General features: G+C 32.2%; 2 protein-coding genes and 2 long non-coding RNA genes across 5 annotated transcripts; 2 read left to right on the forward strand and 2 right to left on the reverse strand.

Moving 5' to 3' along the window:
- Positions 1-18061: 18061 nt before the first annotated feature.
- On the forward strand, positions 18062-21476 carry LOC127723795 (uncharacterized). Of its 2 annotated transcripts, none has more exons than XR_007992256.1 (4): positions 18062-18082; positions 19650-19727; positions 20714-20891; positions 21401-21476. It is a non-coding gene; the product is annotated as an uncharacterized LOC127723795 (long non-coding RNA). The 2 variants fall into 2 exon arrangements; XR_007992257.1 differs by lacking the exon at positions 18062-18082 and adding an exon at positions 18129-18148.
- Positions 21477-29003: 7527 nt separating this feature from the next.
- Positions 29004-84850, reverse strand: LOC127723909 (uncharacterized). Its single transcript, XM_052230625.1, has 18 exons — positions 84839-84850; positions 81770-81780; positions 80744-80820; positions 79231-79349; positions 76217-76306; positions 75433-75573; positions 74976-75087; positions 48122-48186; positions 46766-46881; positions 46175-46299; positions 44895-44987; positions 36827-36999; positions 35376-35471; positions 33799-33927; positions 32702-32845; positions 32145-32229; positions 30891-30994; positions 29004-29227 (listed from the first exon to the last, which is right to left on the reverse strand). The coding sequence occupies exons 1-18, from the start codon at positions 84848-84850 to the stop codon at positions 29063-29065; spliced, it is 1857 nt and encodes a 618-aa protein (XP_052086585.1). The 3' UTR covers positions 29004-29062.
- A 26911-nt stretch (positions 84851-111761) lies between these two features.
- LOC127723796 (uncharacterized) lies at positions 111762-114933 on the forward strand. Its single transcript, XR_007992258.1, has 3 exons — positions 111762-111839; positions 113990-114152; positions 114857-114933. It is a non-coding gene; the product is annotated as an uncharacterized LOC127723796 (long non-coding RNA).
- Positions 114934-127237: 12304 nt separating this feature from the next.
- On the reverse strand, positions 127238-129584 carry LOC127723455 (toll-like receptor 4). The gene has a single exon (XM_052230099.1). The coding sequence runs from the start codon at positions 129458-129460 to the stop codon at positions 127448-127450; it is 2013 nt and encodes a 670-aa protein (XP_052086059.1). The 5' UTR covers positions 129461-129584; the 3' UTR covers positions 127238-127447.
- Positions 129585-144179: the final 14595 nt, after the last annotated feature.

Here is a 144179-nt window from a genome sequence, read left to right on the forward strand (position 1 = left end):
GAGGACTTGGTGGCCAAGTTGTCTAAGTAGTCGAACTACGATAAACACCAATCAATCAATCAATCAATCAATCGATTAATCGATCAATCTTAATTAAAGATGGTAAACTACTAGAATACAATACTCGTACAAAATGGTATTACTGTGTGCAATACTGGTGTCCCAGATTACAGGGGATCCATACACTGCAACATAAACAACTTGAAAACAAATCTAATTTTTAATAAATTATTTATGAAGATTCATAGAACTCAATTGGACACAAATGATATACTGTCATGAGAAATGGGTAATACCTTAAAATGACAAAAAAAAAAAAAAAAAAAAGATATTCGACTGTTTATTTCACATATGTTGAAAAATGATATTCATGCAACAGGAGCCACACCCTAAAATATATTGTAGTTTCTAAACTAAAAGATTGAAAACCAAGGATGTACAAATACATGAATACACGAAAGTCGCGGAAAGCGAGACATTGGAATTGCTTTTCCGGCGGCGACGACTATGGCCCCGGCTCCGGCGTCAACAATTTTTTTTTTAAAGTTTTCTGCTTAAGTTAGTTTGATAGGAACCACTTGTGATAGATCATTGATATCTAATATAAAGTTGCATTACTACCAGTACATATCAGTTTGACGACTATTTTGAGGCCCTGCCCCTAGGACATGGTCCAGTGACTTTGAATTAATTAGCAATTTTTAATGTTAAGTTTTTCTGCTTATGTCAGTTTGATAAGAACTCCTTGTGATAGATCAATGATATTTTGTATTAAGTTATATTACTATCAGTACAGATCCAGTTTGATGGCTATTTTGAGACCCTGCCCCCTAGGACATGGTCCAGTGACTTTGAATTAATTAGCAATTTTCAATGTTAAATTTTTCTGCTTATGTCAGTCTGGTAAGAACTCCTTGTGATAAATCAATGATATTTTGTATTGAGTTATATTACTATCAGTACATATCAGTTTGATGACTATTTTGAGACCCTGCCCCCTAGGACATAGTCAAGTGACTTTGAATTAATTAGCAATTTTCAATGTTAAGTGTTTCTGCTTAAGTTATATTGATAGGAACTACTTACAATAAACAACGATATTTTCTATAAAGTTAAATTACTGTCTGTACATATCAGTTTGTCGATCATTTGCAGGCCCTGTCCACTAGATCATGGTCCAGTGACTGAATTAATAAGCAAAGTTGCTGTCCTTCAGATTGTCTTTTTCTGAATTTTATGCCGATAGGCGCGACATATCTCTTTGTCAACAGTTTATTTGTCAATTTAATCTGTTATTAAAAGGTTGATTTGTAAGACCAAATAGAGATTACCAGGATATTGACGAATGAACTTACGAAAGAGTAACTTGACGAATCGTACGAAACGGGAGCTGCTACTTATACATAGTAATGTATAAATCTAACATAACAACACATGTTGAAGTAAAGTAATTCGCATCGTCTGCAAGTTGTTTAAAGAAGATATAACCTGTTTCTGTAGCTAACTCCTCACATTAATAATTTAATGTTTTCTACAATAATAAAAGGTGCACTCAATATACAAGACTCTGTTTTGAAAATTGAGGTTCCAAAAGGGGTTTTAAATGAGTTTTGAGGGAAAAAAAGGGGTGATATCATATATATTGAAATTAACTCAATTGATATGATTGATGATCAATTTCAAATATGTTTGCTTTTCAGCAATTTTGGTTAGCTTATGCCCCCAGACCAGCCGGATTAGGCTGAGTATAGAGGAACGGATGTCCTCATTTTAAAATATTGGGGTTCCACAAGAGTTTTTTTTATGAATGTTTTGAAATAAAAAGGTGATACTACTAAAGATATTGAAGGTTATTATATTGATACATTTGATAATCAAATTGGAGTTGCAACTCGGCTTTTTATACATCTCTGATGCTCGTTGTCCTTGCTCATTAACAGTTTATTCATTGTAATTGCGAATTTATACGAAAATCCATGAGTTTACAGACTGAAAGCAACAACAGACTCATGTACATGTATAAACGTTCATGTTATCCAACAGAACACGTCAGAGGAGTTGCATACTTGTTAGGGTCCCACTTTCTAAGTACAAAGGGATATAACTGTTGACGGTTTTGACTTTTCTACTCTTTACACTACACTTCCACACAATATTATCAAACAAACAATTTGACTATTTATTTAAATGGTCGTTTGGTAAATCTGAATGCAAATATATTTGCTGCAACTCATTTAAAGCCTTCTTCTCTAATGAGAAAGGTAAATATGCTAGATATACTTACTGGAGGTGTGATGAGATGATTGAAGCTGTTACTTTTCTCCTTGATAATTTTTATGTACGTTTCGAAAGATTATCGACAGTTTGTAGGTATTCCTATGGGCACTAATTTCGCCCCTTTAATAGCAGACTTGTTTTTGTACTGTTATGAGTCACAGTTTATAACCAAACTCAGTAAAAACCCGTCTAAATTGCATTTTATTGATAAATTCAACAACACTTACCGTTATCCTGGAGATATTTTTTCGTTAAATAATCAAGAATTTTCTCAATATACTGCCGACATTTACCCAAAGAAACTTACTTTAAATAAATCAAATTTAAACGGTAACAACTGTCCTTTCCTAGATTTAGATATTTCGGTTTTACACGGGAAACTCCACACTAAAATTTACGACAAAAGGGACGATTTTTCGTTCACTATTGTTAATTTTCCCTTTTTGGATGGTGATTTTCCTTTGGCACCATCTTACGGTGTTTATATTTCACAACTCGTTCGCTATACCCGTGTTTGTTGTGACATTTTTTATTTTAACGAACGTAATCTATGTATTACTGGTAAATTATTAAGCCAGGGATTTCGTTACCACAAATTACTTAAAACCTTTACTAAATTCTTCCACAGATATAAAGATTTGGTTTTGAAGTTTGGTGTACCTGTAGAAAACTTATTTCAAACGGGATTGCACATCCACATTTTTACGGCAATATTTTTTACCGTGCCCGGAAATTAAGAAACGATCCTGGTAAACTTATCGATCGTTTAAATGAACTAATCATAAAAGGTTACCAATTCAACACTGTAATTAGATCATAAAATATTGTTTTTATTGGTACTGATATTGATTTTGTTATCAGTAAATTAAAAGAAAACTAAATATTATTGTTATATACATATACACATTCATGGATCTACAATCTGTCGATACCTGTATCTTGGCATTGCACAAGGTCATGTTTTTCTCTGACTGTTTATGACATCTTTACATTAAATCCATTGGATGTTGGATGTGTACGGATTGATTATTTAGTCCTAGATGCATGATTTTTTTATTAGTTGTTAGTAACTTTGAACTAGCTGTCAGTAACTGCGAGTACTCTCAGATCTGTACTTAGTGTCTTTTTGTTGTTTGGATGTACAAGTACCCGGCCACGTCCACTTGTAAATGTAGTATTTGTATTTTTATCCATCTGTTGAGTTAAGCCTTTTTCAACTGATTTTTATAGTTCGTTCTTATGTTGTACTATAACACCACTGTCCCAGGTTAGGGGAGGGTTGGGATCCCGCTAACATGTTTATCCCCGCCACATTCTGTTTGTATGTGCCTGTTCCAAGTCAGGATCCTGTAATTCAGTGGTTGTCGTTTGTTTATGTGTTACATATTTGTTTTTCGTTCATTGTTTGTACATAAATTAGGCCGTTAGTTTTCTCGTTTGAATTGTTTTACATTGTCATTTCGGGGTCTTTTATAGCTGACTGTGCGGTATGGGCTTTGCTCATTGTTGAAGGCCTTACGGTAACCTATAGTTGTTAATTTCTGTGTCTTTTGGTCTCTTGTGCAGAATTGTCTCATTGGCAATCATACCACATCTACTTTTTTATAATAACTCTTGAAAAGTTTAACCAGATCATCCTTCTCACGCGCACATATGGATCTAAAGTACGTTTCACCTAGCTGAGTATCGCATTACGGCATTTCTTTAAAAATCAGATAATATAAAGTGAATATCATTTTGAAATTTTAATTCAAACATACTTACGGCAACTAAGTTTTGTGACATGTTTCCAACTGCTATGGCTTGTTCTGTACTCATGTGGCATGTTGCATACAAAAAAGGGTAGGAAAGAAATATTCCCTTGAATTTGATAGTTGTAGGAAATTAATCATACATTTCATTGCAGTAAAAAAATTCTGAGTCATAAACATATATCTTGGGTGTTTCAAAGCACCCTTATTTTTTTATTTTGTGTTTCTATAGAATATTTCAGAAACTTGAGGTTACATGGTCACTAAAGCTTGTACACAGGAAAAAAAAGAGGTTAAAATTTGATTGGTTAACTTCCAGTGATGGTTATTTTCTTATATGCAATGAAATGTTATGTGAAATTTTGTCTATAGTACTGGACAGGATAAAACTTTACTGATGCCAAGTATTTCTTTACTTGAAACAAAGATAAATTCTGCACAATTTTTTGAAAGGTGCAAATTTAACAAAGACTAATAGGGGAAATCAATGGTGGTATTACACCTAAAGAATATTTCTTATCAATCATGTAATTAGCCTTCTGAGTATGTTGTGAAATCAGCGAAACTTGAGATACTCAGATCGCTGAATCGTACTTCAACAATCTACACAATTGTGCATGTGTATCAAACAAACCCATGTCGGAGGAGATGCAATGACTAAGTGCATACTGGATAGGATTAAATTTATTAGACCAGTAACTTTGGGAAAATTTATAGACCGCGACACACTTCCTACATGCACGTATGCACACGAGGATTTAACAACACTTATGAGGTAGACCCTCCTTTCGTTACTTTTTGTGTTTACTTTTTATTATTTATTGTTTATACCACTTATCTATCACTGCGCATGTCTCACCTAGTTTCGAGAGAATTTACTAACTCTGATACACCCCCTCATATTGATATCCATACTAAAATGTTTTTTTATACAACCCCTTATATTGATATCCATACTAAAAAGTATGCATAGTAAAATAAGAGGTTGTAACAGAGTTAGTACATTCACTCGAAACTAGGTGAGACATGCGCAATTGTGATAGATAAGTGGTAAAAGCATAGACAATTTAATATTTTAGGCAATTATTATTTACAAAAAAAATAAAAATAAAATAAAAAAAGGAGTCATTTTGATAATTTTTATTCCTTCTAAATAGTTGCAAGGCTTGTAAAGTTATCTTTAGTGTCTTCGTATGCGTTATTTATGGACCAAGTATGCCTTGTGTATAATTAAGTCCCCTTAAAAAGATTTCATTCACTCTTATGACCATTTTCTTTTACACTAACAAGTTTTGCCATCGTCAGAGGTTGACAGGTATGATAAAACATTCTTTGCAACAGAATTTGTTTTAGCTGGTTCAAAATACTATTGATTTTCTTACCCAATTAAAAACACAGAGCAAACATACGATCCGGCAACAATAATTTTATAAATTGTTTCAAATTATCAAAATCGTGCATTCATATTTGTTTGAGCATTGCAAAAGTCGTCGGTGCACTCGAATAATCATATGTGTGATGTATATTTCATAATGCTTTAAACAAAAAAAACAAAAAAATAACGTTGTATCGTACGATATGTGACACTTTCGGAAACTGATAAACGTCTTTCAATTATAATATGAAAACCTTTTTTAAAATCGGTATGTTTTGCTCATTTCTATCTATTATCGTGATTGCATTTATTTACAGTTTAAACATGACAACATCATCTTTAAATTTATTGTACGTTTGTCAACATACAATTACCGCTTCTATTACGTTTGTTCGTCGAGATAGATTCGTCAATATCTTGGTCATCTGTAATTATTAACAACCCGTAAACCACACCTTTGACCGACATTATTTGTTTTATCTATGCATCCATCTGAAAAATTAACAAAGAAACCTTTAAATCTAATTATCAATATGATAGATTATCTGTATAATGTGTGCAGTTAATTGAACTATTGTACATGGTTTCCTCCTACAGTATTTGTGTTATCTATGCATTTATCGGAAAATTGAACAATGAAACCTTTAAATCTTATTATTTCTTCTTTTTTTCTATTCAACAACAATCTTATTATCTCTGCATATAAAATTGTACATTGAATGCAACAGACATGACCTAATCTTATTATATAGCTATAGTTTATTTATGTATTTAGAATATAGTAAAGTGCAAAGGGATTATCCTATTATTTGGGTCTACAGTTCAAAACAAAGAGTTTCTATAAATGAGTTACAACTGCCCTGAAGCACATTTATCAGATTGAAAGGATTTATCACACAGTGATTGAAACTGACTAAAAGTTGAATTGTGAAACAAACACAAAACTCAAAATAAGTTGAAGTTTACTGTGCTGTAAAATTTGTACCGTGAATGTTATTATGAAAATATTAATAACTTCAAATTACTAAATAATTAAACAATAGCAAAGCATTTGCAAAAAAAAATTAAAAAAAAAGCTTTAAAATAAAAAAAAAAAACCTTAATCTTTAGCTTTCCAAAACTTTGATCACTGGATCAGCGGTTGGAAAGAATAGTTATTTCCAATATTCCGATAAAATAAAAAAAAAAACAGGAATTTAATTTAAGTCTTGAATATATTAAAAACTTTTAAAGGCATTTTATTTGAACATTTCCCTGGCACAATGAAAGAGTATTTGATGTCAAAAGCCGGAACAAAATATTGGCTGTTAAATAAAATTTAGTTGTAACTCAAATGTATCAATTGAATTAAACTGTAAATTAAAAAAAAAGGACAATTCCTCATAAAATATTACATGATTTACATTCATACTCACAATCAGGAAACATATACAATTCCTACATTTTCTTTGTTCTGTTGTACTATATATAACGCATTTTTTTTTAAAAATATTTCCCAAATGATGAGTAAGTCCTAACATCACTAAAACTAATCCATAAATGAAATGCCTAAAAATGAAGTCATGCATTAATAACTTTTTAATAATTTTAAAAAAGGCGACTCGTCCGATCCAGCGAACTATCGTGGAATCAGTTTAGTCAGTAATTTAGCGAAACTGTTTACATCTATTATAAATTCAAGACTAATAAAATGGTCTGAGAATAATGATATTATTACAGATGCGCAATTTGGATTTCGCCCGGGTAGCAGCACTGTTGATGCAATTTATTCTTTGTTGACACTCGTTCAGAAAGCACTTTTCAAGAAAAAACGTTTGTATTGCTGTTTCGTTGACTACAAACAGGCATTTGACTCCGTAACCAGACTTAACTTATGGTTGAAACTATCAAGAGTTGGTATAACAGGCAAATTACTGTCTGTTTTAAAATCAATGTATTCTACAGTAAAAGTATGTGTGAAAGTTGATGGTTTTTATTCTGAGCAGTTTACAAGTTCAGTTGGTCTTATGCAAGGGGAAGTTCTTTCTCCTATACTATTTTCGTTATATGTAAATGACTTTGAAATGGAATTTCTACGTAATAGTAATATACCATATGAAGTGCAAGACTTGTCATTGTTTTTACTTATGTATGCTGATGATATGATTTTATTTTCTGATTCAGTTATTGGCTTGCAAGATATGTTAGACACATTATTATTATATACTTGTAAATGGGGTTTGACTGTAAATATTGCCAAAACAAAAATTATGGTATTTAGAAACGGAGGTTTTGTAAAAGACGAAGAAATTTGGTATTATGATGGCAATACTATTGACATAGTGGATGAATTTTGTTACCTTGGTGTGCTGTTAAATTTTAACGGTAAATTTGTTAAAGCTCAAAAACATTTAGCTGAGCAAAGTAGAAAAGCTGTTTTTGGTTTAAAGTCGAAGGTTTCGTCATTGTATTTGAATGTTTTTACATATTTGAATTTATTTGATACTTACATTAGCAGTATTTTATGTTATGGTTGTGAAATATGGGGCTTCCATAAAGCTCCAAATATTGAAAAAATACAACTTGATTTTTGCAAAAACATATTAGGTGTCAAACAATGTACAACAAATGTTATGGTTTATTTTGAATTGGGTAGATATCCTTTGATATATTTTAGAATGTACAAAATAGTGAAGTACTGGTTAAAATTGTTATCCACAAGCAACTGTATTCTTAAAAACTGCTACAGGGAACAACTGTATAATTTCTGTAATATTAGAAGCAGTTGGATTTATCAACTACAACAATTATTATTTAACTTAGGTTTAAATGAGATCTGGTATAACCAAGACAATTTGATTATTGATACAAATTTATTATTATTTGTAAAAACAAGGATATATGATCAAGCAAAACAGACTTTGAATGATCAACTGAACGTTTCATCTAAGTGTTATTTATATAAATATATTGTCAATAATGTATGTTTACAGAATTATCTAACCAAACATATGAATTTTAGAGTGTATTTAACTCGCCTTAGATTGTCATCTCATAATTTGTTTGTTGAAGTAGGCCGTTATCATGGAGTAAATAGGTTAGATAGAAAGTGTACTCTTTGTACTTTGAATATCACTGAAGATGAATTCCATTTTGTTTTACAATGTGAATGCTATAGAGACTTAAGGAGACAGTTTATTAAACCTTATTATTATAGACGTCCATCGTCGTTCAAATTAGTGCAACTTCTCAGCACTGAAAATGTAAAGGATTTGCGTAATTTGTGTAAATTCTTGTTTAATGCACTTAATCATAGGACCAAACTGTTATTGGTCAATACTTGATATTTATTTGCTTCTCTGATGTATTATGTCATGTTGTGTTATAGAAATGTATTTGTATTTATTGAACTGATAAGCATAATGTGCTTAAAGTAATAAAGAATTGAATTGAATTGAATAATAATAAACATTGCACTGACAATGAAACTAATTAAGAAATCATTTGAGCCTTAAGCACTTTACAGTATTCTAAGTTTGTAAGAGAATGGTAATCCCTTATTTCATGATAAGTACTCGCTAACGCTCGTACTTAATCATGAAGAAAGGGGTTAACATTCTCTTACATATAATAAGAGGTGTACATTTATACCCCGACGGATTGCAGGCAAACAAATAATACTCACCGTGTAGGACGCCAAATGCGGGTGTTGGCTATTATGTATGACTTAGAAACAAAAAAAAAAACAAAAAAACATCGAGGAAATAAAGTGTCGAATTTTATTTTTTGAGAATATTAAGTACAAAATGATTTATGATTTCATTTTTTGTCTCGCCTTGAAGGAGTCAAAAAGCGAGAAATCTGTATGCGGTTTCCAGCATCGGCGGCGGCGGCGTCAACAATGTATTAGTTTGTGATAAGGTAAGTTTATGGGGAACCAATAGTGGTAGGTCAATGCTATTTGGTATGCAGTTGCATTAGCATTGGCACATTTCATTTCCATGGAATTTATTTTGACCCCGCCCCCTCAGTCATGGCCTATTGAATTAGAAACTTTTGCTAAGTTTACATGTATTAGTTTGTGATAAGGTCAGTTTATGGGGAACCACTATTGTTAGGTCAATGATATTTGGTATACAGTTGAATACCATTGGCACATTTCATTTCCATGGAGATAATTTGACCCCGCTTCCTCAGTCATGGTCTATTGATATTAGCATTGATGTAGGATTTAATAATGTCCCTCATATGAAATAATGTCCACCGGACATAATGTCATAGTAAATGCTGTCCATAGACAATATTTACTTATTTAAATGTGTCCCGGACACAATTTCCTATGAAATTATGTCCTCAGGTATGAAAAAGTGTCCACGAACATGGACATTATTTAATACTATAATTCTGTCCAGGTGGACATTTTTTCACATGACATTATGTCCGCCAGGATATTTTTTGATATGATAAAAGTATTAAATGATATCCATTGCCTTATTATTACTGGACGTATCTTAACCTATAATGGCTAAATTTTAATACATTGTTACTTTGAGAGAGTATTGACACTCATACTATCCTTATCTTCTTATTTTTTACTATATATATATATATACCAAGAAATTTGTATAACATGCACACGTATAAAAATTGCGGTTTTTATCCAACGCAATCATAGGTTTGAACGTTGTTTTCAATTTAGACTTTTTATATTTTTTCGTTTGGGCTTGTATTATATTTTCCTTCGGGTTTATATGATCCGTTCATCCTATTTCGACTCTTTAAAATTCAAGAGTCTATCCTAAATTGAGGTAAATTATATGGCCTTCCAAATACCGTTTCGATCCCTAACACCACTGAAGAGACATTAATTGTTGAAATCCGGATATGGTGTACAAATTTTTGCACCTCGGTATACCATCTTTTCCACAAGTTTATTGTTTTCTATTTGGTATTAAATTAATATTAAGATCCATTTGTTAGATCTGGTGATCGATTTATTTGGCAATCGCCAATGGCAGTCAGCAGGGTTTAAGAACATCAGTTTTCGACCTGTTAGTCAAATGCGTTTTGTTAAAATAGACTTTTTCACTTTTTTGTTCTTTTGGAAATTGTTGTTTGTGCTGTATTTAGACCCCTCTACCAAGAAATTTGTATAACATGCACACGTATAAAAATTGCGGTTTTTATACAACGCAATCATAGGTTTGAACGTTGTTTTCAATTTAGACTTTGTATATATATATTTATATATATATATATATATATATATATATATATACATGTATAATGATTTAAATTCAAACAAGTAACAGATGCTGTTCAATTTTATTTTCCTTGGAGGACACAATTTGATAACAATTACTACGAAAACTAGTCCTGTAGGTAGACCATATTTCATAACTTTTGCTGTAAAATTCTGTCCACTTAGGGAACAATATTGCATGGCAATGGACATTATTCAATACCAAAATTCAATATTTTCTTTTGCCTTCTTCTCATAATAAATATAGTAAAGTTTTTATACTTTACACACTCCCTTCTTATTGTTCTTCTTTCATTGTTATTAGCATTAGCTGGGTATTTCTTATAACTCAACTGTCTCTACATTCCCTTCCATCCATTATTTGTTTGTTTATATAAATCAATTTCTACTCAATCGTTCTGATTTTATTAAAATTTCAAGTATAATCAAACTTTTTAATGACCTTTGTATTACTTCCCTTGGAGGACACAATTACTACTACAACTACTATGAAAACTTGTCCTGTGGGTGGACACTATTTCATAACTTTTGCAGTAAAAATCTGTCCACTTGAGGGACAATATTTCATGGCAATGGGCATGATAAAATACCAAAATTCTATGAAAAACTGTCCAGGTGGACACTTTTGCACAGGACACTATTATGTCTTACATTGGCACATCTCATTTTCATGGAGATTGTTTTGCCCGGCCTCCTCAGTCGTGTTCTTTGAAACTTTTGCTTAGTTTCATGTATTAGTTTGTGATTAGGTCAGTTTATGGGGAACCACTAGTTGTAGGTCAATGCTAACTGGTATGCAGTTGTAGCATTGGCATATCTCATTTCCATACGGATTGTTTGGTCCTGTACCTTCAGTCATGGTTCATTGACTTTGAATATTTTGCATATCTTACATGTTAAAGTATTGCTATTTTAATTTCAATATTTGCATTTTACTTTCAAAGTAACAAAAAGGCGATCTCTGTGTTAACAGTTTATTTTAAGAAGACACAGGTCTTCCGTGCCATATAGTATCGGTTCGTTGTTTTGTATGATTAGGGGGCCAATTTGAAAATAGTGTTGCATTAGCTATTATGTGATCGTCACTATTATGAACGTTTGGAACGTTCTGATTGGTCTTGACATCATTTACGATGACATTGAGGCTGCACAACGAAATTTACAACGACAAAAGTTGTATAGCTGAATATCTTATGTTAAATACGAGAGGATCTGGATGTGGGCCCTTCATTTCTTTAATTCTTGAATTTTTTAGACCATTTTTCACTATTCTTTCTCTATTTTGGCCATTGTTCTCTATTCTTTATATTTCACCACCTCACTATTCTCGACTGTTTCGTTTGCCTATTTTTCTCTATTCTTTATTTTTTGCCTGTTTTGACCATTATTCTCTATTTTGTTAATCCCATCAAGACCTTGTATAAACATTAAATCATTTAAAGACCGGTGTCCATTTTTTAGATTTTAATATTATAAGTTGTTATAATAATCATACCCAAATTTATGGTAAACGGGATTACGTTTCTTTTCCTTTTGTTAGTTTTCCTTTCATTGGTGTTGAGGGCGTTGGCTATGTATGATTTGGAAACGAAGAAAAAACAAGCGAGGAAAGTAAAAGTGTTGAATTTTCCTTTCTTTGTTATGAATTTTTTAGTACCAAATACTATATTGCACGGAATGTACAGATCGATTAAAAGTTTCCAGCAAGCGACAGAAAACATATTCCGTTCTTCTTTTTCTCAAACACTCCTCATTTTTTCGGGTCATAGAATTTGAGACTTCAATAACAGTCTTTGGATATAAATTCAGTGCGTTATCTAAAAAACGGCCGAACAAGAATAGTATGAAGCATAAAACTAATTATTTTATTACATGTCCAGTTTTTGTATTTTTTGTAAGGTTAACCACTGAAAAGGAATTGTAATGACAGTAGACGAAGTTACATCAACATTTTCAGAAAACCCTTTTATAAAATAGAAAAACATTTCTTTAATGAGATTAAATGGTAGTGTCGTATACAGGGTGGAAAAAATCGCAACTGTAAATGTTTTTCACACACCAGAAATAGTTTAATCCGCAATTGATATAATCTTCGTCGCAGTATTTCATAACGAGTTCCTTAAAAAAGAGGCGGGAAGATACCAAATGGACATTCAAAATTATTTTCATTTACCTGTGTTTAAAGTAATTGCAAATGGCTGATATTTTTGATCAAGCATATTGTTTTTCCTAAATTGTTTAACATTTCACAGCGGTATAACATATTACTTTTATTATTCTTCCCTTAGTTTATTTTGTATTTACATTGTATCATAGATCAAATTCATTTGTTCAGTGTATGTTCACTGGTGTTAATATGTCTTTTGATTGAGTTAAGCCATTTCAATTGATATTTGATAGTGTGTCTTTCTATGATCGATGTTACACTATTGTTTCAGATAAGGGTGAAGGTTTGGTACCTTTAAAACGTTCAAACCCGCTGCAATTGTTTGCACCTGTCCTAAGTCAGAAATCTGATATTTTAGTAGTTGTCGTTTGTTGATGTGGTTAATAAGTGTTTCTCGTTTTATATATAGATTAGACCGTTGGTTTTCCCGTTTGAATGGTTTTACACTAGTAATTTTAGGGGCCCTTTATAGCTTTCTGTTCGGTGTGAGCCACGGCTCGTGTTGAAGACCGTACTTTGACCTATAATGGTTTACTTTTATAAATTTTGACTTTTTGGATAGAGAGTTGTCTCATTGGCACTCATACCACATCTTCTTATATCTATTCAAACTCATAAGTCGAAGACAACCTTGCAACGCGAAAAACGAAAAATAACGGAAAGACAAACAACAGTTTACAAAACACTACATAGAAAACTAAAGACTGTGCAACACGAAACCCACTTAAACCCGGGGGATACCCCAGGTGCTCCGGAAGGATAAGCATATTCTGCTCAGCGTGTTGCACCCGTCGTGTTGCTCATGTAAGTACAAATTTGGTGATAAGTCTCATTCGGTAATGTCACATTCGAGAAAGAGGACCGGATTGTGGTGACAACAACTGGAACATATCCCTGGTCATCTGTGAAACAGATATTCCATAATGGCCAACTAATTCACGGTGGCGTCTGTAAAAGTTACAAAGGAATGACTTGAGCTTTAACACTTATAAACCTTGATTATATAGCTTCTTTGTAAGCAGCAACCCCTACCAAGGAAATCATGATAGGAAATGCAAGCTCATGAATATCGTATAAACTGGGAGATATATACTCTATATGCAGGCGCTGCTGAAATGTTGCTACATAGAAATGGAAAGTTTACAATTCGGAAGCTCGTCATATTTTTTGCCGTGAAGTTTTAACGGTTTTAAGAGCATAGAGCATAAGTCACAAGAACGGAAACATGTGTAGTCAACGTTTATTCAATGCTAATATAATGCGAAATGCATAAGGAAGCGAAAACGTAGTGGAAACTGTTTGGTGTTCAGCAGCAGTTTCAAACTCAGTCGTTGTTGAAGAATGTTCTTAAAACGCAAAACGCTTTCCAGAGTATTTGATTTTTTCTTAATTCTGCATATCAATTTAGTCGAACGATTTCGTATAAAAATAACTTCAAAATGTTAAAATGATTATCAACAAGACTCATGTATTTTTGAAGAAATATTTTTGTTATCAACTTTCTCTCTTTTATACACCAAGATTTACAGGTAAAGGCTGTCGATGATGACTAAACGACATTCCTTTCAGTTGATTTAGAAGATGAACGATATATGATTTCGCTCTTAGACAATTTGAAGTTGTCCTGTAACAACAGTGCCACATAGATCACATCTTTACACCAAATAAAAAGTCTCAATGCTAAGAAGTGTTGTTTGAAATATCAACGTTGGCAGCAATAGATGTATGGTTAAAACATACTATTTTTTCTAGGCGTTTTGAAGGTGCAAAAATGAAAACTAATTATAGGTTAATCAGCATTATAAAGTATTGAGGCACACATCTTTGAACATTGCAATAATTCCATATACTTGATAAATTGATAAAAACAAGTTCTCTACTGACATATTTGAGTGTCAGATAATGCTGTGTTTGATCTTCTGGGCCTACGGTCATAAAACTTTACTCAGTGCTCAATTTGTATTTTGATTGATTGAATTCTGAGTCTGAGTACGATAATTGTACTCCAAATGTTTATGACTGCAAGGCCTGGACTCTCGGTCATAAAACTTTACTCGGTACTCGGAGTACAAAATGTGTGCTCGAAGCACCCAATCCATGATTTTGATTGGTTGATTTCTGAGTCTGAGAAAAACGAAAAAGGATGAATAAATACAATTCTATAAGATTGATTCTAACTGCGTGAGAATGGAACTAATATAATGGTACTAAATTTACAAAATTAATTTTCAATTCCATTTTTAATTGTACATTTAAGATACAGATATTGAAAATAGCTTTACACAAGCTAGATTTATGATGTCTCCATGTATTAGATATAATTCAAATTCAAGTTCAAATTCAAAATTCAAGTTCAAATTCAAATTCTTTATTTTCCTAATCACAGGGCCCTTTCGGGCATTACACAGTTTGAAACGATCATTCACCATCCTATAAAATATATAGGTCCAATTCGCGAATAAAGAGAGTATAATTGCCGATGATACCACTATCCACCAGAGACCAAATGAATTAAATGTAAATATAAAATTAAGAAGACGTGGTTAGAATATATTGGTCACAGCACACCTTCAACAATGAACAAAACACATACCGCAATCAAGCTATAAAAGTCTAAGACATGAAAACTGTAAAACAATTCAAACGAGAAAACCAACTGATCTACTTATCACTCATGATATATTAAAGTTGATGATTACCATGAATACCTACACGTCACATTGACCTCTTGTTGCTGCTCTGAAGTAATATAAAATAAGAAGATGTGGTATGATAGCCAATGACACAACTATTCATCAGGGACCAAATTACGTAAATGTAAATATAAAAATAAGAAGATGTGTGTAAGCATAAAAAATTATATTGGTGACCGTATGCTTTCAATAATGAACAAAACACATACCGCATAGCAAGCTATAAAAGTCCCAGATATGAAAAATGTAAAACAATTCAAACGAGAATGTTTAAAACAACAATGGAAAACAAATATGATATACAGCAACAAACGTCACCATAATTATCAACATCTGATTATCACATACAACTCTAAACTCTCGAATAGATATAATAGGTAGGAAAATACTAACATTAAAAATTAATGTAACAGATAAATAAATATCAATCCAAAAGTCACATGATGATAAGCTTTATTTCAACAACAAAGTATGAAATACATTGAGCTTGCTATTAGCAACAGCATAAATCTTTGACCGGCTAAATCTTTCAGCTTGACAACACTAAAATTGTGTAGGACATTTGGAAATAAATCAAATCTTGATGATATTTTTACATAGCTAATACAGTCCTATGTGTTGACATGATTTATTATTGATTTGGTCATAACTATACATTGATTGTTTACAAAACTTAATTTTTTTCTGTTTGAATTAGTTTCTCTCTATCTTCTTGCGTTTTGACCAAAACACAAAAAGGGTAAACAATTTTTCATTTAAGGTCAAACACTCATATAAAGAGTCTACTAACGATTTAGGTAAAATTTGACTGATTTGTAGGAATTGTCTTGCTGGTCATTTTTTCTATTTTAAGAAGTGTCTATTTATGGCTGTCAAATATTTAGGTTTGAGCGTTCCTGATGAAAGTAAACCCAGAAAAGCTCTTCCGACGCATGAAATTTATAAAGTGTTAAATTTCATTCATTGTCTATGTTTTCATATTATTCATTACAATTGCCACTGGATAAAAGTACTGGCTGACACCATATTTGTATATATTCTATAATGTATTATTGTCATTGATAAGAGAATTACGTTATATAACATTTAACTTGTAGATAATGAAAGCAAATAGAACGTGTTGCCTTTTTCTCTAATGACACCCGAGGGTGACTGGGGAATAGAAACATGGACACTTTTGTTCTTCTTTCGTCTGGCAGTAAATCCCTTGCCAAAGTGTTGCTTTTTGGCTACGCAGGATGTACAAGTACGCAGAAACATCCGGTCAAAATGGGGACGTTAAATCCTATGCCTCGTGTAGTGGGAGTTCCACGCTCTCTGCACGTTAAGAACCCTTGCAGCAACTCTTTAAGGGTCCGAAGTTGGCCTGTTGCTATGCAAAATTTCTGTCCCTATCCATTTTACCCTCATTGTCAAGTGGCAGTCCGAATTTCCTCGACCTTTATCTAGGACGGCCTCTATTACAGGACCTTCGTATTGTATTTATTGTTAATTCGTCCTGAACATGCATGACTTATTTGCCACTGGATGTTAAGCAACCAACAATCAATCAATCGAACGCCACTTCGTCGATCTCTAATGACATCGTGATGTTGATCACATTTTATTTTTGTCATAGAAAACTGCGACGATGTGAATATCAACAAAATTAATGATGTACTATATCTATAGAAACGATGTAGGTAAACCATAAAAATTTACATACAAATTATTACAAAACATTTTCAATACAATTGGAGTCAAGATTACAAAAATATCATAATACAGCAAATCAGCGGATCCTTAAAGAAAATCTTATATCTGTGGCGTATTTTTTTATATTTTCCTAAACTAAACAATTCCTTTACGTATTAGTTAACTAGTTTAAAAGCAGAACATTTTTTATAATTTTCAATAAACTTTTTGATATGCAAATTTGTTGTGCTGTCATACGCGAATCTTTCTCAAAGAAGAGAAAATCCTTCAAATAAAAAAAGTAATTATATTAAACAAAATGACACAGGAACAACACCCAGTATTTAATTTGTCAATGATTATTGTCAAAGATTAAAATGGTTATTTTAAAGATATAAAATTGAATCAATTTAAACATTTTGTTATGTTCTTTTCGTTTTTTTTTATTTCCTTTTTATTCTTCCTCATTTTTTGCTTTTGTTAATTTCCAAATTTTGTTAATAGTGGTAGAACTTCGTTTGTCTGTTAAATTTATTTAAAACTGTTTGATTCTGTGTTATTAGAGTATAATTAACATTGATAATAAATAAAAAGTTTACAAAATCCTTATATTTTTATCTCTCTTCTTCTGTTTTCCTTTTTATGACCAAGTGAATATTTGTGGATTTACCGATTTTTGAGATTGACTCGTGTATATCCATCTATTGCCTTTCCAAACAACCACTGAGTTTACCAAATGACTGTTTGTCCAGAAAAGGGGTCAAATATAATTGCATAATTATTTTCCTAATTTGGGTAATTCATGTACAGTCCTGAGATAAGCTTCAGTAACGATGTCTTATCAAATCTATAAAATGTAGAAGTCACGTATTGTTCATCAGTTCCTGTACTTAGTCAAAAAAGGTAAGGATGACTTTAGACTGGTACCCGGTCGTTGTTTGACAAGTTTGATATTTGTATATTCCGAAGGTATACTAAATATTTTTCTAAGACAACCTTCTTTGTTTGACAAGTATGATATTTGTATATTCCGAAGGTATACTGAATATTTTTCTAAGCCAACCTTCTTTGTTTGAAAAGTTTGATATTTGTATATTCCGAAGGTATACTGAATATTTTTCTAAGACAACCGTCTTTGTTTGACAAGTTTGATATTTGTATATTCCGAAGGTATACTGAATATTTTTCTAAGAGAACCGTCTTTGTTTGACAAGTTTGATATTTGTATATTCCGAAGGTATACTGAATATTTTTCTAAGACAACCGTCTTTGTTTGACAAGTTTGATATTTGTATATTCCGAAGGTATACTGAATATTTTCTAAGAGAACCGTCTTTGTTTGACAAGTTTGATATTTGTATATTCCGAAGGTATGCTGAATATTTTTCTTAGGGAACCGACTTACGCTGACTTCTTATCCCAGGCTTATAACACAGTACTGTTCTGCGTGCATTTATTTAATGCAATCTTTGATCAGTGGGCAAAATATAAGATAAGTTATTGCGATTTCTCGAAATGATGTATACAAAACATGCTCTAAAATTGTAAAACCGAATTAATTTTTTGCGAAACATTTCTGTCGCAAGTTGGCAATAATAAAATCATCATAAAACATACTAAATTTACAATACATTTCTTTTTCTAGATACCCTGAAATCAAAAACTTTTTTAATATACCACAAAGAAAAAACTTTAATAACTGACCACTACTGAGCATTAATAAATGAACATTTCAATTACTGTAAATTCAGAAATTATTGCGATGTTTTTATTATTGCGAAAAATGCGACAGGGTAATAATCGCAATAATTTAAACTCGCATTTTAAAATTTTTTATATGAATAAAACAGGATTTTTCTCAATATCGCAAAAATATAAATCGCATTTTAGTCTAAAATAACAAAATCGTAATAATAAATGCACGCAATAATTTCTGAATTTACAGTATCATTAATTAAGGAAATTCAATGACTGTAATATTTTTTCTGTCTATGAACAAATAACATCAAAAATGTTATGTGGGTTAATTAAAATTTTTTCGAAATTTCGAATAGACAGAAACAATATTAGTCATACCTTATAATTTAATTCTAAATTCCATTTTTAAGGAGTAAATCACGAAAATCATTGACATACAAAACTATGTCTTTGAGCTGATAGACAAAAAACTTTAAGCCCATCAGAAGAAGTGTTACATCCAAAATTAAATTATTAGGAAATATACAAAGCAACTAAGCTACCCGCAGCTACCCACAGCAGTCAAATTATTGTGTTTTTTGTTATCGAAATGGTAGACGTACGGAACAGACTAAATAGTCTCAGATAGCCTCAGATCGCTTTCGTCCGATTGATAGAGTTGAAATAAGTAAACAATCAAGTACACCTCAGATTTTGGGAATAGAATGTACAAATTATGTTAAAAAATGTTTTTAATATATTATTATATTAAAATGCTTTATGTCCAATTCAGGTATCAAAATGAAGTGTCTGTTTATGTTAGCCGTTTTGTTGCCTTTTGTTTTTGGAGCTCCCCAAGAAAGATTTTTGAGTATGTATAATTTAGTTAAGACTAAACTATAGAATAACAACTTATGCAGTCGGTTTCACAAAAAAATTACGGCAAAGATTAGACATAGTCGTAAGTTGTTTTGTGAAATCGTATCCAGTACTTTTACAAGCGATAATAAAGTTTTGAATTAAATTTATAATAGTTCATTATTCTATGTTAGCAACTTTTGCAAAATCTGTTAAACTGCGATAAATGATTTGATGCAATATTAGAATTATTTCAGGAAACTTTGAATTGAAAAATGTATATTTTTTTAGTGTCAATAACATATGCCGATTTGTTCATGGCAGTTTTGTCATTAGAGTCAAATCGCTAGTTGATAAATTTACAATTGAAAAACTGGTCAGTGATAAAAATTCTTGTTTAGAATATGAAAACAACATGTTACAAATTGTATAAGTAACTCAACTTAGCGTACTGATTTGTCCTTAATATTTCGAAAAAATCATGTATATGACTAAAGGTAGATGTTGGTTATACGTCAATGAGACAACAACCCAACGATCAAGATAATCAAAAAGATAATTAGAGGGCAACACATATTTTTTGAAATATATAGACAGGTGTTTATACGATATGTCATCAAATTCACTGTAAGTATTTAATAAAATGGGTTATGTAGAAAAGAAAAAAAGAGTCCAAGAAATGGACTGGTCCTACAATGGCATAAGTAAGCAATTGAAAAAAAAACATTATTTGTTTTTGTAACCAATTAGTTAACCTCTATGCAACTACTATTGCGAAGAGGGTATGGATGGGAATGGGCAATAGGTAAAAAAAATAAGAGAAAAAATATGGCAAATATAAATAAAAAAAGGATATAGATAATGGGGTGCTAAAATAAAAAAATGATAATAATGGGCAAAAAAAAAATAAAAAATAGAGAACAATGACCTTAAAATCAAAGAATACAGAAATGAAGTCTCCCTGATCAAGACCCTTATTCATCATGTATCTCATTATAGTTGGCAACATTCAAATACATCTACCAGAACTTCACTTAGACCAAGTCACACAGTTAGTTGAAGGGTTCGCTCATTCTGGTATGGGACAAACAGCTTGTGTAACGGCTTGTGCATCTGCGGTTTCAGCGACAGGAGTTGGGGCCATATTGACTCCTCTGTGCCCTTCAGCCTGTGTAGCGTGAGTATAAATTCTAAAAACGCATTCATTATACAATACTAGTGTAATAGCTAATTAACAGGAATGTTTGATTTCGATTAATTATAACTTTAGATATTTTGCTTGCACTCTGTCCTGGTCTTTAAAAAAAAAGTTCTAATGAAGTGGATGTAAGCAATTATAGGCAACCGTACGTCCTTCAACAATGAGAAAAACCCATACCCGTATAGCCGGCTATAAAGGGTCCCGACATGAAAAAAATATGAAACAATTCAATTGAGAAAACTTAGGCCTAATTTATGACAAAACAATTTACGAAAAACAAATATGACAGACATGAACCAATAACAAGTATGCTCTCTCGACAATCTGAATTCAAACAGTTCAGTTTCGTATAAATACTAGCTTAGAAATATGCAAAGAAGTGTTCAGATAATGATTTAACAACAACAAAAAATAAAAAAATTACAGTATACGAAATATCTTATTGATATACTATTTAATACAGATTTTTTTCTTCTTTTTTTCAGTGTCCTCAAACAAGTGAAATAGGCATCAGAAAACTATGGGAAACATTTATTGAATAAAAGCTCAATTTTTTTTAAAGTGTAGTCGTTTGTGATACTAGTAGATCATTTGTCTTTCATTTTACCAAAAAATACATTTCGTTACTGTTTTAGTGGAATGTATGTATTAATAACATTAACCAGATATGCATTTCGGCAATCAATGTCTCTAAGTGATGCTCGAGGCTAAAATATTTTAAAAACCACACCATGGTTTTAATTCTATGAAAATTGTTTTTACATACTTGTTACTTTTACTGAAATTCAAAACTATAAAAAAAAAATCAATTTTCTAAGTAACCATAATTATATCATTAATATTATATTTATCAATTTGGAAACTTTAATAAAATAATGATAAACAACTGAAAAAAATAGTGACAATAAAACAATAATTAAAGGCTTAGACGACCAGGTGCCTGACATATTCTATATATATATATACATACATATTTATTGTTGTAGACCGCATGTTGCTCTCTAAAAATGTTTTGGTTATTATTGTCCTTTGGTTTGCTCCCCCGGTGATCATTACATATACTAAACTATTGACATTGATTGCTCTCTCTCGCTGGATGTCACTGTGGTGGAAACAAGCTTTTGAAAATCAAACCAATAGTCATATATGAAAAAGGAGACATGTAGTTTAAATCATTAATAAGCTAAGCCATCAACAAGAAACCTAGAAAAGTATTCATACATAAACACGTATAAAAACGCATATATCATAAAGAGACAATACAAAATGTGTTTAAAACATTTTAAGCCCCGCTCACTGAGAATGAACTTAGCTATGGAATACGACCAATGAAACGAGATAAAATTCCCGGGATTTGACAACACTCTTAAAGAATACCTTATTTCTGGTAAACGGTATTGAATATTCTGAGTACACTTTTCAATAACATTTCAAATACTAGAACCTTCTCGCAGATGTGGGTTAAAAGCATTATGGTACATATGTTTTTAAGAAGGGGAATGTGAATGATTATCTTTCGTTAGTTTGACATTTTGGTAAACTGTTTGATTCTTTCATAAATACAAGACTGTTGAAATGATGTGCGAAAAACAAAGAACTAACAGATGCATAATACGGATTCCACGCTGGTCTTGGTACCACATATGCCATATTTGTCCTTCATTCATTAAGAACAAACATGTTAAAGAAAAGGGAAATGTTTACATTGTTGTTTTAAAGATTATCGTTGAGCTTTCGACAGTGTGACACATTTTAAATTGTGTCCACGATTAATCAGATATGGTATTCCAGTAAGTTTTTTAATGGTTATTAAATCAATGTACACAACAGAGTGTGTCCATACGTATTCCTCACTTGGAATTTCTCACCATTTTACAACAAAAAATGTTGGGGTAAATTCGTGTTTGATTTTAAGCAACTGGGTACCAATAGAAGCAGAAATTTCACTGGTTTATTTGGTTGTATATTTGTTGTGGAGCAATTTCATTTTCTTATGAGATAAACACATATATTATTTTCTGTTCAGAAATTTGCAATATATTTCAACCAAATTAAATTGTTTATAAATTATTATACGTGTTAACATCAAGAGAAAACAAAAACAACTGAAGACAAAACCATGACCAAATAAAGAAATATTCTTGAGACAATTCTGCTTTTTTTAACTCCTTGTTTGTTAAAATGCAACCATTAATGCCTTCAAAATAGGTCTTTGAAAAATGTGTTTTTATATGAAATATAAAGCAAAAACTGCAGGTGACGAATACTTTTGGCTATGTACTGTATATAAATTTGAATACGTGTTAAAATGGATGGTAGATTATCAGAATTTTTCGATTGCACTGTTGGTCTTATGAAAGTGTAATCTTTATCTCCTCTTTTGTATTCTGATTATGTAAATAACTTTGAGATGGAGTTGATCAATCAAAATTGAAAATCATATGAGCTTCAAATGTTAAATTTATATCCTCTGATGTATGCAGATGGTATGGTGTTATCAGTGAAAATTGTACAAGATTTGCAGCCTTTGATAGATACTGTCATAACTTGCTCAAATGAAAACAATTTGTATATTGATTTTGAAAAAAAAAAACAAAAACAGGTATTTTCAGGAATAGGTACATGTAAGCCTAAACCGGAGGAAAGTTATTGTTACCGTTGTTGATAGATGTGAACAACAATCTATCCATCAACGATTATATTTTAAATTTGCTCAAGGTCGTATTTTGTTTCAGACTGTTTATGACGTATTTACACTAAATCTGTTTAGTGATTGATTTAAGTCTGGAATCATGATTTATTTGTTAATACAATTCGGTAACTGCGAGTACTCTTAGAGCGGTACTTTGTGCTTTTATTATTTCTGAAAGTTGTTTTGGATCTGTGCTTTGTGCCGATCTGATAAATCTAGCCGTTATTGACTGATTTTTATCGTTTGTTTTTCTGTTGAGCTGTTAAACCAGTGTGACAGCTTGGGGGAGAATTAGGCGCTTATGAACATGTTTAACCCATAACATTCTGTATGTGTGTGCCCCAAGACAAGAGCATGGAACTCTGTGGTTTTCGTCGGATGATGTCTTTCATATTTGTTTTTTGTTTGTTAAAAACATATTTAAAAAAAGTATTCAAAACAAAAAAGTCATAAAACATGCCGTTTGTTTTATCGTGTGAGTTGGTTTTCATTTTGTCATTTCGTGGCCTTTTATAACTTATAATAAACGGTATAATAGCTCGTTGTTGAAGTACGCATGGTGATCTATAGTTGCTTATATCTCCGTCATTTGGTCTTCGGTGGTTAATTTAAAATTAAATCACAACAAAATACGTTTGCTCCTAGTGATTATTATCATTTTTCCTTCATTTTCTGAAACAATTCAAGTTTTATTTCAGAATACGTAATTATCTTTTTTTAAAGTGCATTTGCTTGCCGACTTATATATGTATAACCTCTGTTTATGAGTTCTTCCAATTATGTTTAATGAACTTGATTTGTAGCAAATTCCTCCATTTAAATTAATGAAAACAAAAATATGGTTTTTGATTAGGGACGGTTCGTTCGTGTACTTCATCAGTTGGTGTCGAAGCTGGACATTTATGACTGCGGAAATATAGTGTAACTACGAGAATTTGAAATATTGTTTGTCTTTTTGTTTGATGTTCTGAGTCTTGCAGATTTGTTTTTCTTGTTTCTACTTCACCTGCAATATTGTTGATTTAATTTGAAAAGGACAACGTGAGTTTTGTTATTTTATTCATGTTTTGTCCAAGATACGTCTTGAAGGTTGGTGTTTACTGTCGTTGATTGTGTAGCAGGTTGTGTTTCTGTGCTGACCTCTGTACTTTCGACAATGGGCTCAGTGTATAATCCTTCACTGTATTTTTCATTTTCCATTGATCCATTGCTTATGTTTTCGTCACTTATGTTATTACTTTCAATTTGTGTATATAAAAGCTTGAACAATCTACTTGTTTGTGACCTGGTACTTGCACATCATGTAAAACCAATCATTTTGACACTATCGAATTGTGTGGCCATTTTGTTAGCAATCATTTCAAATGTGGTTGTCATTTGATTTCGGAATTTAATCTTTATGCATGACAATGAGTCTTAGTTTGCCTATTTGAAGGGTTCTTAGTAGAGCTTTTACAGAGGGTCATAGAGAATACCGCCCACGTTTGACTGATTGTTAGCATCCAATTCACACGAAATACTTCTCTGAATATTTTGTGTACGTTACAGCTGCCTTCATCTTTATTTGCTCTTGATGTCTGATCATCATCAGCAGAACAAGTGACGTCTTTACAAACACGCAAGTCTGATCATCATCACCAGAACAAGTGACGTCTTTAACACAAACACGCAAGTCTGATCATCATCAGTATAACAAGTGACGTCTTTAACACAAACAAGCAAGTATGTTCATCTTTAGCAGAACAAGTGACGTCTTTAACACAAACACGCAAGTCTGATCATCATCAGTAGAACAAGTGACTTCTTTAACACGAACACGCAAGTCTGATCATCATCAGTAGAACAAGTGACTTCTTTAACACAAACACGCAAGTCTGATCATCATCAGTAGAACAAGTGACTTCTTTAACAGAAACACGCAAGTCTGATCATCATCAGCAGAACAAGTGACTTCTTTAACACAAACACGCAAGTCTGATCATCATCAGTAGAACAAGTGACTTCTTTAACACAAACACGCAAGTCTGATCATCATCAGTAGAACAAGTGACTTCTTTAACACAAACACGCAAGTCTGATCATCATCAGTAGAACAAGTGACTTCTTTAACACAAACACGCAAGTCTGATCATCATCAGCAGAACAAGTGACTTCTTTAACACGAACACGCAAGTCTGATCATCATCAGTAGAACAAGTGACTTCTTTAACACAAACACGCAAGTCTGATCATCATCAGTAGAACAAGTGACTTCTTTAACAGAAACACGCAAGTCTGATCATCATCAGCAGAACAAGTGACTTCTTTAACACAAACACGCAAGTCTGATCATCATCAGTAGAACAAGTGACTTCTTTAACACAAACACGCAAGTCTGATCATCATCAGTAGAACAAGTGACTTCTTTAACACAAACACGCAAGTCTGATCATCATCAGTAGAACAAGTGACTTCTTTAACACAAACACGCAAGTCTGATCATCATCAGCAGAACAAGTGACTTCTTTAACACAAACACGCAAGTCTGATCATCATCAGTAGAACAAGTGACTTCTTTAACACAAACACGCAAGTCTGATCATCATCAGTAGAACAAGTGACTTCTTTAACACAAACACGCAAGTCTGATCATCTTCAGCAGAACAAGTGACTTCTTTAACACAAACACGCAAGTCTGATCATCATCAGCAGAACACGTGACTTCTTTAACACAAACACGCAAGTAGACACGTTTATAATGTTCATTAGTTTTAGGGTTATTATCATGTATTTTGATAAGCCCTGCAACGTACAGCTATTTTTGTTTGTATTAACAGTTTCTTTGTCAGAATTAGAGTAAGGGTATATGCGCCATATACCTATGGCAAGCTACAGACTTTTCTTATAGCTCACTGGAATACGTGAGTTGATGGCTCCAGCAAACTAGTTATATCCCGCCACATTATATATGTGCATGTCCCAAGTCAATAGCCTTTAGTTCAGTGGTTGTTGTGTCGGGGTCTTTTATCTCTGACTATACGATACGGAATTTTCTCATTGATGAAGGCCGTACGGTTGCCTATAATTGTTTACATCCACTTCATTTGAACTTTGGTGGATAGATGTCTTATTGGCAATCATACCACATCTCCTTTATTTTATATTCAATTTGTAAAGTTCATTGTGAGTAAGGTACTGGTCTTCTTTAGGTCTAACGTCTAAGACGAGATCTGTTTCCATAATAAATATTGACGGGATTGCCGGGATGCTAATTATTATATAAAGGTTTAGGTATTTAACCTGCTTTAACGGCTTCTGTATAAGCCTTATGCGTGTTTTTGTTGTGATTGATATCACTGCCATTTTGTTGTATACCTGCGGTAACTATTTTCACATCAACTATGAGCTAATGATGAAAAACAAGTGTGTACGCGTTCATTATATGTAACAAAACAAATAAAACGAGCTATCTGTCTATGAAAATTCAATCTAGTAGTTCGTATGTCAGTAGTTTATCAGAAATAATTTTCTGATTTTGATAATTCTTTCTTTCAATTTTGTATACGAACCTAACGAACGTGTTACACTAATATCTATCTTTGTTTAGGATTCAGTATGATGTGTAAATTTGTCCACCATATTTATTTTGTTTACTACTTTTAAAATGACCGTAAAAAAGCAAAATAACAAAAATACCGAACTGTAAGGAAAATTCAAAACGGAAAGACCTTTATCAAATGGCAAAATCAAAAGCTCAAAAACAGAACGAATGGAAAACTGATGTGACAGTCATATTCCTGACTTGGTACAGGCATTTCCTTATGAAGAAACAGTAATTAAACCTGGTTCGATAGTTACATGTAGCTAATCCTCTCACTTGTATGATAGTCGTATAAAATACACAGTAACGTGTTTGCCATGGCGTTGTCAATTTGTTTATGACTTGTGAGTTTGAATATCCTTTTGAAATCTCTTGTCTGTCTTTTACCTCTAGAACTATGCGTTCGTGACTCTTGAATAACCTTTAGCTGATATATCTTTTTTATATATGATCTGCATTTTTTTTTTAAAACAAAAGTGCAATTGTCACTATAGCAGAAAAGCGTTTACTTGATCAGAGGACACACAACTAAAATGAATGGGACCAGAGGGCCCTCATAATATTATGGAGCCCGCCTTTTAGAAATAAGAATAATGTAAGTGATTCCAACCAACAATTTAGATCAGATAAAGACAAAAATTAAGTGAATGAAAGAAATGAACCCTCATTCATCAACCTTCTCTATATTAACGGAATCCACATTAAAATCCATGAAAAAAAGGTCCTACTGGGGTTTTGTTTTTCATATTTCTTCACTGATAGATAAAACAAACTATGTTTAAATAATTACATTTATTTGGTTTTCAGTAAATATTAACATCCTTGAGGCGAGGGTTGATTTCCATGTGAACCACCAAGTAACCATGGTGATCTGGGTGCTAAAATTAAATGCTAGTAAAAAGATAACAAACAAAACAACAGACATTTACTTTCAACACTGTTTGTTTAATAATTACAGCATTACATATACAATTGATTTAATGTTACTGTAATACTGAATGATAAAGATATAAAATAAAAAAAAATAATGTCGTCTACTAAACAAGCAGTTTATGGAATACTGTGATGTTATATTTTATGCGGAGTTCATTTTTAATCATTTCGTTTATTTGTTAGTTGGTAAAATGTATAATTTGATGTGAATTGGATCGTTTTATGCATATTTGATAGCAAAATTAAATCTGAAAATTCTTAGGTTAACGCATGAATTATAAAAGAGTAGATATCCGTGATATGAATGTCAATGAGACAACTCTTCAGCAATGTCCATATGATGTGGTTGTAGCAAATAGTATAGGCCACGAACAACGAGCATCATCCATAATATGTAAGCTATTAAAGGCCCTGACATGGCTAAATGTGAAAATCAACGGCCGGATTTACAATTGAATAAGAATAGTTATATTTAAACATATCACGGTTACATGTTTAAAAATTGAAACGTAATTAAGGAATGTCTGTAATTTTTTTTCTGTCTATGTAGACATAACATAAAAAATGTGGTGTACACTGAATAACCCGTGTAGTGGGTTAATTAAAGTGTGCACCACATTTTTTATTCTAATTTAAGGAGCAAATCATAAAAAAAAACGTTGATGACGTCACGGTCACATGACAAAATTATGTCTATGAGCTGATAGAAAAACTTTCTGCCAATCAGCAAACGTGTTACATCCAAAATTAAATTATTTCAACATAATCTTACAGAATATTAGATAGACACCTATCTATTGGTGAGGATCATGTGTTGACCTCTAGCTTTCTTTTCATAGATTTTTGTCGTCAGCTTCCTGTCGTATTGGAGTATACCCCTTACTCCTATTATCCTGACTATGGTAATTGCAGGAATTTCTTAATGTTTTATGAAGTTGACTTTTACTTACTGACAAATGGCGGTCCTACATGATATCGAGGCCCAGTTTGACCCGGAAGTATTGGTATAGTCAGATGATTTCTATTAACAAATGTTGTCAGCGCACAACGAGTCCGGAAGTCTGCATATGGTAGTTTAGGAAAGTTGAAATCGTTTGTAGAATTAGACTGGAATGAAAATTACGATTTACTAGTATGTGAGATATAATATTAATATTAAGGGATACATATTTCCCTGCATTAACCTCCTTTTTTTCTTTTAACTATAAACAGTGAAATTTACGACAAATGGTGTTTATATATCTCAACTTGTACGATTCGCTCGTGTATGTAACAACGTATAAGTTTTTAGCGAGAGAAATTTATGTATTACTGAAAAATTATTACACCAGGGTTTTCGATATCATAAACTAGTCAAAACATTTACTAAATTTTATCATCGGTATAAGGACATCATTCGTAAATATAACTCAACATGCAGACATCTTATACGTTCGGGTATTTCACATCCAATCTTTTATGGTAATATTCTTTACAAAGCACAAAAATGTCAGTATTCACCTCAAAAGCTAACAAAACCTTTAAACAGACTTATTAAGAAGGGATATAGTTACGATACTGTTGTCAGGTCATTAAAGATTGCATATTTTGGCTTTAATATTGATTCACTTATAGGGTCTTTGCATCGGAATTAAACACATTTATTTAAAAAAAAAACAGTTGTTGGCACGATACGGGTTATGTTCTTCTCATATATTTTATGATGGTATGATACTAAACCCCTAACGGGAGGGATTGTACTTGGTTTTCATATGATGAAGACATAAACACTCAATCAGTTTAATTGAGGTCTGGAGCTGGCATGTCAGTAACTGCAAGTAGTCCTTTGTTCAATTATGTATTATTGTCATTTTGTTTATTTTCTTTTGTTTCCTATTCTGACATCGGACTCGGACTTCTCTTAAAATGAGTTTTACTGTGCGTACTGTTGTACGTTTGTTTTTTCTACATTGGCTAGAGGTATAGGGGGAGGGTTGAGATCTCAAAAAACATGTTTAACCCCGCCGCATTTTTGCGCCTGTCCCAAGTCAGGAGCCTCTGGCCTTTGTTAGTCTTGTATCATTTTTAATTTTAGTTTCTTGTGTATAATTTGGAGTTTAGTATGACGTCCATTATCACTGAACTAGTATACATATTTGTTTAGGGGCCAGCTGAAGGACGCCTCCGGGTGCGGGAGTTTCTCGCTGCATTGAAGACCCATTGGTGGCCTTCGGCTGTTGTCTGCTCTATGGTCGGATTGTTGTCTCTTTGACACATTCCCCATTTCCATTCTCAATTTTATGTTTTAGTAACAGCAGCCTGATTTTTTCCCTGACAATGAGGGTTCTTTGATATTTTGAAGGGCGGAGGGGACAGAAGTATTTTTCTGACGAAATATTCATTTTGACATTTTGCGAGAATCACTTGCTTCTCTTCTAAGAACACTAATTTTCTATTTTGTACAAAATGGCTGCATTTAGTGTCGAAAAATATTCACTTTCATCCAGTATTTTTCAATGTTATTTATCTGCAGTTCTTATCCATTGTTATCCGAACAAAGTTTTTCAACATCCTCCTACCCCATCCCCGCGAATATCAAATGACCCTTCCCTAATGTATGTATTTGACAAATCATAGAGACGTAAGCTAACACATTCTTATATTAGAATAATAAAAAGGAATGTTAGTATGTTCATTTCAATTGCTCAAAGGAATACAGGTGTGTTCAAACCAACCGCTCGTTACAATGTTGGTATGTTCACACCGACCGCGCAGAGGAATGTTAACTTACCATGATATTAGAGTGGACATCAAACCATGCAGGTTTGTGTGGATCCCACTTCACTGTGTATTGCTTGCCAGGATTGTAAAAGACATTTTTATATATTTGGTTACCTAAAAATACAACAACTATTGATACATTATCCAATATATCTTTATATGAATTCAGCTCTGATTTCTGATTTCTAATTGTACTAAAACACAAGTTGCTGCTTACTTTAGCAAAAATTACTTGAGGCCTAGGTTTTTTTGTGTTTTTTTTTTTGCTGCATAGATTATACAATTTTGATTATGTTCTTTATACATTTTATGCATCCGAAGCGCGTTTCCCGATTAACTTTCATCATGAACACTAAAACCTAAATATTTATATAAAACATAATTACGTTCACAGACATACGAACAAAGGGAACATAAAAACAATTGCAAACTAAATCTTAGGCCAATGTTGCCTGTGGAATTTGAACTTTAGTTTCTTAATGCATGAATTATGAATTGTGATAATTATTACAGTAACCTATTGGCTCTTACAACTCTCCCCTACCCAACTAAGACTCTAAAACAATCAATTGTGAATGGTGATAGTTATTACAGTAACTCATGGATCTCACAAATCTCCACTACCCAACTAAGACTCCAAAATAATCAATTGTGAATTGTTATAGTTATTACAGTAACTCATTGGCTGTCACAAAATTCCTCTCCACAACTTTGCGTCCAATCTTCAATTTTAAAAGAGTGAAGTTTACAGTAACACAAGAAGGGGGACACGTTGCAATTATTTCATTTTTTTTTTATTGTTTATCAAAAGTAAGAACGAATAAACAGATTGTATAGTCTACAAATAATATTAATTTCAAACGGCAACAGCAATCAAATGTACGATAAACTAGAAAACCTTTAACAAAACTCTCACATAGATCCCTTACTCCCAACGTTGACGCCACAACGCATATAGATAAGACAATGTTTATGTTTTGCTTAGGAAAACCATAAAAAAATTTGAATCCAAATTAAATATGCAAACATTTCATTGAAATGCTATTCTTTGTATTCACACATCTACTTGTCTCTGGGATAATTTCCATCGTCATAGTTACTTGTCATTTTGGCGTTATGTTCGACAAATCACAAAAAACAAATACACACAATTTTTATTATTTTATAGACTCTTTTTATATTCGCATTAAATGTTGTACTTTTAACAACAAGAATTTCCATTGATAAAAAGCAGATGCAAATGCTATCAATATACGTGGATTACCTCGTGGTTCCTCAGGATGCTCATTAAGAATATTTACAAGCTTGGGATACTTCGACGCCCACAATTTATTCTTATATGGTAGTTTCTGTAACCAATGAAAAAGGATGATATAAAAGAAGTAGGGGAGATCTGTAAAGGTTTTCGTTGTATAATTGTAAAAGTTGTTCCAATTTTAGTGTATGCTTCATAAAAAAAAAAGTCGAGTTCCTTTAGTTTTTCTTTCTTTTTGTTCAGCAAACAGTATAAGATATCACAAGATGGGTAGAAATGCGTCATTTAACTTGGATCATGCAAGGCAAGCTTAACATACTATTTAATATGTTTGAAATCGAATTTGACATAAAATAAAATGTATAAGTATATAAACTGTAAAATTTTCCAATAAAAAAAATCCTTTAACACAACAAATGCTGATGATTAAGGAATTTTGACTAATCGACGTCTTGTCAATCTGTTTAATGCTTGGTAGTGTTTAATTTGTTATTAAGTAAGTCAGGGCATCTCCTGCCTTTTATTCATAAGATGAAATTTTGAACTTTGACAGGGCAAAAACTTACGTTAAGGATGTCCATCAAGGATTTGTCATTTTTATGAGCAGAACCTCTGCCATCAACTTGGATGGAGAACTTGGTGGAATTATAGAAGATGTTATCTCGTACAATGTTATCACGTCCTCCACCAATATTCAAATGACCAGCGTTCTAAAAATAGATTTTTAAACATTTTTATTAAACTAATCATACTGTCTAGATTTACTACGTTCAAATGAATGGTTAGTGTTTTAAAAAAAAGCAATATAAAGTATGATCAGTCTTAAGTGGTTATGTATTTTACCAGTGTGTCCCCAGGGCAAAAGCCATTCAATATAAGGTAAAATAAAAGCCTTTTATATATATTTTTTTTAATGTTGTTAGAACTGTTGGCCATGGGTGCCTGTGATTTTTGTTTCATTTTCATAACAAGTTCTTATGTAGCACCAACGTCTGCAGTACACTTGAATATTTCGCGCACCACATCAAGTTGGATTTTGCCAAATAAACCTAGAGTAATATATTTCCTGGTGTAGAATATCCTCAATTTTTCGAAAAAAATCAAAGTTTTGTTAACAGTTCATTTATAATTACATGTATGACCATATCAATGATAAGATAATAATCTTGTCCCGTAAGATATATATGGTATACTGTTGTGATATGCTCCAGAAGGTAACATACATCGTAGAACGGAACTTTTGTCTATAAAAATCCTTCAACAACATGACAGCTTAAAACTTTTAGTCACGCGATCTCGTATGAAAATGCAAGGAATGTTGTTGTTCTTCTTCGAGATTTGTCCTACACTAACATAAAGCAGCAAACGATTTCCCGCAATATTGTATCTGAGGAGCAGACGACTTCCGTCAAATCTACATTTTGCAGAAAAGTATGTAGATAAATAAATAAATTAAAACATGCTCTAATAATCGTTGGGGCTTATAATTTTGCCGCTGCCTCGTATTAATGCGATTAAAAACGTATGAGTTAAAGGAAGGTATTAGTCTGTTTTCTTTAAACGCAATTGGATTTTTTTCTTGATGATTTTACTGTAGTCCTTAAAATATAACCTTCATTCAATTTGTGATTTTTAATAACAAAAAATGTCTATGGATTCTTACGTTATAGAACACGTTTTTCTCCACCAGTACGCTTGAAAATTGGTCATCTAACATCACACCTCGGACATCAGCGCCGTAGTAATATTGTAGATTGTGATGAATGTGATTATATCGAATAACTGTACCTCGCTGCAGACAAAATATAGATTGATTGATTAATTGACAGATATTTGCTTAATGTTCAGTGTTTACTATTACATGTATATTCAGGTAAACAGCAAAATAATAGTTATTTAGTTAGTAATTTTTAAAGTGAAGCGACCGGAAATAGATCGAAATGGTAAAAGGTGATATAAAAACATGTCCGTCTAACAAAAACACGTGTCTGATTGTATCGCTCAACACACTTGGATTGATGCAAAAACATAATTGATATATTAAATAGTATTGCTTTATATGTCTTTAACATACAGCCCCCTTTCGACCAACACGCATTCATATATACAAACACAACCACATCTAAACGAATACTGGATGGTATCTAACAACAATTACTTGAGATATGATGTTAAATCCCTTGGGTTTGACATACTAGTATTGGTTAAGCTATAATAGTAGGTCAATATGGTTCAATATGTCTTTAAATTACATCCGTCCCTCACAACCATTCACAAAGACATGTAAGGTGTGTTGATTTGCTATCCCTTGAGTTATACAAATTTCTAACACATTGGTATGAAACTTTAGTACGTCAATAAGTCTATACGTCAGTGCCGTACCTTGCGGCCTCCCACAAACACATTGCATAATTTTAGTAGGTCAATATTTCTATACGTCAGTGCCATACCTTGCAGCCTCCCACAAACACATTGCATAATTTTAGTAGGTCAATAAGTATATACGTCAGTGCCGTACCTTGCAGCCTCCCACAAACACATTGCATAATTTTAGTAGGTCAATAAGTATATACGTTAGTGCATTACCTTGCGTCCTCCCACAAACACATTGGTATAACTATAGTAGGTCAATAAGTCTATACGTTAGTGCTGCACCTTGCGACCTCCCACAAGCACGCTTGTAAAACTGTAGTAGGTTAATAAGTCTTTACGTTAGTACCGTATTTTGCTATCTCCCACAAACACACTGGTATAACTTTAGTAGGTCAATAAGTCTTTACGTAAGCGCCGTACCTTGCGACCTCCCACAAACACATGGGTATATATTTAGTAGGTCAATAATTTATACGTTAGTGCGTACCTTGCGACCAAACACACAGAAAGTAGAGTTTTACAACCTCACGAGTTAATACAGATATCAAAAATTCAGCGGCCCCTACACTCACATATGCATGTATCGCTCGACAATCTCTTTAATTTATACACATCTCAATAACTTGTACATTGAATAGTGGCTTTATGTGTCGGGTCCCATTACCACAACACACCTGATCGTATAACTCCACAATCATTTGAGTTAATACAGGTTTCAATTTCTCTGCTGTATTGAGTAGTTGCACTAAATGCCACGTTATCCTGTCTCCGTGTAAAACACCACAATAATTGAATTTTAGCAGACCTTTAACATATGGTATATTTTAGATATAAGCTCTATAACATGTATGAGGTTTATAAACTTACAGCTGCCCAATCTTTTCCAGAGTGTATTGCTCCACAGTCACTCGAATTCATACAGATTTCAAAAACATTGTTATATTGAATGCTATGGTCGTTACCCTACAAGTAATACAAATACATGAAGTTACACCGATCATTCCGTTTATCGAGACTACGTATTCGTAAAGTTACACCGATCATTACGTATATTGAAACTCCGTATTCGTAAAGTTACAGCGATCATTCTGTATATCGAGACTCCGAATTCGAAAAGTTACACCGATCATTCAGTATAACGAGACTCCGTATTCGTAAAGTCACACCGATTATTCCGTATATCGAGACTCTTTATTCGTAAAGTCACACCGATCATTCCGTATATCGAGACTCCGTATTCGTAAAGTTACACCGATCATTCCGTATATCGAGACTCCTTATACGTTAAGATACACCGATCATTCCGTATATCGAGACTCCGAATTCGTTAAGTTACAGCGATCATTCCGTATATCGAGACTCCGAATTCGTAAAGTTACACCGATCATTCCGTATATCGAGACTCCGTATTCGTAAAGTTACACCGATTATTCCGTATATCGAGACTCCGAATTCGTATATCAAGACTCCGAATTCGTCAACTATCAATAAACTATATTGTTGTTCCTTCGACATGTTGTTATGTTCACTCAAATTCCATCGGATCCTGAAAGTTTTTAATATCACGAATATGTTCACGCTATTTCCAATTTTTCGTATCTGACACAATTAGACATCAGAGATAAAACATTATTGTTGTGGTAATTCAAGTCGATTTAAAAAGTGCTATGCGGTTTAAGGATGTTCGATCCTCTGTTTCAAAGTAACAATCTTTTCAAAAGACTGTAATAAATTGATAGTATATAGATAAGGGAGCTTAAAGAGCAGAAAAATATGAAAGGTTCGTGTCTTTGTTTTTGAGATTCAATTCATAAAAACATTGGCGGGAAATGATTCTCTCTAGATTTTTCTATGGTTTAACATTGGCAACTTTTATCTTTCACTTTCAAAATCTATAAAAAAATAACAAGGATTCTATAAGATTTTCAAAAATGGCTTTTCAAACTATATGTCATAAAATTAAGAAAAGAAAGTAGGGGTTAGCGAGCAAAATGTTTTATTACCCTAACCCTAACCCTAACCCTAACCCTAAACATGGATAAAACTAGAAGATTCCAAATATCTGACAAAAAGTCAGAAACAGGAGTAGCGAACATCCCTAAGGAGACATCATGTGTGATATAATGGCCAACACAGGCTAGCTATGTCCAGATGTAACAATACACCTATTCAAGGACATGGATATCAATGTTAGAGTTGTTACTGCATTTCTTAATAATTACAAATTAGCATCTATATTCCATGACATATGTAATCGAAATGTTATACAAATCATCAAGTTAATCATTTCGGACACGTTAAACATTACAGTTATTTACCGTCCATCTTATTGCAGTATATTGTCCTCTATATATTATATTATGCTCGATGTGACCACCAACGCCATCTAGTGTTATAGCATTGGCATCAGACGACGTCACACGACTAAAAAATGATATTTCGCTGTCAATAATGAAATTGTTTGAAGGCGTCAGGGTAGGTCTATCTCCACCTAAAATATAAGACAAACAAACATAAGTCTTGTTTGCAATTTCAATCTGCCCGTCAACCGGTGCTTTGCTTTTGCGCCAATTGGCATTTCATTTGCGCCACAAACCATATTTGAATTGCGTCAACAATAAAACATTTCTTTTGCGCCAATATTACAGGTAAACACAGGTAAACAAGATAAAAAATAGATTTATCAAAGAAACTTTTAATAATAATTCTAAAACACAGTTTTTGTTTGCATTATAAAACATATTCATCAGAAATTAGTCATCATAGAAACACAATGAAAGCACAATACACTGATACGTTGACTGACAACCATGGTTGTGTTCGTTTAAAGTTTTTATATATTTGTTGTTGTCCATAAATATCTGTTGTTATTCTGGGTCTACAAGTTTTTTGGTACCCTAAACGACTTGTCTCCATTTTTCGGAACATTAGATACCTATATGTGTGGTCATCATAAATTACAGACCAATTTTCTCTGTTTGTCCCCGAATTGACAATGTCTATCTTGACACCTCAAACATGTGAACACTATATGATTTAAACCTAAGTGACTCTCAGTTTTGTATCAGAAATGAGTATGAACTCAATTGACTACCCAGGGGGAATACTATTAAAAAAAATCTTATTCGCGATATAGCAATGAATATCTGAACTTTTCCGTTATTGTTACCTGTAAAATGGCGCACATGTAGTTTTTATTTTTTGGCGCCAATGAAATATATCCTTGTGGTGCAAATAGGATTTTGTATAAATTGGCGCCAATGCAATGCGCCCCTGTCAACATTTGAGACAAAGACAAGACTATTGTGTTCAAATAATTACGCGGACGTTTTTGCTGATGCAGGACTATTTACAAGTATTTTGAAGTTATTACGTATACAATGTCCCTAATGTGGCGTTCACACAGTGCCGATTATGGCTCCCGTTTGAGATCAGACAGCGCTAAGACACGAAAAGTGAAAAAGTCGGATTACTATCCTCAATGATCTGGAATGTCCTATCATTGTCTGAACGCAGTCGTATAAGTTCATAACAGATTCCTACGGATCGGGAATGGTCCGGAGAGGTCGGACAAGCTTCCCGACAGTTAGGTGCGTCCCGTAACATTCAGGGAAACTCAGCTGATTTTGTCTAGTCGGATTACAATCATGACTATGTCGTGACAGATTCTGCTGTATCGGATAAAAATCGTAACAATGTTCTGTGTTTTCTGGACGGTGTTCTTTAGAACTGGCCTGATCTGGAGAAATTTGTCATTACTGTGTTTTTGCCGATTGAGTCCAGATTTCATCCAGATCTTGCGAACCGTCTTTGCTGAAACCGTTCCGGAACAGTCCCGTTATTAATACGAAATTCGGCAATAATACTCACGTCAGAGTCCCGACTATTACAGAACACGATACGACTGAGTCCAGACAAAGCCATTTGTAATGCGGTACAGTAGACTGTGATAGGATTGCGCTCCGACAGTACCTGATCGTCCCGAATATGGCGACAGTTTTCTAACGGATATCTTCCGTCAGCGTCGGTTCACTGTCTGGTCACTGTTTGATCTTTGTCGGATCGCATTCGGCAGAATCGGGACGCTGTCGGGACATATTCGGTCGTTTTTTACCATGCGAAAGATACAAATCGGATTAAAATCGGATTGAAAAAGGGATAATCGGGACAAATTTGGCTGGAAACGGCTGAATTTGGACGCTTCCTGAACAATATCTGATTGTTGTCGTGATTAAATAAATGTTTTCATAAATTTTGATTAAAATTTGAATTTCCAGCCACGATTCACAGGATCTTGATCAGACTTTTGACAAATTTTAATCGGGAATGGTCCTGTCGAGGACGGCAGTAAAAATCGTGAATGTGTGACCCCGGCTTTACAGACTTTCATGTTACAATTATACAAGCATCAAGTTCTTTACTTATGAAAAATAGGGACTCATTCTCGATCGACATCTTCTCATGATAAAACTATTAAGTTCAAGCTGTCTTTGCTTACTCATTCATAGTCAGGCGTGGATCTAGGGGCCGAGGAAATTGAAGGGGTGGGCGTTATTGTCCTCAACATCGAGAATGAATTGGCTTCCAATCGAGTTTTATGTAGGCGAAAACTGGGTGTGGTGTAATAATTATAAGTCTAATATATTTTTGATAACTTTTTGTATGTCCAACAATTGTTTTTCTGATCTAAAAACGTGGCGTACGCCCTATACTTCTATACTACCCACTGAATCCGCCACGGGTAGCGGCGAATTAACACTAATAATGTACAACATAGTCAGCTGTATTCTCCTCTCTGTACGATAATTAATTTCTAAAGTGAATGACAAAGCGATCATATAGCCATAATAACTCTTTGGGCCCTTCCTTTAGCTGTAAATAATTAATAACATTTTCGTATAACTTCCCGGTTCATAACCTTGTGTACGCTTCAAACTTACGTTACACCAAAGCTAATTAGATAGACAAATGTCATTTTGAAAATGTATTTCTCTCCAATGTCTACGTATTAAAAAGTAAAATCACAAAAATACTGAACTCCGAGGAAAATTCAAAAAGGAAAGTCCCCAATCAAATGGCAAAATCAAAAGTTCAAACACATCAAACGAATGGATAACAACTGTCATATTCCTGACTTGGTACAGGCATTTTTTTATGTAGAAAATGGTGGATTGAACCTGGTTTTATAGCTAGCTAAACCTCTCACTTGTATGACGGTCGCATCAAATTCCATAGACATTTGCGGAAACTGTCATACACCTACGATTAGGATTACAATTACACTTACAGGTAGCATTTAAATCTTGGGTCGTTTCAAAGTGTAAATATAAACCGTCGGTTCAAAACAAAGACTAACTCCTATGATGTTTTTCTATAGTTGAACAACGGGATTTCAAAGAAATATCGATAAAAAATGGCATCTTGGCAGCTGCAGGTGGAATCTGGACAACTCGGACCCAAAGGCTAATCGGACTATGACAACTCTGGCCAATTTAAAGACAACTCTTACCACTTTTATAGACAGCTCGGACCAGTTTGAAAGACAACTCGGACAAGTTTGAAACACTTGTCAGACCAGCGGCTCTTCGTGGTTTTTACGTTTAATATGACTTTTGTTTGTTTTTGTCTAGATTTTTTTCTTCTCAGTTTCCCCCCAACTGACCATCTTAGCTTGCTGTGACAACTTGTCAGTTTGATGCATTTCAATAAGTTCTGTTACTATAAATTGTTGATTGACAGCCTAACGAGATCAATTAAGAAAAATAAAACAACAAATATCTTTCAATGCAATGAAAATATAAAGCAGATATATATTCGTCTTTACATATACGGGCCCTTGTTGTAATAAGTGATCCTAGAAATATTTCAAGATGGCTGAAACGACTTTTACCGTCAGGCACCAAATGTTAATTTTCGACTATCGTTAGCGACAACTTGATTCAATTTATATTGTGGTTTGTCAAATTATCCTTATTCATCAGAAGTCTCAATTATTTAAACTTTACCGTTCTAATTAGAAAACATATACTATGATTCGTCAAAATCAGTTGATTTTTTTTGTCATGGAGAAATGAACTCTATATTTCTTTGTGGAGTTTTTGTGAACTTTTGTTCTTATTTTGGTTGTTTTTCTTTTGACCATGGTGGAGTCTTTTTTCTTCGACTTATGGGTTCTAAATGCCCCTTTGCATCGTTTCCTCGTTTAAAAAAAAGAAAAAGTAACTTAAGCTGCATTAAACATATACGTGCATAACATTTTAAATTAAATCAAGCATTTCAAAATATAGACTCTCAAGAACTTCGTTTAAATATTCTTTAAGCACTCAAGTTGTCTTTTAAAGTACACGGACGTCTGTGAACCCTATTTTAGAATTAATTCAAGTCACACATTTTTTTTAAACGATGATTTTTTTTTTATTTCTTTAGAAATAAAGAAGTTATATGTTATCAAATAAATCTTTATTACATCATTCTTGACTTCAATGATCATTACTTTTAAAGATATTTGAATACACACGAATATTGATTGGATCCGAATCTTAATCAAACACATCACACATCATTTATAACGAAATATTTTTATATTTCATTAGGAATAGATTATAAGCTGATATTTAAAAAAATCGCCAACGCGATATTTACTACATGAATCATTAAAATGAAAATAAAAATGGAACCCAACATCCACATATTCCAACATCCTTATGTAATTCATATCAACCGTTACTCTTACTTCATTCCTGAGGGTGTTTTAATATATTCTGGAAAATCACTGGAACTAACTGGATAAATTTATACTATTGCTTGCATCAATCCTACACTAATTTAGTGTTTCGGCGGCATTTTTATAGATTCTAAAATGGGTTTTAGATATAGTCCCGCCATTATCAGGGATTGTCCTATATTTCCTAATTTCTAATTTTAGTTGATGTTAGCAGATCTGCTAAATTTTTGCACCTTTTATATGCTATAATAGGTGTTTCTGTGAATGTCTTATTGCAAATCACATCTTTTTGTAATATGTGCCAATGTTTGATGATATATTTTCCCAGTTTTCTTATGCATGTGTTGTATTTGGTAGATAAAACTTAAGGAATATCCTTTTTTTGTTCTTTAGAATTTTTTTCTCAATAAAAATTTCCTATCCCTTGTTCTCACCTCATTTATACGGGTATCTATCTCTTTCTCCTTGTATTCCCTCTTAATCAAGTTCAATTTGACTGTGAAAGAATTTGTTCTAAATCATCTATATTATTTGTGTTTCTGATGTATCTTATAACCTCGCCTTTGATAAAACCGAAAAATACATGCATTACATTTTAAATTAGATCAAGAATATCAAAGTATAGACTCTCAAGAACTTCGTTTAAATATTCTTAAAGCACTCAAGTTGTCTTTTAAAGTACACGGATGTGTGTGAACCCTGTTTTAGATTTAATGCAAGTCAAACATTTTTTTAAACGAGGATTTTTTTTATTTCTTTAGAAATAAAGTAGTTATATGTTATTAATTAAAACTATATTACATCATTCTTGACTTCAATGATCTTTGCTTTTAAAGATATTTGAATGCACACGAATATTGATTAGATCCGAATCTTAATCAAACACATCACACATCATTTATAACGAAATATTTTCATATTTCATTAGAAATATATTATAAGCTGATATTTAAAAAAAAATCGCCAACGCGATATTTACTACATGAATCATTAACGTCAAAAACAGTAGAAAAATACAGTTTACATTATTTAAACGTTGTTGTTAAAAAAAATCATACACTATTTAAGTCGGTTAAGGAGCATTTGCGGATACAAACGTGTAATCGTATAAAAGATGAATGACTTCCAATTACTATATATCGCCCGCTTTTGTAAAGCGAGTGGAACTATTAATAGGGAAAAATGAATAAATGATAATTGTATTTCGTGCATTTATTTTATTATTTTCCCGTTATGGACGAAAAACACAGATTAACCATGACAGCACTACCTGCCCTGATGCAGACTCCACCAGATGTAAGGTACACATTTCATTCGCCATCTGGTTCTAACACTGGTAGTCCTAGCTTGACCACCGACAAACCAATCTTTTATAATCAGGGAAATATTATAGGCAATGATGTATACCTTTGGAATATGGAGATGTGATCACTTGTTTTGCAAGCAAACGATATTCATTTTACATGTGAAACACCTGAAACGGTACTTTAAATTGTAGCCGATGTTAATGGTCTCTTCAGACAGAGAACCGGTCGGGATCATAAGCTTTCCCCGAAAAACAGAATTCTTCTTTTATGTTATGGTTACCCGTCTTGTCATCTGATTTCTAATTTAGTTGACCTTAGTGTTTCGACTATAAAAGATGAAACACATACATTTATACCTATTTCAAGAAACATATAACCGTCTTATCTATGGGCCTTCTTTCACTGGATGATTGGCAGAAGGTGGGTGGCGAAAACTTCCGTTTGCAGTAAGGCTATCGACGGAAAGTTTGTGGCCGATAACGGAACTAAAAGTCTTAGAATAGTATTTCCCAGGACACAGACATTGTACAGACATTGTACAGACATTGTCACTGCATTCAGGAAATGTTATGTTGAGTGCGGATTTCTTTGGCATCAGCAATATATGTTGATAAGAAATATAGGACAAGAATTACCTTTCGCAACTGAGCCTGGTTTGCTAGGCGACAAAATATATCCTAACAGATATCCAGTATTGACACCTGACATGAGACAAACCCCAGATTATGCAGAGGAAGTGTAGAAAATTAAATAGACATATTACACACTATAGAGTAGAGGTGGAACACGCATTCGGAGAATTAAAAAAAAAACCCACACACACACAAAGTTATGGGGACTTTGTGGCGATTCATATCTGTTATGACTATAAGTTTCTGCATTTGTGTGTCGTCGAAAAGACTTATTTACATGATAAAAAAATATCTTTTCATTTTACTATATCTATATTAATTGGGTTTATTTTTTTATTTTGAGAGGACCCCTTGTTTTTCGTCAACTGTAATCGTAAGTATAAGTGTAACCCTAGGTAAAGACCAGTTTCCGCAAATGTCTAATAAAGACGACAGTAGTTAACTAAAGTTCAAATTTCGTAACTCAATTCGGGAAGAGATTAATCAAGGTAACATACAAAAACTAATGGAATGCATGAACTGTAAAGAAAGCGTAACCGGATGCGTTGACAGGTAAATACATGCATGTATTATACCTTCATAATATCAAAATTAGGAACAAGGCACAGTCAGTAAAATTACAAGATCAGACGACTTTACTGATATTTAAAGATCACACACCGCGGAGAAAATGTCGCTAGTCATTTGAGACACCGAAACATCGTATTGGTCAATCAATTCGTGATGATGACAGTCAAACGTATGTAGTGTCGATTTCAGTCGTTCTTCTTCATAACTCTGTTGGAGGATTTGTTGTGTAAGATGTCATTTACTGATTTGGTCGCCCGCTGAATCTCTTATCATAGTCACAAAAAGTCATCGGTAACTTTTATCACACTTCAAACAAGTGCCTTTAACATGGACAGAATCATTCCATACAAACCAGCATGTGAGCTTTCTTAAGGGTAGACGATACAGTTTTGATCCCACGGTGATTTGTTTACGAAAATTTGCATACAAGCTATTTTTCACCTAATCAATTCAAATATGTAAAATATACCTTCATGTGCTACTTTAAGAGATAAATGGGGTCGAAATTTTAGACGATTACTCAAAATTTCAGTTTTTTGGACATTTCTATTCCTTAGATAGACATACCTAATTTTTTTTGTAAAAACATTTGGAAAATCTTCTTAACATAAGTATGGCTTGCCCTAAATTTGTATAACAATTCTTTGGAAATAATTCATTTTTATCAAAGTTTCATGATTTTAGAAAAAAAAACGGCAATTTTTGCTGTACATTTATCGAATTTAAAAAAATTCATCGGTGAAAAATGCATCTTTTCCCCATATATGTCAGAGTTTGACGTCGCGAAAATAACATTTTACGTTAGCAACGTCATTACCTCCCCTGATACTGTATCGTATGCCCTTGAGAAGACTTATGTACCTTTTATAATCTGATAAAATTTAGAAAACACTTTTTATTTCTTTTTTCCTTTACAGTTAGTCATATTCAAATTGGAGAAATGTCCCGATTAAGAGAAAATGATATGGCCGCTATGGAGACAAACATGTGTTCGATATTTACAAAGAGAATCTATAACTACTGCTAAATGCAATTCATTTTCAAAATTGTAACAGACTCTTAAAGGTTCATACTTCTTCGTTTCAGTGCATACCTGCCAAATCAGAAAAGCGCTCCAGACACAGAATCCAAAAGGGATTACTCATCAACTTACCTTGTAATGTAACACCGCCATCACCGTCATGTAGATAACTCTTTGATATGACAAAATTTCTACAATCCTTTCTACAGTACACATTATAAGATCCTGTAAAAAAGATGTAGTCTGTGTTTGTTGTATTGTTGGCTGGTACCTTTTGCTCATGCTATTACGGCCACACGATGACCTATATATGTTAACTTCTACGTCAATTGTTCTCTGGTTGAGAGCTGTCTCATTGGCAATCAAACAACGTCTTCCTATTTTTATATTAGTATACACTTAAAATAACTTCTTTTCATATCGGATAATTTTTTATTTTTCTGTCCGTTTCACAAAAACAGTAACACTTCTAAATTTATGAACTGAGAAAGGCTGTTGCAGAAAATGCATTTTATTTCACTGGTAAATATATAATTAAAACTATGTGAGCAATGTGTATCCATTTTGCTAGTTTTAATTTAATGCAAACTATTTAATGAGTCTAAACGAGAGACCAAAGGGATAATAAAACTCATAAGTCGAAAACAAACTGACGATGCCATGGTAAAAAAAAAAACCAAAAGCATAACAGTACCAAAATACAACGTAGAATATAAAAATAAGTAGAGGTGGTATAACTGCCAGTGAAAACACTAACCATCAGAGTTCAAATGAACCGATAAAAGCAATTAAAGACAACCGAACGGCCTTTAACAAAGAGATAAACCCATACCAGCTATAAATTGCCCCGATGAAAACAAATGGTCTAATTTATAACAAAATATAATTTACGAAAAAAAAAATTAAAATTTGACATATATAAACCAACGACAACAACTGAATTACAGGCTCTTGATTTGGGACGGGCGCATACAGAATGTGGCGGTGCTAACTATGTGTAACCGCTCAACCCTACCCCTAAACTAATTGATTAATCTTCTGAAGCATACGAACGTGTGCATAAGATTTCGATATTATATGTTTTCTTGTTTGCACAGATTTTCCATTTCCTATAAAATTACACATACCTTACACAACGTTGCTTGTCTGACCTAGTTTTGAGTTGATTTATCACAATTGATACAATCGATATCCCTTACTTTATATCCAAATAAAGGGAAGTAACTCAAATCCGTCTTCTTTGATATTTCAACTTAAGTGCCTAAAATCTACACAGGGAAGAGAGACTTTTACCTAATGGATATTTTTTTTCGAAGACATTTTGTTGAGTCATGAGGAACCCGAAAAACACTGTTTAGAAAAAAAAATCCCAAAAATTATCGCTCTTTTACTTAACGTAAGTTTTTAATTACCTGAATTCCGTATTTCCATGCTATGAATTGTTATATTTGAAGAATCCTGTGCTTGGATTCCGAAATGACGACATGCTTCCAAAATGAAATTCTCAAATATAACATTTGAAGTGTATCTGGTTAACCTATAATTTAAATATATTGGAATTGTATCATGTTACAAAAACAACCTTTAAAACAAAAAAACAGGATATCAAGGTGGCAATCAAATCACATGACTAATAGAAACAGACAGCCCAATGCCCCTGTTCCCCCTTAAAAAACATCTAAACAACAAAACAAACAAAACAAAATATAAGGAAATGACAAACAGTTGTCCATAAAACACTATACGCAACTTTACAGTCAGCAACCCCCCCATCCCAAAAATACAAAAAAAAAAAAACGGAGATGAACGAAGTGACACATCCACCAGAAACACTGCTTTTCCATAACTTGTTTCTTACTATTTAACTGTTTGTAGGTAACTTATATAATTTAATTTTAATTAATTAATTAATAGGGTTGACACTTTTTGTACCTTCACTCTACATATAAAGACCACCAGCAATGGTATTGAACAATATTGCAATTCTAACTAAGAAAACTCACTGTATACAAGTATCTATCATTGAACCATATATCACGTCGTTACTGCTGTAGAGTCCTTTAGAAAATGCCGGCCATAAATACAACATTCCTGTAGTTCTGTTAATATAATATTCTCCCTGCAAAAACGGAAAAAGAGTTAACAAATTATATCGCCATTACTAAAAGTTAGGTACCAACTAAAAAGTAAAATAACAAAAATACCGAACTCCAAGGAAAATTCAAAACGGAAAGTGGAAAACAACTGCCATATTCCTGACTTGGTAAAGGCATTTCCTTATGTAGAAAATGGTGGATCAAACCTGCTGTTATAGCTAGCTAAACCTCTCATTTGTATGACAATCGCATGAAAATCTATTATATTGACAACAAAATTCCTCTTTTGTTTCTTTTCCAGTGATAAATCAATTGGTTCAAAGTCTGTTTTTTTTTGGTTAATCCGTTGCAACGCGTTTTATATAACTATGACAAGGATACAAATATAACCCATGGTTAAGAAAAGATCGTTATCAATATCAACCAACGAGGTCAACGTAATAGATCCCAACATACCATGATGATAACAAGAACCTCCCCCCCCCCCCCCCCCCAAAAAAAAAGAAAGGATTGATACCAACATCAACCAACAATGTTAACCTAATTGGTCCCTCCCAACATATCATGATGATAACAAGACCCCCACTCCCCCCCCCCCCCCCCAAAAAACAAAAAATAAACCACCGATAAATACCAATATCAACCAACGAGGTTAACCTTATAGATCCCAACATAGCATGATGATTACAAGATCCTTCCCCAGCATTGATATCAAAATAACCCAACGATGTGAATCTAATAGATACAAACAGACCACGATGATAACAGGGACCATGCATTCTCTCTCAAAGGATGAATACCAACACTAACCAAAGAGGTTAACCTAATAGATACCAACATACCATGATGATAACAAGGATAATTCTCCCCTAAAGCATTGATACCAACATCAATCAACGAGATTTACCTTATTGATCACAACATACCATGTGGATAACAAGGACCATTCTCCCCGAAAGGAGTGATACAAACATCAATCAACGAGGTTAACCAAAATATTCCAACATACCATGCTGATAACAAGGACCATTCTTCGACAAAGGATTGATACCAACTTCCACCAACGAGGTTAAACTAATAGATATAAAAATACCATGATGATAACAAGAATCATTCTCATCCAACGGATTGATACCAACATCAATCAACGAGGCTAACCTAATAGATGTCAAAATACCATGATGATAGAACCGTTCTTCCCCTCCCCCTCCTAAAAAACAGAAATAAAATAGAAATGTTTTATTTAAAAGGAATGTTACTTACGGGTTCATCAATTTCATCTAAAATGTTGATAAATCTGAAATATCCTCCACCAGGGTGCGTTTGTCCTAAAATAATTAACTTATTATGTGAGATGTAAAGTGTTATATTCCTTGTCTTAAGCCATGAAATTGTTATCAATATAATTTGGTGTACGCCAGCACGTGTTTTGTTTTCATTATCAGTGGTGCTAGAATCAAAACAGTTGGAATGTCAAATCAAAGACGACGTGCTAAACATTTAAATCCTAAAATTACGAAAATTATTTGTCGTTAGTTGCTGTTGGCCATACTTATTTACAAATTATCAAATCTTTATTACCGGTGTAAATATATCAACACACTCTATTAATGAGTTGCTTGATTTCTGCCAGCGGTACTAATAACAACAACAACAAAACACAGTACATATCGTAGAGTTTTCACACTTACTGAAAACTAATTCAAAACAATGTGTTCCCAGACTTAAATATTAATTCAATTTAGTCATTCTAGTATTCTTCCAACGAATTTAATGAGAAACAAAACATCATCAGAAATCCTAGAAACGCATGACCATGTACAACACCATTTGAAACGTTAATTTTGATTGGATAAGGCCCGAGAACACAGTTATTTCGTAGTGCATTTCTTTTAGACAATAAATTCAAATTAAAAAAATCGCACCTGCTCAATCTCAAAAAGATTTTTACAGTGTAGTGTACTACTATTGATACAAATAATATCAAAATTATAGAAACTTCTACCAGCTCTAACTCAAAATATTGACAATTTTGTGTTAAGGGGGGCTAAAATTCAGTTTGACAGCTTCAGACATTCTAATTTTGGACCTTTTTTAACTGGACCAAATCACTACTTAAAATAAAGATTCAGCACCCAAATTTTTTTAACATGTAATTTCATGCCCTTACTTAATATTTCATGCATAAAATATCAAGAAATAAATTGGGAAAGTGTATCCAAAAAAAATGCAAGTTATACACTGTTCACACTAGGGACTATATTTGTAGACAACGAAAACCAAAGGACGATAACTGTGTCCTTGGACCTAATAGGATAGAAAGACTTGACCAATTTTAATAAAACTTTGCCTGACCTAAGCTTATGCAATTATAAGATAGTTGGCCAAGTTTCATGGCCATAGGATATATATTATAGAAACTAGGGCCATTTTAATATTGAAATTTGGTGGTTTATTTTTGACGTTTAAATCAAATATTTTCAACTGTCAAGATTTTGGCCTAAAAAATTTAAATATTGCAAAAATTTACAGTTATTCAAAAGTCAAATTTATATGAGCCTGTGCCTGAAAATAGAGATTTTTCGAATTAAGGGAAGCCTTACATAAACATGCATTTTTTTTCAACCAATTTGAAGTTTTTGATGTTTTTTAACCATACATTATTCTTCCATATATATTAAATGTACTTTAAATGTAAAGAAAAGTTACAAAAAGCATACCACATGAGTATAAAATGGTCTTAGGCCATGTAAGACTGAGAATTATTTCGAGTCGATTTAGGCCGTAGCCCATATTTACATATAAAAATGCACACAGAGGCTATAAGAAATTGAAATTTGTTACTTTTTGCTCATTTCTATGCTAAGATGTCATGATACAAGAAGTCTAATTGCAAAAGGACTCTTGAATTCAACTTTTTTTTGCGGACAGTATGGTCTGATGACCAGTTTTTCACTTTTCAATGGAAAACTTGCATGTAGTTTTAGTCTCATTTGGCATATATTTGAACCACTTACTATCCTAAAGAAGAAAATTATGGTAGCATATGAAATGAATAGGGTGTACTGATCATTGTAAAGTGTTTTTTTTTACAGATTTAGTGAAATATTTGTGATGGACTACAGATTTTATGTACAAAGCTCTTCACATTTCACATACATCAAACAGGCCGTTTAACCAGGGACATAAATACAAATATTCTGCACATTTTTTCTGTGATAATCTACTTTTCTCTAGATTCCGAGTTCACAAATGGTTAATTAAATTTGATTTAAGCATAGAAACACAAATATCAGGAACATAAAAAGCTGTCAGATAGAAAGTCAGCATGGCTCTTAGGCATAAAATGGAAACTGCTTTAAAATGCTTATTTTAGCCGTATAATGCCAAAATGGGACATTTTAACAGAATTTCTGTCAAAGAAAGATGTAAATCCTTTACTTTTATTGAGTTTGACAAATTGAAACCAGCAAACCATTCAGGAAAGTTGCCAAAGTACAGAATCTACATTTATGGAATTCATCTCTTAGGCCCGAGAACACAGTTATTTCGTAGTGCATTTCTTTTAGACAATAAATTCAAATTAAAAAAATCGCACCTGCTCTATCTCAAAAAGATTTTTACAGTGTAGTGTACTACTATTGATACAAATAATATCAAAATTATAGAAACTTCTACCAGCTCTAACTCAAAATATTGACAATTTTGTGTTAAGGGGGGCTAAAATTCAGTTTGACAGCTTCAGACATTCTAATTTTGGACCTTTTTTAACTGGACCAAATCACTACTTAAAATAAAGATTCAGCACCCAAATTTTTTTAACATGTAATTTCATGCCCTTACTTAATATTTCATGCATAAAATATCAAGAAATAAATTGGGAAAGTGTATCCAAAAAAAATGCAAGTTATACACTGTTCACACTAGGGACTATATTTGTAGACAACGAAAACCAAAGGACGATAACTGTGTCCTTGGACCTAATAGGATAGAAAGACTTGACCAATTTTAATAAAACTTTGCCTGACCTAAGCTTATGCAATTATAAGATAGTTGGCCAAGTTTCATGGCCATAGGATATATATTATAGAAACTAGGGCCATTTTAATATTGAAATTTGGTGGTTTATTTTTGACGTTTAAATCAAATATTTTCAACTGTCAAGATTTTGGCCTAAAAAATTTAAATATTGCAAAAATTTACAGTTATTCAAAAGTCAAATTTATATGAGCCTGTGCCTGAAAATAGAGATTTTTCGAATTAAGGGAAGCCTTACATAAACATGCATTTTTTTTCAACCAATTTGAAGTTTTTGATGTTTTTTAACCATACATTATTCTTCCATATATATTAAATGTACTTTAAATGTAAAGAAAAGTTACAAAAAGCATACCACATGAGTATAAAATGGTCTTAGGCCATGTAAGACTGAGAATTATTTCGAGTCGATTTAGGCCGTAGCCCATATTTACATATAAAAATGCACACAGAGGCTATAAGAAATTGAAATTTGTTACTTTTTGCTCATTTCTATGCTAAGATGTCATGATACAAGAAGTCTAATTGCAAAAGGACTCTTGAATTCAACTTTTTTTTGCGGACAGTATGGTCTGATGACCAGTTTTTCACTTTTCAATGGAAAACTTGCATGTAGTTTTAGTCTCATTTGGCATATATTTGAACCACTTACTATCCTAAAGAAGAAAATTATGGTAGCATATGAAATGAATAGGGTGTACTGATCATTGTAAAGTGTTTTTTTTTACAGATTTAGTGAAATATTTGTGATGGACTACAGATTTTATGTACAAAGCTCTTCACATTTCACATACATCAAACAGGCCGTTTAACCAGGGACATAAATACAAATATTCTGCACATTTTTTCTGTGATAATCTACTTTTCTCTAGATTCCGAGTTCACAAATGGTTAATTAAATTTGATTTAAGCATAGAAACACAAATATCAGGAACATAAAAAGCTGTCAGATAGAAAGTCAGCATGGCTCTTAGGCATAAAATGGAAACTGCTTTAAAATGCTTATTTTAGCCGTATAATGCCAAAATGGGACATTTTAACAGAATTTCTGTCAAAGAAAGATGTAAATCCTTTACTTTTATTGAGTTTGACAAATTGAAACCAGCAAACCATTCAGGAAAGTTGCCAAAGTACAGAATCTACATTTATGGAATTCATCTCTTAGGCCCGAGAACACAGTTATTTCGTAGTGCATTTCTTTTAGACAATAAATTCAAATTAAAAAAATCGCACCTGCTCTATCTCAAAAAGATTTTTACAGTGTAGTGTACTACTATTGATACAAATAATATCAAAATTATAGAAACTTCTACCAGCTCTAACTCAAAATATTGACAATTTTGTGTTAAGGGGGGCTAAAATTCAGTTTGACAGCTTCAGACATTCTAATTTTGGACCTTTTTTAACTGGACCAAATCACTACTTAAAATAAAGATTCAGCACCCAAATTTTTTTAACATGTAATTTCATGCCCTTACTTAATATTTCATGCATAAAATATCAAGAAATAAATTGGGAAAGTGTATCCAAAAAAAATGCAAGTTATACACTGTTCACACTAGGGACTATATTTGTAGACAACGAAAACCAAAGGACGATAACTGTGTCCTTGGACCTAATAGGATAGAAAGACTTGACCAATTTTAATAAAACTTTGCCTGACCTAAGCTTATGCAATTATAAGATAGTTGGCCAAGTTTCATGGCCATAGGATATATATTATAGAAACTAGGGCCATTTTAATATTGAAATTTGGTGGTTTATTTTTGACGTTTAAATCAAATATTTTCAACTGTCAAGATTTTGGCCTAAAAAATTTAAATATTGCAAAAATTTGCTTTTTAAATACTCTTGAATTTAATATAATAAGTATTAAAAGCAACAGAACACTCATTTGATTTATCAGATTTATTACAGTTATTCAAAAGTCAAATTTATATGAGCCTGTGCCTGAAAATAGAGATTTTTCGAATTAAGGGAAGCCTTACATAAACATGCATTTTTTTTCAACCAATTTGAAGTTTTTGATGTTTTTTAACCATACATTATTCTTCCATATATATTAAATGTACTTTAAATGTAAAGAAAAGTTACAAAAAGCATACCACATGAGTATAAAATGGTCTTAGGCCATGTAAGACCGAGAATTATTTCGAGTCGATTTAGGCCGTAGCCCATATTTACATATAAAAATGCACACAGAGGCTATAAGAAATTGAAATTTGTTACTTTTTGCTCATTTCTATGCTAAGATGTCATGATACAAGAAGTCTAATTGCAAAAGGACTCTTGAATTCAACTTTTTTTTGCGGACAGTATGGTCTGATGACCAGTTTTTCACTTTTCAATGGAAAACTTGCATGTAGTTTTAGTCTCATTTGGCATATATTTGAACCACTTACTATCCTAAAGAAGAAAATTATGGTAGCATATGAAATGAATAGGGTGTACTGATCATTGTAAAGTGTTTTTTTTTACAGATTTAGTGAAATATTTGTGATGGACTACAGATTTTATGTACAAAGCTCTTCACATTTCACATACATCAAACAGGCCGTTTAACCAGGGACATAAATACAAATATTCTGCACATTTTTTCTGTGATAATCTACTTTTCTCTAGATTCCGAGTTCACAAATGGTTAATTAAATTTGATTTAAGCATAGAAACACAAATATCAGGAACATAAAAAGCTGTCAGATAGAAAGTCAGCATGGCTCTTAGGCATAAAATGGAAACTGCTTTAAAATGCTTATTTTAGCCGTATAATGCCAAAATGGGACATTTTAACAGAATTTCTGTCAAAGAAAGATGTAAATCCTTTACTTTTATTGAGTTTGACAAATTGAAACCAGCAAACCATTCAGGAAAGTTGCCAAAGTACAGAATCTACATTTATGGAATTCATCTCTTAGGCCCGAGAACACAGTTATTTCGTAGTGCATTTCTTTTAGACAATAAATTCAAATTAAAAAAATCGCACCTGCTCTATCTCAAAAAGATTTTTACAGTGTAGTGTACTACTATTGATACAAATAATATCAAAATTATAGAAACTTCTACCAGCTCTAACTCAAAATATTGACAATTTTGTGTTAAGGGGGGCTAAAATTCAGTTTGACAGCTTCAGACATTCTAATTTTGGACCTTTTTTAACTGGACCAAATCACTACTTAAAATAAAGATTCAGCACCCAAATTTTTTTAACATGTAATTTCATGCCCTTACTTAATATTTCATGCATAAAATATCAAGAAATAAATTGGGAAAGTGTATCCAAAAAAAATGCAAGTTATACACTGTTCACACTAGGGACTATATTTGTAGACAACGAAAACCAAAGGACGATAACTGTGTCCTTGGACCTAATAGGATAGAAAGACTTGACCAATTTTAATAAAACTTTGCCTGACCTAAGCTTATGCAATTATAAGATAGTTGGCCAAGTTTCATGGCCATAGGATATATATTATAGAAACTAGGGCCATTTTAATATTGAAATTTGGTGGTTTATTTTTGACGTTTAAATCAAATATTTTCAACTGTCAAGATTTTGGCCTAAAAAATTTAAATATTGCAAAAATTTGCTTTTTAAATACTCTTGAATTTAATATAATAAGTATTAAAAGCAACAGAACACTCATTTGATTTATCAGATTTATTACAGTTATTCAAAAGTCAAATTTATATGAGCCTGTGCCTGAAAATAGAGATTTTTCGAATTAAGGGAAGCCTTACATAAACATGCATTTTTTTTCAACCAATTTGAAGTTTTTGATGTTTTTTAACCATACATTATTCTTCCATATATATTAAATGTACTTTAAATGTAAAGAAAAGTTACAAAAAGCATACCACATGAGTATAAAATGGTCTTAGGCCATGTAAGACTGAGAATTATTTCGAGTCGATTTAGGCCGTAGCCCATATTTACATATAAAAATGCACACAGAGGCTATAAGAAATTGAAATTTGTTACTTTTTGCTCATTTCTATGCTAAGATGTCATGATACAAGAAGTCTAATTGCAAAAGGACTCTTGAATTCAACTTTTTTTTGCGGACAGTATGGTCTGATGACCAGTTTTTCACTTTTCAATGGAAAACTTGCATGTAGTTTTAGTCTCATTTGGCATATATTTGAACCACTTACTATCCTAAAGAAGAAAATTATGGTAGCATATGAAATGAATAGGGTGTACTGATCATTGTAAAGTGTTTTTTTTTACAGATTTAGTGAAATATTTGTGATGGACTACAGATTTTATGTACAAAGCTCTTCACATTTCACATACATCAAACAGGCCGTTTAACCAGGGACATAAATACAAATATTCTGCACATTTTTTCTGTGATAATCTACTTTTCTCTAGATTCCGAGTTCACAAATGGTTAATTAAATTTGATTTAAGCATAGAAACACAAATATCAGGAACATAAAAAGCTGTCAGATAGAAAGTCAGCATGGCTCTTAGGCATAAAATGGAAACTGCTTTAAAATGCTTATTTTAGCCGTATAATGCCAAAATGGGACATTTTAACAGAATTTCTGTCAAAGAAAGATGTAAATCCTTTACTTTTATTGAGTTTGACAAATTGAAACCAGCAAACCATTCAGGAAAGTTGCCAAAGTACAGAATCTACATTTATGGAATTCATCTCTTAGGCCCGAGAACACAGTTATTTCGTAGTGCATTTCTTTTAGACAATAAATTCAAATTAAAAAAATCGCACCTGCTCTATCTCAAAAAGATTTTTACAGTGTAGTGTACTACTATTGATACAAATAATATCAAAATTATAGAAACTTCTACCAGCTCTAACTCAAAATATTGACAATTTTGTGTTAAGGGGGGCTAAAATTCAGTTTGACAGCTTCAGACATTCTAATTTTGGACCTTTTTTAACTGGACCAAATCACTACTTAAAATAAAGATTCAGCACCCAAATTTTTTTAACATGTAATTTCATGCCCTTACTTAATATTTCATGCATAAAATATCAAGAAATAAATTGGGAAAGTGTATCCAAAAAAAATGCAAGTTATACACTGTTCACACTAGGGACTATATTTGTAGACAACGAAAACCAAAGGACGATAACTGTGTCCTTGGACCTAATAGGATAGAAAGACTTGACCAATTTTAATAAAACTTTGCCTGACCTAAGCTTATGCAATTATAAGATAGTTGGCCAAGTTTCATGGCCATAGGATATATATTATAGAAACTAGGGCCATTTTAATATTGAAATTTGGTGGTTTATTTTTGACGTTTAAATCAAATATTTTCAACTGTCAAGATTTTGGCCTAAAAAATTTAAATATTGCAAAAATTTGCTTTTTAAATACTCTTGAATTTAATATAATAAGTATTAAAAGCAACAGAACACTCATTTGATTTATCAGATTTATTACAGTTATTCAAAAGTCAAATTTATATGAGCCTGTGCCTGAAAATAGAGATTTTTCGAATTAAGGGAAGCCTTACATAAACATGCATTTTTTTTCAACCAATTTGAAGTTTTTGATGTTTTTTAACCATACATTATTCTTCCATATATATTAAATGTACTTTAAATGTAAAGAAAAGTTACAAAAAGCATACCACATGAGTATAAAATGGTCTTAGGCCATGTAAGACCGAGAATTATTTCGAGTCGATTTAGGCCGTAGCCCATATTTACATATAAAAATGCACACAGAGGCTATAAGAAATTGAAATTTGTTACTTTTTGCTCATTTCTATGCTAAGATGTCATGATACAAGAAGTCTAATTGCAAAAGGACTCTTGAATTCAACTTTTTTTTGCGGACAGTATGGTCTGATGACCAGTTTTTCACTTTTCAATGGAAAACTTGCATGTAGTTTTAGTCTCATTTGGCATATATTTGAACCACTTACTATCCTAAAGAAGAAAATTATGGTAGCATATGAAATGAATAGGGTGTACTGATCATTGTAAAGTGTTTTTTTTTACAGATTTAGTGAAATATTTGTGATGGACTACAGATTTTATGTACAAAGCTCTTCACATTTCACATACATCAAACAGGCCGTTTAACCAGGGACATAAATACAAATATTCTGCACATTTTTTCTGTGATAATCTACTTTTCTCTAGATTCCGAGTTCACAAATGGTTAATTAAATTTGATTTAAGCATAGAAACACAAATATCAGGAACATAAAAAGCTGTCAGATAGAAAGTCAGCATGGCTCTTAGGCATAAAATGGAAACTGCTTTAAAATGCTTATTTTAGCCGTATAATGCCAAAATGGGACATTTTAACAGAATTTCTGTCAAAGAAAGATGTAAATCCTTTACTTTTATTGAGTTTGACAAATTGAAACCAGCAAACCATTCAGGAAAGTTGCCAAAGTACAGAATCTACATTTATGGAATTCATCTCTTAGGCCCGAGAACACAGTTATTTCGTAGTGCATTTCTTTTAGACAATAAATTCAAATTAAAAAAATCGCACCTGCTCTATCTCAAAAAGATTTTTACAGTGTAGTGTACTACTATTGATACAAATAATATCAAAATTATAGAAACTTCTACCAGCTCTAACTCAAAATATTGACAATTTTGTGTTAAGGGGGGCTAAAATTCAGTTTGACAGCTTCAGACATTCTAATTTTGGACCTTTTTTAACTGGACCAAATCACTACTTAAAATAAAGATTCAGCACCCAAATTTTTTTAACATGTAATTTCATGCCCTTACTTAATATTTCATGCATAAAATATCAAGAAATAAATTGGGAAAGTGTATCAAAAAAAAATGCAAGTTATACACTGTTCACACTAGGGACTATATTTGTAGACAACGAAAACCAAAGGACGATAACTGTGTCCTTGGACCTAATAGGATAGAAAGACTTGACCAATTTTAATAAAACTTTGCCTGACCTAAGCTTATGCAATTATAAGATAGTTGGCCAAGTTTCATGGCCATAGGATATATATTATAGAAACTAGGGCCATTTTAATATTGAAATTTGGTGGTTTATTTTTGACGTTTAAATCAAATATTTTCAACTGTCAAGATTTTGGCCTAAAAAATTTAAATATTGCAAAAATTTGCTTTTTAAATACTCTTGAATTTAATATAATAAGTATTAAAAGCAACAGAACACTCATTTGATTTATCAGATTTATTACAGTTATTCAAAAGTCAAATTTATATGAGCCTGTGCCTGAAAATAGAGATTTTTCGAATTAAGGGAAGCCTTACATAAACATGCATTTTTTTTCAACCAATTTGAAGTTTTTGATGTTTTTTAACCATACATTATTCTTCCATATATATTAAATGTACTTTAAATGTAAAGAAAAGTTACAAAAAGCATACCACATGAGTATAAAATGGTCTTAGGCCATGTAAGACCGAGAATTATTTCGAGTCGATTTAGGCCGTAGCCCATATTTACATATAAAAATGCACACAGAGGCTATAAGAAATTGAAATTTGTTACTTTTTGCTCATTTCTATGCTAAGATGTCATGATACAAGAAGTCTAATTGCAAAAGGACTCTTGAATTCAACTTTTTTTTGCGGACAGTATGGTCTGATGACCAGTTTTTCACTTTTCAATGGAAAACTTGCATGTAGTTTTAGTCTCATTTGGCATATATTTGAACCACTTACTATCCTAAAGAAGAAAATTATGGTAGCATATGAAATGAATAGGGTGTACTGATCATTGTAAAGTGTTTTTTTTTACAGATTTAGTGAAATATTTGTGATGGACTACAGATTTTATGTACAAAGCTCTTCACATTTCACATACATCAAACAGGCCGTTTAACCAGGGACATAAATACAAATATTCTGCACATTTTTTCTGTGATAATCTACTTTTCTCTAGATTCCGAGTTCACAAATGGTTAATTAAATTTGATTTAAGCATAGAAACACAAATATCAGGAACATAAAAAGCTGTCAGATAGAAAGTCAGCATGGCTCTTAGGCATAAAATGGAAACTGCTTTAAAATGCTTATTTTAGCCGTATAATGCCAAAATGGGACATTTTAACAGAATTTCTGTCAAAGAAAGATGTAAATCCTTTACTTTTATTGAGTTTGACAAATTGAAACCAGCAAACCATTCAGGAAAGTTGCCAAAGTACAGAATCTACATTTATGGAATTCATCTCTTAGGCCCGAGAACACAGTTATTTCGTAGTGCATTTCTTTTAGACAATAAATTCAAATTAAAAAAATCGCACCTGCTCTATCTCAAAAAGATTTTTACAGTGTAGTGTACTACTATTGATACAAATAATATCAAAATTATAGAAACTTCTACCAGCTCTAACTCAAAATATTGACAATTTTGTGTTAAGGGGGGCTAAAATTCAGTTTGACAGCTTCAGACATTCTAATTTTGGACCTTTTTTAACTGGACCAAATCACTACTTAAAATAAAGATTCAGCACCCAAATTTTTTTAACATGTAATTTCATGCCCTTACTTAATATTTCATGCATAAAATATCAAGAAATAAATTGGGAAAGTGTATCCAAAAAAAATGCAAGTTATACACTGTTCACACTAGGGACTATATTTGTAGACAACGAAAACCAAAGGACGATAACTGTGTCCTTGGACCTAATAGGATAGAAAGACTTGACCAATTTTAATAAAACTTTGCCTGACCTAAGCTTATGCAATTATAAGATAGTTGGCCAAGTTTCATGGCCATAGGATATATATTATAGAAACTAGGGCCATTTTAATATTGAAATTTGGTGGTTTATTTTTGACGTTTAAATCAAATATTTTCAACTGTCAAGATTTTGGCCTAAAAAATTTAAATATTGCAAAAATTTGCTTTTTAAATACTCTTGAATTTAATATAATAAGTATTAAAAGCAACAGAACACTCATTTGATTTATCAGATTTATTACAGTTATTCAAAAGTCAAATTTATATGAGCCTGTGCCTGAAAATAGAGATTTTTCGAATTAAGGGAAGCCTTACATAAACATGCATTTTTTTTCAACCAATTTGAAGTTTTTGATGTTTTTTAACCATACATTATTCTTCCATATATATTAAATGTACTTTAAATGTAAAGAAAAGTTACAAAAAGCATACCACATGAGTATAAAATGGTCTTAGGCCATGTAAGACTGAGAATTATTTCGAGTCGATTTAGGCCGTAGCCCATATTTACATATAAAAATGCACACAGAGGCTATAAGAAATTGAAATTTGTTACTTTTTGCTCATTTCTATGCTAAGATGTCATGATACAAGAAGTCTAATTGCAAAAGGACTCTTGAATTCAACTTTTTTTTGCGGACAGTATGGTCTGATGACAAGTTTTTCACTTTTCAATGGAAAACTTGCATGTAGTTTTAGTCTCATTTGGCATATATTTGAACCACTTACTATCCTAAAGAAGAAAATTATGGTAGCATATGAAATGAATAGGGTGTACTGATCATTGTAAAGTGTTTTTTTTTACAGATTTAGTGAAATATTTGTGATGGACTACAGATTTTATGTACAAAGCTCTTCACATTTCACATACATCAAACAGGCCGTTTAACCAGGGACATAAATACAAATATTCTGCACATTTTTTCTGTGATAATCTACTTTTCTCTAGATTCCGAGTTCACAAATGGTTAATTAAATTTGATTTAAGCATAGAAACACAAATATCAGGAACATAAAAAGCTGTCAGATAGAAAGTCAGCATGGCTCTTAGGCATAAAATGGAAACTGCTTTAAAATGCTTATTTTAGCCGTATAATGCCAAAATGGGACATTTTAACAGAATTTCTGTCAAAGAAAGATGTAAATCCTTTACTTTTATTGAGTTTGACAAATTGAAACCAGCAAACCATTCAGGAAAGTTGCCAAAGTACAGAATCTACATTTATGGAATTCATCTCTTAGGCCCGAGAACACAGTTATTTCGTAGTGCATTTCTTTTAGACAATAAATTCAAATTAAAAAAATCGCACCTGCTCTATCTCAAAAAGATTTTTACAGTGTAGTGTACTACTATTGATACAAATAATATCAAAATTATAGAAACTTCTACCAGCTCTAACTCAAAATATTGACAATTTTGTGTTAAGGGGGGCTAAAATTCAGTTTGACAGCTTCAGACATTCTAATTTTGGACCTTTTTTAACTGGACCAAATCACTACTTAAAATAAAGATTCAGCACCCAAATTTTTTTAACATGTAATTTCATGCCCTTACTTAATATTTCATGCATAAAATATCAAGAAATAAATTGGGAAAGTGTATCCAAAAAAAATGCAAGTTATACACTGTTCACACTAGGGACTATATTTGTAGACAACGAAAACCAAAGGACGATAACTGTGTCCTTGGACCTAATAGGATAGAAAGACTTGACCAATTTTAATAAAACTTTGCCTGACCTAAGCTTATGCAATTATAAGATAGTTGGCCAAGTTTCATGGCCATAGGATATATATTATAGAAACTAGGGCCATTTTAATATTGAAATTTGGTGGTTTATTTTTGACGTTTAAATCAAATATTTTCAACTGTCAAGATTTTGGCCTAAAAAATTTAAATATTGCAAAAATTTGCTTTTTAAATACTCTTGAATTTAATATAATAAGTATTAAAAGCAACAGAACACTCATTTGATTTATCAGATTTATTACAGTTATTCAAAAGTCAAATTTATATGAGCCTGTGCCTGAAAATAGAGATTTTTCGAATTAAGGGAAGCCTTACATAAACATGCATTTTTTTTCAACCAATTTGAAGTTTTTGATGTTTTTTAACCATACATTATTCTTCCATATATATTAAATGTACTTTAAATGTAAAGAAAAGTTACAAAAAGCATACCACATGAGTATAAAATGGTCTTAGGCCATGTAAGACCGAGAATTATTTCGAGTCGATTTAGGCCGTAGCCCATATTTACATATAAAAATGCACACAGAGGCTATAAGAAATTGAAATTTGTTACTTTTTGCTCATTTCTATGCTAAGATGTCATGATACAAGAAGTCTAATTGCAAAAGGACTCTTGAATTCAACTTTTTTTTGCGGACAGTATGGTCTGATGACCAGTTTTTCACTTTTCAATGGAAAACTTGCATGTAGTTTTAGTCTCATTTGGCATATATTTGAACCACTTACTATCCTAAAGAAGAAAATTATGGTAGCATATGAAATGAATAGGGTGTACTGATCATTGTAAAGTGTTTTTTTTTACAGATTTAGTGAAATATTTGTGATGGACTACAGATTTTATGTACAAAGCTCTTCACATTTCACATACATCAAACAGGCCGTTTAACCAGGGACATAAATACAAATATTCTGCACATTTTTTCTGTGATAATCTACTTTTCTCTAGATTCCGAGTTCACAAATGGTTAATTAAATTTGATTTAAGCATAGAAACACAAATATCAGGAACATAAAAAGCTGTCAGATAGAAAGTCAGCATGGCTCTTAGGCATAAAATGGAAACTGCTTTAAAATGCTTATTTTAGCCGTATAATGCCAAAATGGGACATTTTAACAGAATTTCTGTCAAAGAAAGATGTAAATCCTTTACTTTTATTGAGTTTGACAAATTGAAACCAGCAAACCATTCAGGAAAGTTGCCAAAGTACAGAATCTACATTTATGGAATTCATCTCTTAGGCCCGAGAACACAGTTATTTCGTAGTGCATTTCTTTTAGACAATAAATTCAAATTAAAAAAATCGCACCTGCTCTATCTCAAAAAGATTTTTACAGTGTAGTGTACTACTATTGATACAAATAATATCAAAATTATAGAAACTTCTACCAGCTCTAACTCAAAATATTGACAATTTTGTGTTAAGGGGGGCTAAAATTCAGTTTGACAGCTTCAGACATTCTAATTTTGGACCTTTTTTAACTGGACCAAATCACTACTTAAAATAAAGATTCAGCACCCAAATTTTTTTAACATGTAATTTCATGCCCTTACTTAATATTTCATGCATAAAATATCAAGAAATAAATTGGGAAAGTGTATCCAAAAAAAATGCAAGTTATACACTGTTCACACTAGGGACTATATTTGTAGACAACGAAAACCAAAGGACGATAACTGTGTCCTTGGACCTAATAGGATAGAAAGACTTGACCAATTTTAATAAAACTTTGCCTGACCTAAGCTTATGCAATTATAAGATAGTTGGCCAAGTTTCATGGCCATAGGATATATATTATAGAAACTAGGGCCATTTTAATATTGAAATTTGGTGGTTTATTTTTGACGTTTAAATCAAATATTTTCAACTGTCAAGATTTTGGCCTAAAAAATTTAAATATTGCAAAAATTTGCTTTTTAAATACTCTTGAATTTAATATAATAAGTATTAAAAGCAACAGAACACTCATTTGATTTATCAGATTTATTACAGTTATTCAAAAGTCAAATTTATATGAGCCTGTGCCTGAAAATAGAGATTTTTCGAATTAAGGGAAGCCTTACATAAACATGCATTTTTTTTCAACCAATTTGAAGTTTTTGATGTTTTTTAACCATACATTATTCTTCCATATATATTAAATGTACTTTAAATGTAAAGAAAAGTTACAAAAAGCATACCACATGAGTATAAAATGGTCTTAGGCCATGTAAGACCGAGAATTATTTCGAGTCGATTTAGGCCGTAGCCCATATTTACATATAAAAATGCACACAGAGGCTATAAGAAATTGAAATTTGTTACTTTTTGCTCATTTCTATGCTAAGATGTCATGATACAAGAAGTCTAATTGCAAAAGGACTCTTGAATTCAACTTTTTTTTGCGGACAGTATGGTCTGATGACCAGTTTTTCACTTTTCAATGGAAAACTTGCATGTAGTTTTAGTCTCATTTGGCATATATTTGAACCACTTACTATCCTAAAGAAGAAAATTATGGTAGCATATGAAATGAATAGGGTGTACTGATCATTGTAAAGTGTTTTTTTTTACAGATTTAGTGAAATATTTGTGATGGACTACAGATTTTATGTACAAAGCTCTTCACATTTCACATACATCAAACAGGCCGTTTAACCAGGGACATAAATACAAATATTCTGCACATTTTTTCTGTGATAATCTACTTTTCTCTAGATTCCGAGTTCACAAATGGTTAATTAAATTTGATTTAAGCATAGAAACACAAATATCAGGAACATAAAAAGCTGTCAGATAGAAAGTCAGCATGGCTCTTAGGCATAAAATGGAAACTGCTTTAAAATGCTTATTTTAGCCGTATAATGCCAAAATGGGACATTTTAACAGAATTTCTGTCAAAGAAAGATGTAAATCCTTTACTTTTATTGAGTTTGACAAATTGAAACCAGCAAACCATTCAGGAAAGTTGCCAAAGTACAGAATCTACATTTATGGAATTCATCTCTTAGGCCCGAGAACACAGTTATTTCGTAGTGCATTTCTTTTAGACAATAAATTCAAATTAAAAAAATCGCACCTGCTCTATCTCAAAAAGATTTTTACAGTGTAGTGTACTACTATTGATACAAATAATATCAAAATTATAGAAACTTCTACCAGCTCTAACTCAAAATATTGACAATTTTGTGTTAAGGGGGGCTAAAATTCAGTTTGACAGCTTCAGACATTCTAATTTTGGACCTTTTTTAACTGGACCAAATCACTACTTAAAATAAAGATTCAGCACCCAAATTTTTTTAACATGTAATTTCATGCCCTTACTTAATATTTCATGCATAAAATATCAAGAAATAAATTGGGAAAGTGTATCCAAAAAAAATGCAAGTTATACACTGTTCACACTAGGGACTATATTTGTAGACAACGAAAACCAAAGGACGATAACTGTGTCCTTGGACCTAATAGGATAGAAAGACTTGACCAATTTTAATAAAACTTTGCCTGACCTAAGCTTATGCAATTATAAGATAGTTGGCCAAGTTTCATGGCCATAGGATATATATTATAGAAACTAGGGCCATTTTAATATTGAAATTTGGTGGTTTATTTTTGACGTTTAAATCAAATATTTTCAACTGTCAAGATTTTGGCCTAAAAAATTTAAATATTGCAAAAATTTGCTTTTTAAATACTCTTGAATTTAATATAATAAGTATTAAAAGCAACAGAACACTCATTTGATTTATCAGATTTATTACAGTTATTCAAAAGTCAAATTTATATGAGCCTGTGCCTGAAAATAGAGATTTTTCGAATTAAGGGAAGCCTTACATAAACATGCATTTTTTTTCAACCAATTTGAAGTTTTTGATGTTTTTTAACCATACATTATTCTTCCATATATATTAAATGTACTTTAAATGTAAAGAAAAGTTACAAAAAGCATACCACATGAGTATAAAATGGTCTTAGGCCATGTAAGACCGAGAATTATTTCGAGTCGATTTAGGCCGTAGCCCATATTTACATATAAAAATGCACACAGAGGCTATAAGAAATTGAAATTTGTTACTTTTTGCTCATTTCTATGCTAAGATGTCATGATACAAGAAGTCTAATTGCAAAAGGACTCTTGAATTCAACTTTTTTTTGCGGACAGTATGGTCTGATGACCAGTTTTTCACTTTTCAATGGAAAACTTGCATGTAGTTTTAGTCTCATTTGGCATATATTTGAACCACTTACTATCCTAAAGAAGAAAATTATGGTAGCATATGAAATGAATAGGGTGTACTGATCATTGTAAAGTGTTTTTTTTTACAGATTTAGTGAAATATTTGTGATGGACTACAGATTTTATGTACAAAGCTCTTCACATTTCACATACATCAAACAGGCCGTTTAACCAGGGACATAAATACAAATATTCTGCACATTTTTTCTGTGATAATCTACTTTTCTCTAGATTCCGAGTTCACAAATGGTTAATTAAATTTGATTTAAGCATAGAAACACAAATATCAGGAACATAAAAAGCTGTCAGATAGAAAGTCAGCATGGCTCTTAGGCATAAAATGGAAACTGCTTTAAAATGCTTATTTTAGCCGTATAATGCCAAAATGGGACATTTTAACAGAATTTCTGTCAAAGAAAGATGTAAATCCTTTACTTTTATTGAGTTTGACAAATTGAAACCAGCAAACCATTCAGGAAAGTTGCCAAAGTACAGAATCTACATTTATGGAATTCATCTCTTAGGCCCGAGAACACAGTTATTTCGTAGTGCATTTCTTTTAGACAATAAATTCAAATTAAAAAAATCGCACCTGCTCTATCTCAAAAAGATTTTTACAGTGTAGTGTACTACTATTGATACAAATAATATCAAAATTATAGAAACTTCTACCAGCTCTAACTCAAAATATTGACAATTTTGTGTTAAGGGGGGCTAAAATTCAGTTTGACAGCTTCAGACATTCTAATTTTGGACCTTTTTTAACTGGACCAAATCACTACTTAAAATAAAGATTCAGCACCCAAATTTTTTTAACATGTAATTTCATGCCCTTACTTAATATTTCATGCATAAAATATCAAGAAATAAATTGGGAAAGTGTATCCAAAAAAAATGCAAGTTATACACTGTTCACACTAGGGACTATATTTGTAGACAACGAAAACCAAAGGACGATAACTGTGTCCTTGGACCTAATAGGATAGAAAGACTTGACCAATTTTAATAAAACTTTGCCTGACCTAAGCTTATGCAATTATAAGATAGTTGGCCAAGTTTCATGGCCATAGGATATATATTATAGAAACTAGGGCCATTTTAATATTGAAATTTGGTGGTTTATTTTTGACGTTTAAATCAAATATTTTCAACTGTCAAGATTTTGGCCTAAAAAATTTAAATATTGCAAAAATTTGCTTTTTAAATACTCTTGAATTTAATATAATAAGTATTAAAAGCAACAGAACACTCATTTGATTTATCAGATTTATTACAGTTATTCAAAAGTCAAATTTATATGAGCCTGTGCCTGAAAATAGAGATTTTTCGAATTAAGGGAAGCCTTACATAAACATGCATTTTTTTTCAACCAATTTGAAGTTTTTGATGTTTTTTAACCATACATTATTCTTCCATATATATTAAATGTACTTTAAATGTAAAGAAAAGTTACAAAAAGCATACCACATGAGTATAAAATGGTCTTAGGCCATGTAAGACTGAGAATTATTTCGAGTCGATTTAGGCCGTAGCCCATATTTACATATAAAAATGCACACAGAGGCTATAAGAAATTGAAATTTGTTACTTTTTGCTCATTTCTATGCTAAGATGTCATGATACAAGAAGTCTAATTGCAAAAGGACTCTTGAATTCAACTTTTTTTTGCGGACAGTATGGTCTGATGACCAGTTTTTCACTTTTCAATGGAAAACTTGCATGTAGTTTTAGTCTCATTTGGCATATATTTGAACCACTTACTATCCTAAAGAAGAAAATTATGGTAGCATATGAAATGAATAGGGTGTACTGATCATTGTAAAGTGTTTTTTTTTACAGATTTAGTGAAATATTTGTGATGGACTACAGATTTTATGTACAAAGCTCTTCACATTTCACATACATCAAACAGGCCGTTTAACCAGGGACATAAATACAAATATTCTGCACATTTTTTCTGTGATAATCTACTTTTCTCTAGATTCCGAGTTCACAAATGGTTAATTAAATTTGATTTAAGCATAGAAACACAAATATCAGGAACATAAAAAGCTGTCAGATAGAAAGTCAGCATGGCTCTTAGGCATAAAATGGAAACTGCTTTAAAATGCTTATTTTAGCCGTATAATGCCAAAATGGGACATTTTAACAGAATTTCTGTCAAAGAAAGATGTAAATCCTTTACTTTTATTGAGTTTGACAAATTGAAACCAGCAAACCATTCAGGAAAGTTGCCAAAGTACAGAATCTACATTTATGGAATTCATCTCTTAGGCCCGAGAACACAGTTATTTCGTAGTGCATTTCTTTTAGACAATAAATTCAAATTAAAAAAATCGCACCTGCTCTATCTCAAAAAGATTTTTACAGTGTAGTGTACTACTATTGATACAAATAATATCAAAATTATAGAAACTTCTACCAGCTCTAACTCAAAATATTGACAATTTTGTGTTAAGGGGGGCTAAAATTCAGTTTGACAGCTTCAGACATTCTAATTTTGGACCTTTTTTAACTGGACCAAATCACTACTTAAAATAAAGATTCAGCACCCAAATTTTTTTAACATGTAATTTCATGCCCTTACTTAATATTTCATGCATAAAATATCAAGAAATAAATTGGGAAAGTGTATCCAAAAAAAATGCAAGTTATACACTGTTCACACTAGGGACTATATTTGTAGACAACGAAAACCAAAGGACGATAACTGTGTCCTTGGACCTAATAGGATAGAAAGACTTGACCAATTTTAATAAAACTTTGCCTGACCTAAGCTTATGCAATTATAAGATAGTTGGCCAAGTTTCATGGCCATAGGATATATATTATAGAAACTAGGGCCATTTTAATATTGAAATTTGGTGGTTTATTTTTGACGTTTAAATCAAATATTTTCAACTGTCAAGATTTTGGCCTAAAAAATTTAAATATTGCAAAAATTTGCTTTTTAAATACTCTTGAATTTAATATAATAAGTATTAAAAGCAACAGAACACTCATTTGATTTATCAGATTTATTACAGTTATTCAAAAGTCAAATTTATATGAGCCTGTGCCTGAAAATAGAGATTTTTCGAATTAAGGGAAGCCTTACATAAACATGCATTTTTTTTCAACCAATTTGAAGTTTTTGATGTTTTTTAACCATACATTATTCTTCCATATATATTAAATGTACTTTAAATGTAAAGAAAAGTTACAAAAAGCATACCACATGAGTATAAAATGGTCTTAGGCCATGTAAGACTGAGAATTATTTCGAGTCGATTTAGGCCGTAGCCCATATTTACATATAAAAATGCACACAGAGGCTATAAGAAATTGAAATTTGTTACTTTTTGCTCATTTCTATGCTAAGATGTCATGATACAAGAAGTCTAATTGCAAAAGGACTCTTGAATTCAACTTTTTTTTGCGGACAGTATGGTCTGATGACCAGTTTTTCACTTTTCAATGGAAAACTTGCATGTAGTTTTAGTCTCATTTGGCATATATTTGAACCACTTACTATCCTAAAGAAGAAAATTATGGTAGCATATGAAATGAATAGGGTGTACTGATCATTGTAAAGTGTTTTTTTTTACAGATTTAGTGAAATATTTGTGATGGACTACAGATTTTATGTACAAAGCTCTTCACATTTCACATACATCAAACAGGCCGTTTAACCAGGGACATAAATACAAATATTCTGCACATTTTTTCTGTGATAATCTACTTTTCTCTAGATTCCGAGTTCACAAATGGTTAATTAAATTTGATTTAAGCATAGAAACACAAATATCAGGAACATAAAAAGCTGTCAGATAGAAAGTCAGCATGGCTCTTAGGCATAAAATGGAAACTGCTTTAAAATGCTTATTTTAGCCGTATAATGCCAAAATGGGACATTTTAACAGAATTTCTGTCAAAGAAAGATGTAAATCCTTTACTTTTATTGAGTTTGACAAATTGAAACCAGCAAACCATTCAGGAAAGTTGCCAAAGTACAGAATCTACATTTATGGAATTCATCTCTTAGGCCCGAGAACACAGTTATTTCGTAGTGCATTTCTTTTAGACAATAAATTCAAATTAAAAAAATCGCACCTGCTCTATCTCAAAAAGATTTTTACAGTGTAGTGTACTACTATTGATACAAATAATATCAAAATTATAGAAACTTCTACCAGCTCTAACTCAAAATATTGACAATTTTGTGTTAAGGGGGGCTAAAATTCAGTTTGACAGCTTCAGACATTCTAATTTTGGACCTTTTTTAACTGGACCAAATCACTACTTAAAATAAAGATTCAGCACCCAAATTTTTTTAACATGTAATTTCATCCCCTTACTTAATATTTCATGCATAAAATATCAAGAAATAAATTGGGAAAGTGTATCCAAAAAAAATGCAAGTTATACACTGTTCACACTAGGGACTATATTTGTAGACAACGAAAACCAAAGGACGATAACTGTGTCCTTGGACCTAATAGGATAGAAAGACTTGACCAATTTTAATAAAACTTTGCCTGACCTAAGCTTATGCAATTATAAGATAGTTGGCCAAGTTTCATGGCCATAGGATATATATTATAGAAACTAGGGCCATTTTAATATTGAAATTTGGTGGTTTATTTTTGACGTTTAAATCAAATATTTTCAACTGTCAAGATTTTGGCCTAAAAAATTTAAATATTGCAAAAATTTGCTTTTTAAATACTCTTGAATTTAATATAATAAGTATTAAAAGCAACAGAACACTCATTTGATTTATCAGATTTATTACAGTTATTCAAAAGTCAAATTTATATGAGCCTGTGCCTGAAAATAGAGATTTTTCGAATTAAGGGAAGCCTTACATAAACATGCATTTTTTTTCAACCAATTTGAAGTTTTTGATGTTTTTTAACCATACATTATTCTTCCATATATATTAAATGTACTTTAAATGTAAAGAAAAGTTACAAAAAGCATACCACATGAGTATAAAATGGTCTTAGGCCATGTAAGACTGAGAATTATTTCGAGTCGATTTAGGCCGTAGCCCATATTTACATATAAAAATGCACACAGAGGCTATAAGAAATTGAAATTTGTTACTTTTTGCTCATTTCTATGCTAAGATGTCATGATACAAGAAGTCTAATTGCAAAAGGACTCTTGAATTCAACTTTTTTTTGCGGACAGTATGGTCTGATGACCAGTTTTTCACTTTTCAATGGAAAACTTGCATGTAGTTTTAGTCTCATTTGGCATATATTTGAACCACTTACTATCCTAAAGAAGAAAATTATGGTAGCATATGAAATGAATAGGGTGTACTGATCATTGTAAAGTGTTTTTTTTTACAGATTTAGTGAAATATTTGTGATGGACTACAGATTTTATGTACAAAGCTCTTCACATTTCACATACATCAAACAGGCCGTTTAACCAGGGACATAAATACAAATATTCTGCACATTTTTTCTGTGATAATCTACTTTTCTCTAGATTCCGAGTTCACAAATGGTTAATTAAATTTGATTTAAGCATAGAAACACAAATATCAGGAACATAAAAAGCTGTCAGATAGAAAGTCAGCATGGCTCTTAGGCATAAAATGGAAACTGCTTTAAAATGCTTATTTTAGCCGTATAATGCCAAAATGGGACATTTTAACAGAATTTCTGTCAAAGAAAGATGTAAATCCTTTACTTTTATTGAGTTTGACAAATTGAAACCAGCAAACCATTCAGGAAAGTTGCCAAAGTACAGAATCTACATTTATGGAATTCATCTCTTAGGCCCGAGAACACAGTTATTTCGTAGTGCATTTCTTTTAGACAATAAATTCAAATTAAAAAAATCGCACCTGCTCTATCTCAAAAAGATTTTTACAGTGTAGTGTACTACTATTGATACAAATAATATCAAAATTATAGAAACTTCTACCAGCTCTAACTCAAAATATTGACAATTTTGTGTTAAGGGGGGCTAAAATTCAGTTTGACAGCTTCAGACATTCTAATTTTGGACCTTTTTTAACTGGACCAAATCACTACTTAAAATAAAGATTCAGCACCCAAATTTTTTTAACATGTAATTTCATCCCCTTACTTAATATTTCATGCATAAAATATCAAGAAATAAATTGGGAAAGTGTATCCAAAAAAAATGCAAGTTATACACTGTTCACACTAGGGACTATATTTGTAGACAACGAAAACCAAAGGACGATAACTGTGTCCTTGGACCTAATAGGATAGAAAGACTTGACCAATTTTAATAAAACTTTGCCTGACCTAAGCTTATGCAATTATAAGATAGTTGGCCAAGTTTCATGGCCATAGGATATATATTATAGAAACTAGGGCCATTTTAATATTGAAATTTGGTGGTTTATTTTTGACGTTTAAATCAAATATTTTCAACTGTCAAGATTTTGGCCTAAAAAATTTAAATATTGCAAAAATTTGCTTTTTAAATACTCTTGAATTTAATATAATAAGTATTAAAAGCAACAGAACACTCATTTGATTTATCAGATTTATTACAGTTATTCAAAAGTCAAATTTATATGAGCCTGTGCCTGAAAATAGAGATTTTTCGAATTAAGGGAAGCCTTACATAAACATGCATTTTTTTTCAACCAATTTGAAGTTTTTGATGTTTTTTAACCATACATTATTCTTCCATATATATTAAATGTACTTTAAATGTAAAGAAAAGTTACAAAAAGCATACCACATGAGTATAAAATGGTCTTAGGCCATGTAAGACTGAGAATTATTTCGAGTCGATTTAGGCCGTAGCCCATATTTACATATAAAAATGCACACAGAGGCTATAAGAAATTGAAATTTGTTACTTTTTGCTCATTTCTATGCTAAGATGTCATGATACAAGAAGTCTAATTGCAAAAGGACTCTTGAATTCAACTTTTTTTTGCGGACAGTATGGTCTGATGACCAGTTTTTCACTTTTCAATGGAAAACTTGCATGTAGTTTTAGTCTCATTTGGCATATATTTGAACCACTTACTATCCTAAAGAAGAAAATTATGGTAGCATATGAAATGAATAGGGTGTACTGATCATTGTAAAGTGTTTTTTTTTACAGATTTAGTGAAATATTTGTGATGGACTACAGATTTTATGTACAAAGCTCTTCACATTTCACATACATCAAACAGGCCGTTTAACCAGGGACATAAATACAAATATTCTGCACATTTTTTCTGTGATAATCTACTTTTCTCTAGATTCCGAGTTCACAAATGGTTAATTAAATTTGATTTAAGCATAGAAACACAAATATCAGGAACATAAAAAGCTGTCAGATAGAAAGTCAGCATGGCTCTTAGGCATAAAATGGAAACTGCTTTAAAATGCTTATTTTAGCCGTATAATGCCAAAATGGGACATTTTAACAGAATTTCTGTCAAAGAAAGATGTAAATCCTTTACTTTTATTGAGTTTGACAAATTGAAACCAGCAAACCATTCAGGAAAGTTGCCAAAGTACAGAATCTACATTTATGGAATTCATCTCTTAGGCCCGAGAACACAGTTATTTCGTAGTGCATTTCTTTTAGACAATAAATTCAAATTAAAAAAATCGCACCTGCTCTATCTCAAAAAGATTTTTACAGTGTAGTGTACTACTATTGATACAAATAATATCAAAATTATAGAAACTTCTACCAGCTCTAACTCAAAATATTGACAATTTTGTGTTAAGGGGGGCTAAAATTCAGTTTGACAGCTTCAGACATTCTAATTTTGGACCTTTTTTAACTGGACCAAATCACTACTTAAAATAAAGATTCAGCACCCAAATTTTTTTAACATGTAATTTCATCCCCTTACTTAATATTTCATGCATAAAATATCAAGAAATAAATTGGGAAAGTGTATCCAAAAAAAATGCAAGTTATACACTGTTCACACTAGGGACTATATTTGTAGACAACGAAAACCAAAGGACGATAACTGTGTCCTTGGACCAGGGTGCGTTTGTCCTAAAATAATTAACTTATTATGTGAGATGTAAAGTGTTATATTCCTTGTCTTAAGCCATGAAATTGTTATCAATATAATTTGGTGTACGCCAGCACGTGTTTTGTCTTCATTATCAGTGGTGCTAGAATCAAAACAGTTGGAATGTCAAATCAAAGACGACGTGCTAAACATTTAAATCCTAAAATTACGAAAATTATTTGTCGTTAGTTGCTGTTGGCCATACTTATTTACAAATTATCAAATCTTTATTACCGGTGTAAATATATCAACACACTCTATTAATGAGTTGCTTGATTTCTGCCAGCGGTACTAATAACAACAACAACAAAACACAGTACATATCGTAGAGTTTTCACACTTACTGAAAACTAATTCAAAACAATGTGTTCCCAGACTTAAATATTAATTCAATTTAGTCATTCTAGTATTCTTCCAACGAATTTAATGAGAAACAAAACATCATCAGAAATCCTAGAAACGCATGACCATGTACAACACCATTTGAAACGTTAATTTTGATTGGATAACGTCACCAATTTTTATTTATGAAAACGTAGGCGTATGCATAGACGACGTATGACGGTTATTTTAATGTATGATTTGACGTTGTTTTCTGTCAGTTTCATTAGAATGGAGATAACAATATTGTATTTTAAGCTCCGACGGCATCGAATCAACAAATCGATGCCGTCGGAGCTTAAAATATAATACAGTTATCTCCTCAACCGATTACTTTTAAGAATTACTTTATTCAAAAGATCAATAGTTTTACATGGTTATTTTTGTATAATATATAATCTGCAAAAATATTTAAGGGTACAGTTATACTATATGACTAGGATCGTTCTTGGTGTATTAAATGTAGATACCTGCTCGCAAGCCGAAATGTGTTGGTTGCAACAGTGAAATTGTTTTATGTTGAGCATCTAATGTTTTGATAGGGACAGCTTTATCTGCCCAGCTTTGATACCTGTAATATTAATATGATGACAAATAATCTTCTATAGCAACAGGTTAAAGTTCACATTCTCTATAGACAATTTTTCATATTACCTACTTCGACTCCAATTTATCAAAGTTTGTGTATTAAATCTGCTTTTAGACAAGATACATACCAGTAGACATAACCTCGTATTTTCCGTATCAAACAGTATGTGCAAAATGAGACAACCCTAATAACATAAGAAAGATATTGTATATGGCTGAATGAGTCGATTGTCAGTAATTATTTATGACACGAAATACAAATGGTTTCACGTGTAGACTAAACACCGGCATTCGTAAATATACACACCAAAAGTTATTTCTTGTAAAGTCTCTAAGAGAAGAAATATTACTGCAAGAACAACAAGTACAATAGAAACAATATCTCTTTCTGTTTGCGCAAAGCATATTCCTGAAAATCAGGCAGACTAGTTCTTTTAGTATCATTGATAAATACCAGTAACCATAAACCCAGATATCCGACTGATTGGCCCATTTCTTTGGTCTGTCACTATTATACTGGAACACTGTACTATATCTCTCTCCTGATGGGACGTTTGTTATATTGATAAAGCCCTGTAAGAGAAATGTGTTAAACCATAAAACATTTCGAAATATAAGTTGTAAAAACATCGACGATCATTGTATCTTTGTAAAATTTTTCAATTCACTTCATCTACAAAAGCAAAGTTGATATAAGCGATCCTTCCTGGAAACTATATAGTGTTATTTTCATTAAATAAGAATATTCAACAGTTTTGTGTAAAACAGTAAATATATTTTCCTCTTCTACTATAAGTTTTCTGTGAAAAGCTCTTTTTATCGTCAAAAATGCAAACATCACTGTATCAATTTAATGCATCTGAAGCGCTTTTATCGTTTACCGTCATCAGAAAAACTCAAACAGTGAACAGTACTTACATAGTTCGGCCATCTTGAAAGAGTTAATGGAAACCCATTCTCAAATATTTCTAAAGGAGCCTGCCGCAGTATGTATTTTCCGTATGGTACTATCTGTCCTAGGTCTGTTATACCGGCGGCTGATAGTTTCGTTTGTAATACCTGGAATGAATGGTTTAGATATGAATCCAGCATAAGAAGGAAAAAACAAGTGTACTGGCACTCTTTTATTAATGATTGCTTTCCAATTGTCAGATTTGAGAGCCAGTAACGAGTCTTGTGTCAGATGTAACAAATTGTCAGCCTGGAATCATTGATGATTTTTAAAGATAATAAAATCTCACAGACCTGTAGAGAAAATGAAACTCAACGTTATTTTACTACCCACAGAAGAACACGGAGAAGGGAAAAACAACAAGAAGCAGAATGATTTTTTTTTTAAATGAATATCCTGATTTCGTAAGAATTGAAAATAAATAATCTAGTTTCAGACTGATTATAAAGAAATATTTTGTCCAGAAAATACAGGAACTAAAAGTATGTTCAAATTCTAAATATATTTGTGTGTGGCAAAGCCAGCTGAGCAATATGTGAAAAAAATAGTATGACTATGGAAAATCCCCAACAGCTCCCCAATAAAAATGATATGGTATCTTTATATTTGACATTACCTTGTAATTGTTTGACGGTAGTATATTCTAAAGAGGGAATTATCAACAAGTCCTCGCACTGAGGTTTCACCAGTTGTAGCTAATGAACAATTTATTTCATTCACGTATCAAATACTAATTATTTATATACTTACATGCTTTTGCGCCTCTGATGATAGTCTTTGTAAAATGTTTGGATCAGTTACTTTGGTGAACTGATGGGATGGAATTCGTTTTCCTCCAGTCTGAAATTATAAAATGATGTCCATTTACTTCGAAGTAAGTGCCGACGTGTCTTTGTGAAAAAGAGGACCAGTCCACTTAACACCATTGTTAAAATAAATAGATACACACTTAAAAAATCACTATACATCATACACTAAATAAAAACAAAATAAACTCATCATAGATACAAGCTTAAGGATTGAAACGCGCGTTTCGTCTATAGAAGATTGATCAGTGACGCTCGAATCAAAAAAGTGTAAAAGGCACAATAAAGTATTGAGGACCCAAAATCCCTAAACGTTTTGCAAATTACAGCTAAGATAATCTATTTCTTGGGTAGAAAATCCTTAGAATTTCGGGAAAAAAAACCAACTAATTATGTAAACAGTTTTACAACTTTACAAGCGATATTGACCGTGATAGTTTAAATAAAACAAATTAATGAGATTTTTTTAATATTGCGTTCTACTTCTTACTATAATAAAACTGAACAATAAAATAAAAAACATTCACGAAAAATAACACTGATAACCGAAACAATAGAAATAAAGATACGAACCTCCAGCGTTAAATACAATACGATCGTAAAAAGGTATGACAATAATAGGTTCCACATGAACCTTCAGCGTTAAATACGATCGTTTACAGATATAACATAATGTACCTCATAAAACTTCAGCGTTAAAACAGATCGTTTATAGATACGACACATTGGTACCACAAAACCTTCAGCGTTGAAAAAGATCGTGTATAGATACGACAGCAGGTACCACATAACCTTCCAGCGTTAAATACGATCGTTAAAGATGCGACATTAAGTACCGCAAACCTAAAGCATGGAATATATTTGTGTAAAGATACGACATTAGGTACAACATGAACCTTCAGCGTTAAATACGGTCTTGGATAAATGCCACATTATGTACTGCATAAACTTCCAGCGTTAAATACGATCGTGGATCGATGCGACAAAAAATACCGCATGAACATTCATCGTTTAATACGATAGTGTACATATACGGCATTAGGTACATGTACCGCATGAACCGTCAGCGTTTAATACGATCGTGTAAAGATACAACATTACCTACAGTTTAAATGCTCTGCTTTTGATCAATCTTCTATAGGTTTGGCAGTTGGTTATTTATAAACTGATAATACCAATCTTACTGATGCGTAGTTCGACAAAACATCTTTATTCATTTGTGCACGAAGACAGAATATTTAAAAATCAAATTCATATTTAAAAATTGAAGGGTTGATACATGTAAAACCAAAAATTAACAGTAGCATAGTTAAAGCCGGGCAAGGAATCAAAGCTTTGCATGAGTAGATATATTCCTCAATTTAAAAATTCCTCATTTGAAATAGTTTCAAACACTGTAACATCAACTTTAGATAACGCAATATTCGTATGTTCATGCCAGTATACCCAACAGAGGTATCGACGCAGTGGAAGCAAAAAAATAAAAAAAAACATAACAAGTAAACGTTTTACTGCATCAGATGAACAATTCGACAATACATCAAGTATATATAAATAAGAAGGCACGAGCCAGATTAACTTCCAGAGTCTGATATGTTATTATATAGATACGGCAATTTGCACCGTTACGATCTATTAGGGTTTGATACGAATTGACAGATATATGGCAGTTCTTAGCACATCGACGCGATATATATGGAATTTGATAAGACTGTCGTACAAGTGAGAGGTTTAGCGCTATAAAACCAGGTTCAATCCACCATTTTCTACATTTGAAAATGCCTGTACCAAGTCAGGAATATGACAGTTGTTGTCCATTCGTTTGATGTGTTTTGTCATTTGATTTTGCCATGTGATTAGGGACTTTCCGATTGAATTTTCCTCGGAGTTCAGTATTTTTGTGATTTTACTTTTTTTTATATAGCTTTTTTATGAAATGATATAATCAAATCAGCCCTAATACGGAAAATCAGCATGTCCAATACTGAAGACGTGGCCCTGTTAATATCAACATAGCTGTTCGGCACGCTCCAGTGCAGGAAGAAAGCCGTATTAGCCCATGTCTAGATAAAATGAATCAATTTAGCATATATTAAGATCATGGACGAGATATCATAAATTTCATCAGTACTGACAACAGATTTGTCGATTCTGTGTAAAGACAAGATCAAATATGAATTTACAGTAAGTTTCTTAGCTTGATATAAGAATTAGAATCATTTAATAAACGTGTTATGAACGGGTTGTTTCTGCATATGTACGCACTGTTATAGATTCTCCACCGTAATTGGATGTGTATGTTACTAATGACAACGGATATACTCCAATTGTCGAAGCCGTAATCTTGTCCTTTTTTCCTCGATTATGACATTACCGAATACGAATTATTATCGAATGTGTACTAACTATGAGCAACACGAATACTGACACCGGTGTAGCAGGGCATGCTTAACTCTTCGGAGCACTAAAAATTTTTCCTCGTTTTTTTTTGGTGGGTGGAGTTTGTGTTGCTCTTTCTTTTATTTATGTAGGTAATGGTAGACTGTTGTTCGTCTTTTTCTCTCATGCTTTTGTCGGTCTCTCTTCGACTGATGAAGTATGATTGTCCCTTTGGTATCTTCCTCCTTTTTACTTCATATATTACAGTGTTAGACTGGTTCCCTGTCCTTTATCTGTTTGACTCTGACAGATATTATTGACAACAATGGTGTCTCAGATACCCGTATGTTGCAAGGGAGAAAACCAGCCTAACGACAGTGTGTATCTTGTATAATTTCAGGGTATAATACAAACTTATAAAGATACGTCAGTTCGGTACGAATCGACTTGCAGGCTTTGATACTAATGTACATACACATGAGTTATATGTTTTGATACGATCTTATATTGAAACACCACTATGGAATGTATAGACTCTCAGGAATTATAGAAAACTTATAGAAATATGAAAATACGTACCACATGAACTTTCTGGTTCTGATACGCTCGTATAGTAATGCGTCTATAATCATTTCGATTGTTGATGACAAGCGTTGAATTTAGATCATGGTATCCCTCCATCAACTCTATCCAAATATCTAAAAAGAGAGTAGATTCGGATTAGTATTTCTAGAAACATGCAAAACGTAAATCTTATCTGCAAACGTTTCTTATTTAAAATACATTTAAGATACTACAAACTAACTTCGCGTTTCGTCTTCACGATGCTCATAAGTGTCGCTATCCTAAAAAAAATTAAAAAACCTAATAATGTGTAATTTGGTGTCTTGTTGAGAGTTGTCTCATTAGCAATAATGACACATCTTCTTATTTTCTATTTACAACTGTTTACCTGACATGACAAAAACAAGGAATTTGTATTAACGATTTTCACATTGCTAGAAAAGAATCTCTGTTAAACAAGATGCATGTCGATCTTTGAATTGAGCCTGGGGAATAGTAGTGTAAAGCAAGAAAAATAAAAGGCTTTGATATTACATCAAAATTGTAAAGCTTGTTATTAAAGAATTCGGCATATTTCTTTATAATTTTTACGCATCAACATCTAATTGACACACTGTTGATAATACCCTGTCATAATATTTCTGATGATCTTTTTTATTGTAGAATGAATGGTGGTAAGAACTTTAGAAATATCTTAATTCGAATATCTGTACTACCCTGCTTTTCATTATACGGATTTTTGTAAAGTTTAGGTATCCAGTATAAAGATGATATATTTTTATCGTCTGGTTTTATGTTAATACCAAACGAGAAAGGGACGTTCATTAGCATCTCTTTTTTCGTGTTTGTTTTAGGGGTATATGTCAGATATCCGATTTTGATCTGAATTCCAAGTTCTTTAGTGTGACTGATTTCTGAACTGCATTCATCAGTAACCTGTAATTTCTTCTTTAAATTGATGGGCTTGGGAACTCGATAGTTCAAACCTTTGGTTAATAACTCTCTGAGTTGTTCATTTTATACGATGTCAAGCTCACCAGTTATAACATGTCCAACGGGAATATATTTGTAAGTGGATGAAGTATACGAGAAATTGGAAGGCTTAGATTTTACATCCCTGAGGGTAAATGTCTCTAATACTATCTTATAATTGAAAATATTTGACTCAATAGGCTTGGTGAAGGTATCGGAAATGACAGATTTAGTTTTCATTTTGAAGTAATCAGGTATTTTTTTCTTCACAAATCATTAATGGAAACGTTTACTTATATTGATGGCATCCACACCCTTATAAGCAAATTGCACATGAAAATAAAAAATATCCACCACACTCCGCTCCAGTTTGTGCATCTGTACCAAGCCATATAATAGGAGCATGTGTTATTCAATGGTTCTTGTCTTTGTTCGGTTAATGTGTTGTTCTCTCGAAGACTTGGGTATTGATAGTGTGCGTAATATGTTGTTGTGGTTTCTGTTATCATTTTTTATGTATAATTATATAATTAAAATTAGGATTAAAACGTCTTACTTTTGTTCTGTATATCCGATTCTGTGATACGTTGTATAGCTCTGTGAAGTGTCCTCATTGGATTAGAAGCATCAGTTCTAAAATCAAAATCGTAAAATAGAATTTAAGTAATTGAAATAATTTCAAATGGTGTCGAATAACACAAATTAAAGTAGCTCAAAGACTATATGTTATACAGGTTGTATGTAGAGCTTATTAAGACTATATGTTATACAGGTTGTATGCAGAGATTATTAAGACTATATGTTATACAGGTTGTATGCATAGCTTATTAAGACTATATGTTATACTGGTTGTATGCAGAGCTTATTGAATGGAGAGCATTGTAAATCAAAATATCTTACCCGACATTCAAATCAGAGCCAGTTGGACTGACGTACAAGTGAACATTTTGAAGTTCCGGTATTAAAAACCCACTTTTGAAACTGAAAAGACTGAAAAGTAAATACAGATCGCAAAGCATCGTTGTTTAAGCCAGCTTACGGTGCTTAACCTTTATATCATGTTATTGATAGTTGTAAAGTTTGTATGTACTACCATTAGGTTAGTCTTCCGATAAGACATGATAAAAAGATTTAAAATCTAAGGTCGTTGGCAGTAAGTAATTGTCGGTAATAATATAAACGAACAAATTTCGTGTTTACTTTTTCACTTGTAACCTGTTCAATCCTATTTTGCGGCGATTTACGTTTCGATTTTTTTTTTTGGGAAGGGGGGTATTCATATGAAAGAAGATTCAAGATTCACATTATTGAGTCGATTTATATATGCAAGTTTTTTCTACAAACGAAAGTCATGAAAAATAAACTGCTTGCTATAAAGAGGCTTTACTTGATTAAAATGTTTACTTTCTGTCACTATTGGTATAAGAAATGCTAGTCCCTTCAAAGCATCTGAGTTAACATCCGGTATTTTGTTAGGTTTCTTCTTTTCAATTCATTTTTTTGTGTTGTTTCTCGTGGTTTATTGTTTTGTCTGCTTTTCTTTTCTTCGCGGTTACTGGTCGCATTTTCCATCTGTTGGTACCTTTTGAAAACCTGAAATAATAATAATAACAATAATTATATGACACATTTTAAATATTCAGCACAAAATAGGGACACAAACTATTAACAACCATGTGGATGTAAATTTTCGCTGTTATGACATAACTTTCTTAAGTACTACCTTGATAAATTTTCCTTTTTTCTAAGAAAAGACTGTTATATTTTTTTGTCTATGAAGAAATAACATAAAAAATGTGGTGCACACTGAATAACCTGCGTATCATTTTTTTAAGGATATTTCGAATAGACAGAAAAAATATTACAGTCTTTCCTTATAATTTAATTCTAAACTCCATTTTTAAGGATGAAGTTAGATAAAATTAAATAAAACAATCTAGAATTTAAAACTAATACTATAAGTCAGAAGAGCATTAGTAAAGTAAAAAAAAAATAAGCTAAAGATATTGATAGGTTATAAAACTCCTTGTTGTAATATTTGATTATTAAAAAATGGCGGGAAAAGCTGACTCGGTCTTTTACCTTACATATAGCATTGTCATTATTTTGGTCACTAATCGTTAACAAAAATCTAGAATCTGCTTAAATTTTGGTAATAACCTTTTTATAAGCTATTGGAGTCTTTTATGAATAGAAAAGTCGGTGATATGGGGCAAAATATTTTACCCTGTATCGTAAAAAAAAATCCAAGAAGTCCGAACATCTGACAAAAAATCTTAAACCTGACCTTAAAAAAAACGTTGATGACGTCACGGTCACATACATATCTATGAATTGATAGTAAAAAAACTATCAGCCATGCAAGTAGAAGGCGTGTTACATCTAAAATTAAATTATTTAGATTTAGAACTAAAGTTCAAACTCCCTTCGGCTTTAATTTCTTTTTTCATTTTTTTGTGTTTGCATTCCTGACAAAGGTAAATACAGAAAGATTTCGAAGTGTTATCTTCATTTTATTGAAGAAACATCAATATATGCCGATTATCACTTCTACAGTATAAGTATTGTATTTACAGCTACTAACATTATTTTATCACTTTAAAATGGTAGATTTTGTGTTAGAATTTACACTTCAGTTTGTAATGATAATATGTGGTGCAGTAAAATTAGTACCGATAAAACATCTACCCCAGTTGCCTTTCGAGGATTTCGGATGTTTAGTTCGGAGCAAAACTTTTAGTCTAGTAGTTATCAAGGAAAAAGTGAAGTTGAATCAAAAGTCCATTTTATTTATTCTGCTTTTATTGAATCAAATTAATCAAAGACAAAATATCCACGACGCGTACATTAAACAGGAAATATTATGTCTTCTAGTTTTGAAATCTGATTTAATTTAAATACACAATATATAAAATTAAAAGTACGAGTTAGTTCACGTTGATGGAATATCTGCAGTGATGACGACGGAAGTGTTCCTATAGCCCACTTTCGAGTTCGTTGCATTTCCGCCAAAAAATTGGCTTTAATGAACATCATTCGTGCGTTTAAGGGCATCGTAACTTCCTTCAGATGTTGAGCGAGCGGTTAAAAAAATTTGATACTTCATTGCACGAATTATTCGGCAAATAAAAGTCTTTTAATTGATGATTAACACTGCTGTCGTTTGATTAGAGATGCTGTCGTTTGATTAGAGAATTGTGATTAAGTACCTACGGAATAACAATCATTTCAAGTTTATCCTGCATAATGACTATCACGAAGACGCTTGATCAATTTTAATAGTGCAGGGATACAGGCGGTCCCCTCTATCTGGTAAATGACGTCATAAAGGCGTGCATAATTAACGAACTTTTCAGGTAAAGTACATAACTCGAAAGTTGTCTATTGTCGTAACCGTCCTCTTTTTCTCGAATGTGACATCACCTAGTTAGACTTATTGTCGTGTTTGTCCTTACATTAACAGTACGACGGGTGTGACAACACTCCATCAGAGACCAAATGACATTGAAAAAAAGTAAAATTACAGAAAAACTGAACTCCAAGAAAAATTCAGTACGGAAAGTTGCTTATCAAATGGCACAATCAAACCTCAAACACATCAAACGAATGGAAAACAACAGTCATAATCCCGACTTTGCACAGCATTTCCTTATGAAGAAAATGGTGGATTAAATCGGGATTTTATAGTTTGTTAGATGTTAAAAGCGGTTGTCGTTTGTTGATGTGGTTTCTCGTTTCTCGTTTCTCACATAGATTAGGCCATTTTGAGCCCTTTATAGCTTGTTGTTCGGTGTGAGCCAAGGCTCCGTGTTGAAGGCCGAACTTTGACCTATAATAGTTTACTTTTTACAAATTGTGACTTAAATGGAGAGTAGTCTCATTTGCACTCATATCACATCTTCTTATATCTATCTAGCAGATTAAAGACTAGTTTTGTTTTAGGTCCTTATATGGAAATGGCATCGTTGAGAACCTGGTGGGACTGATAAGAAAACAAATGTTTAATAAAGGAAGCATAGTACTTCCTGATTATTTTTTATAGGCTCTCCTGCATCATGAATAAGACCTTTTCCATGAGGTTCTTGTAGGTGTACAAAGATCATGTCATAATTTTATCGAAAAACGAGACTCTGGTAAGAACTATGTAAACACACTCAATATAGATACCAGGATTACAATTTTGTACGCTAGACGCGCGATTAGTTTACAACACCCTCATCAGTGACACTCGAATAAAAAAGTTAAAAGACCAAATAAAGTAGGAAGTTTATATAATGGGTTAAAAAAGGAAATTAAGAGTCCAATTATCCACACCTGGTTTTGCAACATTAAAGATTGAACAAGTAAATTAAGATCAAGCACATCAGTAAAACTACACACTTGTAAAAGGAGTAGGCGGGGCAATCATATTGACCATCAATATCGCACAACTACAGCAAACATTTTAATGGTTGTTGGTGTTAAAATAGCTAAAGTAATTTAAAGTTTGAATATCCCTTTCAAATAATTAAACGTGTTCTGGTAAACCCCATGGTGCTCTACATCGGTAACGGCTTAAAAGCTAACACAGCATGTGAAAGATTTAGGCGGGGGAATGTTTCGGTTTTTTACCCAGAGTGCTACATTTACTTTAAATGTAGAAGGCACTTACCCTATTTGGCATTTAGTCCAAAGGTATCAGTATTTTGTAATGGGGTCATAAAATGTGGTTGACAGATATGAAACGGATATCACGGTAGAAACATAACAATGGGCGAGAGCAATGCTGTTATGTAGGCTGTCAAAAAGTAACATTTTGAAAACTGCGTTGAAATATGATATTGTTTATATAATGAAAAAAGATTGAGAAGAAACTTAGGCACTCAAATATCAATAGTAAATTAAAACTAGATAAGCAAATGGGTATAAAACTAAAAAAACTAACAAAAGCCAAGAAATCACTCCAGAAAAATCTAATAATGGAGCAACTAAAACCAAGGAATGATGTTAGCTGCTCAAGAAGGGTCAGCAGGTCCTATTCATTAAGTGACACCTGAATATGTGCTCTTGTTTAAATAAATTGATGAGTCATATTCAGTAATTAGGCATATAATATATAACAGTTGATTTATAATTGTCTCTTTTCTCACCCTACGAATCACACAATTTAAAACATTTAAAACCATTGGTACATTTAAATTATCTATAACTTATACGTTTTACACGAAATAAGGTTTCCTATATCTGTACATAGGATAAACAAGAGTTTTACTGGTTTACAACACAGACATTTGAAAATAAAGATCAAATAACACAACATTGAAAGCATTAACAACACGAATTCCATTTCTTTAAAGCTAGTGTTCTGGAAGGGTGTGTCGTTTTATGTAAACTGGAAGCATTCGTGATGTTTCTCATTACATATGGAAATTCGGTAAATTATAAAGTCGTTTTTATTGTCACTTGATGATACCACAATCGAAGAAAAGAAAAGGGTTGTGGCAAGGAGAAGTGAATCAGATGGTACTTAACGGTCAAACAAATCCTGATAGCGTCCTGAAAACGTGTATTGGATCATTGTTTAAATTGTCTTGCAAACAGCATTCATGTATAATGGAAATAAAATCCCTAGAATATGGTATGAACTGCAAAATGCAATTCGATAGAAGTAATATCAGCAAAACCTTGTTTTAGTTTTGTTCATTTGTGGTGGCCATTTTGAAATGATCAGCCATTTTGAAAAAAAGGTTTAATATAACGTCATGACTAACATGGACGTTGAATTACATTTATATGTTTTTAAAAGAATTTATTTGAATATTATATGCTTTGAATAAAAGTGTGTAGGAATACATGAGCACTCAGATAATCCCACATACAAAGACACATCATTTGACAAGGATAAGATTTTGGCGAATCATAAGTCCTTCATGGCTTCAATGAACATCACATTGACCGGAAATCTGAGGATGTAGCTTGTTTGTATTGGATACCTAAGCTCCACAAAATTCCGTACAATCAACGGTACGTTGCCGGCTCATCTGCATGTCCATTAGATTAACAAAAATTCTGTTCGCAGTGAAAGAGGGTCTTCAGAAATACTGTAAAACTGTTTACTCGCATAGAAGTATTAACCATCTGTGGTTTCTTCTACTTAATTTTATATCTCGATCATTCACTGAATTCAATTTTATCAAAACGTTTGATTTTTCAACCCTGTATACCACCATTCTCCACGTGAACTTGAAAAATCGCCCAAAAGAAATAATCCACAATGCTTTCCAATATAGAAATGGTAGCATACGCTATAAATTTATTACTTTGGGATATCATACGGCATATTTTGTAAAGAGTGAACACAAAAACTTAAGGTAAAACATGCTACATAGAGGAACAAATGTTCAGTATGCAGGATTCTTTTTATTGATAACATATTTTATCTTTATACAATAATCTACCATAATTAAAGCTTTAATCAAGGCATGTTCATTCGTTTAGCATTCTGCAGTGCCATTAAACAAGTATAACACAAATTCTCCAATGAAGAATGAAAAAGTGGAAAGCCTATGAAAACAAACAGATTCGAACGTTATTAACCAACGGAACAAGTAAAAAAAAACAGTCATATTCCTGATTTGGTACAGATATTTTCAGAAGAAACGTTATACTAAGATGTTGGGATGAGAACTGACTATCAAGTTTGTTTTGCATTGATGTTGGATATATAAACTTTAATCACACAATGACGCTTTTAAAATTGAATGATGCTGATAATATTATTGATTTAGAATATTAGTCGAATCTGGGACATGTTCGATGATCGTGGTAATGATTGACGTAGTTCTCATAGCTTATTGTATCGCTTAATGAGTAATTATAAAAAATGTTGACAAAGTAATGCGATTTGATGCTCACATAGAACAAATAAGTTTTGTTAAAAAACAGTAAACATAGAATTAACGGAGACGATAGTTATATTTAGCTGAACAAATATAAAGGAAACTTTTATAAGAATAGAGTGGTCAAAAAAAAAAAAAACTTTTCTTTAAAATGAAACAAGATTTAAATGCTGTATTACTACAGGTGTAATACCACCATTAATTTCCCCCTATTAGTCTTTGTTAAATTTGCACTTTTCAAAAAATTGTTCAGAATTTATCTTTGTTTCAAATAAGAAATACTTAGCATGAGTAAAGAGTACCTGTGTACAAGCTTTAGTAACCATGTAACCTCAAGTTTCCAAAATATTCTATAGAAACACCAAATAAAAAATAATGGTGTTTTGAAAAACACAAGATATATGTTTATGACCCAGACATTTAGTACTGCAATGAAATGTAAGATTAAATTCCTACAACTGTCAAATTCAAGGGAATTTTTTTTCGACCCTTTTTCGTATGCAACCGGCAGGGACGTACTATGATTTGATGGTATTACACCTACAACCAACCTAACTGACCATTAACAATTACGAAATTTGCACTTTCCCTTTGCGTAACTATTTTTTTTTCTTCTCAAGATCTATTTTCTACTCACTTATTGTGAACTACATGTTTTTCCTAGTACAGGATGTTTGTTATTACATCAAATATAATTCTTCATTTTTCGGAATTTACGTTGCAGTTTCCTGTATTTATAACTGCTTTTACAACAAATATTCAATCTTGCCACTTATAAATTTGGCAATACACTTCCTATTTTATTTCCAAAAAATACATTACCCATCAAATTAAAATTATTTGTTCGAACTTAGACAAGATTTGCTCTGTTCCGTATCGAGTACAAATGACTTGATATTTTCATACACTATAAGAATATTGTTTTACCTGCAATTTAACATTGAACTTAAAAATATATCTTTCACTATACGAATATTGTTTTTATCCTGCAATGTAACATTGAACTTAGACATATAGTTATTGTTTACATCGCAACCGTTGAATATCTTTTTAAGTGAAATCCGGAAACAGTAATTTGAACGAAACCGTTCGCGCGCATAAGAAGGAGAAAACCAGATGACTATACACGTATACTATAGTTTTATCGCGCCGTGCTTTTTGTTCATCTGTATTTTTATAGTAGAAAAGTCGATTGCAGGATGAATGGAATTACATGAATTGTTTTCTCAAGCTTTGAAACTTTTTGATTTGAACTGTTAATAAACATGAAGATTATTTGTACTCAGCATTACATTGTTTACATTTGTACTGGCAATCATTTAATTGTACCTGTTGTCATTCTAAAATCTAAAACATAATTCTATATGAAAATGTCGTCAATTATATGACATTCCTAAATCAACATCTAGTCCATAACTGAAATACATGAACATGCAACTAGCACCTGTCATGTACTTTTTCATTGATCACAAAATCAATTCTTGAAAGAAATTGTTGGTGTCAATTATAGTTCGGAATCCCAGTAAAATGTTTCTTTACATGACTCCAGCTAAAGAAAACTAGATTGGTCGATGCGCAAAGTATATAAGAATATTTATCATACAATAAAACAAGAGATTATTATTCATTCAGGTCATACACAGTTTTAAATATTACTCCATTTCATGTTTGTACAATTTAATCGTCCTCACTTTAATTTGGCAGAAAATTACATGCACCTGTAGTAATATTTCTCTTGAATGATTTGATTCAGTAACTTTTGTAGATCCTATTTGGACCTTTATCTATTGATAATGTAAAATATGTTTCATCTTATTTTGAATGTGTTTTCATATTTTGAGCAAGATTTGCTTACCCTTCCGGAGCAGCTGAGATCATCAATTGTCGAGATAGGATTTGTGTATCTCAATCTCTAGATTAATACATGGTGTTCCGTGCCCATTGTGTTTTTTCGGTGTTATTTTGCTATCGTTTTGTTAGTTTCTCTTTAACTTATGACTTTTAATGTACTTTGGCATCTTGCATCTCTTTTTTCTAAAATAACATATATTAAAGAGTACCAAATGGCCTTAGAATTTCGTATTCAAAGATATCTGTTTATTTTTTCCACGCCTGTCCGAGTCCTTTGATAGGAGCTAGAACGATAAAAATGTATTATTCATTCTTTTGACGACCATTTATAGATTTTTTTTATATTGATTTATAAGTCAATGAAAAAACAAAGAGATGCGACATATGTCATTAATACAGATATCTATCAGAGATCAAAAATGACAATGATATGAATAATAAATTCTATGTGACATTATACCTTCTTTAGACATGTTAAAAAAAAAAAAAAAAGATATGTGCAGTCAAACTCCGTCCATTTGTTGATACGGACATTTTTCATTCCCTACACCAGTAAGTGAAAAGTACACCTGCTGCGTGCAGGTTGACTAAAATAGGCCGGAGAGTGTTTGATATGGAAAATACAATAAGGTCATTTATACAGTAAAAACTCATTTGATAACTTTCAGCCGGAAAAAAGAATAATCAACCTCTAAAAGGACATCGTTGGCAGATAAATGAAGTTGTATATGTTGTCACATTGCAATACTTCAGATTGTAACCTCTTTATCATGATTATGAACATGAACATACAAGAGATAATTTTGAATTAAAGTAACAGCTGTTTCCTGACAAATCTGCAACAGTGTCAAACGTATATGACACTTTTTTGTTTAAAATTTTATTATTTGAAGTATATAATAAATTGCCATTTAGTACGATTATATGTGTCTCAGAGTTGGTTTAAAATACAGGTCCATTACAGAAAAGCCGGTTAAAACAGTATTTTTACTATTCCAAATTCAAGATTTTAGCTAATTATTAGATTTCAACATGTTTGATGTAAGAGTTGTTGTTATTTTTCATATGCTCTACTATTTTTTTTCTTTGAGTTTTTACAATTATGAACGGTAGAAATGTTAATATCCAGAACTGTCAACAATGCTAGACAATTTTTCCGAGGGCGCAATCCGAAGTGAGAGAAATTTGTAAGATTGATAATCTTGGATATACGTCGCTTCGAATCCGCCACATTTGCTTATTTATACTGTAGTGCCCTGCAAATCATTGAAAATACATGTTAAAGAAGCTCAACAATACAAATACACTATAGAAATAAAAATATTGGAAACAATGTCAACAATACAAATACACTATAGAAATAAAAATAATAAAATGAAACAATGTCAACAATACAAATACACTATAGAAATAAAAATATTGGAAACAATGTCAACAATACAAATACACTATAGAAATAAAAATATTGGAAACAATGTCAACACTACAAATACACTATAGAAATAAAAATATTGGAAACAATGTCAACAATACAAATACACTATAGAAATAAAAATATTGGAAACAATGTCAACAATACAAATACACTATAGAAATAAAAATAATAAAATGAAACAATGTCAACAATACAAATACACTATAGAAATAAAAATATTGGAAACAATGTCAACAATACAAATACACTATAGAAATAAAAATAATAAAATGAAACAATGTCAACAATACAAATACACTATAGAAATAAAAATATTGGAAACAATGTCAACAATACAAATACACTATAGAAATAAAAATAATAAAATGAAACAATGTCAACAATACAAATACACTATAGAAATAAAAATATTGGAAACAATGTCAACAATACAAATACACTATAGAAATAAAAATATTGGAAACAATGTCAACAATACAAATACACTATAGAAATAAAAATATTGGAAACAATGTCAACAATACAAATACACTATAGAAATAAAAATAATAAAATGAAACAATGTCAACAATACAAATACACTATAGAAATAAAAATATTGGAAACAATGTCAACAATACAAATACACTATAGAAATAAAAATATTGGAAACAATGTCAACAATACAAATACACTATAGAAATAAAAATATTGGAAACAATGTCAACAATACAAATACACTATAGAAATAAAAATATTGGAAACAATGTCAACAATACAAATACACTATAGAAATAAAAATAATAAAATGAAACAATGTCAACAATACAAATACACTATAGAAATAAAAATAATAAAATGAAACAATGTCAACAATACAAATACACTATAGAAATAAAAATAATAAAATGAAACAATGTCAACAATACAAATCTATCATTCCAATACAAATAATGGAATCAATTTCAACACTGCAGATTCATCATAGATAGAATACTAATAAAAGAAGCAATGTCATTTTAGCAGTATTGTTAACATTGCCAAACGGAAGATTTGACAAGCCATAAAAACCAGGTTCAACCCATCATTTCAGAAATAATGTCAACAATACATATTAACATTATTCAAAGTCGTTAAGTGTGAAATGTTTGATGACATTATGATAATTTATTAATCTTATAGTTTAAAACTGTAATTACTATCCTATAAATTAATGATTATATTGCCTTAATTCATTTATCTGTACAAAAGTTAATATGTTTCCTTATGTTTAAGGTGTATATAGTTGCTATTATTATACCCTATGGGTAGTGCTCCACAATTAGGGGAGGAACATACATGCAACTGAACTGAACTGTTTACCAAATTTACAGCTACTGGAACACCTTTTATTCCCACTTACACCAAAATGAGAACATAACGAACCCGAGAACGGAATAAACGAGAACGAACTTCTTAAATGATTAAAAACCGTGTATGACCACATATTTCGTTTATTGAATTTACATAGTTTTTGTCCGCTCAAGTTGTGTGTGAACGAAACGATTAATGTATTGCGTGTAAAGAAATTTGTTTTCATATGATACTAACACTCCTTATTGGATGTTTGGTTTTATTTTCTAGTTTTTCGACTTGCTACAAAACTGCAAGGTGGACTTGTAAACGATAGACATCAAATGTTAATCGGCAAATTTATTACTATTCATTCATCAATAGTTTTATTCATAGAATTATGTCTTTATTTTATTTATTTATTTCATTACCGTTATTATATCAATTTCATTTCATTATTGTTTTATATCACATAAATAATAAAACGTGTGATCTAACGTTTCAAATTGAATTTCGACAATCGTTTTTTCTGTTTTAATAATTTTTCTTCCGAACAATTAATGAGGAAAATATAAATTAATAAATAAATAGATAAATTAAAAACCAATTGTTCAGAGAACAATTGAAGGTCTTTCCACCCTAATATCTAAAAAATTAATGAAAAACTACTTCTAGAAATTGACAATGAGATTCGGTTGAAAACAAAACTTTACGACAAAAGAGATGATTTCAGCTTCCTAATTGTGAACTTTCCATTTCTATGTAGCAACATTCCAGCAGCGCCTGCATACGGAGTAAATATTCCCGGGCTTGAATTCCTATCATGATTTCCTTGATAGAGGATTGCTGCTCAAAAGGAAGCTATTAAACCAAGAGTTCCAAATGGTGAAGTTGAAATCATCCCTTCGTAAATTTTACGGACGTCATCACGAGTTGGTTGACCGTTATGGAATAACCGTTTCTCTAGTATCTTTCGTCCCTCTTTTGGAGAAATAAATTTGTCGGTTTCTTTAACAATAACAAGGAAACAGTGTTAGGGGAGATAACTCTTACAAGGAATCGTGTTTGGATGAACGGTGTCAGTTTTAAAAGCGTATAAACTGTTCGATATCATAAACCAAATATCTAATCGACATTTTGCAAAAACAAAATTTTCTCGCATGAATTAAGAGCGGCAGAAGAAATAAAAATAAAAACTAATTGGTCTTTCCACCCCTAAATAGACAAATCTAGACAGGAAAAATTAAATTTTAGTTTAAAATGTCAATTCTGGTGTCAGGTAATAGCTTAATTTCTGCTGATTCTGAAAATATATGGTTTTATATATTTTTGCTAGATATAAGGAAAATAAGTAGGTACTTTCGGTTTACAAACATCTTATTCCGAATACATTTGAACCTGACTTTACACTGATTCCAAAGATATAAAGATTTTATAAATTGGACATGAAAATAATGCAAAAGTGGCTAATTCCGGTTTACAAAAGGTCACATCCGGTTGACCTTCTTCAAGGTCATATATATGTTACCAAATGTAGACCATCTGACTTTATTTTGAAACAATAATAAGTAAGAGCAAAGCTCAAAATCTAGAACGTTAAATCAAACTTTGACCTTGACCCCAATTTCAAGTTCATTAAACAATGACCTTAAATCAAAAGACCCTAGGTCTCTACTATATATGGTAAATGAGTTTTATCATCAAACGGCTAATTTGAAATATAAGAGGGGAGAAAACTCCCATTATCTTATACGATATAAGGTAAAAAACGGTAACAAGCTTAATCAAAATTTTGAACATGACCTTGACCTATGACCTTGATATCATTTTCTTTTTTATGGACCAAGGAACTCCATTCCAAAGACCTCAGGTCTCTTTCACTTATGGTTTGCCAGTAACAAATACATTTCACTTATATAAAATACAGAATGGAAATAACTCTCATATGGAATCTCTATACCGCTTCGGTCAAATTTAAACAGAACATCCTGAGGATATAACGAGCAAATTGGTAAAATGAATTCGTCGGTTTCTTCTATGGCTGAGAAGTATTAGAAATAACAAGAAAAATAGTGTTCGAGGAGATAACTCTTACAAATAAAAGTGTTCAGTTAAGCGGTGTCAGTTTCAAAAGCTTATAAACTGTTCAAAATCATATACCAAATATCTAAGCGACATCTTGCGAAGCAACCAAACAGCAATGGAAAAAAATAGGCGAAACAAAAAAGTAATCAGAGCAAAAGCAATAGGTCATTTCACGGAAAAGTGGAAAGACCTAATAATAATAATAATAATAATCAGAACAAAATCAATAGGTCTTTCCCGGAAAGTCGAAGGACCTAATAATTAAAAATCAATTGTTCAGAGAACAATTGAAGGTCTTTCCACATTAAACTTTAAATAATTATTAAGCAGATCCCCGTGGTTTACTCAAAGTAACTATTAATATCTTATTATAGATTCCGTATGACTGATTATAAAATATTGTTTCTAAATAATTTTGTTCAAAATGAGGGAGATTATTTGCTATTTCCGGTTTAGAATAATTAACTTTCCGGTCTCATATGATAGCTTTCGTCACACAGATTATAAAAATATATGGCTTCTATATACTTTTGCTTGAAAAAAGGTAGAAACATTGCCACTTCCGGTTTAGAAAATTTCCGGTATCATCTGTCATGTTACTTTATACGTCCAGGTGACCTTTTCAAGGTAATTTATATACCAACCTAATGCAAAAAACCCAATAGTTTTATCATGTATAACATGTATAAGTATGAATTTATAAGAAAGATCAAAATCAAGAACGTCAAATTTACCTTTGACCTTGACCTTAATCTCAAGGGTATAAAACAAGGGCCCAAAATCAAAAGATCCTAGGTCCTTCCTGTATATGGTTAGTGAGTTATATCACTATACAGCTAATGTTTGTATATAAAAGAAGAGAAAACTCCTATTAAATGCTCAACGTACCCTTTCAACCAAAGTATATGTGTTGCGACATATCGTGATTAACAATTTGTTATAGTTTCTTGTACAGTTTCTGATGAGAAGGTATAATAAGCCAAAATCAAAATTCAAAACACGACCTTGACATTTGACCTTGAACTGATTTTCACTGTAATTCGTTACTGGCATGAACATATGGATTTTGTGATATTAAAATTTGAATTTTGGAAATTGTTTGAAATTAAGAAATGTATCTCCATCATGCAAAGCTCTGATTCCTTGTCCGGCTTTGGCTATACTTTTTAGTTTATAGCTCATCATTTTTTTATTAAGCTATGGATTTTCGAATATTTTGGCCTCGAGCATCACTGAAGAGACATTGATTGTCTAAATGCGCATCTGGTGCAGAAAAATTAGTACCGTTTTATGTTTTTACTATAACTGGGTCGATGCTCTGCTGGTGGACTGAAAGTCCCCGAGGGTATCACTAGCCCATTGGCCAGTACTTCAGTACTGGCATGAAAATACGGATTTTGTGTTATTAAAATTTGCTGTTACAGAATTTTGTAAATCATTTAAAATTAAGAAATGTATCTCCCTCATGCAAAGCTCTGATTTCATGTCCGGCTTTGGCTATACTTTTTTGTCCTTTTTTGTTTATAGCTCTTCATCTTTTTATTAAGCTTTGGATTTTCAAATATTGTGGCCTCGATCATCACCGAAGAGACATTGATTGTCGAAATGCACATCTGGTGCAGACAAGTTGGTACCGTTTATGTTTTCAGTCGGGTTGTGGTCTCTCTGACATGTTCCCCGTTTACCTTATCAATTTTATCAATTCAAAAAAGTTTTAAAAAGTTAATTTTTTTTTGTAATTTATTTTCAGATTGAAAAATGGTAAACATTATTATATTAAAGTGGTAGAAGTAAATAATTAAACTTAGAATCTTTACATAAACAGCTAGAACAGATATACATAAGGTTCATTCAGAATCATAAAAAAAAAATAGATTGCAGTTTCTTCTATCATCATTTGATATTATGCAGCTTATTGAACTGAGGAAAATAGACACCACTCATGCCCAATTATTATTCCATTTTCTTCTTCTGATATATCATACTGTTGTAATATCTTATATTTTTCATTGTGTATATATACTTGCATTTTATACATGCCTTCATCCTTTTGGGATATAAATATTTATTTCTTTAATAAACTTTAGAAAGTATATATCATGGCAATGATTACACGACTCATTATTGGTGCCTTTTATTTTTTCGGGCCTCGTACATCTTAAATACATAGCGTTGAATTGGATCCAAATGATTAATTACATTTTCAAGAATATCTGTATACATGTTCCACCTTTTTATTACTCGTCTTTAAATGTTGATTGCTAGTATCCGTCTATCACATCTTCGCTCTTTGATGTGTCATACTTGGAGAGAAGACTTACAACTATTCGTAATCTACTTCGGTATTTTTTCAAGTTTTTGGCCGTTCAAAAAACAAATGAAAAACAAATCAATTAAGTGATAAATCTCTTACAGTTTGAACTCTCAACAGAAAATTGATACTCGTTGAACATTAGACCTGTTCATTTTTAAATAAAATTTCTGAGGTGAAAAAAAATCGAAGTTCATATCTTAGTAGTTGCATATAGATTTTCCTTTCTTTTTTATATTAAATTCGAAATGAGTGGGAAGTTTAGATTATTATCATATATCTATGATGAAAATGGGAAACATGATATTGAGGACACCGTTATATTCCTGACAAAATTCCTGACTTATTCTTAATCGATGTTAAAACTTAACAAAATATCTTATATAGAAACATATTACTCTGATATTAATGTTGTGAACTAACATATCTGAAACAATATAATTCGTCATCTCTATGATTAATTGGTGGATCGATTGTTAGTTTAAATATTGTTTTATTAACGTCCAATGGCAAATGGTTGACGCATATTTTGAGAAGATCAAATATACAATACATCTATAAGACTAAAGGGTCATTACAACGGTGACTCACATACATCCCTTGAGAGTAAACGCAATGACGGACAGACAGGAGGAAGGTATGCTTTTAACTTTAAAAGAACTAAAATCAATATTATTTTATATTCGAAATTGTTTGAATTTATCTGTAACGATATTTTCTGTGACTGCATCTTACGATCCTTTACGACAAATGATTTAGCTAATCATCTGCAATCAATTCCATCTCCATGCCTAATATAGCATGTACTGTGTTATAAGGAAATTTGAGACTGTTGCTTTTAGACCTTGCACGTAAAGTGTATTTGTAGAAAAAACGTTTCTAGATTCTACCGACGAGGAAAGGAAACACCAGGCTACCGGAAGCTATTTTTTTTTAGTTTAGTCTAGGTGGCCAAGTGGTCTAGAGCGCTAGACACAGTGCAGGCGGTGTTGTCACGATATCCTTATAGCATGATTTCTAATCCCGGCGATGGAAGAACACAAATGTTGGTCCACAAATTTGCAGATTTAACATTGTTGTGCTGATATTGCAAACATCATATCTGTGAAACAATCGAGTATATTTGTACTGTGTTACAACTCTAGATTCTACTGACGAGGAAAGGTTACACAAAGCCACCGAAAGCTGAATTATTTGTTCACTATAGGTGGCCGAGTGGTCTAGAGCGATGGACACAGTGCAGGCGGTGTTGTCTCGATATCTCAACAGCATGAGTTCGAACCCCCCGAGGTAAGAACAAAAAGCAGATTTAACATTGTTGTGCTGATATTTAGAGTAATTATGTATATATATATAAATTGTTTTCAATCTAGACTTGTAAATATATATATAGATATAGTCTACGGAATGCATTCTACTCATTGATAACGGCCCAATAGTGGTCTGTAGTTATTCATAGCCGTGTTATTTAATCTTTATTACCATCGGTAAAGAAACCTCTTTTCCATATTTTGATAAATGAACTTTTTAATCCATGTGCAACCTACTAGGAGTGTTATGTACATGTATGTATATATGTTCATGTAAAATACTTGTTATATTTAACTATGTAATTGTGAACATTTCGTTCTCTCATAAAAACATAACACCGATAATTACGATAGAGAGTTCGTAAGACAAGCAAATTTCGAGAAAAATAATAATTATAGCAGGAGAAAGAATCGAGACATTATATATTCTTTGATTAATCACAATCTTCAATCACTGTTAATTTGTAAGAACATGCCATGATATTTACAAAAGTACGTAATCTATAATCTATAATGTTTATCTTTACAAGTTAATACTAAAGTTCCAATAAATCATAGATACAATATTACCACTTCCTAAATTATCCCAAAAAAAGTTTCCAGCACAACTTACAATGTAGTAAAGTTGAGTATAGTATAATAGAATCATGAAAAGAGTACACAAATAAAAAGTTTTAAAGTTACTTTCAATCTTTAATTATCAAAATATATAAAGAGTGCTAAAACTGTTTAAAAGTCAATTTTAATTTTTGTTATTGTTCAAATGAACATAACGTTTTTGATGATTTCTTTTTTGTTCATCCGTAACGTATTCGTCAAACACAAAACAAAAATTAATTTGATATGACAATAAATAAGTTAAGGAGCAAAGAAAGCAATAGATAAATAAATGTTTGCTCTAAACATAAATACAACGACCAAAATATAAAATAAAATTGAGAAAGCTCCTTATAACCTTGTCATGAATATCATTTACAGGAAACAATAACGAATAGAAATGTCCTTTTTCCTTTGGTACAAGGAAATATCACTATTATTTTTTATTAATTGGAGAGTTGCGACTGCAAAACCAGAGGACTAATAGAAGTACCAAGCTTGCTTGAGTCAACAGTAGTGCTGTGTGTAGTTACTATATCTAGAAAAAATTGTTATATATTCTCTGCCATTTTATACAACATGTCATAGCAAAATGTCATCACTTAAATGAAATTGCTTAACATGTAGAATGATTCGTTAGACTTACAGAATTGGTATACTTATAAAGAACATTCAAATATCAAAGTTTGATTGTCATCAAAAGTCCGTGAAATTCGAGAAAAGTGATCAGAAAGTCTTCTTTAGAATCTAAATTTTGGGCATACACACGTCCTTACTAACAGGGAATCATATCAGGCCGACCACACGGGCTCGATTACTAGTACTAATTAGATAATAATTTACCATGGTGAAAATCATTATCGTTTAAATAAACTTACAACATCACAGGCCAATGCCTAATAGTATACATACAACATTTACTGGTCAAGACAATTGCAAAAAACGGACGAAAGATACCAGAGGGACAGTCAAACTCATAGATCGAAAAAAAAAACTGACAACGCCATGGCCAAAAATCGACAAACAGACAAATAATAGTACAGATGACAGAACATAGAAAACTAAAGACTAAGCAACACAAACCCCACCAAAAACTGGGGGTGATCTCAGATGCTCCGGGAGGGTAAGCAGATCCTGCTCCACATGTGCCACCCGTCGTGTTGCTTATGTTTTTACAAATCCGGTAAATAGTCTAATTTGGTAGGTGAAAAGAGAAGGGTATTGTAGTTACGACATAAGGAACATATCCGATATCATCTGTGAAACGGTTATTTCATAACGGTCAACCAACTCGTGATGGCGTCCGAAACATTTACGAAGGGATGATTTCAACTTCACTATTTGGAACTCTTCGTTTAATAGCTTCCTTGTGAGCAGCAATCCTCTATCAAGGAAATCATGATAGGATATACAAGCCCGGGAATATCGTATCAATTGGGAGATATATACTCCGTATGCAGGCGCTGCTGGAATGTTGCTACATAGAAATGGAAAGTTCACAATTGGGAAGCTGAAATCATCTCTTTTATCGGATAGTTTTTTTTGCAAAGGAGAGGGTTGTTTGCTGGAACAATCTGGTTATAACCTCCTGATATCTTCATATCAGAAATGTCAACATGTACTCGATTTTTCGAGTATCGCTCGGTTATCGAATACCAAAAATGACCTACCAGGCCGTTTATTTCAAACGGTAAAAAATAATTTATGGACTTCCTTTTAAAACATTATCTCCATCTTTTCATTTAATGAATATCTTTAGAACGCACTTTAGGTAATAAAATTAATTAATCAGTAAAAAATAATAATCTGACTTTGTTTATTTTGTCTGTCTTAGGATTCAAACTACATACTATTTTACTATATAAATCGTTGCTTTATGCTAAGATGTTTTTAAATACCTCCGAAATATTCCGTTCCAAAATACTTCAGACAGTAAAAATGAACAAAAATATCGATTTTCTTTAAATGAATAATTTAACACAAAAGTGACTTTTAACTAGCAAGTCATTGTAGCTGTGCTTTCTTTACAATTACATAATATAACTGTTGTTTGATCTAGTCTGACCTTTCGAATTATCCATTGTTTATTTATTCAATTATTGATTGAATTATTGTTTACTTTATAAGTACAGTTTTTAAATAAGCTATTAATTATGGTATATAATTTCTGTGTTAACATAGTTACATTTTGAAAAATTGCATTAAATATCTAAGAACATGTCAACAATACAGACATAAAGTATCAAAAAGCTAACTGAACAAGAGGAATGACCCTTACATTTATATTTTATATAAATAAGAAGATGTATGAGTGCAAATGAGACAACTCTCCATTCAAGTCACAATGTATAAAAAGTAAAAAATTAAAGGTCAAAGTATGACCTTCAAAATGGAGCATAAATTTGCACAGTTGTGCAAGATCTATATAGTTTTTTGAGCTCATTAATTGTTAAAACGTGTATTTGGACAAAATTTACAATAGTGAGGTTAAAATTTCTTTTTGTCTAGATTAAGAGCAACGTATGCTAAAATATAATAATTTTTATCACCAATATCTCTTAGTTCGAAAAGATGGCATAACCTATAAATTTTATATATGTTTTCCATCTTCCCGTCCCAGTTATTCATTAGTAACAGTTTGGAAAAATAACTTTCAAATTTAACATTTTTTTTCAAAAAACTAGGAAAGATTATTCAAACCACTCTTCCGAAAAATCTGTTTGTATACAATAATGCTTTGTCTGAAATGCAAATATCATTTTACAATAACAGTCATTACAAACACGGCGTCAATTCCCACCCATATGTGGGTTGGAATAACGCCGTGTAAATATATATATATAAGTCTAAATTGAAAACAACGTTGTATATATACAATAAAATAAAATTGAGAATGGAAATGGGGAATGTGTCAAAGAGACAACAACCCGACCATAGAACAGACAACAGCAGAAGGTCACCAACAGGTCTTCAATGCAGCGAGAAATTCCCGCACCCGGAGGCGTCCTTCAGCTGGCCCCTTAACAAATATATATACTAGTTCAGTGATAATGAACGCCATACTAAACTCCAAATTGTACACAAGAAACTAAAATTAAAAATAATACAAGACAAAAAGTTATTGTGAAATTGCCTATTCGAGAGGTGGCGTGAATCAGATGTGGATACTAAAAAATTCCAAAGATCTTTAAGAGTACATACAATCTAAGGCTATCTCATCTTGTAATAGTATCAAAACATTTGACTTTTCTACACTTTACACAAGTATTCCCCATTCCGAATTAAAAGACAAATTGAAAGAGTTGGTATTGCTTTCTTTCATAAATAAGAATGGCGAACGTAGATACAAGTATCTTGTCTAGGGGAGGGATAAATCCTACTTTGTAAAGAATCACTCTGATTCTAACAAAAAATTCTCTGAAACTGACATTATCAAGATGTTTGATAACATATTTGTTACGTTTGGAGGATGTGTTTTTCAACAGACTGTCGGCATTCCAATGGGAACCAATTGTGCCCCTCTTCTTGCTGACTTGTTTGTTAATTATTATGAGACTGACTTCATACAGGAACTTCTTAGGAAGAAAGATAAGAAGTTAGCAATATCCTTTAACTTGAATTTCTGCTATATAAATGATGTTCTCTCACTAAATAATTCAAAATTTGGTGACTATGTTGAACGCATCTATCCCATTGAACTAGAGATGAAGGATACAACAGATACAGTTAAGTCTGCTTCATATCTTGACTAACATCTAGAAATTGACAATGAGGATCGGTTGAAAACAAAACTTTACGACAAAAGAGATGATTTCAGCTTCCCAATTGTGAACTTTCCATTTCTATGTAGCAACATTCCAGCGCCATACGGAGTATATATATCCCAATTGATACGATATTCCCGGGCTTGTATTTCCTATCATGATTTCCTTGATAGAGGGTTGCTGCTCACAAGGAAGCTATTAAATCAAGAGTTCCAAATGATGAAGTTGAAATCATCCCTTCGTCAATTTTACGGACGCCATCACGAGTTGGTTGGCCGTTATGGAATAACCGTTTCACAGATGATATCGGATATGTTCCTCATGTCGTAATTACAATCCACTTCCTTTTTCACCACGAATGTGACCTAACGAATTAGACTATTTACCGAATTTGTAATAACATGAGCAACACGACGGGTGGCACATGTGGAGCAGGATCTGCTTACCCTTCCGGAGCACCTGAGATCACCCCCAGTTTTTGGTGGGGTTCGTGTTGCTTAGTCTTTAGTTTTCTATGTTGTGTCTTGTGTACTATTTTTGTCTGTTTGTCTTTTATTTTTTTAAGCCATAGCGTTGTCAGTTTACTTTCGATCTATGAGTTTGACTATCCCTCTGGTATCTTTCGCCCCTCTCTTTAACACGTAGATTTATACTATCTATGAAACGCTGCTAAAATGTTGATTTACAGTTTATTAGCTACAATCCGTTTTGTTTCTAAATGTTATTCAGGATATATGTCTGTGGTTTCCTTGAATTTAAGTTCGATGAGACAGATGTGTTTAACATAGTTACCAAACTATAAATTATTCAGAACATCGTCTGTATAGCGGAACCGGAAGTTAAAGGATAACGTAAGCATCTTTTTATTATTATATATGACATACGACTCATGTCAATAACAACAAACAAAAGGAAGAGGAGCACAGTTGGTAACCAACAGGAGGTATGAATGTCTGTTGAAAAAACATTTTTTTTCAATGAAAGGATCATGCATAAATTTTTGTTTGAATGAGAATGATGTTTTACACAATTCAAATTGTTCCTTTCTGTAGTACAGCAGTAACATTATCATGGTTCTTTTAAAACACATTTTAGATGATTTCATAACTAAGAAATAATTCCTTCATGTCATGCTCTATGCTCATTTTAACATGGGAAGGCATTATATTTGTCAATATTTTACACTGAGCATTAACAAGATGTAAAATATGGTCAAAAATAATGCCTACCAATATTAAAATTAGCATAGACAATGACATGAAGGAATTATTTCGATTCTAATAGGACAAATACAGTAAACCGAAACGTACGAAAATACCTTAAAAATTATTGGCTGTTCACGTTTCCTTCCCGTGGATTATGTACATTACATTTTAATATTTAATACGTGAACAAATTAATAGCAGGGTAAATATAATATTTTGTTTGATAAACAATATATGATAAAAGTTCATGTAAGCTGCTAAAAGCTATCTATTTTATTAGGATAACAATGAAAATAACCAGAATATAGACAGTAAGTTTGGGCGCATGTGTCAAACATATTTTGTGCTAATTAGAACACGGTTTTGTATAAAAAGCGTTATAAGGACGTCATATTAGAATAAATTAATAAAACACTATGCTTAATAATACAAAAGATATACAACTAAAGAAGAAACTTGTTTATGTTATACTTAGAGCAAACGTCCAAAAAATTAAAAAAAATATCATACTTGAAATAGATATGTAGATGTAATGACAAAGAAAATATTAAAATATGGAAACTTGTATCTACGTTCCTGTATTAATTACAACAAATTCAAGGTTAAATAGTAATATTAAAACCATCCAAAGTGAAATATAATTTCATGAACAAATTTTAATTTGGCATAAAAGGTAAATATATACAGTTAAAAGTTTTTTTAAAAACGCTTGAAAAAGAATTCAGGCAGGTCTGGACGACCAATATATCATGATTACACGAATGTTACATACAATATGTTTTGTAAAACAATTGATATTTGCACAAGAACTATTCAAAAGTTGGACACAATTTGCATTCTAATTATCTAAATGACATACCGAGATGCTTTTTAAAAAAAACATTTTCTCTATTTGAAATCTAATGGAAAATAGATAATGCCTCCAGATTAGCAGTTATATCATTAAAAAGTATATTACATTCCTATGCGGTGTTATAGAATATAATTTACTGTTCTAAGATATTTCTACAGCATCTTAAAGTTCAACATGAACGTTCATAGTACGTTAACTTATACATGTTATAACTATGATTTAAGAAGAATGTGGTATACTTGAATCAGCAGAGCGACCAAACATCCAAATTATCTGAAACTTATCGAAAAGAGAACAAACAGTCTTTAAAAATGTCATGATCATGTATCAAACAAATTAAACGCTATGAATAAAAGGACAAATAGCGGAATCCTCCTCACTTTGTCAAGTACAACAATGTAACAGGTACATTATAAGTGGACATAAGACAATCAACATTGGTTATACAAAAGTGAAATAACAAAAATACTGACCTGCAAGGGAAATTCGAAACGGAAAGTCCTTTATAAAGTGGCAAAATCGAAAGCTCAAACACAACAAACGAATGGAAAACAACTGTCATATTCATGACTAGGTACAGGCATTTCCTTATGTAGAAAATGGTGGATTGAATCTGGTTTGATAGCTGGCATAACCTCTCACTTAGTATAACAATCGCATTTAATTCCATTATATTGACAACAAATAGACATAACAGGTAAGAACGTCAACATTGTAATTTAATTTTAACCTCTACAAATACAAAAAAACTGTTTCAACCAAAGAACCACAAAATAGCATATAGACAAAGTACATAAACAAAAATGAAAGACTATAATTCAAAATTGACCATAGCGCAATAACACAATGTACCGAGCCACGTCATATGTATATAATCAAAAATGAACTAAACAGTAAAGGTTAAAAATATACTAGGAAGAAACAAGGAAACCTTAACACCTAATTAAGATGATAAACAAAGTCAGTACCTAGAATCTATACTTACAGACCATCATGTATTATTTGGGAAGTTGACACGGAATATTTATCAACAAGGATTGGTATCTCCAAATTAACTTTGAATATGCCGCTAGTTTTCTCGTTTGAATTGTTTTACATTTGTCTTTTTCGGAGCCTTTTATATCTGCCTATGCGATATGTGCTTTGCTCATTGTTAAAGGCCGTACGGTGACTTATAGTTGTTAATTTCTGTGTCATTTGGTCTCTTGTGAAGAGTTGTCTCATTGGCAATCATACTACATCCTCTTCTTTATATATTCTTAGAAAAAAGACGAAACGTTAAGATAGACAACCAACAAAAGACAAGGTTGCCTATTTAACCAACAAATGACAAGGTTGTCTGTCTAACCAATAAATGATAAGGTTGTCTATCTAACCAATAATTGACAAGGTTGTCTATCTAACCAACATTTGACAATGTTATCTGTCTAACCAACAAATGACAAGGTTGTCTATCTAACCAATAATTGACAAGGTTGTCTATCTAACCAACAAATGACAAGGTTGTCTATCTAACGAACAAATGATAAAGTTGTCTATCTAACGAACAAATGACAAGGTTGTCTATTAAACCAACAAATGACAAGGTTGTTTAGCTAACCAACAAATGACAAGGTTGTCTATCAAATCAATAATTGATAAGGTTGTCTATCTAACCAACAAATGACAAAGTTGTCTATCTAACGAACAAAAGGTTGTCTATCAAACCAACAAATAACAAGAGTGTCTATAGAACCAAAACATGACAAGGTTGTCTATCTAACGAACAAATGGGAAGGTTGTCTATCTAACCAAGAAATGACAAGGTTGTCTATCTAAGGAACAAATGACAAGGTTGTCTATCTAACCAACAAATGACAAGGTTGTCTATCTAACCAACAAATGACAAGGTTGTCTATCTAACCAACAAATGATAAGGTTGTCTATCTAACCAACAAATGACAAGGTTGTCTATCTAACCAACAAATGACAAGGTTGTCTATTAAACCAACAAATGACAAGGTTGTCTATCTAACCAACAAATGACAACGTTGTCTATCAAACAAATAATTGACAAGGTTGTCTATCTAACCAACAAATGACAAAGTTGTCTATCTAACGAATAAAAGATTGTCTATCAAACCAACAAAGACAAGAGTGTCTATATAACCAACAAATGACAAGGTTGTCTATCTAACGAACAAATGGCAAGGTTGTCTATCTAACGAACAAATGACAAGGTTGTCTAGCTAATCAACAAATGACAAGGATGTCTATCTAACCAACACATGACAAGGTTGTCTATCTAACCAACAAATGACAAGGTTGTCTATCTAACCAACAAATGACAAGGTTGTTTATCTAACCCAAAGGGCAACGGTTGTCTGTCTAACCAACAAATGACAAGGTTGTCTATGTAACCAACAAATTACAAGGTTGTCTATCTAACCAACAAATGACAAGGTGGTTTATCTAACCCTCAAAGGGCAATGGTTGTCTGTCTAACCAACAAATGACAAGGTTGTCTATGTAACCAATAAATAACAAGGTTGTCTGTCTAACAAACAAATGACAAGGTTGTCTATGTAACCAACAAATTACAAGGTTGTCTATCTAACCAACAAATGAAAAGGTTGTCTATCTAACCAACAAATTACAAGGTTGTCTATATAACCAACAAATGACAAGGTGGTTTATCTAACCCTCAAAGGGCAATGGTTGTCTGTCTAACCAATAAATGACAAGGTTGTCTATGTAACCAACAAATAACAAGGTTGTCTGTTTAACAAACAAATGACAAGGTTGTCTATGTAACCAACAAATTACAAGGTTGTCTATCTAACCAACAAATGAAAAGGTTGCCTATCCAACCAACAAATGGCAAGGTTGTCTGTCTAACCAACAAATGACAAGGTTGTCTATCTAACCAACAAATTACAAGGTTGTTTATCTAACCCTCAAAGGGCAACGGTTGTATGTCTAACCAACAAATGACAAGGTTGTCTATGTAACCAACAAGTTACAAGGTTGTCTATCTAACCAACAAATGATAAGGTTGTCTATCTTGATTTTGGTTTGTTTATTCAAATCATATTATACATTTACAAACATCTAAATACATCTGGAACATACTTTTTTCACTTCAAAGGGATTATGGAATGAAGATCTGGTAATAAATTGCTGTTATAAATAATACGCTAGATGTTGAAAAGTTATTTTTAGATTTCCTAAGTTTGTTCGTTGGTTTCAGAAGTTCTTCCTTAACTACCAACACATTATATGTACTTGTATATATATAAGAATTGCTCTCCTATCAGTACTTACTCCGTTTTCTGTAAGTTCCGAAATCTAGAACTTTTTATCGAAGAAAAAAAAACTGGTTTGCTTTATTTTATGTAGGGATTTCAGGAACAACAATCTAACTAGTTTACCTGATGATGCTTTCAGGAACACCTTGGCATTGAGAGAATTGTAAGTAAAAAAAAATGTATTCATTTTTGTATGTTTACTAACATGATAGTATTTGTTTAATGAATAATTTGTTATCCTAATATTTTAATTCACCTTTGGCACTTTTGGTATCCAATACAGTAAAATAAGATCCATTTCGACATCTTTGAAATGCAAAGCAATTAAAAACAAGATTAAGGATTTTCTTTTTATTAAGTTATGAGTGGAATTACTTTGAGTTTCCATGGCAATTGTCAATGCACAATGACTTCATCAAACGGTTTACGCAATGTTGATTAAAAAACTCAGCCAATATTTTTTCTGATATCCACAACCCCCTTCCCCCCCTATTCCCCCTCAAAAAAAAAAAAACCCAAAAAAACGACGAAAATATCCGGCTATAACGTTTTGTAAGGACACAACAATGCTACAAATATTGATATTTGATATAATTTGAAACAGCATAACAGCAGTAAATGCAGTTGTGCGATGTTCAATTTTATCTCGGTATTGCCTTCGAAATATACCATTTTAACAAACTAACCCTAGGAAAATTGAGATGGTTTTAGAGTACATGTATTTGTTTCTGATGCAAAGATCTTATGAGTGAATTAATATTAATTCCAAAGTATGCCATCTTTAATGACCTTACAACAGTACCTTAACTATATCCCTTTCTGAATAAGTCTGTTTAAAGGTTTGATTAGCTTTTGAGCTGAATGACGACTTTTTTGTGCTTTGTATAGAATATAAGCATAAAATACTGGATGTGAATTACCTGAATGTAAAAGATGTCTGCATGCTGATTTATATTTACGAATGATGTCCTTGTACCGATGACAAACTTTAGTAAATGTTTTGAGTAGTTTTCAGTAAAACAGATATTTCTTTCGTTAAAATCAAAAACGTTGTTGTATATACGAGCGAATCGAACAAGTTGAGATATATAAACACCATAAGATGGTACCTAAAAATTGATAATTAACAATAGGAAATTATTAATCATCTCTTTAATCGTAAATTTTGGTATCAAGCTTCCCACCAAAGATATTATTATCATGGTCCGTTCATTTTTCGTTTTGGTTTTTGAGAAATCATAAAACGAAAAACGAAAACACCTTCGTTTTTCGTTTTTTCTTTGATGAAATTAAAAACGACAATGAGTAAAATACTTTCGTTTTTCTATTTTTTGTTTTTTTTTTAAACTCAAAACGAAAAAACGAACGGACTATGGGAACACTTTGACGACCTTGCCACTTTATCTCTTTTCCTCTTACGTGTGTTTGCGCTTTTGATTTTGCCATTTGATAAGGGACTTTCCGTTTTGAATTTTCCTTGATTTCGTTATTTTTTTTTTTACTTTTAGATATTTGTCTTAAATGCAACGGGTATCAAGTACAAAACAAGTTATTTAAATATATGGCGACGTATCTTTACAAAAGGAAATATATGCAGCTGAAATGAGGCTATTGTAAACCATGCCATTTTATCACTTACCCTATTTGTACAAACGTTTCTTCCAATTTTGAAAATAAGCAATTCTAAACAAGAATAAATCAATAGTTTTACTGAATGAACAATCTCGTGAATGTTGTCTATCAAATTCACTGACAAATTACAATATAATCAAGGTGTTTAAGGTACACATTGTAAATGTCAATTATAATTCAAAGGTAAAGTGCATAAGATCATAATTTTAAATTGTTTTCTGTCTTGTGTTGAATTTTGAGTTGAAATATCATTGTCTGATTAATTCTTGGTATGATGAAAACATGGAATAAGAGAATAACTACATTTTTTTATGTAAATATATAACTTCTATAAAATGTTTTGCTCGAAGTACAGCAAGGTCAAAGTTGAGTATTGATTTTTTTTAATTATCATTTAAAAAAAAGTATAATAAAAATACCGAACTCAAAGGTAAATTAAAAAAAGAGAAAGTCAATAAAAACTGCCAAATCAAAATGTTATCAACCAACGGAACGAGAGAAACAGATCTGTCATATACATGACTTGTTAAAGGTGTTCTCTGAAAAAAATAGTGGGTTAAACCTAGTTTTCTATCCAGCTTAACCCTCTATTGCATGACATTTGTTTATAGTTACGTTATATTGACAAAATGGGGCGAGCGACTCAAATAGACATAATAGGTTAATGTGACTTTGATTTGGATATACAGCAGCCAAAACTATAAAAATATACACCACAGACATACAACACAACTGACTAAAAGATTCAAACAAACCTACAAATAAATTTAACAAAGTCGGCAACAAAAAGGTAGATGTAGTTTATTGTAAAGTTAGGATTTAAAACTAAAGGTATTCAGTTAACAATTAATATTCAATTATGTTTCTCTGTTTTGAAGCAGTTGGTTAATACTATATATTACTTCCATATTACCTCTTATGCCATTTAGGATAACATATAGTCTTAAAACAATCAGATGTCATTAACATGCATCAAACAATATAGAAGTTATGAAAAATTAAACAAAAAAGTCAATACATGTAGCTGCCATCAGCATCAATTTGTGAAGTAACAGGCACATTACAATAGGACATCAGACAATCTACATCTCTTAAAAAACAATCAACCATTAACAAAGTAAAACATCTTTAGACAACTGTTACCTACATTTGTTCCCTCTTAAGGCACTTTGGAATGTTGATCTGATATTTCATTGCTGTTAAAATTAATACGTTATTTGCTGTAAAGTTATTTTTAAATTGACTTATTGTCTTTGTTGGTTTAAGTAATTCTTCCTTAATTATCGACACATTCAATGTACTTGTATGATAATATATTAGATTATTAATTATTAATCCTAATCTATTTATTCAACTTTGGCATTAAAAACCTTTTTCCTGGTCATTACTGTTTTTTTAAATTTCGATCATATAGACTCTTTTAAAACAAATTTATAAAAATGGGGCGTGAGTCACCTCTGATATGAACCGTTCAAATTAAATTGCAAGATTTATCTATTTATTGCGCATTTTTTTCATAAGATCTTTTTTAAAACCAGTTAATAAGACGAGGGCCAGACTTTCGGCTGTTAAAACATAATAAACACCACCAAGTATTTTATGTTTCAAAGATTATTGCCAAGTATTAAAATGGTTACTATACATAAACATGATCAAATTGAATCGAACTTATATTTTTTTAAGTTAATTTATTTTTTAATCTTACTTCTATTTCCTTTATTTCCTTTTTATTCGTTGTCATTTTTTCTTTCTAATTTCTTTTTTTTAATAGATAGAACTTCGTTTGTCTATATTAAATGTATTTAGAACTATTTGATTATGTGCGATTTGTGGTATGATAAACATAACTAATAAACGAAAAGGTACAAAATCCTTCTACTTTTATCCCTCTTCTCCTGTTTTCCTTTATATGAACAAGTAAATATTTGTTGATTTACCGATTTTTGAGATTGATTCGTGTCTATGAATCTATTGCTTTCCCAAACTACCGCTGAGTTTACCAAGGATTTTATACTAAACAAATCCTTGAGTATACCAAAAGACTGTTTGTCCAGTATAGGGGTCAAATATAATTGCATAAGTGTGTTTCTAATTTGGGTAATTCGTGTCTAGTCCTGTGATAAGCTTCTGTAACAATGTCTTGTCAAATCTATAAAAGGTAGAAGTCACTTATCGTTCATCAGTTCATGTGCCTAATCAATAAGGTAAGGATGATTTTAGACTGGAACCCGGTCGTTGTGTTGATATTTGTATTCCGAAGGTATACTGAACATTTTTCTAAGGGAACCGTCGTTGTTTGACAATATTAATATTTGTATTCCGAAGGTATACTGAATATTTTTCTAAGTGAACCGTTGTTGTGTGACAGTTTGATATTTGTATTCCGAAGATATACTGAATATTTTTCTAAGAAAACCGTCGTTGTGTGACAGTTTGATATTTGTATATTCCGAAGGTATACTGAACATTTGTCTAAGGGAACCGACCTATGCTGACTTGTTATCGAAGACATATAACACAGTACTGTACTGCTTACATTTATTTATTTCGATTTTTGAACAGTGGGCAAACATGTGAGATAAATTATTGCGATTTCAACAAATTATGCATGCAAAATATCTTCTTAATTTTCAAACCCGACTTTTTATTTTTGCAAAACATTTCTGTCGCAATTTGGCCATGATAAAATCACCACAAAACATACTAAATTAACAAAAAATCCTTTTTCTAGGTAACTTGAAATCCCAAACTTTGTAATTCTACCATGAAGAAAAAAAAATTATTACGGAGCAATATCTCAATTACCTATATAGAAAATATACAAAGTAACTAAGCCATCCACAGTAGTCAAGTTATTGTGTTTTTTTATGACAAAAATGGTAGACGGACGGAATAGAGCTAATAGTCTCAGGTCGCCTCAAATCACCTTTGTCCATTTGATAGAGAGTTGAAAATTTAGTTAACATTCTTGTACAGCTCAGATCTTTAGAAACGAATGTATTTATTATGTTAAAAAAAATGTTTTTAATATAAACATGCTTTTTGTCCAATTCAGGTATCAAAATGAAGTGTCTGTTTATAGTAGCCGTTTTGTTGCCTTTTGTTTTTGGAGCCCTCCAAGAAAGATTTTTGAGTATGTATAATTTATTATAGACGCAAAAATAAACTAAATAACTACTACCAGTGCTGATATGCATAACACTGCTTAAGTTAAGATATCCGATCGTAGTACTAATTTATTGTAGGACATGTAGAAAAATCTGTTCGTTCAGAACAAATCTTATTATTACAAAAGTAGTTTTTAGCATATCAACCCTTTACTTTAACAACCGATAATGAAATTCAGAATTAGATTTATAATATATTTCATTATTTTATGTTGGAAAGTCTTGCAAAATATGTAAAACTGCGGTAAATGATGTGATGCAATATTGGAAATATTTCAAGAAACTTTATACTTTTAGTGTCAATAACATAGGCCGATTAGTTCATGGCAGTTTTGTCATTAGAGACAAAGCGCCAGTTGTTAAATTTATTATTGATAAACTGGTCAGTGATCAAAATACTTGTATGAGGCCAAAACAATAAAATATAAAATTGAGAATGGAAATGGGGAATATGTCAAAGAGACAACAACCCGACCAAAGAGCAGACAACAGCCGAAGGCCACCAATGGGTCTTCAATGCAGCGAGAAAATCCCGCACCCAGAGGTGGTCCTCCGCTGTCCCCTAAATAAAATTGTGTGCTAGTTCAGTGAAAATGGACGTCACACTAAACTCCAAAACATATAAATAAACTAAAATTAAAAAAACATACAAGACTAACAAAGGCCAGAGGCTCCTAACTTGGGACAGGCGCACAAATGCGGCGGGGTTAAACATGTTTTGTGAGATCTCCACCCTCCTCCTATACTTCTAGTCAATGTAGAAAAAAGAAACACATAGCAATACGTATAGTAAAACTCAGTTTAAAAGAAGACCGAGTCCGATGTCAGAATAGGTAACAAAAGATACTAAGCAAAATGACAATGATACATAAATTAACAAAGGAGAACTAGCAGCTACTAACATGGCAGCTCCAAACCTCAATTAAACTGATTGAAAGATTAGGTCTTCATCATATGAAAATCAAGTACAATCCCTCCCTTTAGGAATTTAGTATCATACCATCATAAAATGTATGAGAAGAACATAACCCGTATCATGCCAACAACTGGATTTTGAATAAATGTGTTTTTTTCCGATGCAAAGACCCTATGAGTGAATAAATATTAATACCAAAATATGCAATCCTTAATGACTTGACAACAGTATCGTAACTATATCATTTACGAATAAGTCTGTTAAATATGTTTGTTTCCCCTCCCCCACCCGGGTCAAAAATAATCCCCCGGGTCAAAAAATTATTTTCCACCACAAAATCGAAATTATTTTTATTCCCGAAAATAATTTGTTTCCATGTTTGAAAAGTGCTTGAAAGCAATAGGATTGATAATCTAAATAAATACATTCAAATTGAGCACAAACAACTGATAAGTGACCTCGACTGGACAAGTTCATGTGACCATGCTATGACATCAAGTTAAAAAAAAAAACAAAAAACAAAAAACAACCCTGCCTTCCTTGTCTGTTTACAAAGGGTAGACCCGGGGGAGGGGAAACAGACATTCTTTTAAATGTGGCCTGAGTTAGTCAACGTCTTTGCGTACTTATTTGTCCTTAGAATTTCGAAAAAAGACATGCATACGACTTAAGAAGATGTCGGTTATACGTCAATGAGACAACAACCCAACGATAAAGATAACCAAAAGGATATTTAGAGGGCAATATTTATGTTTCAAAATATAAAGATGTTAATACGATATTTCATCAAATTCCTTGTACGTATTTGATAAAATTGATTATGTAGAAAAGAAAAAAAGTCCAAGAAATGGACTGAACATACGACGGCTTAAGTAAGCAATCGAAACAAAAACTAATTAGTTCACTTTTTTGCAACTACTACTCTTGTGAAGGGGTCTGGATGGGAGTGGGCAAAAACTGCAGAATGTAGGGCCAAAAAAAATTGAAGAAAAGTAAAGAACAAATGGCAAAAATAGAAAAGAAAAAAGTATATAATAGAAAAATGGGCATGATGGGGTGCTGAAATGTAAACTGTAAAAAATAAGGTCAAATGGGGATAATAAAAATAATAAAAATAGAAAAAAAATTCATGAAAACTTCAGAGTACAGAAATGAAAGTTGCCAGATCCAGACCCATATTTATCATGTATCTCATTGCAGCTGATAACAATCAACCAGACTTAGACCAAGTCATACAGTTAGTTCGAGGGTTCGCTCATTCTGATATGGGACAAACAGCTTGTGTAATAGCTTGTGGAACAGCGGTTTCTTCAACAGGAGCCGGGGCTCTATTGACTCTTCTGTGTCCTGCCGCCTGTGAAGCGTGAGTATAAATTATAAAAACACATTCATTGCTCTATTGACTCCTTTGTGCCCTGTCGCCTTTGAAGCGTGAGTATACATTATAAAAACACATTCATTGCTCTATTGACTCCTTTGTGCCCTGCCGCCTTTGAAACGTTAGTATAAATTATAATAAAACACATTATTCAAAACTAGTGTAATAGCTTGATGAACAGCGGTTTCTTCAACAGGAATCGGGGCTCTATTGACTCATTTGTGCCCTGCCGTCTGTGAAGCGTGATTATACATTATAAAAACACATTCATTATACAATACGAGTGTAATATATACAGCTAATTGAACTCGGATTGTTTGGTTTCGATCTTGCAAAAGTACTATGAACCAAAGTTCAAATGAGGTGGATGTTAGCAATTAAAGTCAACCATACGGCCTCCATCAATTAATGAACAAATACTGTATAGTCTGTTATAAAGGGTCCCGACAGGAAAAATATGCAACAATTCAATTGAAAAACAAACATGACAGACATGAACCAATGACAAGTATGCTCTCGCGACAGTCTGAATTCAAACTGTTCAGTTTCGTAGGAATACTTATTTAGAAATACGCAAAGAAGTGTTAAAGATGATGATTCAAAAAAAAAAAAAAAAACACCCCGCAATTTACCAAACATCTTATTGATTTACTATAATATATCAATACATATTTTTTCCTCTTTTTCAGAGTTCTCAAACAAGTGAAATAGACATTAGAACAAATTTAATTGGAAATTATTTATGAATAAAAGCTGAATTATATAATGTGTTGTGGTTTGTGAGAGATCAATTGCCTTATATTAAATTAACATGACGTTTATGTTTTAGTTGAATATTATATGCATTATATACGGTACCAATTTTATTGCACCAAATTAAGCTGATGTTCATTTGTGTCTTTTGACGCGATTCTCGCTGCAAACATATTCAGCAACACGATAGTTTGTTAAGTTGTTAAGGATGTTTGCTCCTCTTGTTTCTGGATTTCTGCCAGATTTTCGGAATCCTCTGGTTTTATCCATGTATTGCCATTAAAAAAATTTGCCCACTAACCTCTACTTTTCTTTTCATAATTTTATTACATATAGTTTAAAAAGCCATATTTTAAAATCTTATAAAATCCTTGTTATTTTTTCATAGTTTATGAAACAAAAAAGCGGCCAATGTTAAAAGTATGAAAAATCTAGAGAGAATCATTTCCAGCCAAATTTTCAATGGCTTTTATCTTGAAAAAAAGCACACGGATCCTTCATTTTTTTCTGCTTTTTTAGTTTCTTTATTTATATACTATCATTTTAGAACAGTCTTTTAAAAATCTTGTTATTTTGAAACAGAGTAGCGAACATCCTTAAATGGATTTAGTCACTTATGTGAAAATTGAATCTACACAATTGTAACTTTTATCTTAATTCAGTATTAAAAAAATATTTAATTTTCTAAGTAACCATAATTGTCCTTAATGATTGTTACATTGAATGGACTCGTATGCTCTCTCGTGTCTTTACTATATCGTTGTCCCAGTCACTTACATCTAACCAATATCGAATTTCATTGTGTTCGTGAATTATTTATCAGACAGTGATTGTTCTCTCTCACGGAAGTCACCGTAGTGGGAACATACAAGCCTTTGCATGTTTATAATAGTAATATCAGTTTTGATCAAACGATCGAAAATAAAACGCATACTACGAGATTCTAGTGCACATGATACGAGTCTCCGGGGAAACACACATGCTAGCGATTCTAGTTCACAGGACATAATCATATATTATAAATCGTAATAAAACGGTAGATGAGAACCATAGTAAAGAAACATTGAAAAAAAATATAAGTGTTCAGTTAAAAAAATAACCCCTCAAAAAATAAACAAAACATTTTTGCACTATTATTGAGTGATTTAAATGGAAATGTTTACATTATAGCATTGTACAAGATCTTGTCTTCGTGTACTATGTACATGGAATAATTTATGAAGTTGATTGATTGTTGTTTGCTTTACGCCCAGTGGCAAATATTCCATGCATGGTTGTGACGAGAACACATAAATTTTAGATTCAATAGGTAGGTCTTGCAATAGGAGGTCGACAGTCAGGTTGGAGGTGAAACTTGGAATACCACTGGAAAATGAGGGTATATTGAATAAGGACAGAAATATTAGTAGCTGTGAGAATTCTGTGAAACTGTATTGTTTATTGTACTTGAGTTTTTGGTATGATGTTCTATACTACCGCTCTCCTGGTTGGTCTCGTGGGCGTGTGTTCGCCTCGAGAGCGGGAGGTAGTTGGTTCGAATCCCGACCAGGTTAAACAAAGACTTTAAAACTGGTATTTTCCCTTTCAACGCTAAACAAGCGGCATTTATGAGTAAAAGCATAGACTGGTCGGCTCGGAGTCAGAAATGTTTTCGGGTAGGATGAATTTTCTTCCTGCGAACGGTCAGCTTGTGAACTTGCAGGTTAAAAATCCGGCTCAGCCTGTCGGTCTAGTACATGTACAAAGCAGGGTTACTATTCATATTATATTTACATGTTTTCGTCTTGAATATGCATTTAATTTGCCACTGGACGTTATCCATTATCATCATTTATTTTACCGTTACAGTGAAGTGTTTTTCTTCTACTGGTTTATATTACACCTTCTTTAATTTCCACCGATCGAAATTAAAAAAAGGCAGGTGATATTTTTCAACAAGCACTTGTGCCTGTTGGGATATACTTGACAGTAAATAATATTAAATCAATTGTGGCGGTTAGGATATCTTTGACGGTAATAAATATTAAATCAAATGTGCCTGTTTGGGATATTAACTTCGTATTTTTTTGTCATGGTGCGGTTTTGAGCTTATTATTCTATGTAGGCATGCATCTTTCTAATTACAAAAGACTATATGTTGACTCTTAATGTTTGATTTGTCAGTGTCGTTGGGTTGTTGTCGCATTAATGTATACCTTTATCTCCTTTTATTCAAAACCAAAGGATTGGCTTTGGAATAGAAATATTGACATATATGGACTTCTTCCGTCCGACAGTATACCCTTGCTAAAGGGGTGCGTCCGTTTGGCTATTCGAATGAATAAATACGCAAATAGCAAAACCGATAAGTAAAACAATATCTAAAAAATAAATGAAACGGCCAAAATAAGTTGAATACTTATATAAATTGTTGCCAACATTTGTTTTTACCCATTTTTGCTTTTGTGACAACTATACCAGATATAAAAAAAAATTGACACAGCAAATTTTGTCACATAGACGAGACTACCGTCGTTGTACGCTTCAATATATGAGTTATAGACACTCATTGAAGATTTTTGTTTTGTTCACTACCCTCCTCCTAGTTTGGCTGGATAGGATAAAATGTAACCCCTGGTGTGTACTACGTTATTTAATGTTAAATAAAAATAAAAGCAAAGAGAAATGAGGAATGAAATGCTAAAACTTACGCTTAAAAAATCAAATTTAAATAAAAATTAAATATATAAAAATTGGAAAACTGTTTGAGATAATTATCAACTGAAGACTAATGGTTATACATCACTAAATGAAGCTGATTAATTGATTGCTCCCTTAATGTCCAGTGGCAAATATGTCATGCATATTCACGACCTGAAGCAATTGATAACAATTTTAGAGTGACACTTTAATAAGATAGAGCGTTGGTTACAGGTAAAACGTATGCCGTACTAGAATACAGTTGAACCATGATCAAAATCGGAAGTTAAGCTATTAGGCCCTCCCTCTTTTTTCTCTACGGTAGACGAATGCCTAAAACAAAACAACATGTATTCACAACCAATAACGGCTACTATAAGTAAATGAGATATGGACTTATTTTGTAAATAAATTCCTATTGCATCCAACATTTCCCGGTTTCGGACAGGTTTGTATTTTCACTCAAATACCGTCTGATTATTGACCGGAGATTATAAATCAACCAAAAGCACTTTGATTCCCTGAAATTGTAAATTATGGTATTTCGCTGGCTGTTTTTCCCGATCCTATTTTGGACCCCCTGATTCTAAGAGGGCGTGTCTAGTTAGTCATGCTCGATTAACTTTTATTAAATTGAACCTCAACTGTTAAAGACCTACACCGGGTTAATAAGTTCGAGGTACAATAAGTAAACAAAAGAGATCCTTTATGAAATGAAATCGTCCCAGGTATCTTAGATAATTATTTTGCGTTGAATAACAATGAAAAATGCACGAACAGGTTTTTAAGGAAACATAATTAATACTTGTGACTAATGCAATTGATTTAGAATATAGCAAAGTGCTGTCGACCAATGAAAGTGTAGAATTTGGTGTTTCTTAATTGTGAAGAATGAATGTAAATCATGTTCTTAGTAAGGGATTATCCTTTTGTTTAGGCCTATTTACAGTTCAAAACAAAGAATTTCTATAAAATGAGTTACAACTGCCTGAAGCACATTTATAAGGATTATTGATTGAAAGTTGAATTTTGAAACAAGCAAAAATGATCAAAATAAGTTTGAAGTTTACTTGTGCAGTACAATTGATACGGTTTGTGTTATTATGTGAATATCTTTAATTTCAAATTACAAAAAAAAAAAATAATATCAAGAAGAGAAACAAAAACAATAACAAAAACTTTTAAAAATTAAAATTTAATATAACCTAAATATTTAACTACATTATCTATCATGTTGTCTATAGCAATGTCATTAAAAGATTTATAAGTATTTTTTTATTATTTTAACAGTATATGAAAGTTGTTTCCATCTTCTTGGTTTTGCAGATTAAACATGTTTTTTGATTCAAGGTAGATTGAGACATCTGCCCTTTTCTGTAGTAAGTTATGATCACTGAATCTTTTGTGCGTGTAAATTAACATAGTTTCAAAATTTTGGATATCTTCGATAGAATTTCTTGGTCTTATTCGAATCTAATGCTTTCGTCAAGAAAAAGTTTGTCATTTTTATTTGAACTGTTCATTTTATTTTCCAGTAGTTCTAAATAAACGTTGGTTGAAATATTCTTAATCCAAGTCTTTAGAGGTTTTTGTTACTTCTTTCATATTTTGACAGAAACTATTTTTGTATGTTTAATATTCATTTCTTGCGTATAGAATCTTTGATATAAATTCTTTGTGAGTCAAGGAGTTTACTTAATGTAAAACTTTCTTTCAGTAATGTTTTCTGTATCTTGTTGAATAAAGGATTGTTTGCCGTTTTTATATATTTTCTATTAGCTGTTCTATCAAGTTCATCTTTAACCCCTTTTTTGTACTTAGAATATATCTAAAGAAATTAACACGAACCTTTTCAAAAGTAGTCTTGTTTTTTTTTATGGAAATTAAAGCCATCTTTGTTTTAGGATTTTAATCTGCCTTTCGCTTTATAACAAGAATGATATGTATCCATGTATGATATGTCTGCATTATATGTCAAAATTGGTTTAATAAGAGAATCAGAGAGAAAACAGGACACATTTACAGGGAAATTGGCCCAAAAAGCTGCATGAGTTTTTATTGAACAAGAGCTTTCTTAGCTTTTTGGTCTAAATCTGTTAAGCTTGCACTCAGATTTCCATTATTCTTTCTAAAGGTGCATTAACATTCATGTAATGTTTTCCATTATACAATGTATGGATCCAATTTTGTAGTTTTTTGCTGGACAGTCATTATTTAACTTAGTCTTAGTCTGAAGATCCTACTGCATTCGGTTAAAATGATAAGATTATCAGCAAACGAAAGAAATATTCACATGGGTTTTGAATCTTCATTGTCAACATTTTTAACCATATCATTTATTAATAAGTTGAAGGGTATAGGACTGAAACTGTCTCCTTGTTTCACTCAAAAACTGGTGGTGATCTCATTAAGTTGGATAGTATCCTGTTATTAACATAAGATTAAATATTTGACATTTGCTTTGGTAGTTACTGACCTACTAAATTTGATGGTAGTTACATGTAGTCATTTCGTACCTTGACCATTTCGTAATGATACCAGGTATTATAATAAGCAAGGATGAAGCTCCAGCGAGAACATTGCTTGTATTTATACATTCCTTTTCCAAATGCATTCTTGCATCGTTCAATATTCGACACTCAAATGACTCACCTGAATTAGTGCATTTGTAATGTGCAAATTGAGGAAAATGCACCGGTCCATTTCTCATTCGTAACACATGTAACAAAAACGATAAGATATAGGAAATAGTTGTATACTAAGTTCTTTTTAAACAATCCCACCATTCCGAGAATATCAAAATGGTCGTTCACAAACCATTCTAAATTCTTTTCAGAACAGTTCATGTCTTTTTCCAGATTTTTTATATATATTATTGATATAGTGGCATTGATATAATCATTTATATCTACTTGAAATTTATATATATATAAATATATATAGCATGTCTAAAAGGGTACAACATCCCCCAAAAAATTAGTAAAATCATGAACAAATATTAAATATTTCGGATATCTAATATCCTTCATCAGTAAGATGTCAAATATTATTATATTGACATGTGGTGATCGAACTGAAATAATAATCTTGAACGTCATACAAATTATCACGAATCAATACGCTGGTAATTTTTTTCAATATTGACGTTTGGGAGGAGGAATAAATTCCTTAAAACTGTGAGAGTCCTGTACTGATGCCTGAGTTACAGGAAACAAGTGATGGCAGGGACTCATTTTATGTTTTTTTCATTAATGCACTCTGGGGAAACTGTCCTTAACTTTCTTATTCAAAAACTTTCACGAGCAAGTCTGTCGGCCCTTGGCCAACCTTTTGGGTCTCCGAAAACAGTACAAACAGAAAAGGCGAAGCAAATTTTTGTTCTTCCCTTGCCGGGATTCGAACTGATGCTATTGGGATATCGTGACAACACCGTCTGCACATATATATATATATAGTACCATCCAGCATCCTCCTAGCAAAATCTGGATGGATATCCCAATTTCTTCCAGTACCTATTGTAATTCTGATTTGTACTGGATTTTAATAAGTACCAATTAGAATTCTGATTTCTACTAGTAGATATTGAAATTTGTACTAGGAAGATTCTGTATCCTGCTGGATTCTAATTTTTACGGTAACATATATATTGAAATAAATATCTTCTACAAATATGAATTTAATTTTCTTGAATTTTTTAAATGGATAAGCTTTCATTTAAAAACAATTCAAATCTTTATCGTTCAATCAATGAATCAATCGCCTTCAAAGATTTTATCCTGAGTAAAATCTTAAAAAAAAGTAAAAAAAAAGACGCAGGTAAAATGTAAACAAATGATTGAGCTGTTGCAACCTATTGACATTTTACAAGTGATATTTATCACATGAAACTAACTCAGACATGGAAGTTAAAGCACTTTCATATAAATATTTCCTCATATTCATAAAAATAACATTAATTAATATTATATATTATTGTAAGCACTTCAGTGTGGACACAAAATACCATTGATTTGATCATGTTCTTCTAATTTACCGTTCATACCAGTTCCGAATGATTTGAAACACTCAAGGTTTTTCTACTACTAGGAATAGTTGGCCTAAACCATGTTAGGAATGAGTATTTGGAATTTTTAGTTTTCAATTCCCTTAAACTTTGAAGATGATTTTGCAATACCAACTTTTTCGCAGTTATAGATCTCAAGATCGTCTTATCTGTTCGCTCAATTGTGTCATAATCCCTATATCGTATTATTTTGACTAGTATGGATCCTCATGGCAGATTATGCATGTATAACAGTAGACCCTTACCCTGTTCACCAATCTGGTCACGCTCCGATTGAAAGTCATCATTCTTGATTTGTATATCTTAATAGCTTTACTCGATTTGATCATCGGTAATTTATTGTTGACGTTATCGCCTACGATGAGTCTTGTATATATACGAAAATATCGTTTAGCGTTCTAATTTCAATAATCGGTATCTATAAGGATTTTTTTAACATATCAGATATAATGTGTTTCCTATCTTTGTGTAACCGGCTTAATTTTACCTTCCTACTAACAAATAGCCCACATTTTCTCTAATTTTATCACAGCACAGTTATAGGTTAGCTTCGTATTCGCTAGATAGTTAAAGGAGTAAAATTATCAGTTTTTAATCAAATATTCAGTCAGAAGTAAAAGAGAAACTAGGGTTGACATAAGCTGATTTTTGCTATTCTTTTCTAGTTCATTTTGGTCAAATAGAACCTAACGATTCCACATAATTATATACCCCTGGCTATCAAATAGAACCTAACGATTCCACATAATTATTTACCCCTGGCTATCAAATAGACCCTAACGATTCCACATAATTATATACCCCTGGCTATCAAATAGACCCTAACGATTCCACATAATTATATACCCCTGGCTATCAAATAGAACCTAACGATTCCACATAATTATATACCCCTGGTTATCAAATAGAACCTAACGATTCCACATAATTATATACCCCTGGCTATCAAATAGAACCTAACGATTCCACATAATTATATACCCCTGGCTATCAAATAGAACCTAACGATTCCACATAATTATATACCGCTGGCTATCAAATAGACCCTAACGATTCCACATAATTATATACCCCTGGCTATCAAAGAGACCCTAACGATTCCACATAATTATATACCCCTGGCTATCAAATAGAACCTAACGATTCCACATAATTATATACCCCTGGCTATCAAATAGACCCTAACGATTTCACATAATTATATACCCCTGGCTATCAAATAGAACCTAACAATTCCACATAATTATATACCCCTGGCTATCAAATAGACGCTAACGATTCCACATAATTATTTACCCCCTAGCTATCAAATAGACCCTAACGATTCCACATAATTATATACCCCTGGCTATCAAATAGACCCTAACGATTCCACATAATTATATACCCCTGGCTATCAAATAGACCCTAACGATTCCACATAATTATATACCCCTGGCTATCAAATGGCTATCAAATAGAACCTAACGATTCCACATAATTATATACCCCTGGCTATCAAATAGACCCTAACGATTCCACATAATTATATACCCCTGGCTATCATATAAAACCTAACGATTCCACATAATTATATACCCCTGGCTATCAAATAGAACCTAACGATTCCACATAATTATATACCCCTGGCTATCAAATAGAACCTAACGATTCCACATAATTATATACCCTGGCTATCAAATAGAACCTAACGATTCCACATAATTATATACCCCTGGCTATCAAATAGAACCTAACGATTCCACATAATTATATACCCCTGGCTATCAAATAGAACCTAACGATTCCACATAATTATAAACCCCTGGCTATCAAATAGAACCTAACGATTCCACATAATTATATACCCCTGGCTATCAAATAGACCCTAACGATTTCACATAATTATATACCCCTGGCTATCAAATAGAACCTAACGATTCCACATAATTATATACCCCTAGCTATCAAATAGACCCTAACGATTCCACATAATTATATACCCCTGGCTATCAAATAGACCCTAACGATTCCACATAAATATATACCCCTGGCTATCAAATAGAACCTAACGATTCCACATAATTATATACCCCTGGCTATCAAAAAGAACCTAACGATTCCACATAATTATATACCCCAGGCTATCAAATAGACCCTAACGATTCCACATAATTATATACCCCTTGCTATCAAATAGACCCTAACGATTCCACATGAATATATACCCCTGGCTATCAAATAGAACCTAACGATTCCACATAGTTATATACCCCTGGCTATCAAAAAGAACCTAACGATTCCACATAATTATATACCCCTGGCTATCAAGTAGAACCTAACGCTTCCACATAATTATTTAACCCCCTGGCTATCAAATAGACACTAACGATTCCACATAATTATATACCCCTGGCTATCAAATAGAACCTAACGATTCCACATAATTATTTCCCCCCCTGGCTATCAAATAGAACCTAACAATTCCACATAATTATATACCCCTGGCTATCAAATAGAACCTAACGATTCCACATAATTATATACCCCTGGCTATCAAATAGACCCTTACGATTCCACATAATTATATACCCCTAGCTATCAAATAGAACCTAACGATTCCACATAATTATTTACCCCCTGGCTATCAAATAGAACCTAACGATTCCACATAATTATATACCCCTGGCTATCAAATAGAACCTAACGATTCCACATAATTATATACCCCTGGCTATCAAATAGAACCTAACGATTCCACATAATTATATATCCCTGGCTATCAAATAGAACCTAACGATTCCACATAATTATATACCCTTGGCTATCAAATAGAACCTAACGATTCCACATAATTATATACCCCTGGCTATCAAATAGAACCTAACTATTCCACATAATTATATACCCCTGGCTATCAAATAGACCCTAACGATTTCACATAATTATATACCCCTAGCTATCAAATAGAACCTAAGGATTCCACATAATTATATACCCCTAGCTATCACATAGACCCTAACGATTCCACATAATTATATACCCCTAGCTATCAAATAGACCCTAACGATTCCACATAAATATATACCCCTGGCTATCAAATAGAACCTAACGATTCCACATAATTATATACCCCTGGCTATCAAAAAGAACCTAACGATTCCACATAATTATATACCCCTGGCTATCAAATAGACCCTAACGATTCCACATAAATATATACCCCTGGCTATCAAATAGAACCTAACGATTCCACATAGTTATATACCCCTGGCTATCAAAAAGAACCTAACGATTCCACATAATTATATACCCCTGGCTATCAAGTAGAACCTAACGATTCCACATAATTATTTACCCCCTGGCTATCAAATAGACACTAACGATTCCACATAATTATATACCCCTGGCTATAAAATAGAACCTAACGATTCCACATAATTATTTCCCCCCTGGCTATCAAATAGAACCTAACAATTCCACATAATTATATACCCCTGGCTATCAAATAGAACCTAACGATTCCACATAATTATATACCCCTGGCTATCAAATAGACCCTAACGATTCCACATAATTATATACCCCTAGCTATCAAATAGAACCTAACGATTCCACATAATTATTTACCCCCTGGCTATCAAATAGAACCTAACGATTCCACATAATTATATACCCCTGGCTATCAAATAGAACCTAACGATTGCACATAATTATATACCCCTGGCTATCAAATAGAACCTAACGATTCCACATAATTATATAGCCCTGGCTATCAAATAGAACCTAACGATTCCACATAATTATATACCCCTGGCTATCAAATAGACCCTAATGATTCCACATAATTATATACCCCTGGCTATCAAATAGAACCTAACGATTCCACATAATTATATACCCCTGGCAATCAAATAGAACCTAACAATTCCACATAATTATTTACCCCTGGCTATCAAATAGAACCTAACGATTCCACATAATTATATACCCCTGGCTATCAAACGTTTTGATTTGAGCGTTCCTGTTGAAGGTAAATCAAGAGAAGCGCTTCAGTCGCACGAAATTCATTTTTGAATTGATCAATCTTTTTATTCAAATTTCCTCTGTTATACAATACCCCTAAGTATCGTTGGAATCTTTAAGTAGACTCCGGAAGACCTATGTAAGTACAAACTGCATTCGTCCAGGGGAATTAATGGCATGTGTTAATGATAACAAAATCCAAAAAGTTACAAATAAAATTATGCTCCAATATTTCACTTTTTTGAAACATATTTGACTTACTAGTTACAAAATAAATCATGCTTAACAACTCAAGTCTAAATCACAACAGATCATTATATACAAACCACGTTGTTCAATGATTACTAGCACGTGCACGTGAATAATAGAAAAAAGTGATAGGTTTTTGGTTGTCTTACTAAATAAATATTTTTTAATTTCCATTTAGAGGTGTCTTCCCACGTCAGTGTTTCATGTTTTACAAATGTATAACCGGCGTCGAATTTGACTGAATTGACTCTTTATTCAACTCGATCGCCAGATACATTTGATATGCCACTACCATTCCGCAACACTTATAATCAATTTTGATGCGAATTCGTATAACCTAAATTTGTCGTTGTGAGGGTATTTTTCTTATTTATTTATCAACAACGTAACGTAAAGTCTTCAATTGTTTTTCTGTAGATCTGTCTTACGTTATCTTACTTTGTGAAGAACCACTCTGATTTCCGAAACAAATACACCGAAGATGATATAATCAAAATGCTTGACTTTTTGATCTACAACATATTTAATGATTTTGGTGCAATTGATATTTCAGTAGAAAGTCGTTATTCCAATGGAAACTAACTGTGCACCACTACTGGCCGACTTGTTTGTCAAACTTTCTCAAAGACAATAAAAAAAAACACCATAAAAAGTTCTTAAATTCCAATTTAAGATATTTCTCATATGGCGTATACATATCTCAATTGATACTTTGCGCTCGTGCTTGTTCACACCATACGGACTAAATAAGCAGTGTGTGATCCTTACACTCCAACAGGGTTACGAGGACGACGACGATATACATGTTAGTATTATGGTCGCCTTCATGACCTAGTGGCCCGAAACGATATCTATGTATCGGAACTCACAAGCGACATGTTTTCGAAGTCTTAGATCGTTAGATAATAGAATAGTTGTCTAATTTTACCGAGTGCGGCATGTTTCCGATTGTGACATTTTGATTGAGTGTGTATTCGCATGGCTTGAGTTGCATGCATAGCAGGAGACGCTTACCATGTCCATGTACCCGGTTTCGCTCCTTTTTGAGCTTTTGATTTTGTTATTTGAAAAGGGACTTTCCGTTTTGAATTGTCCTTGGAGTTCAGTATTTTTATTATTTTACTTTTTTTTTTTTTTTTTTTTGTAACTTATGCAATTCCCTCAGTTTTAATTTGTTGTCTTGATTTGTGTTCCTAACCAATATGCTAGATTATCACACTGGTGAACTACACTGTCGCGATAATTTATTGTCAGTTATATTGTTACTGTACTAAAAATATGTAATTGTAATAGCAAATGTACATAGTATATGAAAAAAAAAAAAATTGAAACATCTTTATAATTCTTTATCTTTTTTACAAGAAACAGGATAATAAATATCAAATGTTTACTAACATATCTTACTGTATTTAAAAGTAAGGGAACATTTTTCATTTATTTTTAATATAGCATGTAAAGTTCACTAATAATCAGCATCATCATTACTTAATTGGAGTTATATAGCTATTCTGTTCAAATATATAAAAAGCATTTATACGCAAACGGCTTCTTTGACCTTCGCCCAGAAATTATCAGTGTCTTGTGGATCATCAGGATACTCTATGTATGACTGATTCTGTATGAGTTCATAAATCACTAAGGGTATATCCTTTGACCTCACGTGCTTGTAAAGAACCAGGAATATAACATTCAATCCATTTCTTGAATGTATTCCTTCCATTCTGGCCATGTTAAATTCAAACATACAATAGTATGAGTCAAAGAATGATTTACTTATAATACAAATTGTTTTTCTACTTTTTTGAATAGCATTTATAATATTGTCAGTTATATCATCTCCAGGAACAAAGTCGCGATGATTGATACACAAACTAAGATTCTCTTCTTTCTCAAGTTTTTCAATAAAATCGGTCAACACAAATGATCTGTCGTCTTCTGAATAGGATATAAATGCATCGTAGGTGTACTCGATTACATCTGCGACGGCTTTGTATTTTTTGTATTTACTCTTAGCAGAGTAAAACATGTAACGTAGTTTCCATCTTTGCCTATATACTATTGCTCCTATAATGATACCGAGCATTATAATAAGCAAGGATGAAGCTTCAGCGAGAACATGGCTCGTGTTTATGCATTCCTTTTGTAAATGCGTCGTTGCATCATGCACTGTTCGATACTCTAATGACTCAGCAGATGTAGAGCATTTGTAGTGTTCAAATTGATGAAAATGAACCGGTCCATTTCTTATCCATAACAAAAACGATAAAGCAGAGCAACTGCACTGGAGGTCATTGTGACTCAGATCTACTGTAAGTTTCCTGTATTTTGATATTGTGTCTAAGTTCCTCATTGTTGCTTCAGGAAAAAGCATAATATAATTTCCAGACAGATTCAAAGACTCCAGACTTAGTGAGTATGACAAGTCGAATGAAATTTCCCGTAGCAAATTACCACTTAAATCGATATTCTGTAAATTAGGCTGTCCATGAAATATCGGATAATACAACTTGTAGATGGAGTTGTATGATAAATCTATATGTTCTATCCTACTTTCATTTGATTTCATATATCCGTTATTGGCAAAGTATTTTCCAAGTGTATTGTAACGTAATATAAGCTTCCTAACATTCGTTAGATTTAAACCGAAGTTTACAAATTTGCTGTATGAAAAATCAACTACTTTAAGTCTTGGTGATGGCGATGTTGGATATTTCGGGAAATCCCACTCATAGCGTCCGTTATGGGTTATATATAATTCCCGCAAAGGTGTATTGCGACAAACAAGGTTAACAATGTCCCACGGGAAAAGGGACATTGAATCACTTATCAAGGCATTGGTTAATATGAAGGTTTCAATAGTTCTTAATTGATTAACGAATTGGATAAATTCAATAAAGTTCAACTTAAAGATGCTATCATGTTCTACAGATAATAGATTAAGTTGCTTTAGTTTAGCAAAAGATCCTTCGCCTACTTCTATTTTAGCACATTTGACGAAAATTCTACGAAGCGAAGTCATAAATTCGAAAGTGCTGTTTAACATTTGCAGCACAAATGATTGTCCAATGTATAAGAAATGAAGATTAAGTAAATGTGAAAATCCCTCTCCAAAATGCTTCGCAGTCTTAGAAGAGGCATCGAGTTCTATTGTCTCAAGCATTAATAAATCTGCTATTGTTTCAGAGGGTAAGTTAAAACAACTACTGGTCAAATCGGTTTGATCAATGTTAAACTTTATACTAAGATGTGTAAGAGAAACGAGAGGTTTAAAAACGCCTTTTGGTAATGTAACCTCACTATAGTTCAATTTGTTATGGTCTAGATTCAGGTACAACAAACTTATTAGTCCGATAAAGGCTTGTGGCATCAAACTAGATATTTCATTAAACGAAAGATCTAAACCTATGAGCTTGTTTGATTGTAAGAATGTATTGGCTTGAATTTCGCTTATACTGTTGTGTTGAAGATTCAAACGGCTGATATTTTCAGGTAAAGCTGGAATATCTGTAATATTTTTCCCTGAACAGTCGACCTTTACATGCATTTGATAAACTATGCATGTACATCTTTCATCGAAATGGCACTGAACTGAATGTGTGCGATCAAAACAGTATATACCCTTTTGGAGAAAGAAAAGTATGACTGTTAAGAACAGATTACACCGATTACCCCTGTAAGATAAATACCAAATTTATAAATGAATTAAAAAAACTCACTCAAAATCACATTTTTTTAGTAAAAATATATTCGTATAAATTAAAGTCATATGGAACATTGGAATGATATTCTCGAAATTATAATCTTAGGGATATGTTTGAACCAATGCATGTATATCTATATATATAATAAGTACGTCTAAACAAGTGACAACTCTACGACAGATCCATCCATTGGATCACCAGTGAAGGTGATACACGGCTGAAAACACATATTATATTCTTATTACTATAAATATCAGCACAACTGTTAAATCTGCAAATTTGCTGAAGCAAATTTTCTTTCTTCCCTCGCCGGGATTCGAACTCACGCAATTGAGATATCGAGACAACACCGCCTGCACTGTGTCCATCGCTCTAGACCACTCGGCCACCTAGACTGAACTAAAAATTCAGCTTTCGATGGCCTAGTGTCACCTTTCCTCGTTGGAAAGGTAGGCCACTAGGAAAGGTAACACCATGCCACCGAAAGCTGAATTTTTAGTTCAGTTTAGGTGGCCGAGTATTTATATATTGGTATTAAATTAATAATAAAGATCCATTTTGTTACATCTTGTGATCCGTTTATTTGGCAGTCAGCAGGGTTTAAGAACACCCGTTGTTCGACCTGTTAGTCAAATGCGTTTTGCTTTAATATACAACACGTACTTTTTCACTTTTTTGGTCGTTTGGAAAATGTTGTTTGTGCTGTATTTAGACTTCTCTACCAAGAAATTTGTTTTGCATGCACACGTATAAAAATTGCGGTTTTTATCCAACGCCATCATAGGTTTGAACGTTGTTTTCAATTTAGACTTATTCATATATATATATATATATATAAAATATATATAGAAATACTAAACTAAGTCCTATATGGACGATTTATTACGAATCCATAACATATAATCGACAAAAAAAGAATCCATTTAGTGAAAAATTACCCTACTAATTAACTTTCGTGTTTTATTGCCGACGTTAACCTAGCCCGGCATCCTGGTCAAACTTCCTCTTCGCGTCAGTTCGGCCAGGCGTAATGCAATCCTCATGTCATTTTTCAGCGCTGAACAGACTGAATTACTGCGTATGTGCGTGTTTATAAACAATGAATATATCGATCGGATCGTTAATTAACTAGTGATTCACGGTGTAAATCAATAATGTATGGATTATAATTGCTATATTTTTCTGGAATTTGTATTGTTGAAGAATCTAATAATAGTTTTCAATTGATTCGTGGCAGTGTAAATATTCCCCGCCATGCGTCAAAAATGATGCAATCTCACGATTAATCATTCTGACATTCAAAAACGGATACATTTCGTTGTATTCCGCATGCCTCTACTGTCGAGCAGTGCGGCAGGATCCCAGGCTAACGTTAACCAAACGTGATCTTAATAAACAACCAACACAAACATAGAATCATGGAGCACGTGAAAATAAGTGAGATGAATGACATGCAATAGAGCGATATTTTTCTTTATTTCCCTTGCGTTTCTATTCGTTAATTACATTTTGTCATAACATTTGTTAAATAATTTAGTGAAATAATTTTTTTCTTTCAGAATCAAATGACGCTATCTAACTTCAATGTTTGTTTATGTTTTCTTCGAACATGATTTTTTCTTGCACTTGCACTGTGCGGTTGCCAAAGAACTAACGAGAGGTCTCGTGGTTAAGTTCACTGCATACGGAAAAGCTATCGGCAAATTTAGAGTACGGAAAGATAATAATTTAAAAGTAGCAGATATTGGAAGATTTTGATTTAAAGGAAACATGATGTTATTGTAAATGAGACGACCCGATATATCAATCATTGAACAAACAGACAAACAAGGATTCTACAAAAGGTGACTTTATGGTCTTTGATATTGAACAACACCAATACCGTTAGCTATAAAAGGCCTCTCAATCACATGTGACGCAGTTATAATTGTCAACCAATTGATGTTAGCGTCCGCAAATATTTCGAAGGAAATGACTTGAATTTTAGCTCTAATATCCCTTTGTTCATCATTATAATCATCATAGTAAATATAATTATTGGATATATTTTTAGTTTTGTACATTTTCGGAGCACCTGAACTCACTTCTTCTTTCTGTTTTGATTCATGATCATTCTTATTTTTAGTGTCGCAGAAAATTGTTTATCTTTTCGGTTCCATTCTTCCGGTCATTGTGTTGTCTGTTGCTGTTCGATTTATGGTTTCCGATTGATTCCATGCCATCTGCTCTCGCTGTTTGTAGTACGGTATCATGCATATATAATAATACATACTTACATAATCATTACTCAGAAATGTTAACCTCTTCCAATGTTTATTTATGTAATTTTTTGTAGTTGTAAATAAATGTGCTCGGTCGATAATGCTTATTTGTTGTATGTGATTTAAAACTACACTATAAGAACAAAAATACCTATACTTTCTCTACATCAATGTAAATCTTAAATTTCCGCGTTTTACAAAGCGTCTGTGCTTGAAATTCTTCCTGAGTGTGTACAATACAAATATATTTAGGTTTTCTTTGTGAATTTTTTCCGTGATCAATTTATTTAAACTGTTTAATAGATAACATTCAATTTCGTAACTTCTCTGGTAAAAAAACTCATTATATATACCAGGATTAAAATTTTGTTCGCCAGACGCTCGTTTCGTCTACAAAAGACCCAGCAATGACGCTCGAATCAAAAAAGTTAATAAGGCCAAATAAAGTACGAAGTTAAAGAGCATTGAGAGACCAAATTCCGAAATTTTTGGCCAAATATAGTTAAGGTAATCTTTTCTTGGGGTAGAAAATTATTATTCAAACGCTTTGAGTACAAACCCGTGGTAAAATATGAATATATTGTATGTCAGTTTATTTGGGCTGTTCCGATCATACTCCCACGTCATATGCTTTTTTATGAATGAGCTACCCAATGTCAATCGGTATAAATTACGTCATTGAACAATGACGTAAGAATATAAGCATTTTACGGGAAAATGCAGGGTTATGAAACTGAAAGTCATCAAAACAAGGAAACACAAACAAACGATAATAAAACTTGTTAAAAGTTAATTTTTTTACATACAAGTAAGATTCATCAAAACTTATCTAAATACGTTATTGTAAATAGTTTAAGCATGTCACTTGTTCAGTTTTTATCCGTTCTTTAACGTCAATATTAATAGTATGTCTAATTACTGGAACGGTTTTTGCCTTCACCTAGAGCGCTTTGATCCAAAAGAATTTCCGTATTTGTCCTATTAGAATGGAAATAATTCATGTGGGCTTGAATTTATACTCATTTTACCACGGGTTTGCACTTTATGGAGATATTTTACCCCTTGCTATCGCTCGTGGTAACATATTTAGCATAAAGGGCCAACCCGTGGTAAAATCAGTATAAGTCAAGCCCGTATGAATTATTTCTTAGGTAATTCGAAAAAAATTAACACCTACATGAACTTTTTATCTTTTTTTACAAGTTAGTGGTACAAGACTTGTACAATAGATAACGAACCTTTTTCTCGTCTATAGGATCAGCAGATGCAATAGGTAACACAGATCAAAAATCTTTTGAACACGATTACAAAATACATCGTATTGCAATGGCAATCAGAGACACAAACAAACGTTTGCAGTACACAATAGGAAAAACAAATGTGTTATTGGCAATCAGGAACACAGGTCCTATTGTATGGGCAATGTTGATAGCTGGTAACGTAATAGGATGTGAGTAAAAAGATTCCAAGGTATCAGAAAAAACCACACAAGTCTGACATCAATATTTTCAGGAGAAAAAAGACGAAAAAAAAAACAATTTCGACTGAAAACTTAAAACAGATCGTATAGAAGAGTAAGAAATTCCTCCGCCACTGGTTAATGATTGATTGGTGGTGTTTAACGCAACTTTCAGCACCTTTGGTTACATCTTTGTGTCTTGTTTTTATAAGCGGAAAAAATCGGAGTGCCACAGTGTCCGAAGAGCACCAACCACCTTCCGCGGGAAAAACTAACAATCCTGGTCAATTAAGATCAGAGTCAAACGTATTTACCGCATGCGGGGTTCGACACCACTGGTGGCCTACTTCTTGTTGTACATGACACATTGATATGAAATATGGTTAAGCAAAAAATGACGGCGTCTGTCAAACATTTGAAGAGATTATTTCACTTTTAACATTAAGAACCCTTAATAAATGAGCTTCCTTGTACAGCAACCCTCTATAAAGGAAATTTTAGGACACTCAGGCCCTGAAACAATGAAGGTTCCTCTAGAAATGACGACTGTTTTAATAAAAATAATCAAATGCAGCAAAAATATTGTCAGTAACAAATCAAGCATCTTGATTATGTTGGCTTCGGAATATGGATTGCAGGAATTAGTGGCATATTAGTATTGTTCTCTACTTAAACATGATGTGTTACTTTTGTGCCTATTCTGCAAAATAAAATTCAGGTTGATTAATTCTTTTGATCCGTCTTCAAAATACGTACACGGAATACAATATACATGGTTGGGAAGTCCAACAGTTTTATATTATTGTACAAGAAGAGGGACTTAGACTGTTTACAGTATATAAAGTCTCTAGATTTCTAATTCTTGTATAAAGAAGAACCAAAATACATCATAATATCTTCGATAAGGTAATTAAGAAAATATAAAGAAGGAAGCAATCCGAAGAATAAGACAACTTGTGGAGATTTAGAGCTTGCAATATTGTATAATAATGATAATTGTGGTCTATTAATGAATATGATCAAAATAGGATTTTTGTTAAATATAAATAAAATATGATTTTGAATGAATGACAATGAGACAGAAACTCAAAAAAACATCTATTCAAAGGTTAACATACAGTCTTCAACAATAGACAGGTAGCTATACAGATGTCCAAATATTTAATCGCCCCTTTTTTCAAACGGTTGGGATGAATAGTACATTAGAGTTTATTTGCATATAGCAAAGTCATAGAAATATCAAAAGATGTTATCTTGTGCAATGTACAGATTACATTTTAGGTCTAGGAACAGGAAATGGGCTATCTCACAGATTTTATTTTTGAATTTTTGTATTATATCAGGAATCCTGTAGTTTGATCCATGTAGTGCAATTTTGCCCGCTAACACCTACTTTTTTCATATTTTATTGCATAAAGCTAAAACAGACATTTTTGAAAATCTTATAAAAATCCTTATTATTTTTTAATAGTTTTTGAAGAAAAAAGTACCAATGTTAAATGCATGAAAAATTGAGTGAAAATCATTTCCTGCCAAATTTCCAGTTACTAATATCTCTAAAACAAGGACACGGACCTTTCACGATTTTCTGAATACTAAATTCATTTATTTTTATACTGTCAATTTATAACAGTCTTTTAAAAAAACTTGTTATTTTGAAAATGAGGAGCGAACATCCTTAAATGAAAAAAAAAAACTGAGCACATGTTACTCACTACATACAGGAACTTCTTAGGAAAAAAGAAAATAAGTTAGCATTATCCTTTAACTTTACTTTCCGCTATATAGATGATGTTCTCTCACTAAATAATTCAAAATTTGGTGACTATGTTGAACGCATCTATCCCATCAAACTAGAGATAAAGGATACAACAGATACAGTTAAGTCTGCCTCATATCTTGATTTACATCTAGAAATTGACAATCAGGGTCGGTTGAAAACAAAACTTTACGACAACAGAGATGATTTCAGCTACCCAATTGTGGACTTTCCATTTCTATGTACATGTAGCAACATTCCAGCAGCGCCTGCATACGGAGTATATATCTCCCAATTGATACGATATTTCCGGGCTTGTATTTCCTATCATGATTTCCTTGATAGAGGATTGCCGCTCACAAGGAAGATATTAAACCAAGAGTTCCAAATGGTGAAGTTGAAATCATCCCTTCGTAAATTTTACGGACGCCATCACGAGTTGGTTGACCGTTATGGAATATCCGTATCACAGATGATATCGGATATGTTCCTTATGTCGTAACTACAATCCCGTTCCCTTTTCACGAATGTGACCTACCGAATTAGACTACTGGATTTGTTATAACATGAGCAACACGACGGGTGCCACATGTGGAGCAGGATCTGCTTACCCTTCCGGAGTACCTGAGATCACCCCCTGTTTTTGGTGGGGTTCGTGTTGCTTACTCTTTAGTTTTCTATGTTGTGTCTTGTGTACTATTATTTGTCTGTCTTTTTAATTTTAAGCCATGGCGTTGTAAGTTTATTTTCGATCTTTGATTTTGAATGTCCATCTGGTATCTTTCGCCCCTCTTTTACATTAACCATTTGAGAGATGTATCAAATAAAATGGTACAATATATATATTTAGACTTTTGCTAACATGAAAACAAAGAAGAAATTACAATCAAAAGCGTTTCTTTCAAAGGAATAGCCAAAATATTAAATTCCGATCTATCAAATTTTCTGAAATTTGTTGTACTGAAAAAATATCTTCTTGATGAAATAATGAAAATCATTACAATAATCTGTATATTTTTAATAAATCATTTAAACTCTCATTTAAAAAACTATCAAACATATCTATTTATATAGCATGATGAAATAAGAAAATCAATAGGACCAATACTTGTATCTTATCTTCTCCTTTTTCAATGAAAGTAATTACCACTAACAAAACATGAGGTCATCAGTACGTGACTGATGTAAATTACGTGTATAAATGTTAAAAATTGTAAGTACAAGTGAATGTCAAATAACAAAAAAATACATACATTTATCAATAAAAAAAATTCAAGAAAACATCCGCCTTATTTAACATAAACTAGTTGTAACGTCTTAAATTTATCCTCACAGATTAACAATTTTCACTCATGTTTTGATATCAAATGTTTTCATTTCATATTAGTTCCTACGTACTCTGATGGAATGTTATCCTCAAGATCCTTTCGTACTGTCCGGAGTCTCTCTGCATCTGCAATAAAAGATTGTCTTCAAAACCAACTTTAGATTATTTATTTGTCATGGGTTAAATATTTGGTCTTTTTGTCGCTTAGTTATATACCTTATCGCTAATTTAGGAATATGCAATACTTGAACTATTGACGTCATGAAACAATCACTTTTCCTTTGCTATTATGACGTCAACATAATACGGGAACCTTTGTGATGTCTACTCATGACAAATAGCGATAAGGCATATTGTCTCATTGACGTTTACCAAACATCGCCTTTTATTTGTATTGATGGATTGTTGTTATGTAAGAAGTACAACCAAGTCAGCAATAATCAAATGACACAGGAAAAAAGCTTTTTTTCATTACTGCATTTCTTCGTAATCTATTTACGAGATTTAAACATCGGTAGACTACTGTCGCTTTAATCTATCAAAGACATAGATATTTTCTGCGGTAATTACCTTATGGTCATGGATGACCTTATGTCAATTCTTACCGAAACGTAAATTTATTGATAATGTGCTTTGTCGTACAAATGTTAAAGCATCAAATGTGGAATCTTTCCAAAAAGATATAACTTGGAATGACGGTAATTTTTATTTTAGACAAATATTATTTCTATCATAAATATTCACATCTTACCTACTTGCTGTTCTTCGGATGTAACACTCGGTGTTTGCTGTCTTCTTGTTGGATCATCAGCAAAACATCTGTCATTTTCTGATATTTTATGTTAAAAATCCAATGTAAGTTGCATTTCGTCTTTCCTTACATCTGCTACCTCATCGGATCTTTAAATATTTATTATCATATCATACTAACAATAATAATGTTTATAGAATAACTAATCGAAGAATTCAAATTTAATAAAGGTTCAACGACTGACCAAACAACACATAATTCATGAATGAGCTACGCGCATTCGTTAATTTTCAGTGATGTTCGGTCACGTGTTTAATATTTTTCGATATTTAAATTCTTTGATAAGTTATTCTTTTTATTACATTGACAATGGGATTTTTAACGGAAATAAAGTAGAAAATGCAAGGAACTATATATCTTTGTCTACGTTTTTATTATTGTCTTTGATGCAACGTCTTGACAGCGCATATTGTGTGACGTCACAGGAGTGAACTTATCGAGTTAATTTCACATGTGAAATTATTGGTTTTTATTTCACTGGGAAAATTACGATAATTCATTGCAAACAATGTAATGAATTACAATATCCAACTCTTAAATTACGTTCCCTTGAATAACCACCATTACCTCAATTAAGCTCCATCATTGGCAAGATTGTCTATGGTATAAACGAAAAAAGGCTTATTTTTAAGGACAATTGACATTTTCTGTCTTGCTGTGTCTTATGTTTGCCCATTATATCTTTTTATTAACATATACATATAGCAACAGAATATCAAAGGGCCGAGTGACATTTTCTCTTCACTTGGCGTCCGTCGTCCGTCGTCCGTCGTCCGTCGTCCGTCGTCGTCTGTTAACTTTTACAAAAATCTTCTGCTCTGTAACTACTGGACCAAATTTAACCAGACTTGGTCACAATCATTATTGGGATATCTAGTTTAAAAAATATGTCCGATGACCCCACCTGCTAGCCAAGATGGCCGACATGGCTAAAGATAAAACATAGGGGTAAAATGCAAGTTTTGTCTATTGTTTGAAAACCGCGATAAATAGAGAAAACCTGACAGGAGTAACAATGTTCAGAATGTTGAGCCCTACCAATTGTCTATATACGTCAAAACTGTCAGACGACTTATAGGAATAATTGCACTAAAATGACACATTTTACCCTTCTTTTTTTGCCTATTATCTTAAAAACTATTATAGATAGAGAGAAACTTTAAATTGCAAAAATGATCAGCAAGACAAGTTTTACAAATAAGGCTGCAAGGGTAAAAACGTCAGTCGACTCCTTATTAGAGTTAGTGCCCTTTGATAACGACTTTAACAATTATTTGCGTTTTTGACTTATATCTTAAAAATTATAAAAGATAGATAGAAACTTAAAAGTAAAAAATTATCAGCAAGACAAGATCTACAATTAAGACAACATGGAGGATATCGTCCGACGACTTTTATTGTAGTTATAGCCCTTTAATGACGATTTTCACCATTTTTTTTTGCGTTTTGCCTTATATAATAAAAATCATACAAGATAAATAGACACTTTAAATCACAAAAATGATCAGCAAGTCAAGATCTACTAACAAGTCGAATTTTGTCGATATATATGATATAGTTAACAGACTGTCACTCTTTCTGGGAGTGATTGCCCATTAATGAGGATCTTTTTTTACCCTCTTGTATTTTTAGCAAAAACTAAAGAAGATGGAGAGAAACTAAACAGACTAAATGATCAACAATACAAGATCAACAAAACAGAGGATTTTTTGTCATGAATTCTATTCTCGTCTACAATGTTGGAGAGTGTCCTTTGTTGAATAAGTACATAGACCAAGGTGAGCGTCACAGGCTCTTTAGAGCCTCAAGTTTGTATATGTAACATGTATAAGCCCTTCAAATATATAGATGATACTGGGTACAGTTCACACGACACACACTTATAGAATAACCTCTATCCTAGGTCGATGTTTGTGAAGCTAAATACTTGACATCTAGAGCGGTTTACAACGATTGCATGACATAATAAATCTGTATTCATATTTTTTCAATTCGATGGTGACAAAATCTTATTCAAAAATCTTTTTTGAAATAGACATAAACAACAACACATTAGCTTAAATTATAAGGTAACAGAACTGCTTTGAATGCTACAAAGACTCTTTAATGTACATTATACTAAATCACTGACATAAAACGAAAAACGGGAAAATTAGGAAACACTTGCTTTGGAACTCACTTATGACCATTTCATCAATTCTATAATAACCTTGATATAATTTACAAAAGCTGGTTCGTGATAAATTGTTGAATGAATCCGCTCAATATAATGAGTCCGTCTCTACAATCAAAACTGCTTGAAGTCGGTCACATACAACAACAAAACCTGCCAAAATGCACAATTTCTTTCTCTTATCAGATGACCATTGTATGTATCCGTCCGATCCTTCGCCGTGTCTCGTCTAATTCCTTTCCAATTTAGATTTCAACTCAACTCCTAAAACATGTATTGTGTTACTTCCAATCTAAAGCGCTTTCATAACTAGTCATTGCTAAAACCTCTTAATTGGGAATAAATACCTCTAAAACGTATCCTTTTTCGAGCATAAACCAATTTTTTGCATTGCTACAGCAGCCATATTGGATATTTTATTCATAAGATTAAAATTGAATACACCTTCATGAGGTGGATTAAATTTAACGACAGTTTTATCATTTTTAACACCGCATTGGAATTAACGATTTGTTGAACAACATACTAATTATATGATTATTTTTAATCGCATGGTTAAGAAATTTTAGCTACTCTTTAGTACTGTCGACAAATTGAACAACAGACTCCAGATAAAAGCATGACCTTGTGCAATGCCATATATAGGTATCGACAGAATGTAGAACCGTGAATGTCTATATGTTATAATATTTAGTTTGGTTTTAATTTACTGATAAGAACATCAATATGTATACCAATAAAACAATAGATCTAATATACATTGTTGAATTGGTAACCTTTCAGAATAAGTTCATTTAAAGGATCGATAATTTTACCCGTATCGTATTTAAATTTCTGGGTACAGCTAAACTTCCAATCCAAATCTGTGTATCTATGGAAGAATTTATTATGGTTTTAAGTAATTTGTAGTTACGAAATAACTGACTTAATAATTTACCAGTAATACATAGATTACGTTCATTAAAATCCAAAATGTCACTACAGGCATGGGCATAGCGAACGAGTTGTGATATAAATACCTTAAGATTGTGCCAAAGGAACATCACTGTCCAAAAAAGGAAAATTAACAATACGAAACAAGAAATCGTTCCTTTTGGCGTCAAAGTTTATTTAGACTTTCCCGTGTAAAACTGAAATATCTAAATCTACGAAAGGACAGTCATTACCGATTATGTTTGATTTATTTAAAGTAAATGGGTAAATTTCGGCAGTATATTTAGAAAATTCTTGATTATTTAACGAAAGAAATCATCGAAACTTGTTGAATTTGTCAATTAAATGCAATTTGGACGGGTCTTTTCTGAGTTTGGACATAAACTGTGATTCAAAGCAGTAGAAGAACAAGTCTGATGTTAAAGGGCCACAGTTGGAACCGATAAAAATACCTACAAACTGTCGATAAAACTTATATCCGAAACAGAGGAGGTGTTTCGTTTTGCACACGGCACGCATATTCAAACTATATTATCGATCGCCGGAAGTCGGTTTGTCAGTTAAAAAATAGCTGTCTAAGTGTCAACATCAACAAGCCCTTGGTTAGATTCCTCTGGAATTTGGCTATTCTGTATTGATAAGAATGTTTACACTATACAAATGAGAGAATGTCCAAGTATAAACGTAAAGGTTCGTGTAGGACACGTAGCTCCAGCAAACAAGAGTCTTGTAAGACGTTGTATCCTGTTCGCCGACGACGAGTTACTGGAGTCAATACTCGCCAATAAAACGTCACCAGCCTTGCTACTGGTCAACAATTCTTGTAAATTTAAGATATTTTTGTTTTTCTAACAAAGTTGAATAAATAAATAAACGGAGTGAATTATTAGGAATCAATATATTTTTTTTTTAAACCGACTTATACTTCAATCAAACGTACAATCAAAATCATAGGGACCTGACTACAGGTCAGATATGTAGCCCGTTAATCGTCTACGTGCTTTAAAAAAAACGTATGCCCCTTGTGGGTGTTGGATAGTAGGGGCATACGTTTTATTGCATTGTGTTTTATACATGTACATGCCTTGTATTTATATATAAAAAAAAGAAATTGTGGTAAAATTACCAATGAGACAACTCTCCACTAGAGACCAAATGACATCGAAGTAAGCAACTGTAGGTCACCGTACCGCCTTCAACAATAAGCAAAATCCATACAGCATAGTCAGCTATAAAGGGCCACGAAATGACAAATGTAAAACAATTCAAACGAAAAAACTTAGATGTGTGATTTATGTTAAAAAAAATACTAATATGATATACAGCAACAAACGACAATCACTGAATTACAGGCTAGTATACATGTACATATTGTATGGTGTTCTATGACCAAGTTTTCTCTGTGTGTTTTAATATAATATTTTATTTCTTTTTCATTTTGACAAAGATGTAGTCAGGGGAATTTTTAGCATTGGAAGTGAGTCTTTGGCTGTACTTCTATGGTCATTTGCCATTGTTCCAGGAGCAACCTTCCAATCATAGCACCTGATCATAGCAATACTCTAGATCTCCCCGGTATGCCGGTTTACAATCTGGATCAAGCTCAGGAATGTTCATGTCTTGGTGGAGGAAGCATTTTTGTGCAAAATAAATATATTGCCATTTCAACAACTGAACTTAATGTCTCGGGCAGTGAAAGTGATCAGAATGACCAAGGTAATTCAGATCAAAATAGTGATGAGGATAAACAATTCACTTCCATCATTAAGATAAGAGGGTCAACATACGGGGAACATTACCAGCAATATTTAAAAGATGTGCAAGGTGCCCTAAGACAATGTCTTTCTGTGCCAGTCAGACTGTTTTTGGAAGAAGACAATCCTAAAGACAAAAATGCTATAAGTGTCAATGTTACTGTTAACAGCAAGGACCTTAAACTTGTCTACATAGGTGTAAAATAAATACCAAAGGTAACAAAGGCTATGACATCAGGAGAAATAGTGAAGACATCTATGAAGTCAGTCACATCGTGGTACGTCAGAAACCTTAATTCAAGAAAACTGAAAGAATCAATTGTTATCTGCAAGAAAGGAAAATGGCTTCCAGATTCAGACAATAATGTTTATAATGCAGATTTGTAAATATTTAATAGTCATCAGTTATTTTTGTATAAATGTACATATATACATGAATAAATAATCATAATACAGATATTTATGCAAATCCAAATGGTATTAAACCTCTATATTTATAGCCATAGATAATGTTACTGGTATTGGTTGTAATAGATTGCATCCTTTAATGACCGAATCCTTCTAGGAATCCTTCTAGGAAACTTCCAAGTTCTTTTCTTTTACATAATCACAACTTAACATAATGAATCATATCGTTTTAAATTAATTCAGAAAAACTAGGAATCCTTCTAGGAAACTTCCAATTTCTTTTCTTTTACATAATCACGACTTAACATAATGAATCATATCGTTTTAAATTAATTCAGAGAAACGTCGAATTACAGTTGCAGTCCTCAGACAACACGAACCATTTCAAACTTTTATCTAGCTTTTACCAAACCTCTGTTTTTTTAACTTTTGTAGATTTTGAAATGTTAAGGTCATTTGAATAAGTATCACGAGGTACAAAGAATATTGAATATTGTTTTTAATCTCAGTTTATTACTGTAAAGTGTTGACCAATTTGTACATCTGTCTAATAGTTTTTGCTGGATAAAAATTTATGCTCTGTATTTGGAGATAAAATATACCGTTAAGTGATTGGTGTCCATATGTGGTCTTGATGTGCCCCTCTTATTGTTAATTTGTACCTTTACTGTAAATAAGGTTGTTTTGTGGATAAACTTCATGAACAAACAAAATACAATGCAAAAAGTATGTTCAACAATGTCTATATATTAAAATAGATGTAAACAATAGCTAGATATAGCCACTCTCAACCAACAAATATATATTCTAAATCCAACGCTGACATATATCACATGGTCGTTGTCTTTTGACTTTGGGCATCAAATGGAGGTTATGATGAACAAACTTTTTTGTTTGATTCGGACATATACCAGTAGTCCCAATGATAGATGCACATGAAGACATAGATCATTTTATAAATATAGGTATCTTTTGACAAAATTAAATCGGATGTGAAATATGCATCCTCGTCCATTATAGAGAGTGTCACGCTCTATGCACATAAAACAATCATTGCATCATAACTTTATAGATTGCATATGCTGAACAGCAAAATTTCTGCCGTTATCCAAAATACCATCTTTATCCTGCGGCAATTTCAAATTTCCGCCCTTCTTCTGACTGTAGCCATCATGTTTGGAAATCCTATTGCATTTTATTGTTGATTTGGTCCCATTCACAAAACACATGCCACTTAAAGGTAGGCGAACCACAATCAATCAATCTCTTTTATTAGTAGGACCCATGTTGATAGGTGTGGCCGTTTGTCTGTCCCAAATGTATACATTCACAACATGATTGATTGCTAGCTGTTCTTTTTTAATGTACCGTGGCAAATAGTTCATGCATATTCCACACAAGAACAGTAACTAACTTAACAATAATTTACAAGTCAGATTAGACGCGGTATAAGGGGTTAGGAATTTAGACTACCTTTCTAACTGCTTTTTAAAATCAATAATTGTAGAATTCATTCGAAAATATTATAAAAAGTATGTGGGTTATACGTCAATGAGACATTACTATAACAATACGAAAATATCTAAAATATCTAGAGGTTAAGATATGGTTTCAACAATAAACAAATGTCTTCATCATATGTCAGGCCCGAAATTGCCTTGAGTCTAGACAAGCTTT

Source organism: Mytilus californianus, unplaced genomic scaffold, assembly GCF_021869535.1.
Source record: "Mytilus californianus isolate M0D057914Y unplaced genomic scaffold, xbMytCali1.0.p SCAF_13, whole genome shotgun sequence".
In the NCBI taxonomy this organism is placed as follows: Eukaryota; Metazoa; Mollusca; class Bivalvia; order Mytilida; family Mytilidae; genus Mytilus; species Mytilus californianus.

Coding starts and splice junctions, on each gene's coding strand:
- LOC127723909 (XM_052230625.1), bottom strand. Junction 35,472..36,826: donor ATACTGCAATAAGATGGACG/GTAAATAACTGT, acceptor TATTACTTGTAG/GGTAACGACCATAGCATTCA. Junction 32,230..32,701: donor CCTTGATGGACATCCTTAAC/GTAAGTTTTTGC, acceptor CATTGGTTACAG/AAACTACCATATAAGAATAA.
- LOC127723455 (XM_052230099.1), bottom strand. CDS start 129,460: ATGCATGTAAAGGTCGACTGTTCAGGGAAAAATATTACAGATATTCCA.